A 144179-nucleotide genomic window follows, 5' to 3' on the forward strand; every position below is an offset into this window, starting at 1 on the left:
GTTCCTGTTTCTGTTTTAGAAAGACATTAGCAGCTCAACAGATACAGAAGGTGCATAGATTTGAACAGGACAAAGTTCTTAATTGGATTCTAAAATACATATTTTGCACATGAAATATCATTTTGGCCTTTTTCCAGTGAGCATAGGGAAATATGTGAGAACATTTTTGCCTTTGTCCTATGAAAAGTAAACCAATGACTAAGGCAACACTAAAAAGTTCATGGTTGAACAGTGATTGGGTTAGTATCTAAGGTCCAACTGACTCAGTTGAATTTGATGAACTGTTTTTTTCCTGCATTTGTTGCAAAATATTAAAGTTTTAACACAAAATCATTTCTTGAAATATTTAAGAAATGCCTTCATATCTTTGTATGTCAGTAAGAAACAAATGGCATCATTTCCACTGGCCATAACTGTAATAATGTTACACTTGTATGCCGCCTGATTCTCAACAATTCTATGTCAATCTTTTTTCATCTGCTTCTTTTCTGATATACTAGATAACAACCCCAAACATTCTCGGTCATTATAGCTAAGTTCATGGAGGTTGACAGGGATGTACCTGTTGTGATCACAAGACACTAAACCAGAAATCATGGGCAATAGGTCACAATGGCTGTGGTCAGACAACATGCTATGCCAAAACAAATATTATTGCTTATGGTGATGATCAGGCTCACTCAGTATAAAATACCTTAAGTTTAACGGTTTGAATGAACATAGTCATAGTCCAACAAACCTAAAGGGTACACTTGCAGAAGGGTGTTGAATCAGGAAGAGCTGCCAGAAAGTACTTCACAATTTAAGGCTACATACCTTGTGCTCTAGGCATGCTAGCTGGGGAATTCTAGGAATTGAAGTTCACATGTCTTAGTCGCCAAGGTTAAGAAACACTGCTGTAGGCAATCATCATCATCATTTTTCTCCTGCTGTTTCACAAAAGATTTGGCCACTGCTTGAAGTGAGAATGTCTTTGAGTTTTATACTCAATAAATTGTAACTTCTCTTTTTACAAGATATTTTCATAGCCTTTTATCCACACAGAACACCCAATTAAGCAAATTATTTCCCCAAATTACATTTTAAGTTTTTTTATAAAACTGAAAGTCCCTCATTTGTACCTATATTAAAAGCTCATTATTTAGTAAAAGAGGAGTCATTTAAAGAAGAGTAATTGTGCAGATTGTTTATGTGCCTTTATTTAAATGTATAACCTCTAAAATAAACACAGCTACATTATTCACAAAAGAGTACAAAGGTCAGCTGGGTAAAGTGGGCAGCTATATGAAATGTAATAAATATTTAAAAAGTTCCAGTTTAACAAACATAAAAACTATATAGTTCCAATGTATTCCTCTTATAGATCTAAATGTGAGCATACATCCACTCAATTCTGTTTGTGCACTTCATGTTCTTTTTAAACAAATGTACAAAATGAAATACAGCATTACAACTGCATTGCACTTTTAAAACATAAATTCCTGGACTAAATTCTCAGCTAGGATAAAACACTATCACAGAAATAGATTCAAAGGTGCAAAACATATATTTAAGTCCTTCAAGCTGTGAAGATTTTTAAAATTTCATCTGTCTGAGAATTAGGAATGTCACCATTAGGTAGCAAAACTATCACCACACAGTGCTACTGTGACTGCTATACATAGACTTTCATCTAAAAACAGGTCCTTTTTGCAAGCATTGAAAATTAAAAACAAAAAATTACAGCAGCACTGGAAGTTAGCAAGTTTCATATTTAGACATCTAATTTTCTCCCAATTCAAATCCAACTTGAGTCTTTGGTTTTGAATTAATATTATTTTGTACATTAATTTAAAATGCTGGCTAAAATACTTAAAGGTAATATGGAAATATTTATTAACCGGGAATATATTAAAGAAGGACTGAAAAATACTTTCCAATATACTGTACATTATGTAAACATTTAAACTGTAAATAACCCTTTACAGAATATGAATACAATTTTAGCAAAAACTGTAAGAAAGATGGGGCTTTATGAAGAATGCACCTTTTAGTTCCTTATCTTTGTGCTTATACCATTTGTATTTCAATTGATGAATACATTCATTATGCCAACAATTCATCTTCTGTTCAGTATGCAAAGCTTGCAACCCATACAATAAACACTACTTTTTTTTACTGCTAATCAGTATTGGGCTTAATATGTTTGTAAGTGTATCTCATTATACAATTTAAGAGTATTCATTATGATTTTCTAGTGAATTACAGAATACATCACAAATTGAGTTAGATAAATCTTGTAAATGAAAAAATCTATTTTACTAAGCTTGGCAATGCAATTTTTTGTTCTTCATAAAACTAGTTAGCCTTGAAAAACACTATTGTGCAAATTCTGAACAAGCATTATCTTGTTAAAAGTATTTAATGCCAACTGCAGTATTACTAAAATTAAGAACTGAGTTAATACAGATCAAAACTGAAACATTACATAATCTCTTGAAAGAAAATTAACCAAGAACTATAACTTTGTTTGAAATGTTGAGAACAAACAGAGTTATTTACTGAGAACAGCATCAGTTATGAAGGTTATAGATAGTGCCATTACAACTAGTGGAGCAACTAATTTTGAAAGCAAGGAATGGAAGTTAAACAAATTATTCCTCTGCTATCAGTTCTCAGCATAACCTATTCAAAATTCTCAATGACAACATTTTGTGGAACTCTCCTTTGGTTGTAGATTCAATCAGGACTGCCCATCGCTTTTCAAAGCTTCTAGTCTTTGTAATAATGCATTTCCAAAAGCTTCTCGATATGCTGGGCTAACTGAGTCCAACAAAGAGTAGACAGTCTCATGGTAGGGATTCTGTAAACTCTCATCCATCTGGTCAAAAGCATAACCAACCACCTACACAAGAAAAAGTAATATATTTCAGAAGTGAGAAAGGATTCAGTACAATATAAACACATGGATAAAGTAAGACAATATGATATGTTCTACAGAGCTTTTTTTCCTTTGGATCTTTAAAAGACAGTCAAGAACCTGGAACTCTCAAGAACTGACTTATACTAAAGATGTATCCCACATGTTTTTATAGCCACAGTAAATGTTTTTAAAGGGATATTTCAAAGGGAAGCAAGAACTCCATATGAAATTTCAAGAAACTGAGTCCTAGTTTTGGATGCTTGGAAGCACATCTGAATTACACTTTATTGTGGCACAATATTGCTGGCAACTTGAAAAGATTTGGTTGGCAAGAAATGATGTGCCTTACAAATACAATTTATACTGTATGAGAAAGCAAGTGGACAACTATGCCAGCTACATTTCTACTAACGCTTTAATGGACAAAAAATTGATGGCATGGGGAAATTTTTGAAGTATTCATTGTGTCAAATTACTGATTCCTGGAAATTTATTTTCTATATAAAATATTTGGAGCTTAAAGAAAAGAAGTAGACTGCTTTTGTAATAATGTACTGTAGTTTACTAACTGGCCTGTAGCAAACACTTAAAAATATATGCACAAAACGAACATTACCCTGAGTCCTGCTTCTGTTAGCTCTAGGCAATATCTGTTCCTTTCCCTAGTTTCCACATTGATGTATGCCACATCTTCAACACATGGGAGGCTTTTAGAGACAAACATGTTGCTCACAGCAAACAAAACATCATTCACAACAGCTTCTGCTTCTATTCTCATGTCCTTCATATCTGTTCCTTCAAAATAGTTGAATTCAGAAGGGTCTTCAATCCCAGTGCTACTGGATACATCCATGGAATTATAATCAGTCTCCATTCTGCATACAAAAATATGTGTATAGTGTTTACAACTTATCCAAAGACCTCTTGCATTTTACATTACTCAACCAGAACTTTTAATATATTTCTAAATCTAATATGAATTTTTAGAAAATATAAAAACTTAATTACAATTCGTAACACATAATAAGATTTGGGCAGTGGGGAGTTCCAAACAGCAGAGCCTTTTTAAAAATTTTGCCTGGCACTTTTATTTTGAAATATGATCACTTGCATAAATCTTAATTTCATGATAATTGGGAAGAGCTTTCGGTGCACTCACGGATTCTGAAGAAATTGATCAGCCAGCATTCTATTCAACCCACAGTACGCTACCCCCTCTTCCTTCTACTTAAACTCATTGTTTATCACTATTTCCCACCCAGGCAGGTTTGCCTAGAAGCTTCCTTCCCGCTTGCTGCCATCCTTCAATTTTATAGACCACCCCCTTCTTATCACTCTCCAGGCGACTCTGAGATCCCACAATCCAGATGCCCGTTTTTCTCAGCAATCCCACAACCCTTCCTCAGCATTTCTTGCATTACACAACTCCCACTCCCCATGCAACCTAAATGAGAACAACAGAAGAGAATACATGTAGCTCAGAGTTGAACGGTGGAGTCTTCGTGTTGCCTTTAAAACTCAGGCACCCGAATTTGGCGTGGAGCTGATAAAAAATTAAATAATAATAATAATAATAAAATAATAATAATAATAACAACAATGATGATGATGATGATGTTACCTGGTCGGGTAATGAAACCTCTGCAAACAAACAACCAAGCTAAATGAGAACATTCATATACTGGGGACAAATGTAAGGCTGCAAAGCATGTATATGAAAGCACGCAGCACACCCTCGGACCGACGCACCGCAACAGAGGCGGAGAAGCTTCCACACCTGATTCTCTGGAAATCGTGGAAGTTGTAGTCCCAGCACCTCAGGAAGATCCCGGGTGGGGGACGGCTAATGCAGGGCGGATTCCAGTTCCCTCCTACGTTACCCTGGACAGCCGCATCCCCACCCCCGCGATCTCCCGTGTAACAACCCAACCCGCCCCAGACGACTTCCCCCTCCTGCCGCGACGGCGCACCTACCCAAATCCGTTCTCCTTCACCGTCTGCTCGTCGAATGGGTCTTGTATGTGAATGGCTCCCGTGCCCTCCATTGCCGTGCGGAGTTAAGCCTCTCTGCTCCGAACAGCGAAGACACTAAGGAAGCAGGCGGGCAGCAGGCCCCCGCTCGCCTTGTCCCACCTCCTCGGCTGTCACGTGCCACGATCGCCAACCGGCGGCCGGGAGAACAAGAGCGGCACTTCCGGCTGCCAATGGAGCTTGCCTGCGGGGAAGGGCACGTGGGTCAGGAGGGAATTCGTAGGACGGCAGAGACGTGGATTCGTATGGAGCGGACCTAGAAGTATATTTAATAAAGGAAAACCTATTTAGGCACACAATGCTTTTACTGCATATTGCACTGCGCAAATATGCATGGGATAGGCTTTTTCAAAAACAAATAGCGTTATAAGCAAACACGTTTGGCATTAATCTCCAATTTTATTTTATCCTTTCCTTACTTTATACATGTTTCTATCAAACTAATACGACCTCTTTAAAAAAAAGCTATAGACAAATCAGAGAAATGGAGGAAAACCTGTTAGCACTTCCCTAGACGCGTTTGTGAATACTCCCGCCCTTTTGATGCTGGCACTGAATTGGAACCCTGAAATAAGAGCCCCGCGCCGCTCTTCCTTCGCCTTATCTCTACTTTCCGAGGGTGAGCGGTCACGTGACTTCCAGCGACCACTTTCCCGCCAGCCTCCTCTCCCTTCCGCCGTGCAGAAGATGACGAGGCGCGCCCGCGAGATTGACGTCCCGTAAAGCGTGCTACGCGACGCGGCTGAGCGGCGCAACAACAACTCAACATCTCCGCCCTGGCGGTGGGGCGGGGAAAGGGGGCGGGAAGAGAAATACCTTGCGGCCGGACCTCTCGAGCTCGGCGGGGCGGCGAGAAGGGAGGGAAGCGGGAGACCCTTGTGGCCGTGAACCTCCCGCGCCCGGCCCTTTCCCTTTAATTTTCTGGGGGTGGGCCTCGGAGAAGATGGCGGCGGCGTGAGAAGCAGAGAGGCGAGATGAAGCTACCCCTCCTCACCTTCGCGGCGGTGCTCTCGGAAGTCTTACGGCGTGAAGCCTTCTCGGGCAGGACTGAACAGACGAGCCGGGCGGCTCTTTCCCACGACTAAGCGAGGCCCAGTCCCCGGACAGTCCCCCTTCCCTCCCGAGGCAAACTTACTGTCCCGGCCCCCCTTTCGATTCTCTTGACATTCAGCGACGCCCTCGGCACGCCCCTTTTTTGAGATCCCAGTTACTGACTTGTGGGGCAGTCGAGCCTCCTCCTCCTCCTGCTCCCATTCTTCGTCGTCCTCTTGGCAGACCCCGCCTGGCAACTCGTGAAGACCGTTATCGGTCCCGGCTCGTCCTCCTGCCCCATTCCTTCTCCTTCCCTGCAGGTCCCGTCGCGGGGACCCCGATCTCTCTTCCTCCAGACCGAAATTCCAGCCTTGGAGTGGAATTCCGGACTTCCCTACCTCCCTTCCTGGCCATCATGCCTTGGCCCTTCTCGGAGTCGATTAAAAAAAGGGCCTGCAGGTATCTGCTGCAGAGGTACCTGGGCCACTTTCTCCAGGAGAAGCTCAGCTTGGAGCAGCTCACACTAGATCTTTACCAAGGCACGGGCTGCTTGGCACAGGTGCCTCTAGATAAATGGGTAAGTGATCCTTTGTGCATTTCTTGTGGACCTTCCAGCTGGCAAATGAGGAACTGTCTTTTGACAGATGTTTCCAGGCTGCTGTTTCAGTTTCCTGCCTGACCTCTGATTATTGTGCTTCTCTTGACAAAATAGTGGAGTGCACTGCATTGAGGCTGTTTGGAGCAGTCCAAGGTTGACAGGTGTAAACAGGTTTATCTGTGAACAATGTCTCATTCCCACATACTTGGATCATAATCCAAGTACTTATTTCTGCCCTCTCTTATTGAAGCTGTCATGGTGGTATTGAAACCAATATGGGTTTTTTATTTTATATTTAGGAGAGAAAAAAGGAAATGAGAAAGGAAATGATTTTCTGTTGGAAAACAGCTGCCTCATTCAGGTTGTAATCATCAGTTGGTTCACTTGGAAGAAGTACAAATTTATGTTAGAGTTTTCTTCTGAGTAAACATTCACATTTTGATACATTTTATTTGGTACTGCTGAAGAATAATAGTTTCAAAAAGAGGTCAGGTAAGGAAAAATTCTCTAGATTTTTGGAAACCTAGTACTGGAAATAGTATTTGACCACTGAAAAATTATTTTGCCTTATCGTTTGAATTGTGAGATGATTGGATTGGCAGGTTCATTCTGGTGGTGATCCTACTGCCTAGTTTCATTCTTGTATGACTCAGTGAAAGTCTGATACACAATTCAAGGCAATGGTAGGTATATGATCAAATCCATATTTTGCAGCATTACAATTTAGGGATAAAGAAGAGTTTTAAAAAATGATTCTGTATATGTAGAGAACTGCAAGGTACGCTTTTATATTTTTAATATAAACATATTTTTTTGAAAAGGTCTTTGTAAGCAGAAACACTTTTGTGATTTTATGCCTCAATTTAATTTTTATAGAAGTAGATGGAAAATGCTTTTACCCAAATTTAGAAGATTTTTAGAAATTTTAGAAAAGGCCTTTGTTGGTTTTACTTTGGTAGAAGTATTCATCAGTATCTTTTCCTATTTTTATATTTTAATTGGCATGGAAAGTATTACTTGAAATAGATTGTTTAGTTTTAATCTAGTTATTTTATGAAATTTGCTTTTTCGAGATTTGGTTTATAGCATCTGGAATCTTAACTCTCTTTAGAACTTCTCAATCAGAAACCTTCCAGCTGAAAAAAAAAATGTGGATTAAGGGCATGGCTACTCACTGATTGCCTTCACTCAATGGCTGCCTTCCTTATCGTCTGCTGCAGCATCTTCATTTTCCTTCCCATAGCTCCAGTTTGTTCTGTCTGCTGCAGCATCTTCATTTTCCTTCCCATAGCTCCAGTTTGTTCTGTCAGTGGCTGAATGTTTTAATTGGGTAATTTTCATTGTGACATTGAGCATCTCCTGAATGTTAGTGTTGTTTCCTTTCTAGCTTTCCCTCTCTCTTTTAAAGTACTTATAGGTGTTGACATTGGTCTTCAATGCATTATGATAACATTGTTTTGACTCAGATTACCAGAAGAGGTCATTGTTAGCAGTAACCACCAGTGAGTTGTTGAGGCTTTTATGTTGGTTACAGTCAGTAAACAAAGCCTTTTGTTCCTTCTATTTGGCATTAAACATCCCTAATAAGTCCACATATTAAAACTTTTTATTTAATACTCTTATTTAATGCTCTGATCCATTGTATTAAATTATGACTAGATAAATGCAGGCACCCATTTATTGTAACATTATGTAAGTATTAAATGTATAAATATACATACACAATAGTGATATCATTTATTTCTTGAAAACATAGCCATTAGATAGGAAGGCTGTTTTTAGAACAATTAATTATAAATAAAATCTAGTACTTTCTGTACTATGATACAGATGTGAAATTGATAATGATAGTGTTCACAGATGCAAGATAAACTTCATAAAATTTGCCCAAGTTCATGTTACTAAGATTTGGGTAACATTTATATTCATATAATATAGACAGCTACAATTCTGTGCACTGTGTGATCTGGAGCAGATTTCCTGTCTTTGCTTATGCTACCCTTTAATAAAATATAGAATATAACAAGGAGAGTTCCTCTTTTGATTTGAACATTAGTATTTTGATGTAGAGGGAAGGTAGTTGTGAAAGTTAAGGCAATTCTAAATATTGACATTTAAAAGTGCAGGGTTTGGATGCTATTGAACTGATCTGTAAGTAGGATACGTGTACTATGACCATACTTCATTGCTCAACAGTTGCGGGTCTTATCACCTGAAATGTTCAATCCACGTGTGTGAGATAGATTAATCAATCTGGTTTCTTAGCAGCTTATTGAAAATTGGTACCACTTACAATTTTCTCAATTCTATAGTTTGATTCTCTAGAATATCACAGTCATTTTGATAGTTTTCTGATTAAAGTGAATAAGCTGTGGTATTTTAGGGTGCTTTGAATAAAATTTTTGAAGGTGAAAAATTAAACACAAAGGAGAAACCTTTGGGCAAACCAGTTAATTATTGGGTCTGATTCTACCTTAAGCCTGATTCAGTTGCAGGAAAGAAATCCCACTTACATTGATACAGTGCCATTATTCTAAATGGCAAGGAACCTTCTTCATTTGAGGCCATTGGATTCTTTGGTAGTTTGCTGTGACTTATTTGCTAAGCTGTGTGATAAATTGTTCATGTTTGTTGAAGTCCATCTTGGACGCCTTATAAATGCACCATGAGTCTATTTTTTGTGTAGCCACATTTCCTTGTTTCAGTTGCTATAGCCTGAGGATGTAGAGAGTTCCTGAAGAGGTGCAGTTTATCACATTCACTCTTGACCCTTGTCTGCTTGGGCACTAATGTTGTCCAAGACGGTGTAGCTGAAAGAGAGAGCTTTTTCAGCTTCCTTGGTCTTCCATGCTCCCTAAAAAATTTTCCAGGCATTTTCCTGGATATCCCAGTGGTATTCAGGAACATTTTTATAAAGTTTGTGCTTCATTGGACATGCTCCTACTTTGATTCCAAAGGACAGTGCTGTGGATTTTTTATTATACTCTTGGCACTTACAATACTGTATGTAGAAAAAAAAATTGTCCTCTGGATCTCATGTGGTGCTGGGTTAGGGCCCAGTACCCCAAGCGTTTTTGAAGCTTCTTCATTCCCATTTTCCTGTTTAAGATCACTGCTTCACTTCTGGTATATTGACAGGGAAGCATCAGTTCTGAATAGGATCACTGAAAGTTTAGGAAACTGGCTGGAGTTGGTGTTTCTCCACTGTTAGATATCTTGCTGAATACTGTGGAAATGTGGGCAGGGTTCTACAGATTATAGAAGAGTAGTTAAGAACTATGGGTTACCCATCTGTATGTTTCAGGTTTCACAGGGTTCTGTTTCCCAGGTTAAACATATACGCAAAATTGTTAGGATAAATAATATGTGGCAAAGGTATATATATATATAGATTTAGACACCCAAAGCTATAACTGCATCTGATAAAACATCGGTGTGTGTGTATATATATATATATATATATATATATATATATATACACACACACACACACACACACACATACATACACACACACACACATACACACACACACACACACACACACATACACATATATATATATATATACCGATGTTTTATCAGATGCAGTTATAGCTTTGGGTGTCTAAATATGTACCAGGAATGAGGTCTATGAAATATGTACCAATTCAGATAAAATGGAGTAGCCCTATTAAGGGCTTTATTGAACAGTGAATATGATATTTGAATCATAGTGGATAGTGTTAAGCTCCCCTCCCTTTAAAAAAATCAGAATCCAGAAAGACCCCCAACTTGTGGGCTGCTGTCCATGGGGGGAACACAATCCCATCAATTAACAAAGATGCTATGAATCCACAATCAGTAGGCTTCTGAATAAAGTAGCAATTCCATCTTGCTAAGATTTAGTCTGAGCCTTTTTCTCCCCATCCAAACTCTTACAGTCTTTAGATACTTGGTTAGGGTTTCTATCACATCACCTCATTTGTCCCAGGGTGGAGATATACTGATAAGTGTCTACTGATGAAACTGATGAAGCTTCATGCCAAATTAACAGATGACCTCTCCTAATAGCTTCATATAAATATTAAACAGGGAAGAGTCCTGACACTCCATAATGGACCACTCAAAGGACCAGTCTCTCTCTCTCTCCCCCCACATGGCAACCAAGTAGACCCTCCCACTCAGGAAGGAACAGAATCACTTTGCTACAGTTCTTCTTGTAAGGTTCGCTGCATTCGGCACTGAACAGAAACCGTAATGCGTAGCAGTTACAGACAAAGCCAGGATTGGTTTGGTGCAGTTTCTTACAACAGCTTTATAGGGTTACCCCCTTGACCCGTAGTCACCCCTCGGTTCCACCCCTTGCCCTTGCCCTGGGCTACCCATCTGTCCGTTGCAATCTTCCTTCCCCTCGCCTTGGTGGCAGATTCAGCCAGTTTCTGCTGTGTTATGATTTCTTCCTTTGTCTATCTTGCCCTTGCATTCCTTGAGCTTTTCTCATGGTGAGTTGGAGTGGCTGTTTTAATCTGGTTTTGAATTGCCCGCTGATTGCCCCTGGATTGCTGCGCTCCTGGTGTATTTTAAGCTGGAGTTGCCCGGGGCGCCGGCTGCGCTACAGTGTTGCCACTTCTAATTGACTCCCCACTGCGAGTTAACTGCCCACCCCCTGTTGGTAGTTAACTTGCGGTTACATTGCTTCCTTGCCCTGATCACCTATTGCCTGAGGCGGTGAAACTGACTAACGGCTCAGTGAAACTGACCAACGGCTCTGAGTGTGCTTCCTAGGCTGAATCTGACACTTCTGAACCATGCAGGCTGTCCTGAAGGATACTTATAATCAATATCAGAAGCCTACAAGAGATCTAATAAGGCAAGGATGTCATGTTTCCTCCATCCAACTCCCTGTATGAGTCATCCATGAAGGCAACCAATTTGGTTTCAGTCTCATGCCTAGGCTTCAGTCTTGACTGTCATGGGTCTAGATGTGAATGTTTCTTCCACTTTCTCCACTTCCTGCAATATTTAAGCCATGTTCTATTTGGTGAGCATTTTGTAAATCTGTTTTCCTTGAACTTCTATCTTTTGTATATATTCAGCGTCCCAAATCATGACTGATATCTTTTAGAGCTTCTTAAGCCTAATAAACTCCTTTGGAGATATTTTCTGGAGCAGTGGGTTATGTTAGGGAAAACAATATTGACTGTGTCAAGAGTATGAGATTAATTAGAGGGATATGCAATTGGGAACATCTGTAATGATAAAGATGTCTATGTTATTAGCTGAATTTTTCAGGAAATATTTTATGTTCTCAGTAAATCAACACCATTCTCTGTTATGTGCATTTCTGTGGGGTTGTTTTTGTTTAACTTTTCTGTGTTTTAACATTTGAAAGCATTTGCCTTGCTATAGCATTTGAAAATATTAATGTCAATTTATTACTAATAATAGTTTTCCACAGCTTTTTATAACTGATGAACAAAGTAACATGTGCTTAAATAAACTCAGTTGTTGGCAAGTCTGACAGCTTTAAAATAGGCATTTTATAAAAAATAATAATTTATCTTAATTGTAATAAAGCCTTTTACAATCATTTTACCTGTTCTGTTAGGTATTTTTGTGTGTGACTATGAAATTAGATTTTGTAACACTTAAAACTATACTGATAGTTAATTGGATTTGTTGACATTGGATATATGAATTAGCAGAATGTATTATTTTATTGGAGCATAGAAGTAGTAAGAATGGGTGCATCCATCTATATTGAGTGATATGTGTATTTCTATGAATGCATATCCCGATTTACATTAAAATTACAGATTGCAGTGGAAAAGAAAATAAGACTAAGGGATTTGCTGTTTTGTAATATATGATAAGAGCTACGATGCATCAGATCAGAAATCTAGATATACTATCATATTTTTTCCACAATGTCCAACCAGATGTCAGTGAGAAGATTACAAATAGGACATGAGTACAATAATACGTTTCATGTATTTTGGTTTGCACATACCAGAAGTAATGTATAGTCATTGTGACTAATAGACAGTGGTAGCTTTAACCTGCATGAATTGGTCTAATCACCTCCCAAAGGCATCCAAATTGGCAACTATCTTTGTTATTTTAAACACAGGTTTTTAAAATTCTTTTTGGTGTGTGCATTGCTTCAGTTTCAGTCTCCAAAAAGAGCTTCAAAGCACATAAGAGTGTGAAAATAAGACCTGTCTGCAACATGTTTTTAGCAGCCACATCTTTTCCAGAATGATGGGGCAGTTTCAGAAGGCAGCCACATGGTGGGATCCAATTCAGGTAGTTCTCAACTTACGACTATAACGACCATTCAAAGTTATGACAGCCCTGAAAAAAGTGATTTGTGACCAGTCCTCACACTTACGACTGTCACAGCGTCCTCATGGTCACGTGATCAAAATTTGGGTGCTTGGCAACTGGCACATATTTATGACAGTTGCAGGGTCTCAGGGTCACATGATCGCCATTTGCGACTTTCCCAGGGGCATTCTGATAAGCAAAGCCAGATTTGCTTACAAGCACGTGATTCATTTAATGACTGCAGCAAAAAAGATTGTAAAATTGGGCATGACTCACTTAATGACCGCATCGTTTACCAATGGAAATTCCAGTCCTAATTATGGTCGTAAGTTGAGGAAGACCTGTAGCCACATTTAGGTATTTTAAAAAGATACTGTATCCACATTTCCACATACTCAAAAACTGCTTTTGGAGATTGAACCCAAAGAACTGTGCTACCCTAGCAATTATTGCTGAAGCTTGTATTTTTTTAGGCAGGTAAAACTAATTTGCCTTGGATGCAAAAGAGAAATTAGCTACCCATATTTGTTAAAAAATTGTAATAAATATTACAAATTCTGTTAATAAATATTACAAATTCCATTTTCTCTTCCTCCTGCTCAGAGTCTGAATGAGATTCTGGAATCAGCAGATGCTCCGTTGGAAGTTACTGAAGGATTTATACAATCAATATCTCTGTCCATTCCTTGGGGCTCTTTGCTTCAAGATAACTGTGCACTTGAAGTGAAGGGCTTAGAGATGGTCTTCAAGCCGAGGCCATGTCTAGGTAAGTTGCTTGTCATTGCTTATTCTATTGCTTTTTTGCATGTTAGAACATAAGTAAATGAACTAGTATCACAGTACAGGTAGTCTTTGCTTAATGACCCTAATTGGAACTGGCAACTCCATCACTAAGCAAAGTGGTTGTTAAGCGAAACATCACGTGACTACCTCACTTAGCAATGGCAGTCCTAGCAGTCCTTGTTTGGTTGTTAATCGAATCACCCACAGTTGTTAATCGAATCACCCACAGTCGTTAAGCGAGACATCACATGATCATGACTTGCGACCTCCTGCTGGCTTCCCCATTGACTTTGCTTGTCAGAAGCCAGCTGGGAAAGTCGCAAAAGGTGATCACCTGATTGCAGGGACGCTGCGACGGTCATAAGTCATTTTTTCAGCAGTGTCGTAACTTTGAACAGAAGCTAGATGAATGGTTATGAAGTGAGGACTATCTGTATCCACTTAATTTTTGCTAGGTGGAATATTTGGATAGCCACATGATTCATGAGTCAGCTCTGGTATCAGTGAAGCAATGTGCAGGTTTATCCATGTTTAATCAGATAATAAGGAAATAAGTGTTGCTGCAAATAATCTCCTTGACTGGAGAAGACGACAATATTTCTCAGTGTTCAGTTATAGTTTATACATTTTTCTGGCTCAAATACTTTGGATCTCAAAACTATGGTATACCTTGTCTTGTAAACAATTTTATATTACTTTGGAAACACAGTTTTAGGCCACTGAGATGTACATACATTCACTGTGTTTACAACTTGATATGTATGTTATAAACTCACATCTGATTTAAAGTTTCTTCATACAATGACAGTCTTAATACTGCTTTTCTTTTGTTCAGAATCTTGACTGTAGCTACATAATTAGATCTATGGTCAGAATCCTGAATATGTGAGAAAACCAGTCTCATTTTATCATTGTGCAGCCATATCACTTTCATATACCATGATCATACTTGCAGAAGTCCTGCTTTTCATTCAGAGGCAATATAAGATTGATTGATTGGCATCTTGGAGCAGCTGGGAAAGTCCTCAAAAAGCTTAAGATCAAACCTTATTGGAAGTTTGTAATATAATTGATATCCATATTCTGCACATTCTGCTGTTAAAATGGTACACTGATGCAGCAGAAGAATAATTTCATGTATTTCATTGATCTTGCAATATGTAGGCAGAACATTTGTTTTCCCTACATGTATGAAGTCAAAGTAGATATATCCTACAGTCTACTTTACTCCACAGTACTCTTTCCCTGGTCTCTTTTATGCCACATTTACGTTATCTGTAGGAAGAAAAAGTGAAAAACCATTGCCTGTATCTACAAAAATGTTGCTAGTGAACAATTTCTATGTGAATAAGTATAAACTTTGAGAGCCTTCTCATTTTCTATACTACATTGCAAATCACTGCCGTGCACACAGAAAGCTTTAGTCAGAAATTATATTGCTGATTAATTTCATGATTCATGACTGGCTGAAACTGATTAAAAATAAAATATCTATGACTTTTTTTTTTTGGTAGCTTCTTGCTCAGAACCAATGTATTGGTCAAGCTTTATGACGAGTAGCATGCAGCTTGCAAAAGAATGTCTTAGTCAAAAACTGACAGATGAACAAGGAGAAGGGTCCCAGCCTTTTGAAGGACTTGAGAAATTTGCTGAAACAATTGAAACAGGTACTGTTTGCTTCATAAACTGCAAAGCAGATTATCAGTTTACCAAAAGTATCTATTTAAAAGTTGGGTTATCAATTTTTAAATTGTTGTGGCACTATCTAGTACCTTGTAAGTGTTGCTGGGCCCTGTAATGGGAATGACTATAGAGACCAGCCAGGTTTGAATGCATAAATCACTATTTGACAATAGTCGTGTAGGAAAGGGAAGCCAGTGAGAATGTTCCACATGTTCATTCAACAGTCTCTCTCCCAATACTTTAGTTCTCAAGTGTTTTCTGCCCAGATGGGGTCTGAATTGTTTCAAGGAATGCACATAACAGTTGCTTTTCTTACACATTGATTAGTGCAGTGTAGTCTATGGTTTTACTTGGTGGGAGATGAAAGAGTTCATTTGCCTGTATTATTAGCAGCAGTAGTACCAGCACCATTAATTCAGTTTTTGTCCTGCATTTCTAGCCAGAGGATGCTTTGGAAATAGGCACATAGGTACCTGCATGCCTGATACAATATTATATCCAGTCGTGTGAAAAAGAAAGTACACCCTCTTTGAGTTCTATGGTTTTACGTATCAGGACATAATAAAAATCATTTGGTCCTTAGCAGTTCTCAAAAGTAGGTAAATACAACCTCAGATGAACAACAGCACATGACATATTACACCATGTCATCATTTATTTTACAAAAAGAAAGCCAAAATGGAGAAGCCATGTGTGAAGAACTAAGTACACCCTTACTGCTTCCATAGGTATGAAGAGGCTAAGTAGCAGCCAGGTGCTGCTAATCAAACACCCTTGATCAATTGATCATCAGCACGTGTGACTACCTCTGTAAAAGCTGAAGTTTTAGGAGTTTGCTAGTCTTGAGCATTGAGGTGTGTGTTAATACAATGCCAAAGAATAGGGACATCAATGATTTTAGAGAAGCAATTGTTGCTGCCCATCAATCTGGGAAGGGTTATAAGGCCATTTCCAAACAATTGAAAGTCCATCATTCTACAGTGAGGAAGATTATTCACAAGTGGAAAACATTCAAGACAGTTGCCAATCTTCCCAGGAGTGGACGTCCCAGCAAATTCACCCCAAGGTCAGACCGTGCAAGGTCAGACCGTGCTCAGAGAAATTGCAAAAAATCCAAGAGTTACATCTCAGACTCTACAGGCCTCAGTTAGCATGTTAAATGTTAAAGTTCATAACAGTACAGTTAGACAAAGGCTGAACAAGTATGGTTTGTTTGGAAGGGTTGCCAGGAGAAAGCCTCTTCTCTCTAAAAAGAACATGGCAGCACGGCTTAGGTTTGCAAAGTTGCATCTGAACAAATCACAAGACTTCTGGAACACTGTTCTTTGGACAGATGAGACCAAAGTGGAGATGTTTGGCCATAATGCACAGCGCCACATTTGGCGAAAACCAAACACAGCATATTAGCACAAACATCTCATACCAACCATCAAGCACAGTGGTGGAGGGGTGATGATTTGGAATTGTTTTGCAGTCACAGGACCTGGGCATCTTGCAGTCATTGAGCCGACCACAAACTCCTCTGTATACCAAAGTATTCTAGAGTCAAATGTGAGGGCATCTGTCAGCTAAAGCTTGGCCGACATTGGGTCATGCAACAGGACAATGATCCCAAGCACACCAGCAAATCTACAACAGAATGGCTGAAAAAGAAAAGAATCAAGATGTTGCAATGGCCCAGTCAAAGTCCAGACCTCCACCTGATTGAAATGCTGTGGCGGGACCTCAAGAGAGCTGTGCATAAACAAATGCCTGCAAGCCTCAATGAACTGAAGCAGTGTTGTAGAGAAGAGTGGGCCAAAATTCCTCCACAATGATGTGAGAGACTGATAAAGTCATACAGAAAACAATTACTTCAAGTTATTCCTGCTAAAGGTGGTTCTACAAGCTGCTGAATCATAAGGTGTACTTAGTTTTTCACACATGGCTTCTCCATTTTGGCTTTCTTTTTGTAAAATAAATGATGACATGGTGTAATATGTCATGTGTTGTTGTTCATCTGAGGTTGTATTTACCTACTTTTGAGAACTGCTGAGGAACAGATGATTTTTATTATGTCCTGATATGTAAAAACCATAGAACTCAAAGAGGGTGTACTTTCTTTTTCACATGACTGTAGGTTTTTAAGTATGCATTTTGTTGCAGCTTAATATGTTATTGTGAGGCCAGCAATTATGATTTATAAACTGTAGTTTATTACTCAATGTGATGTGTATTGGGGCTGCCTTGATATACATGCTTCTTTCTATCTAGTCTGAACCCAGCAGGTGTGACACTATTTCTTATCTTGGTATTTTCATTATAGTTTTAAGAAGAGTGAAAATCAATTTTTTAGACACTGTTCTGAGAATTGAACATGTGCCAGATAATTCTAAAAGTGGAACAGCACTTGAAATTCATATTGAGAAGTAAGTAGGTTTTATTATTTTAAGAGATGGTTGGAATAGTATCTGTACTTTATGAGAATTTAAAATAAAGGACCTATTGTATTCCCCAACAACTGAGAACGTGACATTGATTGTATCTGTAGCAGTACTGATTAGGATTTTAAACGTGTAAGAAAATAGAGAAATTCTATAACTAAATGTAGCGCATCAATGTTGTTATAGTTTAAACTGCATATGCTTCTGTGCCTATGTGGTACAATAATGTTTTGCTAGATTATATGTGTGTACACTGGCTTCATGAGCCAATCCATGAATATGCTAAATCTGGCAAAATGGGAAAAATGTAATTCCAGTTAATGTTGTCCACAAGCTGGGGAACTCAGTAATTTTGCTAATCTATACTTTATTCATTTGTGCAACATTTTTTCTCTTCTCTATGATTGCCTAGTGCCTTCCTAAAGCCAAAATGTGTAAAGTTTCTTTCAATTTTGTTTGTTAAAAGGGTTTGCTTTATTATTGTTGGTTGCACAGTTAGCGAGATGTTTAGATTGCATTTGGCATTTTTATCCACCTATCGAGTCCTTCTCAAGGACCTGGGATGATGATATTACTATTACTATTATTAATTACACTTATATTCCACCTTTCTGAAAGGAGTTTAACAAGGCATACATGAATTCACTTTTCATTTTATTGCTACTACAACAATCCTATGAACTGGGTTGGCTTGAGAGAAAGTGGATGGCCCAAAGGCATCCAGTTAGTTCTGTAGTTAAGTGCGGACTTAAATCTGTGTTTCCCCAATCTCTTATACTGGCTTTTACTTTTGTTTGTATATTTATTCACAAAGATTAACTACAATAATGATCAGCTATTAAGAATTCCTATTTCATCTTCTAATATAGGGAATGTTGAATATTCAGTAACCAGAATATTGAAAGGCATTTAGCATGTGATATGATTATCATGCTAAAAACTAATGAAAGTAAGCCATGTATAGGAATGGGATTTTGCATGCAAATTAGATGAAGTCTAAGTTTGCTCTGAAATGGGCAAAACATACTTTATAATGGACATGTATGCCCAGTATTCTGCTCTTACTTGCCTTACTGCTTAGGAATTTGGATTGGGGGTGTACTTTTGTATTTTAATTGAAAATGTGTTTCATTGGATTTGCTTCTAAGTAAACATGCTCAGGATTGTATTATATAAATCTTAAAGATTATGAACTGAAAAAAGCCCTAAAAGTAACTTTCTATCTAAGGTAATCAATATTGCTATTAAAACAGTGTTTTAAACCTAGCTATTCATGTGATATAAGTAAAAAAAATGTAAATTTATATTCTGTCCCTATTTCATTATTGATTTCACTGCTTACAGAACAGTGTATTGTGATGAAACTGCTGATGAATGCTCTGGAAATGTGCATCAGCCCACAGCTTTTGCTCACAAATTATTACAACTCTCAGGTGTTTCTTTTTTCTGGGATGAATTTCCGGCATCAGCAAAATCCTCTCCAGTGTGTTCCACTACACAATTGGTAAAATTCTGTTTATTTGTGTATTAATTTATTATATTTCTATGCCACCAGAAATTCAGAATTGAAAACATGAATCCTGGTGTTTTATACCATAAAAGCAAAGCAAGTTGAAATATAATATTGATCCAATAAAAGGAAAAAAGGATGTCATAGTGCAGAAATACAAAGTGCTAATATGCTGTGGTGACCATTTATTCTGCAAATGCCCTCCAGAGATTAAGTAGTTTCTATTTTTTTAATAATATTTTTATTAAAGTTTTACAAATATAAAAGCTAATACAGAACTAAAAGAATCTACAAACAAAAAGAAAAAAAGAGAAAGAAAAGAGAGAAGAGAGATACAAAAGGTGACTTGCCCCTCCCTCCAAGCAAGTATATACATTAACAATAACTTAACACCTTCTCTAATATTACAGAAAAAAGCCCTCTTCTTCCTATTTCTCATCTCTAAACAATAACTAAATTATAAAAAATATTCATCAATCAGTCTAATCAGCAAAAGCATTAAGAGTACCAGCAATAATAAACTATATACTTTAAGCTTAAACACATAAATCTATTTTGCATTTTAACTTCCTAATTTTTTCTGAGAAATAAAACATAAAAGATCTCTCCCCATAAGTGTAAGAAAGACCAATAATAATAACATGTTATTTTAAACTAAACCAAATAAATCACTTTTACAGGTGTAAATCATTGTCTTACAGTCCTGGTCAAAAAAAGAAAATTCAGTATTAACAACCCAGGATCAAAACTTATACAATTTAACCCTGATCTGATAAATCCACTTTAAATTCCTTTCTCTTTTTTTTTTTTTAAAAAAGGCTCAATCTTCAATCTCAAAATCCCAGACAGTACTCTCTTACTATTCTCTCCCTGTCTATTTCAGAAAAGGTTTTAGAGATTTAGTGTTTCCCTTTTGTGGGTCCAAAGCAGGATAGCTCTCAGAGTCACTCTTCTGATCCATTACAGCTTCTTTCTTCATGTCATTCTCATAATCAAGCAACTTTAAGTCCATCTTCAGATCCCCAACATGTTTTTCCATATCTTCCATGCATCTCTTATAGTCTAGCATTTCTTTAAAGTACATTTTAGAATCCCTATTCAGCTTCTGTTTTATCCAATGAAATATTTTCTTCTACAACCTCTATTAGACCCAATTTTAGAAATAATTCCTGGACACACTGATCCCAAACAGCTAGAAATTTTTATATAATAAGGGAATGTTTGTTGATTATGTTAGAAGATATCTTTTCCTTTAATTGCTCTCTGGTTCTTCTAGTTAACCTTCAAACCCCAGTCTTACCATATGTTTACTTTCAGAACCAATACTTTCCCAGGACAGATTTTCTCACGGTTAAATCCAAAATCACTTGCTGTATTTTCTTAGAAGTTTAAAACAATCCATAAAAAAGCTATTTCAAATCCATCTGGCCTCTTAACTGTCCGCAATCAACATTTTTAATTCCCTTTCACTGGTTCCAAATGTTAAAATATTTCTTTTTGATCTTTAAACATACTTTAATCTTCTTTCTTCCACGATAGAAGGAAATGCTCCTGGTGTGCAGCAACTTGCCCTTCAGGAGGTTTTTAATTCCAAGTAAATCACAAATAAGCAGTTTCTGATGTTAATTAAAAGAGGAAGCAAAAGTAAATCTAGTGTCTCTTTGACCGCTCCACACCATGGCTTGGGGTCGATATTTCCCTTGACTCCTAGAACACTCAACCCACTGGAGATCGCTAAATTGTGATCTTTTCACAGGAAGCCTCTGTAAGGAGTACCTGTGCGTGATCCAGTCATCTCCTTCATCCAGAGATGGTTCCAAAGAGCTGGTCCAATCACCAGCTCCTCTAATTACTGCAGGCATAGTCAGCAAAGGTGCTAGCCTAACTTTGGTGGGAGAGTGTTCCATTACTTGGCAGACACAATTGAAATTCATTGCCTTTCCCTTTGACCTCAGAGGCATGAGGGACCATTAACAAATGTTGACAGGAAGTATACACTGGATGGCCAGGGGGGCTGCTTCCATATGGAGAAACCCCCAATTCCAGCCGAACTTCCAGTGAAGAAAATGGTAGTCTCCTGACTAAAATTGCAGCTCCATGGATCCGGTGATCATTCAACAGAGACAGCAGTCCTTCAGTCTATCAGACTAGATAGCAGCTCTCCTGTCACCTCCAGTATTCTAAAACCACTTATTTCCTTGACCTGTATACCATTTGCCATGATGGAGATTGAAAATATAAATACACATTAATAGGTAGTCCTTGCTTAATATCCACTCATTTAGCGACCGTTTGAAGTTATGACGGTGCTGAACAAGGGAGACTTACAACGGCTCCTTGTAGTTGCGGCCGTTGCAGGGTCCCTGTGGATGTGTGATTGCCATTTGCAATCTTCACTGCCAGCTTCCAACAAGCAAAGTCAGTGGGGAAGCTGGCAGGAGGTCACAGATGGTGATCATGTGACTGCAGGACTCTGCAGCCATGTGGGATTTGCCTGACATTGGCAGCTGGGACTGCCGGAACTGCCTTCATAAGTTGCATGGTCATGTGACATCACCCCTTACAACAGTGTTGCTTAGCGACAGAGTTCCTGGTCCCAATTACCATCGGTAAGCAAGGACTCCCTGTATAATTATCTGTATGTATTGTACATATTATGTATTTAAGGCATATTAAAGCATTCCTCCCAGTTTTCTCTCCCAAGCATCTGCAGTTTTGAATGTCTAAGATTCTATTTCTGTGAGGGCTAAATTGGGCAATTTGGCATTCACCAAAATTTTGTTAAATCCAGCCATACAGCTTACCATGTATGTTTGTTTGTAAAATGTAGTAGAATAAAATATTCTGAATTAAATATTCAGTGTTGCTTCATGATCAGTCACAAAGACCACTTTACCAAAAAAAGGAAATAACCCTTCTAGCCTCCCACGTTGTTCACTACTATTTCAGCTTACCATTGCCTTTTTTTTTCTGGGCACACATTCAAGTAAAGCACTGGCCTATGGCCACCAACCATGTTATTATTTAAAAATGCCTCTGAGGGCTATGTAGGGCCCAGAGATATCACAAATTCTGTTTGCTGGGTTTGTGTTTAGCTTTGTATTAAAAAGAAATGAACTGGGGAAGGTTGCTTCTGAGTTAGGGTCCTTCCTAAATTAGAGTAATTACCTCTTGCTACAAAATTACCTCTTGCTACAACAATAAAACAAGGAGTTTACTAAACAGCTTGGCATATGCTAATGTATAAATCCTTTTAAATCCAGCTCATAATCTAAGTGTACTATATAACTTTCTAGTCAGAATATTATGCACTATGAAAGGAAAAGTTAAATTGGTAATACTAACAATGTTTTTATCCAAATATTCCAGTGTTTTCTAGCTCTAAATGGTGTAGTTTTCAGATAGCTTGAATACATATATTTGTGTACACAGCCCAGAAAGCATGCATATACATATGCACACAGCCCAGAAAGCATGCATATACTACCTTTGAAATCTTTCCTTTGCATTTATTCATTTTAAAGTTAACAGAACCAAAGCTTTCACCTAGCTGGAACCCCAAAATTATGTATGAGCCACACCCTCAATTAGCACGAAACCTGCCAGAAGTTTCTCCCTCGGATCCTGTGCAAATATGTAAGTTGATTGGAAGGATGGAACTGAGTCTTACATTAAAGCAAAATGAAGTGCTTCCAGGAGCAAAGGTTAGTTGTTGATTCTAGTCATGTTTTTTTTTCTTGATACATGTTAGTTCAAGTCTTGATGTAGATATCTCTCTGTATTTCACATTCCGTTTTTCCTTGATTAAGCTTTCTTGTACATGGTTGAACTCTGTTTAGTCATTCGACTATGTAAAAGAGAAGGGTAAGCATGTTGTAATTATTAGGCAATTGCATGTGTATCATTTAAAATCAGTGGATTTAATCTGCAGAGTGTGCTACTAACTGCTGCATGCTTGCTATTGCTTTCCTTTTTTTGTTTTTCAGCAAAATGGTCAGTCTGGGGCAGAAACAAGATAACCAGAAAAGCATTAACATCCTGCTCCTCTTTTGCAGATGATGCTAACTAATGCTTTTTCTAATTTTGTAATCAGTGACTGGATTCATACATTGCTACCATAACATGTTTTACTCGCTTTGGGCTCAGTGTGATGTACAAATCCAGTCAATGTAATTTGAAAACTATAGTTTATGGCTTAGTGTTATGTGTTAACCAGGCCATTTTGGCTTGTTCAGCAAAGCAAGGTGAAAACAAACCACGATGAGCTTGAAGTGGGAACCCAGCAATTGTATGTGCAGCTATTCATTGCATTGACCTTATTCAGTAGTAAACTTCTTGTAGATTGATTTCTTAATATTTGAACATTCTGCTATTTTATGGTTTATTTTAACAATGGTTCATTGAACAAGTTGGGCTCATAGATGCTCTGACAAGCCTAATGATCAAGTGTTGCCTATGATTGGTTATCTCCCTGCCATTTCTCCATATAACTGACTGCTGCATTGAAGTATTTCATATTATGAAGGACATGCTGGACTTCTTACCACTGACTGGATGCAGAAAGGGAGGTGAATGCACCTGCTTTCCTTCTTAGGGTTTTTACAAAATGAATCTGAATGAAATAAAACTATGTTTATGCATTATGCCAAGCCACAAGCTTGCTTCTTTGTTTTGGCTTGGGTGTTGTATGAACCCAGCAAATTGTGGCTTATTCAATAAAGTGTTGTTAAGTATACCATACCTTAGCACAATGTGTAAACCCAGTCCAGTAGTTCTACCAAATTCAGTCCATACCGCCTTTGCTACATATTCCTTACAAAGGCTTATTAGCCATCTGTGTTAGCCCTTTTATCCTCTCTCAAACAAAAAGAACAAAAAAGATCAATTTATCATATGTGACAACTTTCTCAGTAATGGTACAACTTTTATTTTCCACGCTTAAACGTACCTGGCTGGTAAACAAGAGGATAGATATTAACAGCAATTTAGATCCTTGGAAACAGACTTTAGAAGGAAGTGAATGATATATAGTTCTACCATCAAATTAGTAGAATCTGCCTTTCACACAGGCAGTTTAAGTGCAATCTCATTTCTTAACAAATTCTTCTTCCCTAGTAACTCTGCTAGCATCGCAACATTGTGGTAAGAGGGAAATGCACCTAGAAACCTCAAAACTAGCTGATCCAACCTAGTGTAGCATGTCAGATTTGCTGCTTAATGTAAGAATGCCATTCTCAGTTACCTTTCTAGATATTTTAATGAATAAAAAGATAGCCATCTTCAGTTGGTTCAGCTTTCTATGGAAACTACTGTCTAGGGTTTGGTCTTCTTTCCTATTTTAAGGCAGAGAGAAGGGCAAAAGAAGCAGAAGAAAAAATGCAACTAAATAAGAAATACATGCAATTAAAACAATGAAGTTTCAGTTATAGACCATGACAAGAAGAAAAATTCAAGTCCAAGTAGTACAATGTCATTTGCAACTTTTTAAAATCAAACTGAGCAAATTATTTAAGTAGTAGTTGCCACTAGTCAAGTTTTACTCAAAGGCAAAAAAAGCCAAGTACACTAAGAGCAGAACAATAATCGCTTTCCTTACGTGTTTATACAGAACTAAAACGTATAAGCCTCAATATTGCAGATAGTGAAACTGTTGATAGCAGAATACAGAGGAACAGAGAAGTAATCACAAAGGTCCTTTAAGAATATGAGTGTGTTTTTTCTTATATCTCTTTATTTAAATCAGTGATATAAGGGAGACTCAATTTCAGTCAGGATATAGAATGGGTGTGCATATTAAATTGAACCATAACCACATCTCATTACTGCTTACTGTAATGTGAAAGCCCATCCACAGATTCTAAACTGAGAACCAAATTTAGGTGTTCGTTTGAGTAAATGTACTCTGTGAAAACAATTATAACTATTAGCAATGGGAATTTATATGGTTGCAGAGACATGTGATTTCATCGTAAATGTGGAAAGTGCCCATCACTATGGCTGGGTTTGTTCATTGTACAAAGAACTTTTTAAACACAATTTATTGAACAAGTCTTTGTTGCCTGCTTCATTAACGATTACATGCTAAGTTGCGATGGTGGAGTCACACACATCTTACAAAAAAGGTATATTATGACTTAGCACAGTGTGTGAATCCTGCCTGTATTTGTGATTGTTTGTTATGGTTGTTCTCTCTGCTCACCCATAAAGTTTACATGTGACTGTTGTATATGTAAGAAATTGTTGCATATATTAGCCCTTTAAATCCATATTTCCAAGATCTCTCTTGAATTACATATTGCAGATGTTTAAGCATGTCTATATACAGTAATAAAGCCTTGGAGCTCAAGCTGCTAATTTCTGTATATGTAAATAGAGTTTACCAAATAAGTTTTATAGTCATCCAAATCTAAGACATAGCGATCCTAACAAAAATAATATGCAAGCTGATAATTATATTTCACAGACTAACAGTATCCACAGTTTATTTCCTAAGTAAAGAATTAAAATCAGGGATGAAAGTTGTTATCGTTCAACAGCAAGATTGATAACTGAGAAAAATGGTTCTTATCAAATGTATTAAATCTTTTTTTTTTTTAAAGTTGGATGTAGATGGACAGATAGATTCCATACACCTGTTCCTGTCACCCAGACAGGTACATCTTTTATTGGATATGTTTGCAGCCATTGCCAGACCAGGCAAGTAGAAATTGTGTTGTTTAATATGATCAGAATGAGAGGGAACAGCCTGAGTTTTGCAGTGTTGCCAAGGTTTTAAATATTTACTAAGCAACTTTTTTTTCTTTTTACGTAGTTGCAAGGAGGGTAAAGCTTTTAGTGGGGAAGCAGGGCTGATGATGTTGTGTCACCACTAGAATGATGGGGCTGAATTATTTCAAATGTGGGCTTTGAAGCTGAATGGTGGGGAAGTTGTTTTTCTGGGACTTGGGAATTGAATTAGAGGTCACGTTTTCCTATTTTGTGTTTCACTGCAGAGAATCCCGGTAGAATAGAATTGTCTAATAAAGATAGAAAAAATCGGCCAATGCAGCAGGAAGATGAGTATCGGATTCAGATGGAGCTCAATCGTTACTTGAGAAAAGAAACTTTGCCAGTAGGCACACAGTCTGATCTGAGTTTTTATGAAGCTGAGGCAGCTAGAACTCCTTCAAGTCGTGGTGAGCAAACAACCTGAGCTTACTGGCATATCGCTATTTATGTGGGTTTACACATAATGCTAAGTTGTGATTTTTAAACCATGACTTGTTGACTAAACTTTGCTGAATTAAACATCACATTTAGCCAAAACCAAACAAGCCACATAATGGTTTAGTATGGTGTGTGAATCAGCCATAGATATTATGTATTTATTTTCCACATTTCTACTCCTCTTCAATCCAGTACTGTTGGCAGCTTATGTAACATCTACTTCTTCAGACTTCTGAGATTGAAATAAAAAAGACTTAAACTAAGTACTTAGACAGCAGATCTAATTTTGAATATGCTACATTTTTACTGTCTGACAGCAATTCCAATATCACTCTTGTGACATAGCAAGTAACAATGACACAAAAATGATGACATGCATATGCTAATGTTACTATTCAAATCCCATCTTTAAAACATCTGATGCAAATAGATAAGTTGTGATATTTGCATCATGATGCCTATTTGTTACTTGATGTTTTCTCACTTGTGAATGGTGATATGTAGCTGGTGAATTAAGTGTGGTTGAATTTTGTTGATAGCTATTAATAGTTAACCACTATTAAATATGTATAGTTTAATTATATTTATCCATTAGCTAATCTAATAATTCCAGTTACCATGATGGACTATGGGGAAGTTGGTGTAGAAGAAATTCCAGGTAATCTCAAGTATAGTGATTTTTAGAGAAATGTACTGTATATGACTCAGTATACAGTAGATATATAGTGTTTTCTTCTGTGTGTGTGTGTGTGTGTGTGTGTGTGTGTGAGAGAGAGAGAGAGAGAGAGAGAGAATGTATTATTCATTGCTTGTGCTTCTTTCCTAAATTGTGGTTCTCTTCAACATAAGAGATTGCATAAACTCTGTCATAATGCTTTTTGTGAGACCAGTGGCTTAGTTGTTTTCCTTAAATTGTGGTTGATTTTTTTATATTGAATATTACAAACAATATCTTTTCCTCTTAGAAGAAGAGGTTTTCTTCTCAATGGCCGACATGGAGATGTCTCACAGTCTTTCCTCGTTGCCACCTCTTGGAGACCCACCAACTATGGATTTAGATCTTTCTTTAACTAGTACATACACTGCTACTCCAGCAGGCTCTCCACTTGGTGCTGCAGTGGTATGTAATACTTAAGTGTTTGCATTTGAGTAAAGGAACTTTGTGTGTTTGGGGGTGATTGTGTTTGTAGAACATTAAAGCTAAATTAATGGTAACCATGACTGAAGACTTACCTGCCAATCATCCAACACAGTCACATTTACCACCTCAGTATTGGCCCTGCCTTCTGTGGGTGTGAAACCACTTATTACAGCAAGTTTTGTGCTGGTTAATTCTCCAAGTTTTTAAAATATGTTTGCAAATGATGGGCTGCATACAAATTAAATAAATAAATAGCTAGCAAAGTTCATGATGGCCTGATTGGCATTGGAGTCAAAATGTATGAGGTGTGGATATGCTAATCTTCCTCATGCCCCAGCTCATTTGTTTCCCAAAATATGTATTTATTTGTATTACTACAACTTATATGCTGTTCTATTTCTGGAGACATTGAGCCTCTTGTGGTATTTATATAAGATTCAAAACAAATATTAATTAATACAATTAAAAACAATCAAAATTATGTGCAACCATTCAAGTATAGCATGATCTTACTTGTCCCCAGATGCCCTTCTGAAGAGTCATGTTTTTACAGTTATCCAAAAGTGTAGTAAGGAGATAAAGGTAGTCCCCAGTTTAAGAATGAGTTCCATTCCCAAGGTCTGTCCTTAAGCTGAATTTGTATGTAAGCTGTCTAGGAGAATGCTACCTTGCCCAGAATGAAAGATGGACTATCTCTGGACTGAATTAGTTTCTCAATCCACAGTTACTCTGCATTGGTAGCATTCAGTTGTCTGTGTCTGTCCATCTAGCCTCCAGCAGCTTCAGGCACTAGTCAGGATCTCCACCCCATTTCTTCATCAGCCGAGGGTGAACATATATAATTGGGTACAATCAGCATATTGATGATATGTCATATTGTGCTATGGGTGGTCAGTTTTTATTTATTTATATTTCAAATTTAGATACCGCCCATCTCATGAGCAAGTGACTCTGGGCAGTTTACAATAAAAACAATAAATAAATATTAGTTAAAATAGAATCAAAACAGTATAAAAATACAATAAAACCAAAAAAATAATAATATCTTCCAAGATGCTAGTGATCAAAAAGATATTAATATATGGGAGCATCTTCAAGGTGCTAGCCACCCCCAGGGTTGGTTGCCCCTTTTCTCACCCCATGCAAGTTCCTGTGGGTTTGTGTAGATGTCACACAGTAGGGGGGAAGAGAGTAAGCCTTGAAGCAACCCGTAACAGAGTGGTTGAGGGCTTGGCTTCTCTCCATCCATATCAGGCTCAGCCCAAGAACAACAGTGAAACAGTCCAGTTGCGTTAAGTTCCTTTATTTGCTTACATCATATAGACAGAATCTTGCCAGGCTAAATCTATACTACTGCAACTAGTGAATATACCCTGGGATATTCTAGGGAGTGGCTATCCTGAATTTCTTATGCTTCCCATGCTCCCCCTATGGACTGTGTTGTCTTTTGTCTCCTTTCCCTTCCTGGAATGCACTCCCTCTTTCCTGATAGCCTTGCTCTCTGTTGTTATCCACTATATCACTCTCCTCTTCGTAGATACATTCCATCACAATCCACCATGACTGGAAATACCCACTGAGGAATGAGAACCACTGAAGAACAGTGCCCCCCTTCCAGCCTTTGCAGTCAATCCAGAACTATGGTATCAAATGCCATTAAGTGTCCAACAGAATAGAACCATGATAGTTGTAGTCCCTAATATCCAGATTCTGCCCATAATCATCAGCAAAAGTGATGAATGCAATTTCAGTTATATGCCCAGGCTTGAATCCTGTCTGAAGAGTCAAAATAATATATTTCATTTAGGGCTCTCTGTAACTGTGGTCTAACTACCTTCTCAATAATCTTATCTAAAAAAGGAAGGTTGGAGACCATTAACAGTTCTGTATAGTAGTAGTTTTTTGAGGACAAAATACTTTTGTCTCTGATGAAATTCAACATACTGTCCCAAAAAGGGGAAAAGGAATTCATGAGTTCATGACAACTCTGACAGACCCAACCCACAACACAGGCAGGTATACATTATATCTGATTTTTGTTTTGGAACAGCTGAGATATAATTTGAGGGTGGGGAACATTTCCATCATTTATTATTAAATAAATAACATACAGAGTGCTGAAATGTTCTATAATGCAAGCATAATAACATGTATATTCCTATTTTAGCAGCAATCAACATGGGGAGAATTTGATCAAAACAAGCAGGAACTGCCACAATTAAGAGCTGCATCATTTACACCTAACATTGATCATTCAGCTCCATTACGAAGGACTTGTAAGTGAAAATTGGGCAACTTGTTCCTAGCATGCCTCGTTATTCAAAAACAGTGTAGCATAGCATTCAACATCGTGCACTAGAACTTTTTGTTTGTTTTTGTGTTGTGGATAACACAATATATATTGTTATATAGTTTTTAGTTTAAAAATAAGTTATTTTGGGACACTATGCTTGAAACTGCAATTTAATCTAGAAGTCAGTATTAATCTCACCTGCTCTTCTGCATTGTTATTGTCTGTCTCCTGGTTTTAAATCTGAATCAAGATTTCAAATATTTATAATCTAAGGTATCACAGGAATCTATTTTTTTAACCTGTCTTAGACCTACTGATATTACCATGGTTAGTACTTATTGGATCAAATGTAGTTGCTGAGTTTTTATATTTTTGTGTGTTTCTTATGTGATTGATACTGAATATCTTATTTGATTTTTTTTATATAAGACCTTCTAATAATAATTTTATCTGGCCCTTGTTTAAGAAAGTTTGGATAGTATATATGTTTCTTGTTTCAACCCCTCCCACCTTAGTTGTATTTTCATAATAACCATATGAGATGGGTAGAAATGCAAGAATGTGCTTAAGCTATGGTTACTGTACCTCCATATAATATGTGGCTAAGTGTGAATTTGAATATAATACAGCACATGCTTATTATTTTTTAAATTATTGTTTGAATATATTTTTATTATTGATCTTATGTATAAATAATGGGTATCTTCTGTTTTTATCTGTGTAGAAAGTTGAGGCATATTTGAAATTCATTTTATGTGAGAAAGTAGTATTTGTATTAAATAGGAACATTATATTAATCAAATATTATTATATTGTAATTATGGATAATTACAATTGTAATTTTAATACTGCTGTTGTAGTAATTAAAAGTGCTGATAGGACATTGTAAAGACATACTATTAAAGATTATTTTAAACAGTATTAATTTTATTTCATTTCAGCTCTTCCATCCAGATCTATCTCAGTGGATGAGTCAAAACCTGAACTTCTTTTTAGGCTAGTAGTGGGTGCTTTCTCAATATCAGTGCTTCATATTGATCCTTTACCACCACCTGAAACATCATTAAACATTAGCCCGCTAGCATCAATGGCACAGGATTTTTTTACCCGAATAGAAAAAATTGATCCATCTCAGATTCCGACAGAAGACTTTTTGTTTCTCCGAAGAGTATTTGCAAAGGCTTGTTCACATGACCACCTTCGGTACATTTTTTTCCTTGTTTATCTAATAATGTAACAAACAGAGTACAGCAGTCTGTATGAATGATGATAGGTTAACATTGATTTATTATTTAGTAAATAATTCATAAATCAACTTTAAAACATAACACCTTTAAAACACAAAAGATAATCCTTTGAATAGAAATAAGTTTTGAGCCCCCTGCTAATTGTAGTAAGGAAGTGATTGCTTCAAATCCACTGCAATTTATTCCATAATATGGGCCCCACCGTTAAGAAAACTGAATTTGTTGTTGATATCAAACTTATTGTGATAGAATCTGTTAAAAGTGCCTTGTTGATGACTTTAAAGTATGGGGACAAATTGCATATGAATATCTTCATTGGTCCTTTTTCTCTGTTTGCAAGGAGTAATACTTTTAATTATTTTAAGTACACTAGTATGTAAAAGTTAAAATTGAGACACGTAAATGTGGGGCAAACATGCAGTGATGACATGATCCTTTAAAGCTGTTTTGAAAAAAAAATGCAAAACAGGCTATGCTGGTGGGCAATAGTTTGCTACAATGGGTAACTCAACATGTTTAACTTAAGGTTGAAGGATGAACCCTGATCTTAAAATTGCAGGCATCCAAACTATTAAAACATGTCCAGACCAATTCTCTGTTAATAACTTACCCATTTCACAGATATGGCATTGGAGTGATTTCTTGACTTGATGGAAAAACTCATCCATACCAGAATTCACACACAGCCGCAGCCATTTTTCATTTGTAGAAAGCAAAACCTAATAGACTCTTCTTAGGGGATATTGAGGCTTCGTACACTTCAAAAAACATTTGGAAGAAGTGCTTCAGACCACACATGAGACTGAACGCAGCCTCTCTCTACTACTCACTAAAGAGCCCAACCTTGTTTAGGCTTCCTTGTGAATTTGAAAATTGGTGTCTCTGCATTCAGGTTCACTTTAACTTTAATGAGAGGATTCCTTAAAACAACCATATCTTTTTGTTTTCTGACTGAAGAAAGATCAGGTTCCTTAAATGAATAAGAAGCAGAAAATGTGCTCATCTACAGTCAAAAGTACTTCTTTCTAATTATTTTTGAAATGTGCACATTCCTAATACCTTGTCACTGTCATGTCAGTAGAGAGTATTTTTAAAGGACAATGTTAGGAAAGAAATGCAGCATTTACACTTTTGCACGAAGTATTTAAAATTGTTGTATTATGGCACATTTGAGGAACTAACATATTTTTCACTAGGCATTTATTTCCCAGCAGCCACTATAGGAAAAGGAAGATACATACAATACATTAAATTGTTACACAGTAATAAAAAAGCCTCTGGGCTGTGTGTAGAAACAGAGGAATTTGCATGCATTCAAGTGAACTAGGAATGTTGCTAGATTTCTGTGGCAACCTTCTAGGTGCTTTAAAACTACAAAATGTTAAAAAAAATAGTTCATGAATGCAAATTACTGGGAAAATACTGGCCTAACTTGCAAAAAACACTAAGTCATAGTTTGGTTAGTTGGTTTCTAGCTTATCGGATATGTGAATCTTAATATTATGGCTAATATTAGTGTGGATCAAATCACTAGGACCTGTTTATCAAAATGGGGTCTAGCATTATTTTTCAGAATAGCCATTAAGTGCATCTTTACGTGACTTAGGTTTCTCTGCAGTCAGAATACAAAAGTTTTTATCACAGGACTGTTCTTGGCATAATTCCTGGCACAGAAATCCACATGTGCACTCACCTAGAACAGACTGCTGGACTGGATGGGCCAGCAGTTTGATCCAGCTGGTACTATATATGTTCTTAAGTTCTTAAATGCATTTCGTACTGACTCTAGAAACATCAGTATCCCCTAGCATTTAAAAAGCTCCTCCTCTGAGTGAAACTTGTGCATTAGAGCATGTATATCTGCAAGGAACAGCTTTGCCTTCTTCAGTAGACCAAGGATGAAACTTATATTTAGAATGTAGAACAGAATGCAACTGACGGGGAGGGGGGAATAGTACAATGAAAGTATAGACAAATATGTCCTCTTAAGAACACAGTGGGAATGTGCAGAAATTCTGAGCTTGAAACATTCCAAGGTTCAAATGGATGTTTTGAATGTATTTTCAATGTATTGAATATGTTTTGAGCTTAGGACAAAATGAGTCATAGTTCTGCTTTGTTCTGCATAGAGAACTAGGCAAACACATTTTTCATCATAGGCCTCACACGTGCATAAGAATCTTAAGAAGATCCTTTCTGGATCTGACCATAGGCTTATCTAGTCCACCATTCTCGGTCACACAGTAGGCAAGTGGATGTGTTTATGAAGCCTAGACTGCAGAGTGAGAACTGCCTTTACTTCTTTTTTAAAAAAGTCTTCTTGGCCAATTTTTCTCTTTGGTGGCAGATAGCACTTGGAATGGATTATCTTTTCATGTATTTGAGATACTATTGTGTGTTTGAATAGGTTAGCAAAGCAGATGTTTTATTCCAGTATTATAAGCAATTTATTTATGCATGTCCACAACTTTTTAACAGTCATTAAAGGATTATTACAAGTGTTCTATTGATTAATATTTTGTTCTCTTATTTCTCATGATAGGTTTATAGGTACAGGCGTCAAAGTATCCTATGAACAACGACAAAGGTTGGCCTCTCAGTGTTTGAATACAGATTTATCTATTGGACAGATGGAACTTCTGGAATGCCTCTTTTCTACAGATTCCCATTCTCAAATACCTCACTATACAGAGGTAAAAATATTTATAGTTAATATTAGTAGTTGAAATACATTGAGAAAAGCCAGTGTTATCAAATTGTTTTCTCTTATGAGATTTGCTTATACATAAACTATACATAAATTGCATTCAGTGGGTAAATGTGTAAAAATGATTGCTTTAGATAACTCTTTGGATTGGAAATTCTTATGTGTACTATTTATAAAAAGTTGCTCCAGGTAGAAGTCATTCTTCCCAGTGATGGCACTAAGATTATAATAGACATTCATGCCAGCCAGGACTTTTGTAATCCCAGCAATCAGAAAATAGTCTGAAATGCTTAACTAATTCTTCTCCCTCTTTAAAATTTTTGGGGCTCCATTTTCTCCAATATCTAAGGGTATAGAAAAAAGTTTTATCTTGGGATCTGAAATCTATTACTGCAGATTACTTTAGATAACATAAAAAACAAGGAAAATATCAAAGCTGTGTCTGGTAATATAATGGGCTGCTTGGTGAAAGATCACTTAATGAAATAACACTGTTCTTATTTGTTTTTCTAATATATTGAGCTGTATGTAATTATGATAATCTGCTGATAGAGTGGTAACTACCCAAAGAACAGATTTATTTCCCATTTCACCTCTCCGTGCCTTCCCGCCCACCCAGTACTTTGGGGGGCTGTAGCTGAAAGAAGAATAAGATAACAATTTTAAAGAATAAGAATAACAATTTTGTTGTCTTTTTTTTTTTTTAAGCTCCTTAGGTTTAACTCTGAAAAGCAAGAAAACAAGTTGCATTCTCCCTCATGCCTTCATCTTCATTACAAGCACTCAGACAACAAAGGGCCTCAGGTAAAGTTGATAAAATTGTTTCCTCTGATTTTTGAAGTATATAAATATACATTTGGGCAACTGTGTAGAAATAGTATTTTACATTTGTAATAGGTCTGTAGTGTATTTTTTATTAACAGGGTAGCCAGGGGAGGCTGAGCTCTGTTCCCCAGAAAGCAGATTTACAAATCAAGCTGAGTCCAGCATTCTGTGAACTGGATATTAGCATTGTAGACAGACTCAATTCATTGCTTCAACCACAAAAGCTAACCACAGTGGAAACTATGGCATCCCATATGTACACTTCATACAACAAGCATATTAGCCTGGTAAGTAGAAAATCATACTGCTTTACTTGGGTACTGGTTACATTTTGATTATTTATAGAAACATTTGGTTGTTGGAACTTTGATGTACTGACATTATTGCTTTTTATTTATTAGTTTACTCATTTGATTTATACAGGTGTTATCAAGATAACTCAGCAGTGTACAATTAAAAAACAGAAAACAAAAATAAACTGTTGTAAGATACAAAACATGGTAAAAACTAATACCAAAATTTCCCCAAGGCAATTCAACAAACAATAATATAGACAGAATCATGAATCCTCCTGACCCAATGCCTGAGGGAAAAGCTAGGCTTTATGAAAAGCATCATACTAAAAAGGTCTTTGTAGTCATGTTTACATATAAGAACAGCTGAAGGTAAAACCTCTTTATACAAACATTAATTTGTATATGCAAACAGATATATACTAAAGTTACTAAAAATACACATAATCTAATAGAAATTATAGTATTTGCTAGAATCCAGAGATCCATAATCTCCAGTCCCACCCTAGTCTCTATATGCCTGGATTCCATCATCCCTTTCCCAGGTTGAATTATGTGACATGGGGAAAATGACCACCCTTGGGTAAAGGGTTAGTCTGCAAAAACTTTCAGTGAGAATATAGACATCTCATAAACAGTGTTATGATTCATTAGTTTTAGCAGCTATGGTGTGTATGTAGCAATGAACATATGAACAGTTTTGGCTCAGAAATGTGGCGTAGCACAAAACATGTATTTCAGTTAATTGAGTTTTTTTCCCCATGCTTAGAAATCTTGGAATTTTAAAAATAGTGTTTATTTTTTTTTATTATGCACTGTTTTAGCACAAGGCATTTGCTGAAGTTTTTCTGGATGATTCACGTACTCCCACTAATTGTAAAGTGTCGGTACAAGTGACTGCACCAGCGCTGAAGCTTTCAGTTCGCTTCCCAATACCTGACCTACGATCAGATCCAGAACGAGGACCTTGGTTTAAAAAATCACTTCAGAAGGAAATTCTTCAATTAGAATTGTCAGACACAGAACTTAAAACAGAATTTATAGGAGGGCCAACTTCAGAGCAAATTCAAATAGAGCTCACTTTTAAAGAGCTAACTGGTAAGATAAAGAGCCAATAATAGCTTATAGTAGTTGCTGCCATGAAATGCGAGGGGCCGGATAATGATAACCTATTTATTGTTCCAGATTTTTCTATTTTAAGAATATGTGGGTATTTTTTAGGAAGGTAAAGGGAAATAATTTTATATATTTGGTATATAAAGGAAAAAAGTTGATTTATTATAACTTTAAATAAAGCCCTTACATGTTTTGTTATCTTAAGTAGTCATAGTGTGCAACTTACAGGATAGCTACTCTTCTATGTAATTGAGAATCATGGTTACAAAAGACTGTTTTGTTACATCTGATGAATGCAAAGACAAAAAAAATTCTAATAAGTTCTGTGTATGATTTATTATAGCTTCACTACTGTTCACAGGAACTTATATAATTATCTTCTCTGCATTCGTTGTAGGATCATTTGAAGAAAACAAAGATGAATCAGCTATACAGTTTTTTAAAGTTTCCAGTGGTGTTCTTGGAGAAATGATTTCATCAGACAATTTTGACTGGCCACGGTAAAACAAGATTTTTAGTCTTCCACCTGCATTCTTAAAATGTTGATAGACTGTCACACAATGCCTATTATATTTCTCCCCTGTGTAAATCCTGGGTTCTCCTACTCAAAAACCATATTATTAAAGCTGAATTAATTATAATCTAAGACAAGTTTACAAAAACAGTTCAATATGCTTGATGTTGAGTCTTATTTTTTATATATATGTTTATAAATTGAACATATCCCCTATTGCTGTGGAAGTACTTTACTATACCCCCAAGTTAAACATTTCTCAAGTCAAGCATGAAATCTTATGCTTCTATGACAGTAACCATATGGCTTTTTTGGCAATGATACAAGTTATTTGCCATTGCTTCTGCTGGGATATTTTTAAATTTCCTACTGGAAATTTTGGGATTTCCTGGTGGCCCCCCATCCTGTTACTAAAAAGGTCTGACCCTGCTTAGCTTTTTCCAGATTTGCCGAGGTCAGTTAGGTCCCAGCATCTCAATCCATCATAACCACTACTAGAATATATATGTAATAGTCATTTAAAACATCAACAATAAAAGTATGTAATTGATGGTACTTTACAAATCAGCAGATCACACTATGGCTTATGAAATGTTATGAAATGTCAAGAATGAAATGAGAACACTCATTGACAGTACAAGGGGAAAAGGGGTGCTATAAGAAAAGGAGTGAAAAAGGTGTATGATCTTTCATACTTACCTTTCATAGCAATGTAATATGTTTAACTGTTTCTGGAATTTGCTATGTTATTTTGCTTGTTTGGAAAATAGGATTGTACTGAAAATAAACCCGCTTGCTGTACACTCCATTCTGGAAAGAATGGCTCCGGAGGAAGAAGAGGAAGTTGATGGTCATTTTCATGAGGAAGAAGAAGGAGGATGTCATTCCCTGAAGGATGTCTGTGATCTTAGAAGACCAGAACCATCTCCTTTTTCCTCTCGTAGAGTAATGTTTGAGAATGAAGAGGTAAGATGAATATTCATGTTTAGAGATCATTTATATGATGGTTATTTGGGGAATGCACATTCCCTGAAATGTGTGTTTTTTAAAGCCTATATGTATAGTAAGTTCAAAATGTAGTAGCATAACTACAAAATTAACAAAAAGAAGATTGCCAAGTAAGCTCAGCCAGATGTCAATTTAAGAATTAGTTATGTGCTGCTTCCTTTACAATTATAACTTGAAGTTGTTGATAGTAAAATACTATTGAAACACAGTATTTGTTTATCCATCCATCGGTCCATCAAATTTCTAGGCCGTCAGACTCCAGAACAACTCTGGGTGGCTTCAGAATTAAAAACAATAATACATAAGAAAAGAACAGCAGTAGCTTGAAGGAAGCAGACAGAAAGAAAAACACCCTATCCCTGATTTAAAGGGGCCTGACCACCCATTAATCCAAGGCTTGGAGGGATAGCCAAGTTTTTAAAGCTCGTTTAAAGGAGAGTAGGGTGGGGGCACTTTGGGTCTCTAGGGAGATGCTGTTCCAGAGGACAGGTGCAGCAAAAGAGAAGACTCACTTCCTGGATCCGGCTAAATGACCCTGCATAATTGAAGGAACCCAAAGTAAGCTGACTCTGTTGGAACATGTGGGACAGGGAGACATTACAGGAGGTAGGTGATTTCTCAGATAATTAGGCCCTATGCCATGCAGGTCTTTAAAGATAATAATCACAATCTTGAATTGTACCCAGAAGTTAATCTGCAGCTCACAGAGCAGAGATGTTATATGGTCATAGCAGGGCTTGCTCATCACTGCTCATGCTGCTGCATTCTGGACCAGCTACAGCTCTGGGTGGTTTTCAAGGGTAGCCTCATGTAGAGTGCATTATGGTAGCCCACCTGCAAGGTAAGCAAGCCATGGTAACTGTAAGGAAGACTTCTCAGTCTAAGAATGGACACAACTGGTGCACAAGCTGAACTTGTGCAAAGGCCTTCCTAACCAGAGCTACCTCCTGTTCCTTGAGAGGAGCTGAAAGCTCAGGGAAATCCCTAGATTGCATACCAGATCTCATGGAGTAGTGTAACTCTATTTAGGAACAGAGGTGGAAGATCCCCAGAACCAGTCCAAGAATCCACAGCCACTCGGCCTTGCTAGGGTTGAACTTGAGACTGTTCTTCCTCATCCACACTCCAGCAGCCTTTAGGTACTGGGACAAGACCTTGGCAGCATTGCATGGTTGGCCAGGGTTTGAGATATTCAACTGAGTATCATCAACATACTGATGATATCTGACCCTGAACTGATGGACAACCTCCCTCGGGCCTCATGTAGACATTGAGCAGGTGGGGCAAAAGCATAGAGCCCTGAGGTACTCCACAAATCAGAGGCTTTGCAATTGACTTCTGTCCCTCCAACATCTGGAATCAGCCAAGGAGAAAGGAGGAGAAACACCATAGCACTGTACGCTTCCATTCCCCACAGTTGGTCTAGAAGGATGCCATGGTCAATGGTTTCAAAAGCTGCTGAAAGGTCTAGGAGGGCCAGGATGGCTTTATTTAATTTATTTAAACACTTATATGGCCACCCATTTTCTATGCTATAATTCTGGGAAGTTCTACTCCACCAGCTCTGCCATACATTATCAAGTACAATCAGTGCTATCTCAGTATTAGGTCATGACTTGAATCCAGATAATCCACTTCTTCCAGGGTCTTCTGCAGCTGCAACCTGATCACTTTCTTAGCAGCCTTCCCCCAAAAGGGGAGGTTGGAGAATTGGACAATTTCATACTCTTCCCAGTTAACCAATTTCATACTCTTCCCAGCTGACCAAGCAAGACCTTCATCTTGGCCAGACCAGAGTCCAACTCTGACCCAATCGAGGCAATAAAAACAATACAACAGTATACATGTACTGTACATTCATTAAAAAGGTTGGAACAGGGAAAAAAATTAAGAAACAATTATGTGCATTCAAGTCAGTTTGTGTCCTGGTGACCACATGGACAAATCCATACAATTTTCTTGAAAATATTTTTGGAACTGGTTTCCCTAGGTCTGAGAGTGACTGCCTCAAAGTTCCCCAGTTGGCTTTGTGCCTCTTAATATTAGGTAGGGAATAATTATGCACTGAGAGAATCTCTGTTCATGTTTGCTTTTGAAAGAGTCACTCTAAAGAGTTACAGGGGAGGATCATAATGCCAGAAATCTTTTGGTTAGTAGAAGTATTTTAGGTAGGCCAGTGTTTTTTAAATGTTCCCAAGCCCAAATCATTTGAGGATAGATCAGCTGATACTAACTCCTGTACATAGGATGTAATAAGCAGTGCCTTTCTACACATGGAATTAATCTTCCTAAGTACCCAACAGTTCTGTCTGCAGCTAAGAAGAAGTTTCATTCCTACCTAGATATATCTTGAGGTGGCAGATCTGGCAAACAGTATATTGCTCTGCCCAGTAAAACATGCCTTTGAGAAATGGCTTGTGTGCTGAGTCTTTCCAATGATTAATTATCATAACCTGCTTAGCCAGTATGAAAGCTCATTTAAGGTGATTAATTAGGGTGATTACAAACTTTTTCCATAAGATAGACCTGTACAGCATACAGAACTGCCAAAAGGCAAATTAATCATGAATTTTATTGCATACCTAAGAATGTACAATAGTGGTAGTCATCTAGAACATTACACTTCAGATATCTTAGCAGGTCCCTGTTTTTAGAGGCCTTCTGCAAAACAAAAATATTTGCTTTCAAAACTCTCTTAGCTTTAATTGGTATATAAACATGTCTCCAAGATATCAGTTCTTTGATTAAGTACCAAACTTGTTTGACTTAACAATAGTCAAAGTGCTGTTTAAAAGTAAAGCTCAAAGATTCTAGGTCCAGAATGTTTTGGTAGCCCTTACCATCTCAAATTTCACATTAATTGATTGGCCTGGGTTCAGACAACAACAATATGAGATAAATATTTTAACCATTTTAATTTTAAAATTCAGTTGAGTTAAAATTAAACAAGGTTTATTTGAAAGTATACCTATAATTTTTCTAGAAAGGGGATATGCTAACATTGATAATCGTTCTCGCATTTCTATTTGTACTTCTGGTTTTACTATTTCTCTATTTTATTCCCCCCATGTGTTTCATTTCTAGATGGTGATGCCAGGAGATGCAGTGGAGATGACTGAGTTTCAAGATAAAGCAATCAGCAATTCCCATTATGTGTTAGAACTCACATTACCAAATGTTTATCTAACATTACCAAACAAGAGTTTTTATGAGAAACTCTACAATAGGCAAGTATAAAATTAAAGATCTTTGGGATCCATTGGAGGCATTCTGAAATAAAAATCTGGGAAGGTAACTTTCTTCCCCTGTGGCCCATTGCGGTATCTCCCACATGATCCTAAGAATTCCTCAACCCGCTGAGAGAGATTTTCACCAATTACAGGGAGGTCCAGCATACTTAGTTTTACAAAGAAAAAGCCTGAGGTGTTTTGTGGAGCAGCAGCCTATAAATGGATTTCTGATTTCTGGCAAATACTTGAACCATATTGTATTTGTAAAGAATAGTGCATATTTTCATAAGTTTGTGTGCATCTCTGCAGTTTTTAAAGAAATATATTAGACATTTGCATGTCGAGTTGCAAGACAAACACCTTTTTTGTATTATGTTTATGTTTCTTCTTCCAAATGCATGTAACAAATATTGCAAGTGAGAGAAGGAATAGACAAATGGCCAACCTGTGTTTCTCTGATGTAAAGATGTTTCCAGATTCAGTTCACTCCACCATTAATATATATTATTGATTTGCATACAATTAATCTTTTTAATTATGTTTTAGATACATTGTTCCACAACATATACTTGTCATGATTCATTTACTCCCATGTTCACTTGGTTAATATAGTTTTTTTTTAAATTTCTTTCTAGGATTAGCAATGATCTGTTATTGTGGGAACCCACAGCTCCATCTCCTGTAGAAACATTTGAGAATATTTCATATGGTGTTGGGATTTCAGTCGCCAGCCAGCTGATCAACACATTCAGTAAAGACAGTTTTAGCCAGTTCAAATCTACCATTCATTATGGTAATGTATTATATAAAATATATATCCAGTATTGTTTTGTTAAAGAAACAAGAATATGAGTACATATGTATAGTAATCTATCTAAAAGAGTTTAAGAATTAACACTGGGAAAACCTGTACCTAAAAGGGATATTGTCCACCTAGATATATATTTAAAGCAATTTAACCAGTTACCTAGATTAGTTTTGGTAATTAAATATTTAATTGGTTTTATAGATGATGAGAGTGGCTCTGAGGAGGAAACATTACAGTATTTCTCCACTGTTGATTCTAATTATTGTTCCCGGAGAAGGAAAAAAAATGAATTGCAAAACAGAAGCACACAGAATTTTCTCTCACTTCTTTTAAATATAAACCATGGATTATTGTCAATATTCACAGATATCAAGGTGAGATATCTAGGTAGGAATGACTAGTGTGGGTTGGACTAGTATTCTTGTGTTTTTATGTATAAAACACTATTTCAGTATGCTGACAAAATCATTTTTGCTTTTTTAAAAAAAAAAATACAGCTGTTAGTACTTGGGTAAAAGAGCACCTGGGAATTCCAGGGCTATTTGCTACATTGAGAAGGAAAAAAAAAAAATCTTCAGAAGGCTGTGAAAACCATTTCAGTAATATGGCCAAGAAAACTGCATATTGTAGATGCAGCACCAGGTGTCAAGATCAGTTCAAGGATCTTTGTAGATTAAGCAGAATAATATTCTTATGAATAATACAATTCATTCTAAAACAAGTGCTATCGGATTCAACCAGCAAATGATGTTAATATATCTTTTTCACTATTTCTGTAGCAGGATGATGGAAGCGTATTTGAAGACAAACATGGAGAATTTTGGTTTGAATTTTGTAGTGGTTCTTTATTCTGTGTAACCAAGTATGAAGGTTTTGAAGACAAACATTATATATGTATTCATTCTAATAGTCTCAACTTATATCATCAAGGTATGAAATTGAAATGTTAGAATTTGTATTCAGATCTTTAAAAAGATGGGTTAGCGAAAATCATAAAATGTGTCACAGTTTTTGAAGAAAGACAAATATATACAATATAACTTTTTTGCTACTATTACAAAATTTATTTTGTACTATGTTGATAAAAATAGCATCATATACAATTACACTTTATTCAGAAAAGTGGAGCCACAGGTTTTTAAGAATATAGTATGTCTTTTGCCTATGGAACAAAGATTAAAAAGGTCAATAGTTGATTTATTTATTTATCCATCACTATTTGTATGCTGTCTAATCTCACAATTCAGCTTTTGTTATCAATAGTTTATATTTAATTAGAAATTTAGTGGCTTAGAAACCTACATGTACAGAGAGGAATGAGAATAATTTGGAATAATTGATTATATCAAAACTAGGCTGTGTAATGCTTTGGATTCCGTTCATAAGAGGGGCTTTGGAATGCATGAGAACACCATGTCAGATCTGGAAACTGTCATGACTGCTTCAACAAGTCCCAGAGAGGTCCTGCATATATGCTCCTGCTTGTTCTAAACAACCTCTTTCAAACATATCTGAAGCATTTCACAATCTTAATATAAACCAAGGGTAAAATTGTATTATACCTTAAGGCAGTGCTTCCCAAACCTGAGTAAATTACCCAGAATTGGGTCAAAGTGGTTTTTCTTTGGGTAATGACACACAAACCCATATATTTTTCTGTGCAGTTAGTGTTTTATCTACGTTGGGTAAAAAGGATTTTCTGATAAGCAGTTTTGGGTAATGAAGGAAAACGTTTGGGAAGCACTGTCTTAAGGGATATGCAGCTTGATGCATGAAACTAACAGGAATGAATTCCTCAGTTTTAGGCCTGTTTAAATCATTCAGTGGTTTCATCAGCTTTCCTGATAGAAGTGTCTTCTGGCATGCACATGCATGCACAGAAGTCCTAGGAATGGTTTCAAAGTAGCTGTGGCAAGGTTTCAAACAGCTGCTTTACTACACAGACACAGAAGGGTATTTTACCTTCAAGCAATGCACCTTGCATAGCTCTACTAAAAGGTCTACTGACGGTTGCAATGTGAGACAGAAGTATTCATGCTGATAATTTTCTAGTTTGACTCTAGTTAACTGTATCTTATTCATTCAGAAAGTATGAGAATGCTGCTAGTCATTAGTAGGTTTATTGGGGTATTTTTCTGGACTTCCTTTCCCAGAAAAAAAAACTGTAAAGTACTGTATTGTTCTAACTTTCAAAATACTTTTTCTGATTTCTTGTGTTAATATAAATAGTCATCTGAATTGCTGATCATGGTAAGCTCTGATATTTAGCTAAATGGATTTTAGAAATTTTTATGTTTATATAATAGAAAAATATTGTGTGCAGTGCTTTAGAGCAAAGACAAAAAGGTGCTTTGGTGTGCAGTTGAAGCATTGGTGTGCAACTCCCTAAACTAAATGTGTCTTCCTGGAATTGCACAGCAGCTTCACTATTCCCAAGAAACATACACTGTTCCTAAGAAAAGGTGTGGCTTTTTAAAATTGTTGCAGACAAATGCCACATTTGTGCTCCAAAACACCTTTTGCCTTTGAATACAAAGCATTCACAGATCATATAGTAAACAGTCACTATGAATATAAACCAGACTTTGGCCATCTTGATTTATTCTTAAAGTTAGGATGTGTGTTTTCATTTAAAATTCCAAATTGCTTTAAGTAGTAAGCAAATCATCCTTTTGCAGGAGTGGTAGAAGAGACAATATCTCTGTCCGAAATAAAACTGCCAAGTGCAACACATCCACATTGGCTAGAACCTACTATTTATTTTTCGGAAGAAGAAGGTCTCAATACAGCTTTTTCAGATGGTGTAGGAGCAGACTGCTTAAGCATGTTGTCAGTTGCAGTTAAAATACAATCAAATAAATCAGAGACAAATACAAAGGTTTGTATTTAGATTTAACTAATTTATTATTTATTTATTATTGCATTTATATTTTGGGTTTCCTATGAGAACTTAGGATAGCATATAGAATCATTTCCCCCTCCTTTTATCCTCACGGTAATTTTACTGGATGAGATTCTATTATGGGAAGTTGACTGGCCCAGACAGTTAGTATACAATATAGTCAGGTAGGAATTTGAACCCATAATTCTATTCATTTCACTCTGCTTGACAGGGTTACTTGGACTTCTAGTCCAACATTTCTGGAGGGCACCACTTTATCAGTGCATTATAAATTCTTTGAATTTCCAGTCAGACAGTAACTTAAAATACTGTTTACATAGTTGTCGTTATGGCATTAACATTTTTAGTATTGCTGTTGTCAAAGGCAGAAGGAAAAGTTATGTTTTTCTTTTAATTCTAAACTTTTCAAAACATTAAACTAACTAGACATACTTTGTTTTGTAGGAGTTTTTAGTTGCCGTTGGGCTAAGAGGGGCTACTCTGCAGCATAGAGTACTTCCTTCTGGTTTAAGCTGGCATGAACAGGTACATTTCTGTTTTTTGTTTTCAATTACTTGTCACTCAGTCTAATAACCTGTTGACAGAATTAGCCAAATGGGGCAATTGAGAAATATTACAAATACTCTCAGATGTTAACAGAAAAATCCTTAATTGAATAAAAGTGCCTAATGACAATTTAAATATACTCCGTAGAATGTTGACCATATATTGCAAAAGAAAAAATAGGCGAGGGAAGTGACATGACTTACTTGGAAGAGAATGATAGCCTGCATCCTGAACCAATAGCATTGTTTTTCGAAAGGGTATATTGCAAAAGTTTGTAAGAGGTACGAATGTTACACTTCTTTCTCAGGACCCAGCAGTATTCCTCTTTGGATATTTATATCTTGCACTCAAATTATCCTTAAAATTCTCTTCCTGATGGAGACCACTTGCACACTAATGAACAAATCCAGGATCTTCCTTTCCCCCCTGTACCCTGATAGGAGCTTTGGTCTCACATATACATTTTGCTTGAAAGGTTTCATAATATTGAGCTCAACTGCTTTTAATTATCTTATTTCATGTTGCAGTTGTCTCTATAGTCAGTTACATGTATGTTATATAGATAGTCCTCAACTTATGATCACAATTGGGACCGGAACTCCCATCACTAAGCAATATGGTTGTTAAGTGAGTCGCACCTGATTTTGCAACCTTTTTTGCCATGGCCATTAAGTGAATCACTGCAGTCATTAAGTGAATTATGCGGTCATTAAGCAAATCCAGCTTCGCCCATTGACTTTGCATGTCGGAAGCCCCCTGGGAGGGTCATAAATGGTGATCATGTGACCCCAGGGCACTGCCATCATCGTAAATACATGCCAGTTGCCAAGCTCCCGAATTTTTATAATGTGACTGCAGGGATGCTGCAATGGTCGTAAGTGTGAGGACCGGTCATAAGTCACTTTTTTCAGTGTCATTGTAACTTCGAATGGTTGTTAAACAAATGGTTGTAAGTTGAGGACTATCTGTGAATGAAATTATAAATCATCTTGTCATTTTTAAAAGGAAAATATAAGGAAAGTATGATAAATATGGTATAAAAAGATTCTGTCTAGAAACAGATTAGTAGAATTCTGTATGCTCAACACAGCATATTCTAGCTCCCCCCCATCCCTGAGACCTGGGTGCCTCCTAAAAACCTATATTGAAAGGTTTTGCTCTAGCATAGCAAGGAACAAAACTTGGGTGAGCAAAGCTACAGCAAGATGGTAAAACTTTGCAAGTTATCACTGGATCCAGTATTTCATTTTTTAATATACTTTGTGAAGTGGCTTTAAAGCTGTGGTTAATTGGAAATGAATGAGTCTACATTTATGCTTTTGTAATTGTAGATTTTGTATTTTTTGAATATTTCTGATGAGCCCGTATTGGGATATAGTCCACCAGCCTCCATTACAACATTTCACGTCCATCTCTGGAGCTGTGCTCTGAATTACAAGTAAGTTAAATAAAAAGAATATTCAAAGTAGTGTATTATGGTGATTGTTGTCAGTGTTGACTTGAATCTCTGACTGGTCCAAACTTTTGGAAATAACAATTTTTATTTTTTTTTGGGTAGGCCTTTATTTTTACCAACTAGATCTCTTCTTACTGTTGAAACGTTTAGCATCTCAAGTAGCATGGCACTGGATAAATCCTCTTCTACTCTCAGGTAATATTTAAAAGCCCAACAGCCTAATTTTTGTCATCTTTATTTTTTATTGTAGGTGTTATGAAAATATAAAACTGGACATGAGGTTGAAGATTAACTTTTAATGAAGTTTAATCCACTTGGGTTTTTCATAAATAATAAAAATCCATTGTAAACCTACAATACTAATATTTGCAGAATTGCCCGCTTTTTGGCCATAGTGGACTTCCAACTGTTTTTAAAAACATGGGATTTGGAGTTGGCATAGAAAACAAATAAGATAAAACATGTGATGTGTACACATTCTTGTTTCAAAATATTTGTAAGATTTTCATCAAGAACAACAATAATAATAATTTAAACTTAAAAAGTTTTTTGCTTACACTTTGTCCTTCCCTTGGTTTCTGGTATACAGGATTATAGCTAGAAATGGCATGACAGAAATGTGTGGTTTTAAAGAGGTTTTGACTCCATTCAAACTTAAATTTGTGTCCAAACAATCCCATAATGTTTTTCTTTTACCATAACACTTATTTAAAGTTAATTCTTGTTGTAGTTTCTCAGTTTCTCCTGTCATGGATCAGTGAACAATCGCTCACATAAATAACTCTCCCATGCTTACCATTAAGTGTCCTGCATTATATTTTCTTTGACCAAAGCCTCTTTGATAAGATTTCTACTAAAAACAACCAAAGGCTTTCTTTGATTGTATGTAGTTTTGTGACCTTCCCAGTTGCAACTCAATGAACAGTGCATATCAATTTTGTTTTCACTGATGGGAATCCATTCCTACCTATAGTTAAATTGCCTTATCAGAACAAAGTCAATAACAGTGCAATGGTTAGATTTTCATTCTTTAGTCAAGTGGATGAATGCATCATTTATTTGTGTACCAAATGCACAATTTAGGGTTTTTTTGGCTGTAGGATCATCTTGGATGAGGCTGCTTTGCATTTGTCTGACAAAAGTAATGCTACTGTGAATCTCCAAAAAGGTAAGTACATTTAACCTTTTGAAAAGAACCCAGAGAATCAAACATAACCAGTAAGGATATTGAAAGCTATTACAATATTAAGCCAATAGGTTAGTTAGTAAAATATAGTCAGTTGGACATGATTAATATAGCATGAATATTCTGAATGTCATTGATGCACATTTTTATCTAGTTTTTTTCAGTATGTTAAGACTTTGTAGCCATCCTCTAATTTTTAGGACATCTGGGACTTACTGGTAAACAGTTTCTCAAGTTGAAGCCAGAAATCCAAGTATGGGCATACTTTGGAGTTAAAATTCATGAATGTCTTAAAATGAGCAGTGCCAACTCAAATTTAAGGATAACCTTTTACTCAATCCTTCATTTGCATGTTTTCTACTAAAAGAATAGGCCACTGAAATAAGTCTCAAATATCTATTCTTCCTTAATCTTTCCATCCTTGCACACACATAGTCAGTCATCTGCCTCACTTCCTTATTTTCTTTCTATTCTCACTTCCCTATCCAATTTGCACAGTTTCTTCTGGCTGTTTACAGACTTGGTTCCATTTATACATCCATTCAGCTTCCCTTCAGCTCACTATTCTTCCATGCTGGGTCAGGCATGGAATGTTTATCTTTTTCCCAGCCTAGCAGGAAAGGAAACATAGCAGGAATACAGAATATTGGGTAGTGAGAAAAAAGGAGAGCGGGGGGGACAGTGGATTGGACACATAGTGGCCATATATGTGTTGATTAAATTCATTCCCAGTCGGAAGTGAAATATACCCTTTAAAGGTGAATGCAATGTCTGTTATTTATTTTCTGTAGTGTAGAATGGGTTTAAATTTCAATCCTAATAGTATTTAGCATCAGATGGGAAGTGCATAAGAAGCTTGGATAAATAAAGCTAAAAGGTCATTTAATGGGAGGTAAATTATATTACAGTGTAACATCAACTTAACTGAGCCCCATTTAACAGGCATTGGATGCAGCTGAACAAACATGTATTTAAGCTTCACCCTGGAAATAATGAACAAGTCTGTTGTTACTGAAGTCTGTTGTTACTGAAGTCTGTTTAGACAGTTTACTTCATGCAAATGATGTAAATTGGTACGAATAACATAAAATCATATATTACATAATAGAGCAAATGACAATTATGTCAATGACATAAACTCTGATTTAACTGACACATAAAGTTAGGGTTCTACTGTACATTAGTATGGAAATTGAGTTTAAAATGTGTGAAAACTTCAGTAGTTTTCTTTTTTAAAAAAATAAGCAGTATTTAAGCAGTTTAATAAGTAGATATTTTTTATTCTTTTTTTCCCCAGATTACGTTCAAGTTATGGATATGGGACTCTTGGAACTGACCATAAGGACAGTGAAACCTGAATCCGGTGAAGAAAGGGTAAGTTAAAATATAAACACTAAAATTTATATTTACAATTTTGACAAAATAAGGCTGATTTTGAACATACATAAAACTCTTTAAGGGGAATTATTTACAAATAAAGTGGGATTTATTTACAAATAAAGTGGGATTTATTTACAAATAAAAATTAGAATGAAAATTAGTTTAGTAGGATTAAAATTGAATTGGATTCCCTAACATACTTGGTGGTTTTCTAAACATACATGTTTTATTTGTTGTTAATATGAATGTGTGTAGTTTTCATAAGAATCAAAAATGATCTTGTTTTACTTTCTGTTGCACAGAGCAATCCATATTTTGAATTACATTGTTCTAGTGATGTGATCCACATTAGAACATGCTCAGATTCATGTGCAGCATTAATGAATCTTATACAATATATTGCAAGTTATGGTGATTTGAATCCACCTGCTAAAATGGAGTGTACTTCTGGAGTGACCAAACAGAATGGGAAGGTATGAATATATCTTTCTCTCAGCCCTCCCCCTTAATGTATCGTCTAATTTTCATTGTTTAGTTTTGTCCATATTATATATTATCTATTTATTTATACATTGTCTTTTTTGAAGGGGGGAGGAATATTTTTACTGCTTTATCATAATTTACTAGGACAGTGATTGGGAGTAGGAAAAGAATACATTGACACATACAGTTGTTTTTTTTTTAATTTAGCCTCTACTTTTAATTCTGGAAAGAAATAAAGTTGCTTCTAATTTAGTTTATACCAACACCATTCACTATGCCTCTCCATCCTTGCTTCCATGTTAATACACCACTTCATACATCACCTTTTATTCTTTAAACTTTTCGTCTCTCTCTTTTTGAGGATCTCAGTGCCTCATCCAATTACAGTTTTCCAGGTCTTCCCATTCCTCTCAACCCATTCACTCTTCCTTCTTATATTGTTTTTTACAGTTTGATCTTCATTCATTCTCTCTGTATGACCAAACCACCTTAATGTATCTCTTACAAACTGGTCACTTAGTTTTGTACTCATCCACATTAATCTACGTATACTCTTGATCTTGTCTTTTTTTTGTTTTATTACTCATACTTCTTAAGTACCCCATTCCCTCTGCATTCACCTTAATGTTTCTCCTGACATTCACAACTCTCATTTTTGTATAACAAAGTAGGTAGAACCATGACTGCGATGATTATTGATAAATTTTCAGATTCATAATCTTTGCTGCATTATACACTCCATCATTTTTTGTAATGCATTTGAGTTCTCAGGAAATGTAAAACATTTTCCTTCCATTCTTTCATTTCTTTTGTTCAATTGTATTCTTTATCATTTCCTCTTCTTATCCAACTTGCAGTCTTCCATATAACATGTTCATCACTAAATAACTTTATCCATCATGGCTTTAGTCAAAAATGATGGGTAAAGTTATTTCACATGATAGTGGTTTAGACTAGATTTTCAGTCTTAGTTGTACCTATGCCACAGGCAGTATTCCCTGCTAACATTAAGTACACACCAGGTGGTTTTGACATGTTTTAGTTAATTTAGTGAAAGTGCAACTGCAGGCTAGTGTTACCTTAAGCACGTTCAGACTATACCGTGCAAGCTAGGATGTTTCAGCAAGGGACCATCTTGCCAGCCAACATTCTGTTTCCTACATTCCATCAACTAGGAGATATATGCACTGTAGGATGTATCATCAATGATATTGTAAATAGCCTACAATTTGGTTGTATAACTCTGTACTTCTGTCTGATTATAATCCCTTCATAACCTGTTGCTAAATTTTGTATAGCAGTGTACAGAATTACTCTAGTATTGACTCTCAGCTAGAGCCAGCCTGGTTCAACACTGCTCATGTCTAACTATTGTACATCAGTGATTAACTTCCAGCTGTTCAGTTTTACAGCTTTTATTGCCACAGCTCATTCTGTTAGCCTCTTTCATCATACAATAAACATTTTGGTTTTATAGCAGACTTGTAGTTTTTACCTCATCTTTTACCTGTATAGTCACTGTCCTTACAATTTTACAGACAGAATGCTTTTGTGTTATATTTGTCAATTTCATGGCCTTTATGTTTTTACATTATGCTGATGAAAATCTGAGATAAGGATATTTTATTGTACTGTAAATAAGGGAGAACAGTCACAGCTTTAAAACCAACAAGGAATCTTGCGGCATCTTAAAGTATAGGAAATTTATTGTGATGTAAAATTTCATGGATGACAGGTCATCTATTCTTCTGAGATAGTGAATAGTAGTTTGTGAAACCTTAGGTCACTATAAATTTGTTAGTCTATTGCAATAAAAACAGTAAAGGGATTTGCATCATATGATAAATTAACTTAACTCTTTGAAAATAATCAGTGCTTCATTTCATTTACTTAAAAAAAACTATGGAACTCTTGTTCTTATGTGGTTATATTAATGTTATAAATAAGACAGCTAAACTATATAAAGTTGGAGGTATTTGGACATTGGATACAGGTTAAACAACTTTAACCTTCTAAATCCCTTTATAAAATTTGAGAGCAATAATCTTAAAACTAACTTTAAATCATAGCCACAGATATTTCTGAAGAAGTTTGTTGCATTTCTATTACAAATTTGGTTCTGTGTAATTCTCTTATTTAGGCAGATGTTTCTAGTTGGCCATCTTCCCAAGGGCCAGTTCTTGCTGAAGCTGACCAACAAATTTTACGTGATTTAATGAGTGATGCTATGGAAGAGATTGAAACCCAGCAGTTTATTTCCCCCCCTAATCTGCAAGCTAATGGTAAATCTTTTTGAACTTTATTTTTAATCAAAAGCTATTTAAGTTTCATATTCATTTTTTGAATGCAATGCATTATGCTTATAATTCACATGCTATATATATATATATATATATATATATAAAATTTTAAGAAAGAAGATAAAAACTAATAGAAACTAGTATAGAATAAGAAAAAGGAAGAAAGAAAAAAGAAAAGAAAAAGCTAAAAAGTACAAAAGCAAAAAAGCAAAAAAGAAAGAAAGAAAGAATTAGCTTCTGATTTTCTTTATTGCAGTTATAAGTACAGTTCTTTATTGCAGTTATAAGTACAGTTATAAATTTACCTCTTGCTCTATGGCTATAACATAACTCTATTTTTTCTATAATCTATTCTTTCTTATCAAAACCATAAATAAAGTTATAAAGTTTATAACATAAAGTTCATTTTTTTCTGTTTCATGCAAAAAGTCTATAAGAGGTTTCCAGTCAGTGATAACTGTAGATATTGTCTTTTCTCTGATCAAAGAAGTCAATTTGGCCATTTCAGCAAGTTCCATCATCTTCACCAACCATTCCTCCATTGTGGGTAATACTGAATCTTTCCGTCTTTGTGCATATAATAATTTCACTGCAGTTATCATATATAAAAACAAAGTAACATGACTTTTTTCCAATTGTTTGTCCATCAGTCCCAAAAGAAAAGCCTCCGGTTTCAATTATATATTAACCTTTAAAATCCTCTGAATTAGTGTATGTGTTTGAATTTAAAACTTTCTGGCTTTTTTACATGTCTGCCAAATGTGATAAAATGGCAAGTTTGACAAGTATATCCCTCTGCCACCATATCTTCTCTTGATTTTATTTTACATACCCCTTGACAAAATTCTAGTATCTCTTGATAAGTTAGCCATTTGTGTTATTATTTCTCGTCTGTAAAATGCTTCTTGTGCTGAGAGCCACAGAGGTGTTTTCAGGCACAACTTGGGTTTGTATCTATTCCATATTCTCAGTATGGTACATCTAACATAATGATTTTTAAAATCTACGTTAACTCTGTCGTACTATAAATATCTATGCCACCCAAATCTCAAGTCATGTCCTTCTAACTCCAAAAGCCTTCTGTTTCTCAGCAACACACACTCTTTCATTCAAACTAAACAGCAAGCTGCAAAATACAGTTTCAAATCAGGTAAACCCAAACCTCCTCTTTCCTTTGCATCTTGTAACACCTTATATTTGACTCATGGTTTTTCCTCCTGCCACACAAATTTAGGTATATCCTTCTGCCATTGTTTAAATGGTGCATCACTTGTCAAAACAGATATTGTCTGAAAACAAAAACAACATTCTAGGCAAGACATTCATCTTAATCACAGAAATTCTCCCCAGCAATGACAGTTGTAGTTTCTCCCATCTTAACATATCTTTTTAAACTTCATTCCATGTCTTAACATAATTATTTTGAAATAACATACAATTCATATTTATCATAGTGGTACCCAAATATTTTACCTTCTTTTCAATCTTAAAACCCATTTTATACATCAGTTCTTTTGATCTTGTATTTTCATATTTTTGTTAACATCTTTGTCTTCTGTTTATTAATCTTAAAATCTGTTAATGCACTAAATTATTTTAATTTGCCCATTAATGTTTCAGTTCCCTTCAAAGGATCTTCCAAAACCACACCAAATCATCTGCAAAAGCTCTTAGCTTATAAGTCTCTTTTTAAATCTTTACTCCCATAATCCTCTCATCTTGTCTTACGTCTCTATTCAGTATTTCAAGAACCAAAATAAGCAAAAGAGGGGACAATGGGCATCCCTGTCTTGTTCTTTTTTTATCTCACATCATTTTGTTAGATTTCCATTAACAATTATTTGTGCTTTCTGTGATGTGTAAATCAGTCTTACCCATTTTATAAAATTCTCTCCAAGATTCATATCTTCCAAAACCCTAAACATGAAAGCCTAGTTCAAATTGTCAAAGGCTTCTCTGCATCCAACAAAATCAATGCAGCTTATTTTTTGTTACGTTGCTCCACTATTCCAAAATGTCCAGCACATTTCTAACATTATCCTTTAACTGTGTTTCAGGTAAGAACCCACATTACAAAATTATTTTCAGTCTATCAGCTAGGATCGTTGTGAACAACATGTAGTCATTATTCAATACTGATATTGTTCTATAATTTCTTGTTAATGTCAAATCTTGTCCCTCTTTAGGTATTAGTGCTATATTAGCCTCTTTCCAACTCTCTAGCATCTTTTCTCCCTGTAGGATAGAGTTCATCATATTTTGTAGAAGTTGTAAAAGTTCATCCTTAAAATATTTATAATTAGAACCTGATAATCCATCTGGTCCAGGCACCTTTCCTGGTTTAATCTTTTTTATAGCATCAGAGACTTCCCTTATTGTTATAGGTTCATTCATAATGTTTCTGTTCCTCTGTAATCCTCGGTAAATTTTGTTTCTTTAGATGTTTATCTATTTTCTCTAAAGCAATGTCACTTGCTTTATACAAGTTAGAATAACATTGAAAAAATGCTTTTTGTATGGTTGCATTTTCCGTTAATACAATATCTCCCTCTTGTACTTTCAGTAACATTTTCTTTTCTTTTCTTTTTGTAATTTATATGCAAGCCACTTCCCTGGTTTATTTGCAAACTCAAATTTTTTTGCTTTACATAATTCATTTTTATTTCCATTTCTCTTACTGTTAACATTGAGAACTGTTGTTGTAATAGCTTAATCTGTTAAGAAATACTTATCCTCTCTGGGAATTTCTTTAATTCTTCCTTTTTCTTTATCTCATCCCGAATAGTTTATGTTTTCACTTGACTCTTCTTTCTGAGTTCACTATTATGTTGAATAAAATAACCGCTGATAAAAGGTTTACTTGCATCGCAAGCCATTCTTAAATCAGTGCCTTTACCTAAGTTATCTTCAAAAAATTCTTTTAACTTCTTTTTACAGTCTTCCACTATTGCTTCTTTCTGTAACATTTCATTTAATCTCCATCTAAAAGAACTGGATTTCTTTTTATAAACCAGATTTATGGGATTATGGTCTGAAAAAATCTTTGGTAAAATCTCTACTTTAGAAACCTTCAGTAGCCAAGTTCTTTGAAATTCAAACCATATCTATTCTTGGAAAGAATTTAGGTCCTTCTGAAAAATAGGTATACTCCCTTGATTTGCCATTTTTCTGTCTCCATTTATCAACCAGCCCTAAATGTCCATCAAATTAAAAAATGAGATCACTCCAGTCCAATCCCCCATCAAACACCAACTTTCATAAGAAAAACCTATTAATCTTACCATAAGTTGTTTATAAAACAGTACTTTATCCTCATTTGGGGCAAAAATTCCCAGTACCAAAGTCTTAGTCCCATGCAAATTAACTTCCACCCCAACAAATATACCATAGTCATCAATTAGTACAAGTTCTGGTTTGGAGATTAATATACAAAACAACTTTGTTTGTTTCTTTGTTTCTTCCTGTTGAAATAAACTCTTCACCCAATTTTTATAAATCAGATTTTATGTCCTTTTTTCTCATATGTGTCTCTTATAAGCAAATTATATCTTGTTTTAATTTTTTTCAAACAATAAAATATTTTTCCCTTTTGTGGAGCATTTGCTTTATTTATATTCCATGTTAAACATGTATCATAATCAAGCCAAATTTTTAGAAAAGTCAATCCCAGTAGCACCTAGTTCAGTATCATCCCTTTCAGTTTCCTGTTGCATCTGTTGGAGTTTTTGTGTAGTCTCCTCTGATACCTCCATTTGAATCTCTTCCAATTCCTCCTTGAATTTTTCTAAAAATTCTCTCGCTTTTTAGACAGAATTCAATTGAAATGTCTGCTGTTTAAAAGTAAAAATCACACCTTCCAGTTTGTCCCATTGAAATGGGATCTTTTTCTGCTTTAATCTTTCAGTAAGAAAAAATACTCTTTTCTCTTTCATAAAATTCTGATAGGAATTTCTTTAAGGACAATTATATCTGTATCTTCAGTCTTGTATTAAAATGCTGCTGCAAAACTTGATCCCTTGTCTTCTTTTTGACAAAGTATACCAGAACATCCCTTGGAACATTTCTTGTTCTTGCAAATCCTGAATATATTTCATAAACTTCATCCATCTCTGTATCCTCCTCTTCCCAATCCAAAAAAATTGCCAAGACTTTAATAATCTTTTCTCTAATCTTTTTATCAGAAGCCTCTGGTATAGCTCTAAGTCTTAAACAAAATTCCTTCTCCCTCAATTCCAATAGAACCAGATTATCTAGTTCTCTTTTCAACTCTCTATCTATAATTTCTGTCTTATTCTCCAAAATTTCCACTGTGTCATTAATTTGTTTTACATCTCCAGACACTTGTTTTACAGAGTTTTCCATCTTCTTTCATCTCTTCTTTCATCTTTACAACTCTTTCATCCATTCTTTTTTTTGAAAATTGTCAATTTAGTGTCAAGTGATTCAGCTAGCTTACTGCCGAGCAATGAAACATTTTCTGAAGCAAATCTGGTGTAATTCCTCTCTCTGCCGGTAGCACTAATGATCCCCTCTTACCCTCCATTCTTTCCACTTTTTGAGTAGTAGACATTATGATATTATAATCCAAAAGTGAAATGTCTCCCACAAGGGAAAAGGAAAAGGCAAGCTTCCTTTTTTTTTTTTTGTTTGTCTTTTGTCTTCCTGTGCCTTTAATACTTTCGTTTCTAATGGCACTCCGTAGTTGCAGTCAACATCACAATCCACATCTCCATAGTTACAATCAACATCGTAGTCTGGCTCATATTACTCTTATTTTTTGTTTTGTAATATCCACCAATTGTCTACACTCTTTAATAATAAACAGAAAACATTCCCATGAAGGTCTGGTTCATTTCTCTAATTTAATTCCAATTGATTCAAAAGCACTTTTACTAAAAATAATCTTTCAAAATAACTGTCCCCTTTATCTGTTTCAAACTTTCTTACTTCAACTCCTTGTTAGGCTTTTTACCAGACGTTCTTAAGTCTTTAAAACTGGGTGGTTTTTTTTCTTTATTGCTTTGTAATCCAGAAAAAATGATAACTTACCAAGTGGAATCTTATCCTGCCATTCAGAAAATCCCTCTTTAGCTCTAAATTAATTAGATCCAAAAGTGATTAAGAAATTAAGTTTGTCTGAACTTGGTGTCCATAAAGGCTATATTGATGGCTGTGAGCATACATAGAATCCCTTGACTCTCAGGTGCTCAACTCATGAACTCATTGCAAAAACTTACGTTCCTGCAGTTTACTCACAAGGAGCAGCTGTCCAGAACCCAGGTGGGTGATCTCACGATCTCTCCTTTGTCAGAGAGATTTTGCCAGCCATCATTCACCCTCTGGCCACTGCTCTCCACTGCAATCTTGTCCCTGCTCCTTTGGAGATGTCTAGTTTGCCATGATCCTCACTGGAAGCCTGCTTATAATTCACATGCTTAAATAGATATAATATTGAAAGAAAACATTCATGCATTGCAGAAGTACTACTTAATAAGATAATTATAAATTATAGTTATGTTTGGCACGTTTCAACTAAACACTAAAGATTGGCCACAGTTTAAGAGTTTGGGTGACATGCTGACATATGATTAATAAATGCAGATACTTTAATCTTCTCACAGCCATATTAGAAGATTAAAGAATCACATCCAAATGTAGTCAGTCTCTCTTGGTAATCTTCTGATTGCATGGACATGTTTAAAAGGATTTTCTCTTCTAGGAAGCATGGATGAAAAGAGTCAAACACCAGCACCAACCTGCTCAGACCTTTTCCTGTTTCCTGATGAAAGTGGAAACCTCTCCCAAGAGCCAAGCCCCACCTATGCATCATTTACTCCCAACATGATTAATGAAGTTATAGGGGATGTACCTTCTGAAAATGATGACTTCTGTATTCTTTTTGCACCAAAGGCAGTTATTTCTGTAAGAAACTCCTAATGTTAATGAAAAATCAGAATTTTAAAAATGGAAAGTAGATTTTGGGATACATAGGTTAAATTATGGCGATCAAAATATTGTAAAAATGAAAATCTGGAAAGTCATTAATAACAGTATCATTTTGAAATGTAATATGATTATCCTTGATAGAGTGATTCGATATCATTTAGCAGTGATATTAATTTATCTGTTTGTCTGTCTGTCTGTCTATCTGTCCATACATACATCCCTCCATCCATTTAGAGGGACTTGGCCTAGACTGAAAATTTGCAGACTTTTCAGCCAGGCTTTTTGAGTTGCATTAGTAATGACTTTAGTTGCTCTTTTGTGTATTAAGTGAGTTTTAAGTGTTTTGTTTTGTCATTGTTTTTGGTCAATTAGCTGTTTTTAGAAAGTAATTGTCAATTGTGAACTGAAGAAATTGTCTTGTGTTAGGAAAATAAGACCAATTAGTTGGTTTTTTGTTTTATGACTGGATAATAGTAAAGCCTAAGAGAGCCAGTTTGGTCTAGTGGTTAAGGCTCCAGGCTAGAAACCAGGAGACTCTGAGTTCTAGTCACACCTCAGGCATGAAAGCCATCTGGGTACTTTGGGCCAGTCACTCTCTCTCAGCCTACAACATCACGCTCAGGTGACAAGATGGTGGGTCAATGCCTGTCACAACCAATGGATCAACACTCGGTTGATCTGAAAAAAAGCAGACCCTGCACCTGCAGGAAAACCCTAAGAAGAAAAAAAATGAAAGTAAAGCCTAAACTGATAATAGGAAATATTAATTCCAAATTTTACCTCCCTTTTTACAGAATATTTGTAGATGTTTTAAAGCATCCTTTCTGTCTTACCTTTCATCGGTTTGAATAACAGAATTCATTGTTTCATTGTGCATTAAGATTCTGAATAATTATATAATATAATTATATGTTATGTTATATAATTATGTATTCAGAATATATATAACCACATTTTTATAAATGTATAACTTCTTTATTTTTCTCAGTTTACATTTGATATTGATGTCATTTAAGAAATTTATAATTAAAATTATATTTATAATTCAAAATAGGTTTCAAATTATAGAACCACTTCTGGAAGTATGAAAATTTTTAAAAAATGGAAAAAGGAAAAATGGTTTTTATATGCGTTCAGCTAATAATCTGTAATCCTTTAGGATAAGGAAGAAGAGCCAGTAGTGAAAACAATGGTTGAAGATGCTATTATAATAAAAGAAAACCATTTTAGTTTACCAATGAAAAAGGCAGACACAAGCAAGACACCACTGCATTTCCCTGTCCCCCTCATGCGCTATGTTGTGAAAGAAATTTCACTCATTTGGCATCTTTATGGAGGAAAAGACTTTGGAAACATAACACCTACATCTCCAGCTAAAAATTATATGTAAGTATTTCAGTACCGATTCCTTCTGTTTTTACAAGGGAGCTGTGAATTAGACTTCTAAAAAATAGAAATGGATTTAAAGAATTCCAATTAATCAGAAACATAGGTACCCTCTCAGTCATTTTCTTTTGTAACTGCAGCAGCAGCAGCGAAAGAGAGAAAGTGGTCTACCAGCCATGATTGTGAGAATGCATTTGGTTGACCACTATAGGCCATGAAGGACAGGACTGGATGTGCATTGGCCTAATACATTAGCATTATAGCAAGCAAAAATGGTTGCTTCTTAAATTGCAATTTGTTAAATAAAACATAATTAAAATATGGCTTAGCTTCATGTGTGAATCTAGCCAAAATCTTACTTCCTTCATAACTCTGGAAATTTTTTAGTAATGGTAAGAAGGAAATATGTTCCAGATAATAAGATAGTATGTTCAGTTCCTTTTCTTATTCAGAAAGCTCCTTTTTTAAGTTGTGCATTGCATGCAACTGAGAGCTGAAGGAGTTGCTATGAGCTAAACTTCTAATTTAAAGAAGAAAATAATTGTTCTCCTCTTATCCAGTAGTCCTCAGAGCTCTCCTTCTCACACCCCAACAAGACATGGACGTAATACTGCCTCTGGGGGAAAAGGAAGGAACCCCGATTTTTTGATAGAAATACAGTTAAGCAAGGTAAGAGGAGAAATGACATTATTTGTTTATTTCTCTACAACTTTAATCCATCAAATAGTGAATGTTTGTTTGACATGAATAGGCCTGAAATGTTATAAGAACACAGCACTTATGCTGAGATAAATTATGTTATATAAACATATAAATTATATTCATTTTTATTTATTTGAAATATTTGAAATTTGTTGGGCTTTCTTGGACCAGTCTTGCACATTTTAGTCAAAGAAACTCTTAGACACACATAAATCTTTTCCACACAACAACCAAATCTTCTTTCTTCCCATCACCACCACTCCCCAAGTTGTATTTCATACTTCCAATGCTCATACTGACATTTCCTACCATTGCTAGGGGGTGAGATAGGATCTTAATGGTCCCATCCAAATGTGACGCTAGGGTTTAATAGTCTTTTGTCAAATGTTACCTTCGGATGGAAGTACAAGATGTTAAGCTTTTTTATAGCAAATCAGTATTCTATTTATTGGGTATTTTGTTCTTAACTAATGTTGGTTGGAATTGCAATAAAGAAAGGAAGAGACTATAACTTTCATACACTTAGTATACAAGAAAGGAGTGAGCTACTAAAATGAATGCCATTTCTGTGTTCATCTTTTTATTGTAAAATACTGACTTAGTTCTGGAAATTATTCCATGTTTCTGTAATTTTGTAAATAACTGATCGGGGGATTTAGATTTCCTGTAAAGTATAGTAGATCTGAATAGAATTTTTGCCTTTTTCTCTGTCTCTTGTTTTTTAAAGGTGAAATTCCAGCATGAGGTATATCCAACAGGGGAACCAGAATGTGAGCTCAGCATATTGGAACAACCTGTGTCTCGTCAAATATTTATGGTTCAGGATCTTGAAATCAGAGATCGCTTGGCAACATCTCAAATGAATAAATTTCTTTATCTTTACTGTAGTAAGGAGATGCCTAGAAAGGCACATTCTAACATGGTAAAAGCACATAAACATTTGCTGAATATTTTAAATCTGAGCATTACAGGGGATTATAATATGTATGACAACCAGGTGCATGTAGAAGTAGGTGTTCTTTGTCATCTCTATGCATCACTTAAAGGTGGCCTGCTCAGGACTATTCAGAACCTTAAACAACTGAACTTCATTTTGGTGGGTCCAGATTGACCTTCCCCCTTACTTCAGTTTCTTCTGATTTCTGTGGTGAAAATATCTACAGGTGCATTCTTCCCTGTATTCATTAAATAATTTTATTTTCCTACTGAGCTTTACTTCCTCATCTTAATTCCATATCATTTATTCTCTAAAGTGTCACTTAAGAGAGAAATGTTATTTGCCACTGTTAGTCCTGTTTAGGGCATTTCAGGCACATGTATCAACACTTTAGGGAGTGTTTCTCAACCTTGGCAATGCTGGCTGGGGAATTCTGAGAGTTGAAGTCCACACATCTTAAAGTTGCCAAGGGTGAGAAACGCTGCCTTAGGGTCTTGAAGATCCCATTTAGAAAATACATCAAACATGACAGTAAGCTTCCTCCCTCAGGTGGGCACTTGTTTATTTTATCTGAGATACAGTCTTTTGATGGATTCTTCATCCTCTTTGCACTATCTCTGCCATCTGCAGAATGAGCTGTCATGGAAGCTGATTTTGAAATACCTTTTTTTTGGAAAATAGGCATATTTACCCAGAACTAACAATGACTGGTGTGCTAGGCTTAGGAGCCAAATGATTGATATCTCAAGTTCAGTCTGATGATGTTTTGGCCAGAGTTTGTATCCTGATCTATCTGCCCTATGCAGAACTACTATAACATGCTGGCAAAAATCAATATCTACGCCCCTGATTCCCCACAGATTTGATAACTTCTGCCACGTATATGGTGAAGTACTTCCTTTTTGACTTGCCATCTACTAGCTAATTCATTGTAGTGAAAGTTGCACAAAATAATAGCAAACTTCATTACAGTCTTAGATAAGAACTTAAACAAAACAACTTACAGTGAGTAACATTGTAATCACATTATTTATCTCCAAGCAGTGTAGAATTTGCTTCATATATATCAGGGTTAATTTGTTCTATTCCAGACCAGTGACCTTATTATAATGATAAGGGAGTGCTATTGACTGGAAATTACCCATACTATTATTTTTGATTAACTTGGGTTTATAAATATTTGAATAGAAATAAATTACTAAGAAAATAGCAAAATGTTCCTGTTCTCTCAAAGACATTTCTGTCCTTATGCATTCCAGTAATGGTACAGATCCTAAACTCACCCACATAAATGCAGCTAAAAAGGTATCAACACATGCTGTGAATGTGTGACGGGCTTTGTTCATATTTGCATTCTACCGCAAAGAAAGAAGTTGTGAACGTTACTCAGACAGATGACATATTTGTATGTAGCTTTCTCTGTTGATTATTTATTTAAACAATTTATATGGCCACCCATCTCACAGAGGTGACTTTGAGCAGAGTACAAGGATTAAAACAACATGTTAACAAATCAGTCATAATGCCCAAGGTTGTAAACAACAATCCCAACTCATAAAAAGACATTAATCAGCATATGCTTCATTTGACAGTTGACAGTTAAAGCATTGCACGTTCGTCCCGAGTCTGGCAGATCACCACAAGAATGTTGTTTACGTGTATCTTTAATGCCACTTCGTCTCAACATTGACCAGGTTAGTTAAGAAGACACCAAGTTTGGTGGGATGGGCAGACTAACTACCACATTGATTTTTTTTTCTCTTTGAAGAAAAAATGATGTTACCTAATTGGTTACCCTAGCTGCTGCTGCTGCTATTATTGTTGTTGTTGTTGTTGTTATATTTTTTTTATCATGCCTTTTTAAATATAACTTAAGGTGGCAAACATACCTAATACTCCTGCGTCCTCTTTCCCCACAACAACAACCCTGTGAGGTGGGTTGGGCTGAGAGAGAGTGACTGGCCCAAAGTCACCCAGCTGGCTTTCATGCCTAAGGCAGAAATTCAGAATCTCCTGGCTTCTAGGCCAGCACCTTAACCACTACATCAAACTAGCTCTTTGTATTTTGTACACTTTTATTAATTTTGAAAGTATAATTGTGAATGTTTATTGTATGAACATTTTTAAAAAATACTCTGGAGAAATTAAAACTTGTTTTGGAACTTAGGCAGCATGTCTGCTAGATTTTGACCCACATAAGTCAAATGAGATATTGAGAATTCTGCATTGCCCCCATCTTTTGTACAATGTTTTTTTTTTTTTTGGCAAAACAAAGTGTGAGTGGTTTTGTGTGTGTATGTGTGTGTATAAATAATATACACACAGACATAGATGCGTGTTTTTGGAATTCAAATACACATGATTCTAAGACAATCTTCATTGTTAATAATACAGTACTTCAGTTTTTAGATGGTTTATATTTAAAAATTCCATCTGACAAATGATGAGTTAGTCAAATACTAGTATTTAGATATCACCGCTACACATGAACACATAACAAACTATTTTTAATAATTTCTTTTTCTTAGTATATACTGCTTTCTATATTGTAGGATGCCTTGTTTTTCTTGAAGGATTTTTTCACTAGCCTATCAACAGAAGTAGAAGTCCTAATGACTCCAGATCCTGAGGGTAAATATTCTGATGTAAACTCATATTTTTATAGCATATATATTTAATACAAATTCATACAAATGGATAATTAATTTGAGAACAGCTACGTACAAATAATAACTATTGATTGCCTTGGGTTTCAATATCCATTATTTTATTTGCAGTTAAAAAGCCTCCTGGTCCTGAAGTAACATGTATTTTGCCAAGGCATCAGAGTGGTTTCAAAGAACCAAATCCAGTCATTTCTTTTTCATTACATAAACAATCAAGTCAGAATGGAAGTGTTGATTCCGTGGATATGCTCAATGGGGATGACCATAATCTCCCCCATGAAGAGGCATCATTCAGTGATCAGCCAATATTTTTCAGGTACACTTTGGGCAGCTGTAAACACCTCATGTCCTTTCAGAAAACTAAAATTTTGCTGCTGAAAATCTACATTTGTTTGCTGAATTTTGGTTGTGTTGTCTGCAGTGGGCTGCAAAATAGGAGCTGAGGGACACTATCCAGTCAGTGGTTGCCTACCCCTACTCTAAAATGTCTTTGTCTTTTCTCATGTTGCTCTTTCCATAAGCTCCATTTCTGTACCCTTGCCCATAAAATCAATAGACTTCTTTCAGGTACTGCTAGTCAAGAATTCTATATATATGTGTCAGGCCTAGCCCAAGGAACTCCAGGAGACCATGCAGATTCAGTTCAGCAATGTTTATTAGCTACGACCCTAGCAAGAATCTTCCCAGACTGAAACTTAGTTCCCACAGTCAGCCAGTGAAAACGGTGAATTCCTCAGGGAGGTGCCAGCCTCATCCTCTTATCTCTTCCTCGTCCCTCAGGAGACGAAAGAGGATATTTCCCTCCCTGAGTGTGGCCTTCATAATTCCATTCCATCACAATATGTATGATAATACTTACATGCTTTCTGCACAGCTAAATATTTTCCCTTCAATAGAGAGGACAATTTTGACACATTTCTTGAACTGGTTACAATGTTTTGTAGTAGATTGTATAATTATGGTTTCTAAAATACAGGGTGGACCTCATTAAATATGGGTGCTTATTAAAGGAGGTAGGACAGTGACTACAAGTACATGGGAAAAAAATGTGAAAGCCCAAAAGGAAACCGCAAAGCAAATACTAAAAAAAAAAAGCAAAAAAACCCCCCACAGTGCTATAGAAGTCCATACATTTATTTTTTATGCCCCCCCTCCAAAAGTACAAAGAAAAAGCTCCAATTTGTGTACCAGCAGCTAAGCTGCTTCTGGTAGTTGGATATAAAATGAGGCACCATATAAAAATCACAGTGAGGAAATTCCTACAGAAGGGAAACTGTTTCTCAAGTACTATCACTTAAGTCAAAACTAGCATTTAGAATGGGGGTTAAACAAATTGGTAGCCAGGTCCATGTGATACAGTTTTGTGCCCAACGTAATCTGGCTTTTTCTGTAGTTTATTGTAACCAGATTGCTCTTCTCTAAGAAAGGACTTACTTAGACAATAATAAAGACTGGGGAAAGGCACTGTGTTAGAACAGCCGCTTGACTCTCCTGAAGCAATGCTGACTCTAAGAGCACCTACAAACTAAGATCTTGGTACTTCTGAAGGCTCTCTTTATATTCTACTCTCATTTTTCCCTTGAGCTTTTTCTAAGTATCATCTTACTGCTTCTCTTTCCTTTCAGAGAATTTCGATTTACATCAGAAGTCCCAATACGTCTTGATTATCATGGCAAACATGTGTCTATGGATCAGGTTTGTTAAACGTTATGCTGTCAGACAAAATTAATCTTTCAAGTTTCTTCTTTCCATTAATTGTGGGGTTTTATATCTGTCTGTTTTAGAAATACTAAATAGTTTTTCAGATCTTAACGTAATATAAAGCTGCATTATTCTAACTCAACAGTAAGTTAGAAATTTAGTACCACACAAAGAATTTAACCAGTTTTGAAATGTTGTGATTTTTAAAGAATAAGCCACCAGTTTTTCTAAAGGATTCTTGTTGATCACTAGGATATTTGCCCTGTTTGCTAGCCTGAAATAAACAATGAAACCCTTTCAAACCAATTGCTTTTTTCTCCAGATTATTTGTTCATTAGCTTTTTAGACCACTGTGATCTTATGACATTTGTCAGTTTACAAAAAAGAAAACATCCATGCTGGGATAATATAAAAAATATAAATATGCCAATTCCGATAGCACTATACTAATTAGTTTAAAAAAACCCTCTGTTTCGGCCAACTTCCAGAAAACTAATAAAGTTGAAGCAAGCCTACCCTCCTGTAGAAGGTGGTTGTTCCCTAGGAGGATAGCATATACAGAATTTGGGAGCAATATCTAGAAAGAAAGTACACACAAGATAGGTATTGTATAAAAAAAGCACCCAGCTGGGCTTGTTTTGGGTTGCCATTACAGGTGGTCCTTGGGTTACGACCACTCTTTCAGTGACCGTTCAGAGTTACGACAGTGCTGAACAAGGAGGACTTATGACTGGTTTATGAAGTTGTGGCTGTTGCAGCATCCCATGGCCACGTGATTACCATCTGCAACCTTCCCTGCTGGCTTCCCACAAGCAAAGGGGAAGCTTCAATGGGGAAGCCAGCAGAAGTTACAAGTCGCTCCCACTCCTCTTTCACCTCCCCACCCGTGCACCAGCCCATGCTCCTTAGTACCTGCCCGTGGTACCCAGCTATCCACCCGATCTCCATAGCACCCACCCACAGCTCTCACACACAGCACTCGCCCACTGGCCTGCTTGCATAAGACTCTTGCCTCTTCCCATGTCATGGTCACGTGGGGTCCTTGGTTAGCAACCCGCACAATCCTGGGATTACAATGGCCAGAATTGCCATCGTTAATTGATGCGGTCAGGTGACATTGCGCTTTAAGATCGTATTGCTTAGCAATGGAAATTCCAGTCCCAATTGCCGTCATAACCCAAGTATTACCTGTACTACTAATTTGAATGCTCATTGGCCCCTTACTGATTCTATACATGCTTGTGTCATAGATAGTAAAGATAACAATAGTTTTCCTTCAGTACTATCATCTGATTTGTATGAATAGCTTTTACAGATAACATGATCCCTTACTCACTGTATTTGAACAGCTTGATTAAAGCAGTACTAAATTAGCTTTCAGTGAAAGCTGTGGTACATAAAATGCTGTAAAAGTGATTTGTCTACACAATAGATTTCACCAGAAAAAAACAGATGTCAAAGCTCTGTGCTAACATTCAGCATGGGAGCAAATACACCCATGCCTAAGAACATGCACAAGCTTCTTTCTGGGAGTGGCATGGTAGTTTTCCAGAAGTTAATCATCTAAACCAGAAGCAGTTTGAGGGTGCAGAGGTGGTCTGATCTCATCCCCAGAAAGTTTTGCACACACTTACCCACATCTCCATTAACTAAGAGAAGCTAACTTCTCATCTATTTAAACAGATTGAATTCTTTAATAGGTTGTATGAAAAAAATTGTTCTGTAACTATTAAATGAAAGTAGGCATGACATGTGAAAAGCAGACTGAAGGATTTCTTTTTCTATGAGTTTCTGATGAATTATAGATGAACTAGACATATTTAATTTTCAGGGTACATTGGCTGGGATTCTGATTGGTCTCGCTCAGCTAAATTGCTCAGAATTAAAACTGAAGAGGCTTTGCTATCGGCATGGGTAAGCTTACTTAATGATCTTGTATTTATTTGAATAGTCTTTTTACTCTCTACCAACAAAACAAAATTCTGCAAAAGAATTTATCTATTTTTCACATCTTTCTCTTAATTTTCAGGTATTAGTAGTTTGCTTGTGTGTGTGTGTGTATGTGTGTGTGTATGTATATATATATTAATAAGACTACTTACTATAGGTTGCTGGGTGTGGATAAGCTGTTTTCTTATGCCTTATCTGAATGGCTTAATGACATCAGAAAGAACCAGCTACCAGGTATTCTTGGAGGAGTTGGACCAATTCATTCATTAATTCAACTAGGTAAGGCTGTGCAATATCTTAACATTTAAAAAAATTATTATTGTTGTTGTTATTATGAGCATTTCAGTTTAAATATAAATATGAATATTTTTTCATGTCTGCTTAAAGAAGACATACTTAACCAAATTGATTATTTGTGATATTATCTCTTTGATTCAGTTCAGGGCCTAAAAGACTTGGTGTGGTTACCAATAGAACAATACCGAAAAGATGGCCGTATTGTGAGGGGCTTCCAGAGAGGAGCAGCTTCTTTTGGTACTTCTACTGCAATGGCAGCATTAGAACTGACAAACAGAATGGTCCAGACCATCCAGGTCTATTTTCCATTTATGCTTGGTGACAGTTAAAGACTATTTTTTGTTTCATTTTGAAACACATAAAATATTAGAACATACACAAATGAATACCTTTGATTGAACAATAAACTCAGGTGTCCTTTGCATTCTTAATTTGGATAGGCAAAGTTCTAACCTGTCATGATGAATAACTTCAAGGGTTTGGAACAGTGTACTAATGGATTAGATTTTTGTTAAACTGAGGTTTATTGAAAACTAGAGAAACATCCATTGAGCTGACAGGCAGCATGGAAGGGAGGAGGAAACCTTAACATTGTCAGGGCTAAATAGGATGCACTTTGTTATCTGTATTAGCTCCATGTTGTTAAAGGCCAGGTAGCTTAGCAGGAAGCTGGTTTTAGCCTGAGTCTTCCAGCCGGCTCTGAGTTACATTTATGTGTGGCCCTCCTAACCACTAATGATGGTATAATACATCTGATTTGTTCCTTCTAGCCTGGTTATTTTTTAATGGTTTTTAAATTGTTTTAACCCTCTGTAAGCAGGTTGTATTAAAAATCAGTTAAATAATCAAACAAATAAATAAATATACCCACATGAGATATTTCATCCATTCAGGACTTCATAACAGCTAGGTAGATTATGTAAGACAAAGTAAAGGAATGTGTTTTGAACAACTGTCTTGTTACTGGCATCCTTAATAAATAAAATTCAAATACATTTCTGTGACAATGTGACAATAGCGTGCCCTTTAAATTTTAATATCCAATCCTTAACTTTTGTAAATAACTTTTGAAACATATCTTGTAAGTGTTATATTAAATGTTACGTGTTATTTGTTACATTAAGATACATGTTATATTAAGGTCTGAGGCACTGAGAACACATTTTAGGGATGAAGCATAAAGTTGTTATAGTTCATAAATCATTGGGTTATCCTGTGTTGTATTAATAATATATTGTTATTTTTATTGAAATTGAAATCTAGGCAGCTGCAGAAACAGCTTATGACATGGTTTCCCCTGGGCCTAGCTTAATTGAGACAAAAAAGATTAAGCGACTTTCTCGCTGTCGTCTTGCTTATCAGCCTGTAGATCTTCGTGAAGGTGTGGCAAAAGCATACAGTGTTGTAAAAGAGGTAAGGAAAGTGTAAATTAATTACTAAAGAATCTTCTTTTTTTGTTGGTAGATTATATGCTTTTATTCGTTTGCTATGATTTGCAATATATTTCATACCACTTCCTAAGCATTAAATTAAAAACAGTATTAAAGAAACAAAAACACGGGAGAAACAGAAAATAAAAGCTGAAATAAAAACATTCATCCAGCATTCATATAGAGAAGGCCTAGGTGAACAAAGAGATGTAAGCATGGTCACCTCATTTCAGGTGAGAAAGCAAAGTGTAGTTGCCATATGAGAGAAAACTCACCCACAAGGTGACACTCTGCTGATACAATCACACAAAGCAGGGCCTCCCCAATGAATTCAGTGACTGACCAGATATTTCTATTTAGGACCTTATCTGTCATAAGTAAAAAATTAACTTTGGTGGCGGCTGATTACCAGCCACTGCAGTTGTTCACAGAAGCGTACACAGCCAAATGCCCTATTCAGTTACTTCCTACTGCATTCTTCTCCAAATGCAACTTCTGAATCAAGTGGAAGAATAGATCCACAGACTAAGCATTAAGTCATTTAAGTATGAGATTATCAGCATATGGACAATAGTACCTATGTTGTCCCTGTCCAGTAAAGAATGTAGTTGCTATGTCAGACTAATAGGCACTTTTAACCCCAGCAGTCAACCTTCAGTGACAGAATTACTCTGGAAACCACCCCCAAACTACACACATGCTCTTTGTAAAAGAGTGCAGTCTCATAGAGAAAAATCCATACCCAGAAATGACCCACTAACAAAGTCTGTTTTGTCAGGATTCAGTCTCAATTTATAGGTTTAAGATTATCATTCCAGTATAAATATTTATTCTTCATTGTTTTTGAGATTCAGCATCTTTCACAGTACCCTGAAAACAAGAATGGTCTAGCAAAAACATTTTAACTCTTTTACTTTTATGACTCTGGTATTTTTGCTGTATCTAAATAATTTCCTGTAATATTATGAAAAAGTCAGAAAAATTCATAGCACTTCTAATTATTTTGCATAATGTCACAGTTACTGTGCTAATTAGTTTTTGTGTTGTGCAAAATTTCATATGAGATTTTCTCTTACACCAAATCTGTTTTGAAAATTCTGGTAACTTTAGTCAGCAAACTAGCATTTAGCTCCTTGATATGCATGTCATAAAAAGTGGGATTTGAGATTTTTCCTGCCAATTTCTCTCTCAGCCTGAGTTTACAGTAGGTAAGGAGAATATTTACACATCAGCATCCATGCTGCAGCTTCAGTCAGGATCATTATTTTCTCTTTATGTGTCTGTTCTGTACTTTTTTCATTTATGTTAATAATGTTACATTTTTAATGAAATAGCATAATCAAACAAAAAGAAAACATACATCCAAGGGAGACAGAAATTACAATGCAAACAGAATTGAATATTTTTGAGAAAGATCTCCATAGAATTTTCAGTCTTACAAAAAAAATCATGGAGTAATTGGGCCCTTCCAGTAAATAAATAAAATCATGTATTTAGAAGAATGCTATGCTGAAAAATTACAGAGTATATGTGCAAGAAACAGATTATCAGTACATTATCATACTTTTGTTTGTAGGTGTCTTGTCTTGGAGAGTGTTATTTTCTTTGTATTTATTTTCTTAGCCAAACATTCAAATGGCTTTAGCTACTATGCATCTAGTATGCAGCAACTGTTTTTTAGTAAGTTCTAATCTTTTGGGGGGAGACTTCTATATCCCAGTGTAGATTCTGACTATTGTGAGATCATTTTTTCCTTCACAGTCTGCACTGATTGACTAAAGTCACACTCAGTATTTTGTGCCTCTCCAAAAGATTTGCTGCAATAGGCTACGTGTTGCTTTTCATTTCTATTTGTATTCACTCCCTCTGAAAGCAGTTTGCTGAATCTAGATTGCTCAGAAGACTATATCGTTGCAAAAAGTTGATTCACTGTATTACCTCTGTATGGGAAGGCAATGCCAATTCTCAGATGAAACCCTCAGAGAGGGTTCGTTGAACAAGATCTTAGGCCTAGAAAACTGATGATCTAAATTTCTGAAATGTTTTTTGGAGAAGTGACTTTACTAGAAAAACTGCAACTCCACTTACGCTGTTTTGTATGTTTGTAATTTTCTCAGGGGATTACAGATACGGCACATACAATTTATGAAACTGCTACGCGTGAACATGAAAACAGAGGGGTAACTGGAGCAGTAGGAGGAGTTCTCCGCCAGATTCCACCAACTGTAGTAAAACCCCTAATAGTTGCAACAGAAGCAACATCAAATGTTTTAGGAGGCATGAGAAATCAGATCAGGCCTGATGTACGTCAGGAGGAATCTCAGAAGTGGCGTCTTGAAGAGGATTAATAGCTTAAATGTGTTTGAAATGCAGAGATTGGGAATCTGGAAGAAACAATTTCCTCATGGTAATTTAAGATGGGGACATATCTTTTTCATATGCTCATCTCAGGAATTTAAGAGGTGTGTAAGCCTATTTGATGTCAAAAACTGAATTATTCGTATAGAAAAGCAAGTTTGGTATTTTAGTCATTGGCATAATGCATGTTCCCAGTACCTGCTGGTCAGTGCCAAACAAGGTCACCATGTGTTGCCAAATCTACAGTGTGTTGGCTTGTGACTAGGTACCATATTTTCCTCAATGTTTTGTGTTGGAGTATTTAATTTTTGCTTTTTCATTTCGATTTGTATTTACTCCCAGAGTACATCAGCTACTCTGAGTGTACATGTATGTTTAAAAAGATTCCCAAGTTTAGGGCTACATCAGTGCCATTCTGTAACAGGGTAGAAATTTGATATGAGACAGGTCACTTCAGGATATTAAAAATTAATTGAATTTTCAAATATTTGCTGATTGTTTCTTTGCCTTTCATGCAGCACTTAAGAAAGAGGACAATCTGTCTTGATACCTAATCAAACGTCATTTTCATATAACTGTGAAAATTGTGTTGACTACATACTGAATTCCTCCTTTTGTGGAGATCTGAGCAATCTGAATGTGGCAGACATGTTCTGTTGTTTTGCACTTTAAAGAATTTAGCCTGTACATTGCTTTTTCTAAATAGTTAATAAAATGAACTTTGTGTTTTATCCTAATATGATTTAAGCATTTATGCAAGTTATTTATAAAATAAAACACTACATGATTGTCAATGACAGTAAAAATAGATTATGGTGCTTAAAAGTATTCAGGTTTGATGTGTAGCAACAAAGATTGCAAGATATGTGCACTTGTGCATGTGCGCACACACACAGCAACTATGAAAGAAGAGTGGTTTCCTGAAGAAAAAGTACTGGTAATTGTATATGTTAGTATGGATTTATGTTTCAGCTGAAATATCTTTGCATGCTCCATTTTTAACCTATATTTTCCTTCAATTTTCACTGCAAGAAAATTAATTTCACAAGATTTTAAAATTTATTGTTGCTTTCCTATGTTCTTTAATGGTTTTGTCTCCAATCCTATTTTTTTCTAAGCCCAACCCAATAAGACATCCAATCCTGTACAGAGTTCACTAGTAATATACAGGAAAGATACTGCTATAAATTCCTGTCACCAAACCAAAACCAAACCAAAACAAACAAAACAAAACTTTACCTTGATATACAATGGAAAATGTAATTCAGCCACTTCTTCCCAGCAAAATTTCCATTATTTATTAATGGAAGTATTTGGAAAATAAATAAGCAGCTGTTCTCAAAAGCCATTTGTAAGTTCAATAGATTTTAAAAAGCCTACTAGATGGAGGTAGCCAGACTGTATGTTTTTATGCATGGGCTACAGACTGAAACAGTATCTTGTAATTCTGGTGGATTTAGATACTAATAGAATAAAGAACAGCCATGAATCTTGGTGCCTGGATAAATTAAGCAAAACAGTAATATAACAGTCAGGTGTGGGTTAATAAAACATAAGAAAATTACATACTAACCCAATCCTCCTTCTCCAGTATTTTTATTACATTAGTCACAATGATTAATCCTTAAACTTTGGCACTTGTCCATAGGTGATTTCTTAGGAGTTCAAAATATTGCCATAATTCTTATAAAGTTGTGACTATCTAAGTTGTTAGGATGGATGCAAAAAATACTTTTTAAAAACATTTAAGATAAATTAATAATTCTGTTCCCACAGTGATGGTAATGCCAACAAAAATACAAAAACATCAGGCAGTATGTTTTACTGATGTAGAACATAAACGCTATCTATGTACTAAGTGCATTATTGATAGCATTTACTATTAATAGTAATTTACCTGGGTGGCCTGACCTATTGCAGCTTCACATGATATATAAAGACAAGTTGATAAACTTTGAGGGAGTGCGCCTTATCATAGGAATAAATCAAAATCTTAATGGTTATTTCAAAAAAGCCTTTTTCTTGGTGAGTTTCCAAAACTACATTGTAACTAGTAATTATTATTTTATAATAAAAAATAATATGCCGATATGTTCTTTGTTGATCGCCCATTAAGGGCTCTATTCAAATCCTAGTTAAGACTAAATCACATTATATTTGCTGAGTGAGGTGGACCAGGCCACGATAGTCCTGGCCTCCGGATGTACTTCTGGGGCCTGGAGGCTTCTGCTCATGGTCAGGCAAACAGCCCTGTAGCTCTCTTTGCTCAGCACTGGCTGTCCGGGAATTTAAAAGCAGGACAAGGGGAGTGCCCTCGTCCCTTTTAGTTTCAGTGTATTGGCATTTTATTTGGCAATGTTTATTAGCACTTTATTTAGCTTCTTTGTTCTTAGCGCTAAACAAGCAAACAAAACAATCCAACATTTACTTTTAAATATATATCCCATATAGATAGCTAACATTTCTCACCACTGTGCAATGGTAAAACCTCTAAAACTGGCAATACAAACAAGTGCATGGTATGCTTTTTGTTACTCTGTTTGCCCTGAGTCATTTACAATTGGCTTACTAGATTGATTATTTATTTCATAAATTTATTATAGCCGCCTACTCCAACAGACTCTGGGTGGCTTACAAAATGTAATACTGATTAAAACAATCAAAAACGCAGACAAAACAGCCCGGACTAAAAACACCCATTGAAACATAGCATCACAGCCTCTCCCCCCGCCCCCAAACACATTAACTGCAGGCCTGGGACCAAAGCCAGGTTTTAACTCTTATAAAAGACACTGTCCCATGAAAAATACTAAACTCAAAACTCTTTATATAGATGATAATGGGAGTATTTGTTGCACAGTGACAAAATCATGAGTTCGCATCAACCAATCTTGAGCCATTCTGACTTTTTAAGCCTCCCTTGTGCATAGCCAAAATACCTTACAAGAATAACTACCTTTCTAGGTCTCCCTTGATTCTAAAAAACAGTTGCTAACAACTCCTGATCTCTGATTTGAAACCTCAAGGGCAAACAAGTTGAACAGTTCATTTTCCTCTCAAGGCATTATTTGATGATAGTTTAGCTGGTGGGCTAAATTAATATACAATTAGCAGCAAGGGAATAGAATTGTCAGTTACTATGGAGTGTGATCCAAAGTCTCTAGGTGTAAGAGTTTCACATATTTGCTAAAGAAAGCACTTCCTAGGAAAAAAAAATCCCCTGCAGGCATATGAAGCTTCACAGCCAGATCATAATGGGTCATAATTTACAAAGCATTTATATTTTGTCCTTCGCTGAAGAACCATGCTTAGTTTATATTAATGTCATCTTCATTTAGCATTGTTTAGTGACCTCTACCATAAAAAGGATTCCTGGAGTTCTGTATGTTACATCAGCAGCAGATGTAAAGAAGCTGGATCTATTTCAAATGAAGCATGTAGGCAGCCTGTAAATGTAACTATTTTTATATGTATCATACATGTAAAATAATAGCAAAAGAGTTAATTTAGGCTTAATGTATACTACAAAATATACTAAGTGTCATAGCAATATTGTTTTCAACAGTAAAAACAGATGGGTGTGTACATTCTTGGATCATTATTTATTATTTCACATTATCTGTCACCAGCCTAATAGAATGTATGCTTTCGAGAGCAAGTTCAGTGTGCTGAAAATGCTGAATCATGTTTACATTTTGAAATCAAGTTAGCTCATTACTACTACTAATAATGCACTTGTACTGGATTTCTGATACAAAAAAATAAGGTGAACATAGCTCAAGAAGATCACTGTTTCCAATACATGTGTATTTTTACTTATATTTGTCAGTTACTTTTTGTGGTATCATTTGTATATAGATACTAATGCAAAGCAACTGTATAATCATATGAAAAGCAGAGAAGCCACTCTGGAAATAGAAAATAGTTGTACTCTATTCTTCCTTATATTTCTAAATCACTGTAATGCCTCCCACCTCCAAGCTATGCTTGAGCATAGCTCATTTATCACTAGTTTTGATGCATATTCAATAATAGAGGCTTTATATGAACAAAGTATTCTGTCCATAACTTTTTCAACTGGTGTCATTATCAAAATAAACATTATAAACTGCCTCATGTGAATGTTCTTGTATGAGTATATTAGCACTTGGTTTATTTCTTTTGTTATAGTCTTCCTGGAGCAGAAATGAAACTAAGACTGCTGCATTCCACTGAACACAGCATGGCCCATCTCATTTGCAGAATCCAACGCATTAAACTGGAATCCAAAGCACAATATGCCTAAAGGCAAGAATGACTACACTACAGCACTGAATAGCAAGATATGACATGCATCAGTAAATGAGCCAGTGTGATCGAACACTACTGCCATCTGATGCCATCTTAAACATGGCTTACAAATAAATGGTTTACTGTCAATAGCCAATGAGAAATCAAAGGAGATATATATGTATATCTGAAGTGTTAGTAAAGTACTATTGAAAAACCCTTCAGTGAACCCTTCTTGGGCAACTGGGATAGCTCCCACCTTATTTTTCCACTGTATGCCCTCTCTGTGATTGGAAATAATCCTTTTGATTATGTGTCATGAAGTTGGTGTTGACTCTTAACAACCACGTGATGATCTGCCCCAGACTGGTCCTTCAGGTCTTCCAGTGTGTACCCATCACCACTGTGACTTAGGCCATCCATCTTGCTGCTGGTCCTCCTCTTTCCTTCCACCTTTCTCAGCATTACAGTCTTCTCCAGAGAGTAAGGTCTTCACATAATGTGCCCAAAGTAGAATAATTTGAGCCTGGTCATTTGTGTGAGTGAGAACTCTGGCTTGATTGGTTTGCTGATCTATTTATTTGTTTACTTGGCTATCCATGATGTTCTCAGGAGCCATTTTAAGGAAATAAGGCAATGTTTTTGTGTGTGAGACAGAAATGACAGTCACGCCATGGCAGTTCTTCCAATTTTGAGTACACAATGCTAGAGTTTTTTTTAAAAAAACAACCAATCCTGAATCTGTCTGCACAAATGAACTCCTTTCAGTGCCGCACCCAAAGCCTTTCCTATTAGATTAGTTCCTATGTGAGATAAAGCAAATGAAACTCAGTATCTGATAAAAAAAAAAAATTGGTCAAATATTTTTTAACAAAGTCCAAATAAACTCAACCACAGCATGATATGAAAACAGTGATTTCACATTTTATCAACGTGGCCAGTTTTGATGTTGAGTGTTACCTAAACTAGACCACAATTACTTTCAACAACAATTCATGTTAATCCTTTAAAGTAAGAAATATTACTAGTTTATAAGATTTATATCCTGCTGCAGTCATAAACAGTCTCTCTGGGACTCACAATAATGAAACAATAATACCAAAAATATCTTAGAAATAAATACATTAAAAAAAATCTCATAACAATGCATGGTGTCAGACCTCCAAGCCTTCCAAAACACACTGCTTTTAACTAATGGAAGGTAGATAATGCTGGAGACAAACAAGGGCCAGATCCATCATGAAAAAAAACTCTTCCAGGCTTCATCCCCCCCACCAACTTCCTGGAAATGGGGGATAACCAGCTGCCTTTCCTGGTACCATTGAAATGATTGGCCCAGTTCTATTGGGAAGATGCAATCCTACAGGTAATACATCACCAAGCTATGAAGGGCTTTATAAAGGGCTATATAATGACCAGTACTGTAAACTGCACCCGGAATTTAATAGGCAATGCAGGGCCTGTAAAAGAGGTCTAATATATGCCCACTAGTAAGCACCCATGAGCACCCAGGCCCTTGCATTCTGCACCAATCGAAGCTTCCAGGAGGTCTTTAAAGGCAGCCCCAAATAGTGTGCATTGCAATAAATCTAATTGGGTAGTGATGAGAGTATAAGCCACTGTAGTCAGGTCCTCCCATCCCAAATAAGGCCACAACTGGCATACCAGCTGAAGTTGGGCTAAGGCCCTTTGGCCATGGTCTCCACCTGCTGATCCAGGAAGTCCCTCAAGTCACTGACTTGCTTGAGAGGCAGTGTAACCCCATCCAGAGACAAAACAGGGGGATTATAAGAACCCTGATGTACAAACAGCTCTATAGCCAATGGTACTGAAGGCCACTAAGAGGTCCAAAAGGACCAGAAGAAGCACACACTATCTCCATCCAGGTCCCAAGATAGCTCATCAAGAACAGCAACCAATGTCCTCTCTATCTCATATCCAGGTCTGAACCCTGACTGATACGGATCCAAATAACCTGCTTCTTCTAGAATGCTCTCTAATTAATCCCAAACCACTGTCTCAACAATCTTTGCCACAAAAGGAAAGTTGGAGACCTGTTGGTAGTTATCGAATACCTTCAGATCCAAAAGGACTCTTAAGGAGAAGGTTTAAAGCATTGGTTCTCAACGGGAGCGGTACCGCCCCCCGGGGGGCGGTGGGAGGATGCTGAGGGGCGGTGAACTTGTTTTGGGTGGTAGGGGGGCGGTGGGCATGTTTTGGGCGGTAGAGGGGCGATGAGCATGTTTTGGCATTCGAATTTAATTTTAAAGCTCCCAAAAAAATTTATTAAATCGATTATCTGGTTTACACCATTTGTACCAGCAATAAAACGAACTTACGCGACAGCTGCCCTCACGCACTTCTAAGAATGGTGAGATGAATTTGTATTCTAGGTAGGCTGACCTTGAAGAACTCGACACTATGATTCTTCTCCGATCCCAACCAGCACAGCGCATGCGTCAGCTGTTTTCCCATGCGATTAATCGCAGTGCGTGCGTTGAGCATCTTTTCAATATGAATGTTTGATTTGACCCATGTTTCTTGAGTTGCTTTTCGTTCACTTCATTTTTTTTGCATTAGTCATTTTAATTTTAATAAAAGGAATGCAATTACCTTCCAGGGCAAAAGTATCGAGTTAAATCGAACAAATTTGGTGTGTAAGTCTACTGAAAAAAATTACTTAAAATTTTTGCTTTTTATAATTCAGTAACTCCCCCCCCCCTCCCCATACCCTAAATTACAGGATTTTCACAAAGGGTGGCGTTGAAAAATTTTCCGCTTCTTAGGGGGGCGGCAGCTTCAAAAAGGTTGAGAATCACTGGTTTAAAGGCTGTTGGCATCAATCACAACCTCCCAGACCCAGGGAACTACTACCTTTTGCAGCTGTCTGAAGAAGACAGGATTACCATTGATTAGCTCATTTTAAGGCTCAGTTCAACTACTACATTTGACTGCAGAAATGGCATTTAAAATAAAATATAAAATAAAATAATAAAACAAAACCTTTCACTCTTCCAGGATATTTTGTATCTTCCTGTAAGTTTTCCAGTGGCAAAATGTTTCTATTACATCAAGAAAATTTTAAGGATGCAATACTCAAGAATAGAGCTCATCTGTTTATCCTTGCTTAAACAAAGGCATTTTAAAAGGATTATTTAACTAGAAAATTTGTTTTTAATATCTGTGGCTTTAATTGGAATCATGGATTTTTAATGCACTAAATATATAAATTAACCTACCAGTGCTGCCTATTTAATTATCCCTGTAATTATTTTGCTCTTACATCATTATTGGTTATCCTTTTTTTGCATTTATTACCTTCCTATCTCATTTCTTATTCCTCTTTTCCCATTGCTTTCTTCCTACATTAGCATATATAACCAAATACAGTGGTATACTGTAAGTTTGTTAATTTAGGATAATATTTCCTACATCTGATATACGGACGATGACTCATAATAAATGTGTTAGGTTTTTTAAAAAAGATTTCCTATTAACACAGGATATTGTACCAATAACTTAAATCCTTCTTTTGCATTCCATTTTAATTTTGTACTTTGATTGGATACCTATACATGTAGGACTGTCATATAGAACTGGCAAAATTTCTCATGGAGGTCAACATGATCTCCACACCAAAGTGCCAAAATGCTAAACTGCTATAAACATTGAAAGGGCCTTTGGGTTTCCTGCATCTGTGCCACTAAAAACTTTCATTTCTGTATTGATTTATTGGGGAATAATGGTTGAACAGTAGAGGGTGCACAATCAACATCTACAGTACTTGGCTTTTCTTTGCTCAGCTTTTTAAGACTATCAGTACAAAATACCTTGATTCATGCTTTGTTGTTTGCTTAAATCTAAAAGAAAGCAATTCTTACAAGTTGTGCTTTTGAATTGTATCTTGTAGTATACATGCAAGACCAGGAGACTGAATGTTATCTTATCACTGCTCTTTCTGCCCCACAATTGTAAGAATCTTTGCAGATTCAGAGAACAGCATGTTATCAGTGGGCTTCTCCTTCTCCTGCTTGTAAATTTTGCTTGCTTGATTTGATCAAGCACCACCTCACACAGAGAGAAAAGGCAAAATGAGCAAAGTTTATTGTTCCTTCTCCTTCTTCTCAATGTCTGCTAACCTGGAAGGTTAAATAAACACCCATGAATAGTGGGGAGGAGTAGCAGTGTCCAGAGAGAGTCAATGGGCCCCCGGCATGGTGTGTATCTTGGCAGAAGTCCAACATTACTGGCTCATAATGCTGGCTGTTACCATGAAAAAGCAAATTTCCTTTAAAATAATCATTAAAATTAAACTTCTTATCCATTATCCATATATACAAAATACCATTACGCAAATCTGCTATATTATTATTTTTTGTAATGCTGTGATTCAAAAATCCATCACCTGTTGCTTTTTTCAAGCTCTGTTTTATGGCAGTGTTAATATGCTGGAATTTCTGTGCAGAATCACTAGAGCAGTGTTTCTCAACCTTGGCAACTTTAAGATATGTGGACTTCAACTCCCAGAATCCCCCAGCCAGCATTGCATCGTAGAGGGATGGCTACAGAGAAGGTGCTCCTGAGTTATTCAAACAGTGGGCAGGATCTGGGTTCAAGTGACTTTTAAGAAGCAGTCAGATGGCTCACTTTATCCTAGTGTTCCTCTTAATAAATTTAGAAAATGAAAATGGCAGGGTTCTTTTCCAAACTATTTTAGTAGGCTGATGGCTGTATTGCAAAGGAAAGCCATCAACCAAGGGGAGCATCAGCTGTTCATCTCAAAGAGGTAAATTGTATCACCTTCATAGTACCTCATCAAGGTGAGTCAAAGCTGCGTCACCCGGGCTAACAAATAGTGTTGAGCTATTTAAACTAATGGTCTTGATACAATATTAAGCAGCTTCCTCTGCTAAGGAGTAGATTGAGTATCAGACTCACATCTTGTGATATTTCAGAAACTGTCTCAAGACCCCAGAATACCTTAAAATTTCCTGCTAAATTAGCAAGCAGGGGTGTCTGCAAAAAAAGGGGTGTGGTTAAAAAAAAAGTCTGCCACCATTAGGGTAGCATTTCAATTGCACTGTTTTGGCCACCATCTTGACTTTTTTGACCACCCTCTACTAGCATAGCAAACCCATGTTTTTATACTGCTTCTAACCATTTTAAAAACTGAACTATGGATTTTAAACATTGGAAATTGCTTTCAGTGACATTTCTAATAGTTCCGCAGATTTTTGTACAGTAGTTTACTTTTGATCATTTAATCTTAGATTTTCTAAGATTTTCTACTGATTTTCTTTCAGTACTGCTTCATAGTCACATACTAGTACTCTAACAAACCTGGCTTTTCAATTTTTCAGACAAAGAATCATGACTTTTATATTGCGGTTATAGGACATATATTTTTAACCTTACATTGGGGAAAAAGAACTTGCAGTGGGGTTTCCATACAACAGCCAGCACCTATCACTTCCTTTTCTTCTAAATGCTTGCATTGAAAAGAGTTTTCCTAGAAAGGCTTTTTGCAGAGTCAGCAACAAAGCATAACAGTACTCAAAGTTGCTATGGCTTTACTATGGTTTTGGATTGTGTGTGTGTGAGACAGAGAGAGAATAGTGGGGATGGGAAATTCATTCTGCTTTTCAGTCCTATTGGCTTAATATAGAACCAGGCACAGAAGGCCTTTTGAAATTCTCCACCAAATTCCTATCCATAGAAATTAGGTGGACAGTTTCTCCAAAGTTCTTCAGGGAAGAATCTGCAGTGATTTTTCGAGGGCAGAACTGCTCCTTAACAGTGACAGGATTCCTGCTATAAGGAAAGCCCCCTGGGAAGAACTGCTTCACAAAGCCTTCTTCAGGGGCTGACTGAAACATGAGATGCCAGAGAGGCTGCAGACAGTTGGAGAGAGGATTGTCCAATGAAATGAAATGGACCTGGGCTAACTAAATACAGTACAAGAACACTCCCCCCCATTAGCATTTCACCATCATTCTTTTCTCCTTTAAAAGTAATTGGAAAGGAAATTCATTTTCATCAAACAAAGCAGGCAGGGGAAAAATCAGGAAAATTTGCCACTAGTTTCACATTTGCTTTAATGAGCTTTTGTCAATCAATTAAAAAAGGCTGACATGGTTTCCTACCACACTTATGGTTATGCATTTTATGTGGGGCTTCAACAGATTTCAGCAGAATGTGGGGTGCTTTAAGAATAGTTTGAAAACTACAACTAGCAGTGCATTTTCTGCTCACATTCTTCAATTCCTTCTAGAAGGAATTCCAGTCCCCATGTATAAATTACAAAATACATGAAAATTGCTTACATATTAACCTTTTGTATAACATTTCCTTCAAAACCCATTAAATCTGGATTTAGGGCCTAACTTGACATACTTCTGGTATATGTGTGTGTTGAATCATATCAAGACCAGTATGCTGGAGGATTTGTTGGTTAATCTTTTCCTCCTGAACCTTTTTCATAAATGAAATTGTATCCATAAATTAGCTCTTTGCCCTACAAGGAAACATGTGCAAGTACAGGTGTGAACAGTATGTTATGTTAATATCCATCTTATAGATCAATCTTCACCCCATGTGAACCAAAAGTGATGGATTTCAATTCCCATTACCCCCAGCTGTCATTACCTTTGGTAGTTGAAGTGTAGCACATCTGAAGGAAAAAGGCCTCTGTAGATCATCACCACATTCATTTGCCTGAATTTGGACAAGTTGGGAGCATGTGCTCCCAAAAACCTTAGGTGTAACCCCTAATCCTAACTCTCCAAATATGGTTGCCAAATTCTAATTTTTAACATAATTGAGCAGCACTCTTATTAAAGCAGCTTAATTTTAATCAAATGGAAATGGAAAGGAAATCTAAGCTGTGCCCTGGTTACACCCTCTAATGTATAAGGCGTGGCTTTTGACACATTCCCCTATAGTTGAATAAAATCATTATAAAAATACTGATTATTTTCAATATTAGAGACAGAAGAGCTATTAATACCAATTGTTGAGGTCCATGTGTGAAAGTCTGAACCACTACCAGACTTCAGAGTTTTAGAGAAAGGGTTTCTCTGGGAATTCTGGGTACCAGGTTTAAAAAAATGCAGATTCAAAGCTTGTGCCTTGCCATTAAGCAACAGTCTGGTGGTGAGTTTCAGCTATTACCTAGGGTAAAGTCTCAAATCACAAAGAGCAAAGGATCCAACCAATCCTCTGTATTAAATCCTAGAATACTTGTTGCAGGGGACAGATAGTTATGCTGATGTTCAGAGGCTTCCCAAAAGTTAGAAAGCTTTAAAAACACTGATTTAAACAGGCTTTTGAAATTATTTAACAGTGTGATTCCAGGTGATTGTAGCTAAAACATATTGGCATTAGAATAGTTCTTTCCCCCTCAAGCCTACAGTGGTTCCAAGGTATGTAAAAGTGGCTATGTTTCACTGACTAATCTGTCAGTGGTGCACTCTAGTGACACATAAGAAGTGGGAGCAGATCAGTTCCTCTGTGAGAGGCTGTGGGAGCCAGATGGAGGAGGAAGAGTCAGGTGTGTGCAAGAAAAGACAGCAGAGTCTAGCAGTGAGGTCCATGGGAAGGAAACATCTCAAAAGAGATTGTACCTTAATTAGCTTGCTACACATCTGCCTGGGAACTTACTTTTACAGTTTTCACATTATTTTCACTCTGACTTAAAGATGCCTTTCTGAAACCTGTGTGGTTCTTAGTTGTTGAGTTTGCCATCTACATGGGGCTTGACAACAACCTAGTAAAAGTTCCCAGGCAAGCTCATAGCAAGCCAATTAAAGCAGAGTCTCTTTGAATGTTTCCTTCCACAGCCCGAGTCTCTAGGGAACAGCATGGAAACCCAAGAGAGCATCTGCTCTTAAAACGGGGTCTTTCTCAATGTAGCTCTTCTGCTTTACTGTGCCACTCCCTCAGCCTCCCCAATACCTGTTTGACAGGCTTCAAGGGGGGTACTAACATGGTGCGACAAAGCTAGCAGGGGTTTAGAATTTTGAGAGGTGTGCTCTCATGCTTTGACGTGTGCAGTTGAACAAGAGAGGCATGTCAGCCCCCTGTCAGAAACTCAGGCCTCATCACTGTCCTGATGAGTGGATGATATCCTACTGTCTGGTGACATTCCAAAAGCAAGCGGGTAACCAGGCAGAGCGTTTCACCAATTGCTTTGCTTAACATATCCTACATACATGAAATCAGGATACTGTACCACCATTCAGCAGCAAACTAAAATGAAGGCAATGGATGTAGGATAGGGACTGACGAGGTCAGCAAATTCAGCTCAAGAATGGGTGGATAGCACTTAAATTCAGCACTGTGGAAAAGCTGATGACCTGTGGAAATAAAAACATCTCCAGAAGAATATTCAGAGCTTCTAAAAACCTGCTGCCTGCTTCTGATTGATTCATTATCAAATGAAGCTATGGAAGAAACAGATGCTTAGGAGCCAGTGAATGTTGGGTTTAACTGGAAAGGAAAGATGGAGCTGGCTGGCAGGAATCCTGAATGAGCTGAAGTGCTGAGGTTGTATCTCACAGACAGTCTTGACAAAGTGATGTCCATTGGGTCACTAAGAGACAGAAGTGACTGAAGAGCTAAACAACAATTTCTCACATATATCTTACAGCTGAACTCCCTTGTATTTCCCTAGCCCATTACAAAAATAAAATTGCCACTGGACTAATAATTAAAATTGTAGATTTTTATTTTGTAGAAAAACTTATTTTATGATGCAATACAGTATTGTTTACATGTTTCTATGTACATGTTCATGTTTTAGAGAAATAAATGGGCTGACATTTTTTAGAATTAATTTTACATTTTGTTTCCAATTTCTGAACAGTTAATGACCAAGCATTCAAATATATCTTTCAAATAAATCCGAGTCGCCACCTACTATGCATTTGCAGAGCCCTAGCCAGACACACAACAAGGCTGGCCAAGGGCTATTACCACCTGGCCTTAAGTAGACTAACACTAATTAAAACAACACATGAAAGACATCTGCTTATAAATAAAGAAAAGGGTGTTTTTGTCCATATTTTGAGGCTCAGAAGTTCCTTTTAGTATCATGGTTGAGCTGAACTCACAGTATTTTTGCCCTAAAGTTTATTGAGGTATTATTGAGGTGGATTTACTAAGTCATACTGCAGTTTATTTTGACTCTAATGTGCAAATATACTTATGACAGCTTGTGTGCAGACCAGCTATTGTGACTTGTTCAATGAACCATGATTAAAAATATTTGACCTACTAGTATATGCGCAGAGATATTTTGTTACCATTAAGAAACTGAGAGTTGGAGAACCTTGCTGACATACAGTGAATCTCCTAGCCTACCAAACTTAAGATAGATAATGTAATTTGAAGCACCTTGCAACCAAGGGACTCTAGATTAGAGAAGGCTGTTTAAAATGTTCATATCTTTATCCTTGAAGACATGTGAACAATGAAGGCGTTAATCAGGAGTTAGTGGGAGACTTAGATGTAGTTGACTTACAACCCTTATCATAATTACCAGGAGGGAGGGATGCTGGGAGATATTCAGATATTCTTGCAGGGCTACAGATTTCCTATCCCTGGTATGGGAATCAGAGTGTCAACAGATATCTTCCTGAATTTCAATTCATTCTTTGAACATTTCAGAATCATACTGATTCAATGCAGCTACAAATTCAACATGATTTTATTGAGAGATGAAGTTGTAATGCCAATACATTATCTTGCTCTATTGAAGGGATAGGCTGTGTCCATCCCATTACTTTTCTGGAATCTACATGGAGAATACTAGAAAGTAGAGTATTATAGGACTAGTAACATCTAATTAAATAAAATACTATTTTAGTATTAATTTTATTTAGCATGTGCTTATATCTAAGCACAGTTCAAGACCTTGGTTATAACATAACTCTGGAATATTTAGAGAGCTGATCGATTTACTGAGTAGGCAAGATACAGCATGGTAGTGTTATGGGAGAAAGCCATTTTTTATTATAGAGAGAGTCACTCTACAAGAAAATTGTTTTAAAAGTGACAGGCAATTAAAAAACTATATGTGTTTATGTGTATTTATGAGTATATGTATTAAGTTATTTATACACATATATGTATACAAATCAAATAAAGCAATTGAAACAACACAAATAACTACAAAACTTCATTGTTCCAATGACAGACAAATCACTCAAAGAAATACAAATGTACAGCTGAGTTAAGACAGCATTTAAAACATTAACATGAATCATGATTTGTAATTGAAAGATGGCTGGTGTGGGTCTTCCGGGCTGTGTGGCCGTGGTCTTGAAGTTTTGTTTCCTAATGTTTCGCCAGCACCTGTGACCGGCATCTTCAGAGTGCAGGAGCACAGACAGGAGCAGTTCTCTCTGTGCCCAGGGTGATGTGACCCTTTTGTGGGTATTTATAGAGATCTGGGGGGGGGGGGAGATGGGTGTGTGTGGGTGGGGTTGGTTTACTGAGTGGCTGCTTGTTTTGGTGTCAGCATCTGTGTGGCTACCAATCCTGAAAAATACAGCCTGCAAAAGGTCAACGAACTCAGCTCAACCACCAGGACGTGTGAACAGTTCACACAATGAACTTGCTAATCACCCCCAGCAGCCCCTCGTTAACAATTCAATAGAAGAAAAAACCCTGCCTAATCCCCAGGAAGATACACACAGATTCTGACACCAAAACAAGCAGACACTCAGTAACCCACACATCCCCCCAATCCCCCCCTTTCCCGCCCCCAGATCTCTATAAATACCCACAAAAGGGTCACATCACCCTGGGCACAGAGAGAACTACTCCTGTCTGTGCTCCTGCTCTCTGAAGATGCTGGTCACAGGTGCTGGTGAAACGTTAGGAAACAAAACTTCAAGACCACGGCCACACAGCCCGGAAGACCCACACCAGCCATCGTATGCCGGCCGTGAAAGCCTTCGACAATACATTGTAATTGAAAGCCTTCATTGGTCTTTGGCAAATCATAGGTATCCTGCTCTACCTTCCGCTCACCTTGCTGTAAGGTGAAGCCATTGATTATACTTCTATTGCCAATGAGATAGGACTCAAACTGAAAGAATCACTACTTTTAGACTTTTCTCTAGCTGCTAGTGATTTGCTGAGAAAAAAAAGGTAATCTGGCACTTCTCAGTTCACGTTCTTACTACGTTCAGGGCTGGCCCTACCAATAAGAGGAGTTCTGTTGGCTGATGTCATAGAACAATAGTGACAGTACTTCCAGATCCTTCCCTATGACCCACGACTATCTCCCTCTGCTATCCTCCATTCCCATTAACTACCATAGAGCGAGCAGATGGAGGTTAATCCATTTATCAGACAACTGAATTACTGAAGCAACTCTAGGAATACACTATAGCCCTAGCTCCCAGTCATGGTGACTATATGGATAAAGAAAAGAGAACTGAACATGCATTCAATAGGCATGCTTCCTGAGTACCAGACTTTGTCAAAAGAGCCTGACGGGTAAACAGGTGCACAACTGATTACCCTTATCTGGCAGAAAAGTAAGAGCTGAGACAAAACTTAATGTGACTTGCAGATGTTAAGCTTTTTGCATGGAAATCACAGCAGGACACAATCATCTTCTCCTTTTCACATATTCACTGTGAAATCTGAATAGGATTTATGCCAACTCTCATGTCCAAGCAAAAATGAACCATACAGTGGCTAGGGTGAGTTCTTGTGGCAGAAGAGCAAGGAGTCCAGAGCAAAAAACACAGGAGTGCATCAGATTTCCCAAGTATTTGGGAATCTCTGAATATCCTATTAAAATGCTGTAGCAGACATAGATGATTTTTCTTTGCAGAAAGATGAAAGATCTCTTCTGAAGAGGATCTTCATGATGCAGATATTTGATACACACATAGACACATATACAAGCAAACACATACAAACATAATAACTGATCCCCATTAGTTGGCTGGAGCTGATGTCCTATGCAAACCAATGTCAACTTCCACAAAGTTTAATCAGTAATGAATTAGTCCATATCACTGAAAATGAGGCTCCATGTAAAACCATACTTTTATTTAAACTCTTGTCTTTCCTCATGAAACAAGCAAATTATGCTTTTGAGATAAACTAACATCAGATTTTTTCCTTTGATTTTCTACTGAAAAGGAAGTTTGGACAGTTTCCATGGTTGTCACTGTCTGGACAGATGGGGCTGAGCTATGTCTTCGAGGAAATCTGCCCAAGTAGACCTCCTTGCATTTCCTTCGGAAATGTTTGCCTACGATGACATAGACTATTGGATTAAGACAACTATTGCTGAAACCGCAATAGACAGCAATCTGGCTAGCCACATTAATGGCTTGTTCTGCATCACAACCAATAATGAACTTTATTCGATGTAACATGTCCAAGAAGGTGCTGATCTGGAATGGAAGCCAACAGATAATAAACAGAAGAAGGACTGCAAGAACCAGGATGGTGGCTTTTTTCTCAGTTTGAATGGATTTGATCTTTTGAATTTCATGGTTTTGTAAAGCTTGGATGATTTGAACAGTACAGTAGGTAATGATACAGACTGGCATCAGAAAGCCCACTGTGTTCAACAAAACAGTTGTGATAATCGCCCACTGGGTAATAGATGGATATTCCAAAATGCAGGCCGTGACCTTATAGTCATGCACATACTTTAATGATCTGAATACCAGAACAGGAGAGCAAAGGAAAAGGGCAGAAACCCAAATCACAAGACAGTTCCATTTGGCACACATTGGCTGGCGCATGCGTCCCAGAGACATTGTTTTCACCAAGGCCAAGTAGCGATCAATACTCACCATTACTGCAAAATAAATGCTTGAATATAAGTTCATAAAAAGCATTGTGTTAACAATTTTGCAAAGGATGAGCCCAAATGGCCAATCAAAGTTCTTGGTTATGTTGATAGCCCAGAAAGGCAAACCACAGAGCAACAGAAGGTCAGCCATTGCTAAATTTGCCAGGTAAATTTCAGCCACAGTGCAGCGGCTTTTGTGGAAGCACCAAACACTGAGAACAAATAAATTTTCCACCACTCCCACTATAGCAATAAGCCAGAGAAAGGCAGGCTGGATTTGAAGCACCCATTGCCACTCTTCTGGCCAAGGGCAGGAACTGTTTGTTGCATTCACCTCAGGGTTCCAGGTGACTGTACCATTGGGAAAGGCTGTGCCATGCTCAACCATGATAGCTGTTGCTTCAGTGCTGGAAAATAAAAAGGAGGGTTAGATACCTGTTCAGCACAATATTTAGAAATCAAAACTACAGTGAAACCCAAGAATGGAACTCAATTCCATTAGAAGAAAGTGTATTGGGGCAAGTAAAACAAGTAAATGTCCAGGAACAGTGCAAGATGTTAAAGAAAATATTGCAGAAAACTAATTCTTGCTTAAAGCAATTCCCACACTGATAGTATATCAGTAAAGCCAAGTGTATGATGAAGATGTAAGCATAATTATGAAAGAAGAAAGTTGCCCTGTCCACCTGCAAAACCACAGTAGGGCTGATAACAGTGTTGTGTTTGGCTACTCCAAATTACTGTTCAGGATTTATCACTGTCTATCCTTTAGTCAGCTTGTTCATTTCCAGCTTAATCTCTGTTGCAGGGTTGTTTTGAAGAGAAATTAGGTTAAGGATTGCCAAGTGCTTTGAAATCTGTAAAATCCTAGTGAATTGTTGAATGAAATGCTGATGTCCTTGTGGATATTTGCAGTCACACTGGGAGTATCTACATCATCATAAACAAATTGCTCTTTGATGATAGTGCAAGATTGTTCATATTTTCATATACATGCACATACCATTATTACTTTCTGGAGTAGTCATGGTATTTTTAGACAGAGTTTAGTGTTCTTTCAGAAGACCACTAGACTCATATGAAATAGCCTGACAGGTACTTTATATGGAGGAGGGACTGAATAAAGCAGGAGTATTGGGAAAGTTTCCTTATGCTTCACCCTCTGCCCCACCGCCATGACTGGAACCAGTTAGGTAGGCAACTTGGCCAGTGAGTAAACATACTGTTCTAAGTGCATCGATATACTTGCCCAATCCTGCCCTACATTACAGAAAACCATTGGTTGGTTGGTTGGTTGGTTGGTTGGTTGGTTGGTTGGTTGGTTTCCTGATTGGTTTCCTGCCAGATGATGGAAGGTGGAGGGGGGAAGCTGATCACTTTCCTTAACTTGTCCTGCCTTAAAACAGTAGGACAGCCCCAGTTGCCAGCCTTTTTACTGTGACAAAATAAGGCTTGGTAATTGGGCTAGGATATTTTATGCAGGTCTCCTTTTCAGCTTTTCAAGGACTGGTGAACAGTACTCAATATAACCTGTTTGGGTATTAGTTAACTCAGCTCAATCATTTGTGAATCTGTAGCTGTAGACTTATAAGGAGAAAATGGATAGGAAGTCTCAAAGCATAAGAAATAGGTGCAAAAGATTGCCTTGCTCTGGAGATATAAACCAGAGAGATTCCTCTTGGATAAGATGTTAATTTGGGGGGCTGGGATTTTGAGTTGAAACCATCCCAACTACTTTAAACTGGTTTAGAGTGTTTGTGTGGCTGACATTTAGAAAGGAAACTGTAAGTGAAATCAGCATGCTAAATTATTAGCTTTACATGTTGCATAATCAACGAAACTTTTTTTCCCCCTTAACACTTAAAGTAATTGAACAGAAATATTTAACTAGAGAAAACAAGTCTAGTAAGGTGCACTTAATGTAGTTTGTGGAAGAACCTTAGACTGATCTACTCTGATGTACTTGGTGCTGAGTTAGTCCAAGGTGAACATGGATGGGATTGAAGACTTAGCTTGCAACCTTAGATATACTTATCTTAGGGTAAATTTCTCTGAACTCAGTGAGACTTATTTTGGAGTAGACAGCCATAGAAAATGATACCATGTGGTACAGTCCTATAGGGCTTCAGCCGGCCACAGCCTCTTTAAGAATGCTTCATTCCATCCCCACCTAATCATGTAGCCAAAATAGCAGCATCTATGCACCAGTGGAAGATATATCAGGACACTTGGATCAAGCCCACATTTTGCAAAACTGCAGAAAAACAAGTGGGGTGACCTAGTAAAAACTGGACATGGTTTATGAATGTGGAATCTGGGCTTACAGTTGAGGAAAAGTGATATGTGGGTTCTACTAGTAATTCTACTAATGACATTGTACAAGGAGATCAGCTTAGGTGTTTTATATGCTAGCACAGGAAGCCTCTCTTTCTCATATATTTATAGTTGCAGAACAATGGAAAAGGAAATGGGGACCATAGTTGTATTTCCTGGCACTATAGCTACATGATAAGGTCAGGACTTCATGCACAAAACATACCTAGATATATTTCAGAATCAAGGAAAGGGTTGTTTTTTTTTCTAATCCAGTCAACCAAATTTTAACCTGCTGCAGAACAGTACACATTTTTCAGTTGTGCAGTGATCATGTGGTCTTGCGTTAGGGGCACATATTTCATATTCCTTTTTAATTTAAAAGCTTTTTTCAATCTTGTTGTAAGTGTAACTTGCACAAGAAAAGCCCTTCATTTTGTTTCCCATCTGTTAAATTGTTTGTGATATCACTGCTATCCAGCATCGCTGTTTTTTAATGCTGCTATTCTTGTTTTATTATGAAATAGCATTCAGTCTAAGCTACTCATGACAAGTACCAATGGCATCAGTGAGAGAATTACAGGTGGTTACAGAGTAAACATAAATTCCATGAATTGAATAGAATTTACTCAGAATGCTATCCATGACTTCTAGAAACATCTTTCTTAGTAAGGCAACACATAAGTACAGTAAATGCATACATTTAATATATTACAGGAGGTTTCTTCAGGTGTTTATTTGAATACCTAACAGCTTGGAGGTGGGCAGAAGACAAGACACAGACACTGATGTGCCCTATTCTCTCTGACCTGTGGGAAGTAGAAGCTCTCTCTCTCTCTTTGCACAAGTGTCCCTAAGAGTGGGATCCAACCTGGGTAAGGATCAGTAAAGTAGGTTTTATCTGTATAACAGAAAGGACATTTATTCACAGGAAATACATTACGATATAGGGATAGGCAAAGCTAGCACCTACAATCTATCAGGAGGATCATCCAAGAGCCTGTATACTGTCCCTGTGTGCCTGGGAAGAAAAGGTGGAAGGAAGTGACTTCAGATTATCGGTCTCATAGGCAAAGAGCAGGCAGAGTGATAGGTAAAGGCAGGACCCGTTGTGAATCCTCTAGCTCCAGGTTGCTGCTCTCTTGTAGTCAGTAGGTTATGAGGTGCTGAAGAGTCAGTGCTATTGACTCTATAATGCATATCTGGACTTTGAAATATGTATCCAGGCAAAGGTTTTCGAGCAATCCAAAAGCGCAGTAAAGCAACAGTCCAGGATATGGACTGCAGCATTCTCATTCAAGTAAATGCAAGTGTTACCCTGCTTCCGATCATCAAGCGGAATGAATAAAGTTCTGCTCACATTCTGATACATGCAGTGTATTGTTTTATTAAAGTCTGAGTATGCTCTGTTTTGGGGTTCTTTGGTGCAAGATCTCCATGTTTTAGAGTGCCAGATTTGAAACACTGACCAGTCCACTTCTGGTTTAAAAATAGTCATCAAAAAGAAGAGTCAAGAGCCTTGACATTGCTCCTGAGCACCTGAAAACCAAGACAGCAGATTTACAGCAAAATGTCACATAATAGCCAGAATGTACTATAAACCTAATACAAAATGACAATATCCATTGATTCATTTTACAATTGCTTGCTTGAAAATGTAATTATCAATGTGATTAACTGAGAATTGAAGAGCTTTTTATCAACAAAATGAGTCCAAGACAATAAATCCTTCCAGAAGCCAGGTAAACTAGAGGAGATTAATTCAGAAAAATAAGTAGGAGAGTGCTGCACTTGCAACTGAGAAGCTGCATGACTCATTGAAGGCCAAAAGGAAAAAGAACTTTATTTCATTTGATTTCTCATTTAAAATTAATTAAAATTAAATACCCTTAATATGCTTACTCTCAGGCAGGGTGTACACAGGAGGGATTAAAAAAAAAAGTCAAAATGGCAGTTGCAACTGTAAACTTGACTTTTTTGACAGGTCTTAGTATATTTCCTGCTATAATGTTAACAGTTCTGATTTGTTAATTACTTATATTGACCACCAGGGAGCAGTACCTGACTGGTTTCATCCTATTTGAGATTCACAGTTCATACTAGCCACCATCTGAGTTTGAACCTCATAGAAGGACCTGTACCTATGTACGCCTGATGAGTTCCAAGTAGGTCGAAACCACTTGCATATTGCCTCTTGATGGTCAATATAATTTAAAAAACCCCAAAACTCACAGGGTATATACTGTGTAAAAACAGAGAAATGTCTGTCACCCTCCAGGGACGTAAGGAGAGAGTGGAAAAGACGTTATGCAAAACCTCATACATGAGGGCAAGACGTAATATAACAACTATTTCTCCCTGATATGAGACCTTTAAAAAAGAAAGGAGGACTATATACTGTACTAATATACCATTCTGAAGACAGAATTTGTTAATTACTTGTGGTGGTCCAAAGTCCATGCAAAAGGCTTTTGAGGGCTGTTGGTGACCCAAGCCTCATATTGTACATCTTGTTTGAAGTACAGCATAATCTTCACTGTGTTAGTAGTGTTCTGGTCACCTCTTATTTTAGTTATTTTAGAGATGTCATTGGGGAAAAATCTACTTGGCAGTTCATCCTTACCAGCAGTTGGAGAAATGGGTGTCTAATGGTAGCTAACTAAATCTTTCTTCATTGTTTCCCACAGCAAGAAGCTAAAATGGAAAGCTCTACCAACATACACACAGATAGTAGTGTTCAAACATCTATATTAATTTAATAAGGCTCAGTAAATCTAAAGGGGTTCAAGAATGAGATTGATTCACTTTATAAAGTTCCTTGCTTTTTCTGTTGACAACTGCACTTCATTAATCTCTCTCACTGAACTCATAGTAGGATTTGTATTGAAGTCTCAGTTAGCTGAAACAAAGTCTGTATGACTTATGTCTATAAGTTCACTTCTGCTCTGAATATTGTGACAAAAATCTGCATGCTGGCTTCTTATAATTAGTGAAGCCCTTCTCTCACTTGCTGTTCACACAAGCACTGGAATGTTCAGGCGGTCTGAATTTGCTACTTAATAACCCAACACTAAACATGAATATTTATGAGAGTATGAAGAAATACTTTTGTCAAAATACATTTGGTAACTTTAACATTGCTGATGATAAGCTGCATTTATGGATACCCTAGGCTTGCTTTTTTAATTAATTTTGTTTTATGCAATTCATAATTTACTGGAAAGTGCTATCAAGTAGTGACTTCATTACTGTTTGTTGTCTGAGAACATCTGAGGTTAGATTCCACCATGCGTTTGGAAGAAGGGTCGGGCAATATTCCTGACTGCCTGAAAGGGCTTGTGTGCCAGAAACTGAAGAAGAGATCTTCAGGCAACGCAAGGGCTCTGCCATTAAATTGCAATTCTGTCCTGAGATCAGGTTCACACATGATCAGTTTTAAATGCTTTCTTCTGATTATTTCTGAGAAGACCTAGGTAGATGAAATCAACTTTCCATACTAGTGGATATCGACACTCAGTCCATTAGGACCTGGATAGTTTAGCTATTCCAGGCACACAATTTGCTTCCTTACCTCAGGAATTTTTCTTCTTAGTCACTAGCATACTAGGTTAATATCAGAACCATTCTCCAATTTCCCATTCAGTAGTAGAGTTATTCCTGTTTAACTGATTATTCTCCTCTGAGTCCAAGACTCAGATTGGAGCAGTAACACAATCACAATTTTATTTGAGCCAATCCTGTTGAATTGCTACAATCACTGAATTCTTCTCATTCTCATTCTTCTAATACTAATAATAGCTAGATGTAAGCCTAGATCATAAAAGAAATCACATACAGATAGGAATCTATGACTGAGCATCAAAATCAATACAGTAATGTTTTGGCAATAAAAGGCTAGAGTTTAAAGTAGACTAAAATTTTTAAAATGTAATTACCCTTTTTATTTTATTTATAAAACAAAATATGTGGACATATATGCGGACTTACATGATTTATATAGCCACCCATCCCACACAAGTGACTCTGAGCGGCTTACAAAGTTTAAAACACAGAAAACCTGCCATATATAATCCCCAGAACCCAAGGATAAACAATAGCCCCACTGACTGAAAAGACACATCAATAACAACAAAGCTCAGCTACCCACCTGACCCAGATGTCTGGGGAAACAGCGGGTCTTCAATGACTTGCAAAGGCTAACAGAGCAATTGAGTCTACTACCCAGCACTCCACAAATGGAGGATGCTGCATCAAAAGTGTGGTTCAGTGTTTGAAATGATTAGAGGGATTTCTAGTTTTACTGCCTAGGAATAAAATGTCATCAGTAAAAAATCATTCTAAAAGCTGTCTCAGTATTTTGGATTTTCCCACACATTCCTTCTTATGGGGATATTGATTTCAATGGAAAAAAAGGAAAAATTATATTGGCATAGAGTGCGGTGAGAAAAAATTGGAACTGTAGGGTTCAAATAAACATTTTGCACCTTTCAGAAAAGATCTGGTGTCTTGAATTGCTCCTGAAACTAGCCAGTGAAAGTGATAAAATAAGTCACCAGCTCAGGGATACACCAAATCTGAAAGTGCGGTTGTATGCAGTACACTTGCACATAGGAGAGGAAATGCCAATAGTCCTTTCCCTGATGTTTATTTATTGTCTAATATTTCAATCTATCCCCTACCTTTCTGCCTATTGGGTGCTCACAGAAGCTAGTTTATATTGAACAATGGTTGGGTTTTAAATAGGAGCACATTCAAAAGATGGCTCTTCCTGTTTGCAGGGGAAGGTTGTACAATTTAAAGCCTCAATTTATCACTTATGCAGCATATGGAAGAATATGGAGAGCAGCTCCGGTGAATGATCAATTTTTTACACAACACATAATACAACTTTGGAATTTGCTATCATGAGGTGTAATAATATAATAACCCTTTAGTAAAGGGTTCAACCAATACAAGGAAATCTTGGGGATCAATGGCTATTAGCCTTGATGCCTTTGAAGGCATCTGCTGAGATATTAGCAGGCTTCCTTGTGCATTTGCTTGGCCACTGTGAGAACAGGCTACTATAGCTGGGGCAGTGGCCCGATCCAGCAGGGCACTGTTTACATTCTTATGAAGAAGGGCATCCTGGACTAGATGCATCATTAACTGTATTCAATATAAAGGCAGCAGCTCCTTCTGTCCCAGGGGGAACACCTTTCAGTGAATGGTGTTCCTATATCTTTCAGGAGGAACACTGTTTACTGATTTGTACCAAGTGTTTCATCATCCACAGAGAGAGAGAGAGAGAGAAAAAGAACCTGTGCCTCAAGGTTATTTACACATTTTGAACAGCAAAGACTTCCAGGGAAGCAATAGTGGACTGAAGATGGCTCTGCGAGAGCGAAGCTGATGGCTGCCGTGGAAAGAGGAATTGGTGAATGGATCGGCTCCTTGGAACCCCTCTCCAGATTAAGGAGAAGACTAAGGTCACCCATAAGTTTGCTTCATACAAAGGCTCCCCATGAAGAGATCATAGAATAGCAATCTCCAGAGGGTTTGAAAGCTCTGGGAGGCAGGGGGAAAATCATACTGCCCAAACCATGGTTTGGCACCTTCAAAAGGATACTGGGTTTGCCTAGTTCCTCTCTTAATTACCTTAAGAAATTGCTTGTTACTGATCTTTTGGACATTAAAAACCTTCTGAAGGGCAAGTTTCGTTATGCTGGAAGAGCTTCCTTCTATCCTGGATGAAAGAAGTTTTGTGTAAGTTTAAGGACTAAAAACAAAAAAAAATAATTATTGGAAAACAGCAAAACAGGGGCTAGAATGTTGATTTGGGAGAGTTAAGGGGCCAGACAGACTTAAAAAAATATTTCCTGTGAGTTGTTTAAAATTTTATAAAAGTATATATGAAGATTTTGAAATTAACTGTAAGAAATTATCCTGTGCTGATTGTAAAATAAGTATATGATAAGAGGGGACTTTGAAGGTTGACTAGAGGGAACCAGAGAGAATTAAGGATTACAATTAAAGGAGAAGATACCTATTAATACAGTGGAGCAATATTATCTAACTATAGAGAAATTAAGGTTGCCTGGGAACAATGTACTCAGAAATTACTTTCAAGATTGTCTGCCACTATAAAAATGGATCTAACAGAGGCTACAAGAAGAACAGATTTTACTGTACAAAATAGAGACTGAGGCTGACTTGAATGTGGATTTGAAAATGGATTTTAAAAAAATGCCAGACTACAAGAATGATATGAAAAAAGATTATGTGGATTTGAAAACAGATTTAAAAATGACAGACTACAAGAGTGACATGGAAAAAGATGCCACAATGGATTTACAAATGAAACTGGCTGATGTTTTAATAACTAAAGGGGACATACAAATAATAAATCAGAAGAGTGACTTGGATAGCCTACTTATCTTGGATGTTCAAAAGGGACGTGTTAAACTACTGAAGTTGTTCCTGAGAGGAGACAAAGAGAAAATTATAAGAAATCAACTTGTGGGATATTATTTGACAGGATTAAAGACCAAACTTTTTAAAAGTAAACGGAAGGACTATAAAGTGTATTTGATCAGGGTTAATATATACTGGTAGCTATTAATGGAATTTTCTGTTGACCAGGACTGAATGACCAGGCTTTAAGGATTTGTTTATAAATGGAGAGAGATTTCTTTTGCTTTATTCCTCGGAGAAAGTGATAAGTTAGAATACAAAATAGATTTATTTGATTAAAATATGTATGTTATGATTTCTGGTAGCTCTTAATGGACTTTTGCTGAAAAGGACTGAATGATGAGTTTTTACAATTTGTTTATTGATAAGAGGTGAGATATGGGAAGAAGAGATTTTTTTTAAAATTGAAACACTAGAGAAGATGTTAAGTTACTGAAGTTTTTTATATTTGTCTGGAGGGAGGGGAAGTCATTCTTTTATATATATATGTTTCTTATTTTTTCCTTTTTCCTTTTCTTTTTTCTCTCTTTGCACTTTTCTTTCTCTTTTCTTCATGTTTTAGATTTTTCTTAGTTTGTATTAGTCTTTTATCTTTGTACTTGTAAACTTTAATAAAAATTATTACCAAAAAAAAGAAGAGCAAAGAAAATTGATCCTAACAGAGAACAACACCAGCTTCATCTTGAGTTTTTTCTTTCTTTTTAACAATGGCTTTGACTGTGCAAAGAAAAGAAAGCTTTATACTTTTTTGTTGTTTTTGAATATTCAATATAAACGCAAAAATATTAATATATTTTCAGTGTCCTTAGAAAGCTGCCTTGCTTAGCATTCAATTATTGATCCATCTAGTCCAGAATTTTTGACACTGGCTGGAAGTAGTTGTCCACAGTTTCAAGCAGAAGGTTTTCCAACTTTACCTGGAGAAGCCAAGAACTGAACCTTAGTCTCAAATAAGGGAACCAAGTGAACAGTGGGGAAATTACAGCATCAAATTCTCCACTGCAACTGGTTTTCCTAGCCTTCTTAAGGCAAGCTGAACTGAATGACCAACTTTATGACAAGATGGGGTGATGATGAAGGTGGGGGTGGGAAGAACTACAGTGAAATTAAAGGGATATTATTTTTTTCTTTTGAAGAACCCTATTCCATTTCATTTTCTGGGAACAGGAAGAATTTTGATCCTTTTTAATGTGGATCAAAGAAAAATGAAGCAAGTGTTTCCTGGTGAAATAGAAAGGAAAAGTTAACAAATTACTTCCACAAGAAATGCAAAATAGAGCAAACAGGTAAATACAGAGCAAGAAAAGAAACTTTACATTTTCCAATTGCAACATGTCTTTTCTCAGGAAGAATAGATTTATGGCAAAAATCAAAACAAAACACTTATTATTTTTGTCTTGAGTCAAAGTCCCATAGAACCCCAGGATGCTAATCCTCTTATTCCCATCACTTTCTCATCTGGCTGTAAGAGCTCAGCTGGCAGAATCTCTTACAGAAATCATTTTTTGTTCCTTGACATCCTGTATTGCTGCTCAGGATAAATGAAGGGTTACTCTTCAGACCCATTAGCATCACAAACTCACTCTGTTCCATTCCTCCTGAGACCGTTGTGGCCACTGATGGTATACAATGCTCGGTGGGCTGCCCAACTCCTTAGAACTGCTCTGAAATTTTTTTTAAAAAGTTTCTGCAAAACATAAGGCTCACCAAATATGAAAGATATCGAAGCCAGCCAATTGACATTTACGCCAACCTCAGCATGATGTGCGCCCAATGGCAACATCTTTTATTTTCAGTCCACAATTCTAACCTGACATTATGGCACATATTTGGGTACATCTCTATTGGGTGGTTAAGGATAACTTTTGGTAGTTGTTCTAGATCTTTGATATGAGTTTGATGTGCAGCTATTATCAAATGATTGATATCAAACCAGAACATTTACGTGCATATAGTAAAACAGTTTTTTCCTGGTTTAGGATGGATACTAGTCAGGGTATCCATAAATTGAGTTACAAAATGGGTTAATTGGTTGATGCCATGTTAACAGTTCCAATATAAAATTGTTAAAAGTTTGTTAAAATAGAAATGATTCTTTTAGCTGAAATTGTCTTCCTATTGATTATGTGCCAATCTTAAGCTTTCTTATTCTCTCTCAAAGAGCTGCCAGTATAATAACAATAACAAGACACCCTATTTTCTCCCCAAGAAAATTAAGTTTTTATACTTAAGTTCTTTTTGTCAAATATTATGTTCTTTGCAGCTCAGAGTAATGATCTGATGGAATAGAAACAAGCTCTAGTTTTCTTCTCCAACCTTCTACTTCTGTAGATGAGTTGGTGCCTCTTTCCTTGCTCTCTAGCAACTGCATCCAGCTAGCTTGTTTACCCGAGCCCATTCTTTTCATGAACTAAGACCATAGTATTGCATTAGTAATTTTGCAAAGGAGGAAATACTTGCAGTTCATGGAGATTTTATGATCTCATATTCATATTGCTAATTCAAAGAAATTAGAATGACTAGAGTGGATTTGAGCCTCTTTGCTTCATTCTAGTGAATATGTTGAGCATGAAACTGAGCAAACTCAGGGAGGCAGTGAAGGACAGGAGGGCCTGGCGCAATATGGTTCATGGGGTCACGAAGAGTCAAAAACGACTTAACGACTGAACAACAACAAAAGTGAATGTGATTTTTTTTTTTTTAAAGTCCCTTACATCTCATGTTTATCTTGGTATGTGTCATAATTTCTGCTGGAAATAATGCCCCAAAATACCTAGCAAACAATATACTAGAACAGGAACTGAATACGTCAGCTTCAGTGAAGGGGGATTATGAGTTATGAAATGTAGTAGCCAAGTCTCTCATGACTCAGAGCAGAAGCCAGGCAACTTGTTTGCATTTTTTTAAGCTCCAGATTACAGTGTGCTACATTAGGATACAAATATCAATAATTGGATTCATACATCCCACTAAGTCAAAATGTGGTTTACATTATGCAATCATACAATATTCTGTTTGTTTACTAAGAGGGAAGTCTGAATGAGTTCAGAAAGACTTCCTTCTTAGTAAACAGGCAATTGGATTGTAGCCCAATCTAATTTCCATATTTTCTACATCAAGGCCATTGCTCTAAGATGGGCAAGCATGTGGTATCCTCTGGATAGTTTGGACTACAAGTCCCACAATTCTTTGCCTCCTTTTCCCACACCAACCAGCATCTTTCTGTTTCCGAAAATTTCCGGGATATGTACGCACATGGAAATAGCTCCCCCGCTCCTCCTTTCTGCAACAGCACAGCTCCCACCGCCACATCCAAAGTATCTGCCTGGATGACAAATGGCTGTTCTGGATCACGGTGCTTTAAGATCGGTTCAGTCGTAAACATCTGCTTTAAACCTTGAAATGCTTCCTGGCACTCCTTAGTCCAGGCCAAGGGGGGTGAAGGAGGGAAAAGTAAGAAAAACAACTTTTGGCGCGCTCAGGCTCAGTCATAGCAATGCTTTGGAACTGTACACGTGTTCTCAATAAATGAACTTTCTTTTGAATCAATACTGGTTGCAAGGAAAGTTACTGGATTTGGGATCAGCGGGTGGCAGATCATTACATTTTGCTAAGACTTCATTTATGAGTTGCCTAAACACCCCCTGGTGCAAATCCTCTAATTTCCTTAAAGCCTGATCCTTCACCCGGTGCAGGCCAACCACCCATTCGGCTGCCATGCCTTCAACATTGATGAGAGCTGAAGTCCAAATCATCTGGGAGGAACCAAACCATTTCCCCTTGTTCTAGGGAAATTGATACTGGCTGTTTCTATTATATTACCCTCTTCATAATGGTGGTTTCATCTAGCAACTTTTTCTGAAACAGGCTCCATTTCATTTTGTTATATAGGACCAGCTTTTAATTCTGTTGCTAGCATACATTTGCTTCACCTTTCTGGTTTTCTTTTCTCTTGTTTATTTTTTAAAAGAACTGAAAACAACAAAAGATAATCATGTTACTACAAGCAATTCTCATCTTGACTGAGGGCATAACTTCCATGTATAGGTCCTGACTAGCAAGCTCCTACTATCATCCTCAACATAAATAATATCCCTCTACAACTGCTTGTACCATTACCAACCTCCCGCCCAGCAAAAAAAAAAAAAAAAAGAATTTCAACTTACTGAGCAATACTTAGCTTCTAACAGCCTTCCTAACTTAGAGTTGTCCAAGTGTAATTCCCATAATTTCCAGCCACCATGGCAATAGTGCGTTTTATTCAGTTGTGCTTCAAAATAGCGGAGCAAAGCGAATATTCAAGCAAACACAGAGCAAACTAATCATGCTGTCTAGGAGAACTACAGCAGCTGATTCCAACCCTTCTGGAGAGCACCAAGTTATAAAAGATTCACTTATAATTTACAACTAAAAAAAAAAAAAAGAGGTCTCATTGTATCCACTCTTGCTCCATGTGTTTTTTACATTCTTCTAATCTGCCTTGAAAGCACTTATTCCAGTACAGTCAAAACCAGATACACATATAAATCTGTTATATACAAATGGTAAATCTGTTGTGCCAGGGGCAATTCATCTAATTAATTACTGTATTTAACAATAAAAACCTGTTTTTGCAAAACAGGGAACAGGCAAAAGTTTTAAAGAGGAGCAAAGGGGAACAACTGTAAGAAGGATTTAGGAAAGTTTCACATTTAACAATCTACCGAAAGAAAAACAGATGTACATACCCTTGTATGGCAAAAACTTCAGACTACTGATGTTCACTCAAATTGTAGCTGCCTTTGTGAATGATCTCAACTTTGTGCTGCTTCTTCTGCTTTCTGAAAAGAATTGAAACAGCTCCTCCCACTGTTGATGAAACTGATTTATATTTCTACACCCATCTCTGCTAGTGTTCTCTAAGTAGCTTCTTTTGGCTTGACAAAATCGTTGGCTTTTCATGAACAGCTGGGAATAAAATATAAATCATCCTGGGACACTGATAATTTCAGGAACAGAACATTTTTTTGGGGGGTGTAAATATGAAGTCACCTTATATTTCATTATCTTAGTATGCTTAAGTGGTTTGTGTTTGTGTTGTCTTCTTCTGCATTGGTGATTTTTTCCTTTTTGTTTGAGTAGGGTGGCCTATAAATGCTTAAATAAATAAATGTTTGTTCCTGCACCTCTGTTATTCCTGTTCAGCCTGTACATTTGTAATAGGACTGGTTAGCATCAATGACAATTTGAGAGTATGTCACAATATAGCACCTGGAGGGAGTGTATGTGTTAATGGGAGGCCAATGGTTATAAGGTTTTAAGGGTTGGGTAGAGAATAGAGTGGAAGAGGGAAAAGGAATACTTTACTGGAGGGTTTTGTGCCAATGACTGGTCCATTTTTGGTGGTGGAGGATATGGTCAGCTGTTATGAGCGACTCTCATTGTGCTTTCGTAATACCACTGCTCCACGAGCTGCCCTGTTTACTAAGAGGCTTTTGGGTGCAATTCATGATGATGGTTATCACCCACAAAGCCCTACATGGGACTTTTTATGGTTTTTTTATATGTAGTTGTTGTTTACGTATTTATTTTTTAAATTGTTGTACACTGCCCAGAGTCACCTTGTGTGAGATGGGCAGCTATATAAATATGATAAATAAAAAAATAAAAAATAAAACACATGGCAGAAGACCTAATAAGCTGAGGGGCCACCTGTTTCCCATGGTTTCTGCCCATCCCTAATGATGAGACAGGTTCCCATTGAGTAAACAGTGCCATCTAGTGGCACCCATGAATGTGTCTTCTCTGTCACAGCACCTGCCTTCTGGAATAAAATCCCCAGAGATTCAAAGAGCCCTGTACCTGGCCCACCTTTAAACAAGTCTTAAAAACTTGGTTCTTTCTCCAGGCCTTGGGCTAGGATGGGAGTTGGGCCCCTTTAGGTTGTGTGTCGTATGGTAAAGAGGGTTCTTATCGTTCCTCTCTGGGCAGCTCATCTTTCTTGACATTGTTTCTTCCTTTTTAAATTTTCAGCTGCCCAGAGTTGTTCTGGAGTTGGAGGGCCTCAGAAATGTGTTTTATAAAAAACAGGAAAACAATGATGGTATTTATTTTTTGGATATAATGCTTCTCTAAATAGCAGTTTTATCAGTTTCTGACTGTGTTAATGACTGCTGGCTCTCTTCCAACAACTCACCTAACCAAATCAAACGACCTTCTTGGTTTTTCTGGAAATCATCCATCACCATTTGGCAAACAGAAACTCCACCTAATTCCTCCAGGAGCTGCTTACATCCCACAAATCTTTATACTGAAAGAATACTGCTAAACATCACTAGCTTCTTCTCAGATGGGCAGGCTGACTCTAGTAGACACTATAGTTCAGTGTTTCTCTACCTCAGCAACTTAAAGCATGTGGACTTCAATTTCCAGAATTCTCCAGCCAGCCATGCTGGCTGGGGAATTCTGGGAGTTGAAGTCCACACATCTTAAAGTTGCTGAGATGGAGAAACACTGCTATAGCTAATTAGTGGAATGGCAAATTCTGTTCTACCAGGCTTCAGCAATTAGGTCTGTAATAGCGAGTCCTATATTTTCAGCCATTCTTTCTCTCCACCTCCTTCTCTTGGAGAACAGCATTGACTAGATTTAGCTGTTCCCATAACATGACTGACCTGGCTAAATTTAACTCTCTGGGTTTAGTTGACTGATCAGCATACCTGTTTTCTGCTATTAACACCCTCGCTAACCTAAAGGAACAGGGCCATTATGAGGTAGAAGTAAATTTCATTATTAAAATGCCAGTCAATGGCACATGATGCACGTGGTTTAGCATGTTATATACTTTTGAGGTTACAGCATTGTCCTTTCTTAGTAAAGTATCCATAAATATAAAAATACAAATATATTTTAAAGAGCCTTTCTTGTTCAATAAAAGGCCATAGGTGCACTATGGCAGTAATATCATATGTACATGGATACCACACGGATTCTCCATTTAGATTACAATGGGTGCCTTTTAAATTTATTTATTTATTTAATTTATGGTCTGTCTTTCCTTCAGGGGCTCAAGTGGCAGACATAGCATCCCCTCCTCCAGTTTTTCCTACAACAACAAGAGTGTGGGGTAAGTTGGTCTAAGAAAGATACCACTCATCTCCCTAATCCAAGTTCAACATCTTAACCACTGTACCATACTGGCTCTCATAAGCTCTAAACTAGACTTCTCTCTCTCTATTGTGGTGTCATCCAGATATGATCGACTACAGCTTTTGTAATTGCCCGACAGACTGATCAATGCCCAGACTTGGAATTACAATGCAGGATGGACAGAGGGCACCAGGATGGGGAAGCTGATATGCTCTTCTGAAATTTAGTAACTGCTCCATTTCTTTCCAGGAATTTGTGCCAATTATGCATTTTTTCATTATTCATAAACATGTCTCATTTTCTTAGTTCTGTCTTTCTCTGCGATCCACCAGTACAAAATCATGGCTTGACTATAAAATCTTCAAACTGCTTTTTGGCCAAATCATTTATTATTATTGGTTGCATAGTCAACCAGATGTTTAGACTGGGTATAGCATTTTTATCCACCTATCAAGTCCTTCCCAAGGACCTGAGATAGGCAGATGTTGTTGTCTGATGGTATTAAAGGTATCATTGCAGGATGTAAGCTGTTCCAAGTAAAGCTGCCTTTTGCAATTGACTGATGGTGATTTTGTCAATGCTGATGGTCTTCAAGTGGTGCTCCAGATGTTTTGGGATTGCACACAAGGTGCCTGTTATTGTTGTTACTATCTTTGCTTTCTTTTGCCATAGTCATTCTATTTCTATTTGCAGGTTTTTATATTGTGTGATTTTTCTCCAGTTCTTTCTCTTCTGTTCTGCTGTCTCCAGGTATTACAATATCCACTATCCAGACTTTTTTGTCTTTTGTATCAACATTGTTAAGTCTGGGGTGTTGTGTGGCAGGTGTTTGTCTGTTTGAATTCTAAAGTCCCAGAGCACTTGAGCTTCTTCATTTTCTATTACTTTGTCTGTTTTGTGGTCCCACCAGTTCTTCCTTGCAGGCAAATGGTATTTCTTGCAGATATCCCAATGCACCATTGTTGCTACTTTGTCATGCTGTTGTTTGTCGTCAATCTGTGCGATCTTCTTGCAGCAGCTAACTAGGTGGTCCACTGTTTCTTCAGCTTCTCTGCATAGGTGGTGGCATTATTATTATTATTATTATTATTATTATTATTATTATTATTATTACACTGTAGCAGTAGATTTCAGAGAGTATTCATTGTGGGAACACACAGCAGGCAGCGCCTCAGTTAATTGTTCTCAGAATATGATTTGAACAATATCCATGGGTATCTGCTGGGGAAGGGGAAATGATGTCACACACATAATGAGGGAAATGATACAAGTGTGTAATTCATGTCATTTGCACCATGATGTCATGTTATCCATTATCATTTTGACATCATCATGGCTTCTATTAGATGCTTATAACAGTGCCTATAAGTTTGGGAATTGAATCGCCAACTGCATTTCAGCCTGGATCCACAACTCATCTTTGACAATAAAGTAAATTTGTATATCCTCTTGTATATGTGTCAGGCCTAGCCCAAGGAACTCCAGGAGACCATGTAGATTCAGCTCAGCAATGTTTATTAGCTACGACCTCTAGCAAGAATCTTCCCAGACTGAAACTTAGTTCCCACAGTCAGCCAGTGAAAACAGAGTGAATTCCTCAGGAAGGTGCCAGCCTCATCCTCTTATCTCTTCCTCGCCCCTCAGGAGACGAAAGAGGATATTTCCCTCCCTGAGGGTGGCCTTCATAATTCCATTCCATCACATCATGTGTCTGAAAAAAATCAATGTTTGGCAGTGTTTTCTATAAAATAAAATATTTGTATTCTAAGCTTAAATAGAAATCAATCTGTATGAAAAAAGAATTAATTGTTCAGGATGATGATGATGATATTTGTGAACATCCATTCTGGATATTGTGACCCTAAAATGGCCCAATCATTTGTGTGCAAGATCCTGTCTACTCACAAATACAGGGCAGAGTCTGGAATCAAAATGCATGTTTTGATTAGAAGGTCTGCCTTAGAAAGTTCCTATATAAACAAGTGAAAGGGGAAAGCCCTTTCAGACTGAGAAATCAGAGTACTAATACTCAGAGTACACTGAATGGAGTTAGATGGGATATTGATATGGTAGGTTTAAGAAAGCTTCCTGTCCCATGTGTTTGGGAAATTATCCATAGCTCAGTGATAGAGTTCACTGCCTAGCATCTCTAGGTTTGGCTGGAAAAGACTTCTGCAAGTGAGAGTTCTGGAACAGATGAGTTATGAATGAATGGCCTGACAAAGTAGTAGGTTCAGAGATCACATTAAATCATATTTTATTGATTGATTGAATGATTGAATGTATACCCTGTCATAGTCAATTGACTCTTGGTGGCTTAGAAGATATGTAACACAGTTAACAGTTGAAACGTTCAGGGTAAAATAAGTAATGATAAAAATAAAGGTAAATACAAAAATAAAATAATAAAAATGGTGAAAGCAAGGATAAGGGCTTATCCTTTCCAAGAAATGCTGTGGTTGAAGCCCTGGAATTATGGAACAATGTAGTAGGATGTAAGGTTGCCTAGGACATGTTTTGACTGCAACACATTTCATTGTTTCTTTGAGTAAATTTAGTTAACAGAATCTCTTTTGCTTCCTGCTGCTCGCTCAATATTTTGACAGTCAACAAAGCTTTAATTATATACCAGGCCCAAAATGTTGCAACAATAGGAAGCCCTTAGTTTGACCATTGACTGGAAGAGCCTTTCCTCATTTCCTCCCTTCTTAGACTTACATGGTTGGTAGTAACATAAAAGTTTCAAAGTCAGGAAATTACTTTTAGGCATATGCCCCATAGGATTTCCTTCCCTCCTGTCACTGGCTCATTGCCCACCTCTATCCCCCCAGGGTAATTCTTATGTGGTACACAATATTCTTATCTCTGGAAGAAACATTAGCAGCTAAGAAGTACCTGAACACATCTTGTTTCTCTGAAAATCAACCAAAGGAATGGCATTCTTTCTGGATCCTGCTGGAATATTTCTTGTGAACACTTCCCACTGCTTTCTGCTTTGGCTGTGGTTAGCTGCCCAAGGGAATGGTTTGTTTTCAGCCTGGATCTTCCATATTTCACTAAAAAGCTTTCCAGAGGTTTTGGATAGGATGAACTAGCAAGTCTGAGGGATTACAGAGTTGTAAAGGGTTGGGCTTTGTATTGTTTTTGCAGTCCATGACATTTAAGGGCTCTTGGCACTAATTCTGACACATGCCCAAAATTCAGTTATATGGAGAAACTGGACAGCAAATTATAAAATACAAATCAAGGCAACTGGTTTACATTTAGCTATGAAGAATAATATTGAACCTCTATGAACAGTGTGGCTTTCAGCAATTCTTGGGACTGTGTTTCCACTAATTCTGAAGGTAACCTTAGCTTCGGCTGCATATAGTTTTCTCCTCCAACACTTTCCTGCTGTCCCCCAGGATTTACAATTTGAGGTGTCTGCTTCACTTGCTAAATAATAGGGCCAGCCAGTCCAGTTTGGAGGCTATATTAGATTTCCATCCCCAGTTTCTGAGACAGGGCCAGGGTGTGCCTACCAAATATCAGCAAAAATATGGGGTACATTCTGCTCCATTGACTTGTAAAAGGGTATATAACCATCTCTTCTCCACATACCTCTACCCTTGATTCCACTTCCAGTGAATATAATAAGCTGCCTTATACCAAGTCAGGCAATAGTTCATCAAGCTCAGTACTGCCTATGATGAACGGAAGTGGCTTTTCAGAAATAGGAGCAGGATTATTTTCCAGACCTAACTGAAGTCCAAAGCTGTAGATTTCTTCATTCAGTGGTAGTAGCTAAGAGACAGAATTGGATTAGGGAGAACCACCTTTAAATGCCAACTGACCATGACTCATTCAGTGATTTTGGGGCATTCACTTCCTCAGCCCAATCTGCCTTCAGAGTTATTGTTGAGAGGATAAAGTTAGGTGAAATCTCTGTAAACTATCTTGCTCCTCTGGGAAAAATAGGATGCTCTCGTTGTTATTAATGCATTACTTCACATATTACTGAAATCTCCCTTATTTTGGAACATAGGATGTGTTTGATCCAAGTGCATTTGTATTTTACTGATTATGGCATGGCTTAGGGAAGAAAAGCTCTGAAATATATAACATCAATAAAGAGCAAGGTCAAGAAGACTGATAGGCTTCTTTTCTTATTTCCCATAGTAATAAAGGGAATTGAGTGGATTAGCAAAGACAATAATCCCCAGGCAAGGCTTACATTAATTGTACTCATCTGGTGTTGCAGATTAAGATAGCATCTTCCATATCCCATTTAGATAAATGACACTGCACAGTAGCAGTAAGCACAAGGAAATGAAGGGATAGGAAGCAGATTTGCTTCCATTAGAATATTACCAGAGGCTGTTGGTAATAAAAGGATGTGGAGGGGGGGGGGGGATTCAATTATTGTCATGCTTGTTCAGCATCTGTTTGTATATGCACCACTTATTGAGTGAATCAAGCAACCTTTATTTTAGCAGAAAGATGGCTTAATGACTTTGGGCTGGCAAGGAGGAAATGAAAGAAACCAGGGAGGAAATGTCAGTGTTCTTGTCATCCCATCAATCATGAATCAAACCAGACTTTTGAGCCCCTGCCCATGTAAATCAGTTAGAAGACAAAAATCCAAATCCAAGTAATTACTTTACTATAGGAAAAGGAAGATGGTAATAAAATGCAGTGACATAGAAATTAAATGCAAGGTAACCATGCTGAAAAGAAGACCAAACTTCCCAGGGGAGGTGGGAGAACAACAGGATCTTGTCAGCCTGTATTAGGAGTACTAGACTGAGCCTACCTAAGCATTTTGGTTCAAAACTTTCAGTGTGAGGTTTCACACTAAACCCCAGACTCTTCCTCTAATACACAAGCAGCTGATTCTTAAAGGTTTGTGGAGAAATCAATGAAAAAATTCAACTTTAACTGATTATACTACTGTGTTTTTGTATACAGCCTTAGAATTGCTTATATGCCTTCAGCTGTATTTCTCTTAAGTATGGAATCTTATATCTGTGCTAATATGCTGTCAATGCTAGGGAAATTCAATGAAATTTACCAAAGAATTTATGCCCTTAGCAGAGGCTGAAGTTTTAATAATGCACAGGGTTGCTTCCTTATCTCTCTCCTTTCCACAGTGAAGTACAGAGTCAGCTTGCTGGAATACCAGTTAGAGCCTTGGCATCTCCTGTATATCAAAGCTGATGTGTTTTGCAGCATTGCCATACTTTGAATGATGCCCATGTCTTCCTTTCTGTTATCTTGTATCCTTATCAGTTGTAAAACAATTCTTTCTCTATTGGGGACCTTCTGCTGGTACATAAGCATGCTCACACTATCTTTGATCAGCATTCTGTACGAGACCCACATAATCTTGGGGCTCTTCCTCTTGGCTTGCCTGGTTGCAAATGACCGGTGACTTACTATAACCTCCTAGCTTTAGGAAGTAAAACCACCACTGGGTCCTCTCCAGTTGTTGGGGTTTATTTGGGTGAGTTTTCCACCAGATTTCACAGCATAGTCAGCAAGATGATTTACTGTAAAACTATAGGTTCAGATGCAAGCTACTGGCTTTTCCAGTTCCCTGTTTCCCAGATTTATGGCAAGTACTGCCACGTTTGTCCTGCAGCAACTGCTCCTTGCCTCCATTTTTGGGGTGTGGTTCCTGTTGCACTTGGAGCTGGCTATCCTTTCAGCAAAACTGTACATCACATAATTTTGCTTCCACATTTAGCTGGTTGAGATAAAAGGACATTCTTAGACTACCATATGAAATGGTCAACAGCTCCTAATAGTTTTGATGTTACTTTCTTTTTCCGTCCAATCAGGGGCACCTTTAATTGTTTACTAACATGAGGCAATAGTCCATTAAAAGGTGCTTGCAATTACAGCAGACATTGTGTGCTGTGGCTCTGGAGTATTTAATAAACATTTGCAAAAGTCTTTCATAATAATCCGCTGGGTGTTCATCAGCATACTGGTGGCACACTGAAATTTTACACCAGCCTGGCTTTATGGGATAAATAATTTTTACAGCTTCTAAAAGGCAAACTTTTACATCCTGAAACTCATAATCAGTAAGAGTTGTTTCCAGGCACCTCTTATGCAATTGGTTACACTATTTAGTATTACAATACAGCTCAATAACTGATTTATATTACTCCAGGTAGTATGGTTCAGCCCAGAGTTGTCACTTGAGGCACAAAGTCCAGGCTCAAATTATCCTACTTCAGACATATTAAATGAAGACCCAGCATTCTGGAAAAGGCTCTAATGCTGGGAAAAGTAGAATGAAAGAGACAAAGAGGAGGGCCAGCAGCAAGATGGATGGACTCAGTTACAGTGGCGATGAGTGCACCGTTGGGAGACTTGAAAGAACAGGTTAGAGATAGATCATCATGGAGAAAATCTAGGAGGAGTCGAAAATGAATTGATGGAACAAAATCAATCAATCAATGAAAGGCAGGATGGTAGCTTTGAAACCAATATGAATTGGACATAGAAGAGTAAAAATTGGTATCAATATTATTCATCAACAAGCCACTCTTTTACACATCATATCCCAGGAGCAGATGTTGATCTTTTTAAGTTCGACCCAATCCTTTTTGCCTTTTTAAGTTCGACCCAATCCTTTCTCCTAGCTTTCATTGTTGTCTTGTGCTTTCTTGTTTTCTTGTGATTTTTATATTAATATTTCTCTTTAACTTTTTTTTAAAAAGTTGTTCATTCATTTCCATCAGTTTGTTTATTTATCACATTTCAATTCCACTGCAATCAAAAGATTCTCAGTGGCTTACACAGAAGATACAACTGATAACATATCCATAGTATAAAATTCCATAAAAACAAACACCCATCAAATATAAACATAACAAACAGTTGTGGTGAAAGCCTTTAACTGAGAGGGCTTTCCAAGAGGACTGCACAAGTTCATAGACCTTGCGCTTTTGGTTTTTACTAGCATGATGGAAGTTTGCCTCTTGAATCACTGGCAGCATACCTTAAAAAGTGAGATACTATCATCTTGTCCTTGTCTGCGAGTTTCCTAAATCTATCCAGTTGGTGACAAATGTTGGAACAGATGGGCCTTTGGTCTGATTAGTAGAATGTTCCTTATCTTCCATGTCAATAAATAGCTCATATTCCTTCACATATCCCCCAAATGCACATGGTTTTATCTCCTCACTGCTTTCTTTCTTCCATCACAAATATAAGCACGTAATCTGCAAGCATAAGGTGAAGTGCTTGCCCATTTCTGGCCTATTTTCAGCTCCAAGCATGGTCTTTCTGGAACTGTCATTATCAAAGATCCTTTGAAATACTGGAGCTGAAAAGGCAACATCAGGACCTTCTTGATGTTAATTTTTCATATATATAGGATGCTCAAATAAGGTAGTTCTATTCAGCTCAAGCTTTTTAGCTCATCCTTGCCACTCTGCTTTTAATTGTGGCTTCATGCAATGCGGGGAGGAATATTTACTGTACTTTACTGTACAGATTAAATCACTGTTAAGACAGTCTTAATGGGGACAACTGCAAGTTGACGCCCTCTGGTATTTTGTTCTGCCAGTAGCCAACATCTGAAACAGGTTGCAAAAATAAACAGATAATAAAAATTCCCCTTTTAGGTTCCTTGATCAATGTGTTTGAAGGAAAACAAAACATATTGAAAAGACAAATAAGCTGATGAGCATCCTACGTTTATATGGTACATTCAAAGAAAGAAAGAAATCAAACCCTTTCATCAAATACAGGCTTCCCTCCCTTTATGCTAGTATTACATTTCCCCCAAACCTTGCATAAAGTGTATTTACATAAAAGACACTGACCCAGTGGAAAAAAAGGGGGTTGTTATGCCAAATTTTGTAACCCAAATGCATTGACAAATATGCTAATAAACTTTTAGAGCCCTATTCTTAATCGCTACATTACTCAAATATATTTTCTTCCTTGTCTCATATTCTATGTACAATGAAAGTATTTTCTCTACCTTTTCTACAGCTGGATTTCTAAAGCATGTAGTTATCAAGGCAGCCAAAGAAGTAGACGTGACAAATTTTATTAGCATTCTTTGCTATGCTGCACATGGTAGTTTTGCCCAGATTAAAAATTTCTTGCAGGGCTGAGGACTCCTCACTAGCTTCGGTGTGACATAATATGTCCAACTTTGTTTCTGGTGTTAAAGAGGTCCTTCTCCTTTTCCTTTTGGATAAGTGTATTGGAGAAGATGTTGCTGGGTCTTTTGATCCTATAGTAACAGTTGCAGCTATTGCAGATAATGGAAGTAAGTGGGAGGCACAACACACAACTAGAACAATCACACAACATGATGGCAAATCCATGAGTGAAGCCAGAAAAGGGTTTTAGCAGAAAAATGTTCAAGTGGTTTTGGTGGGAAGAAATCTTGGCATGTTTCCAGTGCTTTGGTCAACTTGTCTATGCTGGCACAAATGGCATAATACTGGATCTTTTTTTTTTTTCATAAAGTGAATTCTGGGATGAAAATGATCAGTCACATAATAATGAATTTTCATTAAATGAATTTGCATAAAGCAAGAGAAACCCGTACTTATTTTTGGATTAAACACAGAGTTTTTCCTTCTCCTCTTCAAGCTTAATTTATTTGAATAGCCAAATGAAAAATGAATAGTTACCACAGATAAAATCTGGATAGTCTTCATCTGTGCAAAGGAAAGAATGCCTGGAAATCTCCGCCATTTTCCTGCTTTAAGCAAAAACCTGATACTGAACTAGTTATTAGCAGAAGATTATGACTCTACAAAGTAGGGATAATTCTATGTGATATGGAATTAAGTGAGTTGGAAGGAAGAAGAGATGGCTATAAGAACATCCTGATACCGTAGCCCTAATCACTTGATAATTGCTTACACTCCACTCTGAAATGGGTGGCTAGGAATATACAGAGCATGTCAATGGAAATAAGCTTTAGGGCTGTGGAGTGCTCTCAGATACTTTCCAAAAAGGTGCTTCAGAGCACACAATCCTGGGAGAAGATGTGGCTGCTTTAAAGAGCAGCAGGCAGAGGATATATTCATACCCTCCAAGGGACTCTGTGGAATCATATCAAAGGCACTGTGCAGCCCTAAGAAGCTTATTGAGTGCTCTTTATCCAGTAATACTTTTCTTCCAAATGAAAGCAGTTTTTAATGTGGCATTTTATAGTTTGACAACTGTCTCATTCGCTTGGGAAAAACTAAATATCATAAACTAAACTCATATTAGTTTGGCAAATACACCATGGCACCATACAATATTGGTGATGACTCAGACATTAATTTAAAAAATGATATGTTAGCTTTGGAGCATCTTGCATAAAAGTGTAAGAAAAAAACTCTGTGTTTAGAAATTGTTTTAGCATTTTGTATCCTTTGAGTCTGCACTGCCAAATATGGAATCTTTGTATCCCTGAAGGTTCTTTATGTTTATGAAGAGTTCATCATTAAAAAGCGTTTGACTGATGTGGCAAGAAACAGCCCATCAGTCACTCTAAATATCCAGCATAAAAAAGGCTACACATCTGCAGAAACAGTTCTATAGAAACAGTGGAAAACACAATTTAACACTAAGAGAAAGCAGAAAGATAGAGATGAAAGGTTTCAGAGCATCTCTTCTCATTAACATTCTGTGATCTCAGATTGACCTCCTTCCCACTCTTCAGCACAGCTGCCAGCAAATTGCATTGCGTGGAAACAAATGAGTGTTTACTAGGAAGATATACTTCTTTGAAAAAGTATTATTACAAAACTGCAAGTGCATTTCTTGACCATGACAGTTGATATGCTGCACAGTTTGAAGATAATAATATAGTGTAAAACAGTCCCTTTGCAAGTTTTGATGTTCCTTTTGCCTAAAATTAGTTGGTCCACACAGTTTACTCAAAATTGTTTCTATCACAATTGCACTGTTCTTAATAATGAAGCAGACCTCCATGTCTCTGTGTATGTTGTTTTAAGATTTGAGTAACCTCGAGGGTAAAGTAAATCTACTTAGAGAAATCAAGGATAGGGTAGAAAAAGTTGCAGCATTATCTTGAAATGGAAAATTTCAAAAGAAGTATTAAAGCAATAAAGAGGCATTCAAGAAGGACAGGCCTAATATAGTCATAGGATAAATGATAAGCTCATGGGATTTTCCAGAAGTCCAATAATTAGATAGGGATGAGCTAAAGAAATAAAACAGCAAGAAAGAATTGGACTGCAACTGCTCCAAGCAAAGCAGTTATGAAAATGGATATATTAATTATAGTAGGAGAAGAAGAATTAGGAAATGCCTTTCATATCAGATGGCTGCACTTTTTTTTTTTTAACTACAGATGGCAAACATACGAGAAGCATCTTATCTGTAATAGATAGATATGTATAGACTATGCACTTTTTTTATGAATAAGGAGATTCTTCAAAAGAAAGATGTACCTGAAAATTGGTTAGAAAGCAATTACAGACAGGTAGGATGGATGGCCTGATGCCAAACAGGCAAAGATGTACAGCTCAAGCCATAATGAAAATTACAGTATTGGGATGTAAAGAAAGATTTGCAAGATTCAAAATGAGGCATCCTCATTTGTGAAATGTGAAATCATGCAAAGCTAGGGATGCAAAATGGGAAAGTTGTCCTTTTTGATGATAGGCCTTTTTCATTAGGCCCTTGCTTCTTAATTCTAAATCTGTTCTCCATTTAACTGCATGTTTGTTTTAATAATTAAAAGTGTATGTTACCATTTGGACCTGTTTATGCAGTTTAACAAGGTCTCAAGGATCAGATTAATAAAAAATAAGCTATATGTTAAACAATATCTGGTACTTATTACGATTTATGAAATTTTTAGACATGGGCATACTATAAAATTCTCTTGCAGCAGAAAGTTATGACAAATTGCTCCAACAACTCCAGGTATTTCTGAATGATAATAAATGATCTGGATAGATTTCTTTCAGGTTTTGAACTCTCCCACGAGAAGATAAAATTCTTGGTTACATTAATGGATCATCTTTGCCAAGAACTGAATAGGAAGACCATTTCCTTTTTAATTTTTATGGTCTTCTCAGTGGCTTTCCATTTTAACCATGATATCCTTCTGGAGTGCCTTAACAGGGAAAGACATGGAAGTCCATTTTACAGGGGCAATTCAGAAAGTATGTCGGGAAACAAATTTTTGGAAGAGCCCAGGAGACCACATTTAGGTCTTTCCAGAGTCACACGAAGCCCTAAAGGTCAAGCTTTGTTTCTGTGATTTTTATAACAAAATATTGGCTGTCATTCTCCAATACTTACCAAGGAGTGAGACCCAGTTAATTTAGTGAGGCTTGCTTTTCAGTTTATATGCCTATGATTGCTCTGTCAGTATCAGGAGTAGGGGAAATAAGATCAAAGACTTGAGGGACATTCTTAAGTAATATTTTAGAAAAGCAACCTAATAATAATCATAGGATAATGATAAATTCTTTTTGGGAGAAAAGGTGATCCCATTGATTTTTAACATATATATTATAGGCATAAATCAGCAGACTAAAATTTTCTGTCAGATGAAGGTAGGAAATGTTGCTCTGGCAAACCACCTTCAGTTGCTTTAATAAGGACTCCTGTATAGTTGTATATTGGTATTAGGAAGAATGAAGACAAGACAGAGCAAACAATCACCTCATGGTTATAGGTAAAACTAAGAAAGTAGAGAAAGCAGAGAGGAGGAATTAGTAACTCAAATGGATGACTTAAACTGAGGGAACAACTAGGAAGTGATTCAGCACAAAGGGTGGGGGAGTAAAAATGAGGAATTTGTTTAGTGCCACTATTATTTATAAATAGGATTTACTATAATATTGTGATGTGGTATTCCTGTTTTGATAATGTTCTCCTACACAATATTCTGCTTTTGCTTCCTAGCATTCTGTGGTCCAAATTGTTATAATAATAGAGGTATTATTTATTTATTTATTTATTTATTTATTTATTCGGCTTGGATGCTGCCCATCTCCCCCACGGGTGACTCTGGGCGGCTCACAATAAAAACGAAGAAATACAATTCTCTCCAAGATGGCTAAAAACTATAAATAATTTAAAAACATATTAAAATACTGTAAAAAACCTCCTCTAATTTTGGCCCTATAAAAATCTGTAAGATGCTGGGGGGGGGGCAACCCATCATCCCACCAGCCATCTCCACAGGTGCGAGCCCCCCTCTGGCCCCCAGGCCTTCTGGCAAAGCCAGGATTTAATGCCTTTCCTGAAGGCCATGAGGGAGGGGGCATACCGGACCTCAGGAGGCAGGATGTTCCATAGGGCGGGCGCTGCAGCAGAAAAGGCTCTCTGCCTAGACCCCACCAATCGAAATTCCCTGACCGGTGGGGTCTGCAACCTGCCCCTTCTGCTGGACCGAGTGGGACGGGCTGAAGTGACCAGGGCGAGGCGGTTCCTCAGATAACCTGGTCCCGTGCCATGAAGGGCTTTAAAGGTGATAACCAACACCTTGAATTGGACCCGGAAACAAACTGGTAACCAATGCAGCTCGTGCAACAGCGGTGTTATATGTGCCCTCCTAGGGGCATTAAGAACTGTCCGCGCCGCTGCATTCTGCACCAGCTGTAGCTTCTGGATACTCTTCAAGGGTAGCCCCATGTAAAGCGCATTACAGTAGTCCAACCCAGAGGTGACCAGGGCATGAGTGACCGTGCGGAGGTCCCCCTGATCCAGGAAGGGGCGCAACTGCCGCACGACACGAAGTCGTGCAAAGGCCCTCCTGGCCACAACTACCACCTGCTCTTTGAACAGGAGTCGTGAGTCCAGGAGAACCCCCAAATTACGCACCGGGTCTGTCTGGGGTAGTGCAACCCTGTCAAGAACCAAAGATGACAAAGTCCTAGATCTTGAGGCTCCCTGTATCCACAGCCACTCCGTCTTACCAGGGCTGAAGCCTGTTGTCCCCCATCCAGGCCCCCACAGCCTCCAGGCACCGCGAAAGGGTAGTCACAGCATCACTTAAGGCACCAGGGATGGAGATGTATAGTTGGGTATCATCAGCATACTGATGATACCTCACTCCATGGTGCCGGATGATCTCACCCAGCGGCTTCATGTAGATATTAAATAGGAGCGGTGAAAGCACTGACCCCTGTGGCACCCCACACAGTAGGGGCCGGGGGCTGGACTTCTCGTTCCCTATCAACACCGATTGGGTTTGGCCTTGGAGAAAGGAGCTGAACCAGCACAGCATTGTGCCACCCAACCCCAACTCCTGCAGCCGACCCAAAAGGATACCATGGTCGATGGTATCGAAAGCCGCCGAGAGGTCAAGAAGAGCAAGGATGGATGCACTACCCCCATCCCGCTCTCGCCAGAGATCATCTAAAAGTGCGACCAATGCTGTTTCTGTCCCATAACCAGGCCTGAATCCTGACTGATAGGGGTCCAGATAATCCGTTTCCTCCAGGATCCTCTGAAGCTGCCGCACGACCACCTTTTCTACCACCTTCCCTAAAAAGGGGAGATGGGAGACTGGACAAAAATTGTCCAGAAGGGTGGGGTCTAGCGACGGTTTCTTGAGGAGAGGGCGGACCAAAGCCTCTTTGAAAGGCTTCGGGAACACCCCCTCCTGCAAGGATGAATTAACCACCGCCAGGACCCACCCTAGGGTCACCTCCTTGGTGGATCTAACCAACCAGGAGGGACACGGATCTAAATCACAGGTGGTCGCGCTGACAGCCCCGAGGACCCTGTCCGCTTCCTCAGGGACAACAGGATCAAACCGCTCCCAGATAACTGGGCAAGAATGCTCCCTGGTCAACTCTTCTGGACCCACTCCACGCTTGGCTTCCAACTGAGAACGGATCTGAGCAATTTTATCCATCAGATGTTCAGCAAATTCCTCTGCACGACCCTGCAAGTAGTCCCCCACCCCCCCTTTTCCCAGGAGGGCCCGGGTGACCCTAAACAGGGCTGCAGGGCAACACTCTGAGGATGCAATAAGAGCGGAGAAATATTGACATTTCGCCGCCCTTACCGCCACTAGGTAGGCCTTAATAGCCGCTCTAACCTGTGTTCGGTCTGATTCGTCCCAGGTTTTCCGCCAGCCGCGCTCTAGCTGTCTCTTAGCCCTTTTCAGCTCCCTCAACTCCTCCGTGAACCACGGGGAGCGCCGGGAGTGATGGGCCAAGAGAGGACGCACAGGCGCGATCCTGTCCAAGGCCCCAGCCGCCTCCTTATTCCAGGCTGTGGCCATTATATTAGTCTTGAAGGTGCCATAAGAGTAGTTGTTTCTGAGGACACTCAGCCATCATCGAGCTGATTCATTAGGGTTTTTTTTTTTTCAGATAGCATGAACTTTTGCAAAGCCTTGGGATCTTCCCCAGGTTGCTAAGTTCTCTTTCTTTCGTGTGTGGGTGGTTCCATTTTTGGCCAGATAAGGAACAGTACTTGCCTAAATACTGGAAATAGAGGGAGTCATCATCCCCCACCATCATTCTGTTACCTAACTCTTTAATGTTTATTAAATGGTAGCAAACTTGCAACATGTAGAAGGTCAACATACCTGTCAGAGATAGCTCCATCTCATGTGTTTTGAAGACCTGCTGATAACAGATCTTTCCTGGCCTTTCTCAACCTTTTGACCCTGGAGGAACCTTGAAATATTTTTCAGGCTTCGGGGAACCCCTGCATATTCAGGCTCAAATATAGGCCAGAAGTTACAAAATTACTACATTTGTTTCATGTGTAGGCCTGTATATATGCATTAACAGTGTTCTTAAAATAAAGAATGAAACTTATCTCTTAAAGTGAAACTTGTGCCTGGTTTTTGCTGCACAAATACTCAATTTTGGGCCAAACTTGAGATAAGCACACAGGGATTTCAGACAATTTCTGTCTTTGCTTTTGATGTTTGCTAAATAAGAAAAAGCTTGCTCACGCATGTAAGAAGTTGAAAACTGCACCAAAATGTTCAGTGTCTTTCTATGAATGGCAGGATACTCTTCTTTCACAGAAATCCAGAACTTGTCCATGGGCAGATCAGTGAATCTCATCTTGAGTGTACGATCAGACTGCAGTTCCCAAAGTTCTTCCTCTTCTTTCAAAGTAAAGTTCTCAGGCTGAGCAGAAGATGCAGAGAAAGGATCCCTTACCCAGTCATACATCTGTGTTGAAAGGGAGGAAAGTACTGATCAGTTTTGTTCTGCAGTACTTCAAGGTGGTTTTCAATTAGATTTGAGACTTTCTGGTATCCTTCCTCACTCTCAAGCCCAAGCAGCAGTGGAAACATTTCAATATTTCGTTTTGCAACATGATTTTTCCAAGCATTCAGTTTTCTTTTAAATCCAAGAATCTTGTCACTTGAAGTTAAAACATTTTCTCCAGTGCCTTGCAGAGACTGGCTCATGTGATAAAAGATGTCCACTAAGTATGCTAATTTCTGCAACCGTTCTCCATCTTCAAAGCACAGCAAGATGTTTGTATCAAAAATTAAAAAAAAAAATTCTCGAAAATACTTTTGCAATTCTGCCTTCAGCTCAAACACCCTGTTGAGAACTCTTTCTCTGCTGAGCCACCATATTTTTGTGTGTAACAGGAGACTTATGTGCTCTTCCAGGTTTTCACACAGTTTTTTAAAACATTCTTGAGTGAACTGGTCTTTGTTTAATGAAGTTAACCATTTTTGTAGCATCATCCAGAACTTTTTTCATTTCATCTCCAAGAGTTTTTGACACAGAGGGGTAAACAATGCAGTGTCTTGTGACAACATCAGGATTTTCTTTTCTTACAAGAGAAACGAAACCTCTCATGGAGCCAACCATTGATGGAGCACCATCAGTACAGATGTCAACACAGTTCCTCCAAGACAGACTTTTTGTTTCCAGATATGAAGACAAACTTTAAATACATCTTGGCCTTTGCATGTTTCATGTAGTTCTTTGCAGCTGAAAAAAGTTTTCTTGAATTTAACCATCATTTACGAATCTTACAAATGTCATAACATGACATTTATTGGTGAAATCTGTTGACTCATCAACTTGGATAGAAAAGCTGCTGTTCTTCAGTTTATCTTACAAAACCACCTCTGCATCATGTGGCATGGCATCAATATACCGACTTATTGTACTGTTTGACAGTGGAACTTTTTCAATTTCTTGTACTGCATCTGGTCCTAGCATTTTCCCCACTATTATTTTATATGCTGGCATGATTACTTTCTCAACCAAAAGTATGACTTTTACTTTGCTGTGTAATAAGTTCTGCTACTAAATAACTTGCTTCTTGGGCTTTTTTATTGACTGTCATTTTATTAACAAAAGCTTTACTCTGTTCTGTGATTCCAATAGCCATTTAAAATAATCAGAACTTCTACTTGTCATATGGCTGTGATTTGTAGTTAAGTGTTTTTTTAATTTCGCTGGAGCCACTGCTGCATTTGTAAGTTGTTTGCCACAGATGAGGTACAATGGAATAGGTCAGCTTGGATCACCAGTCCATGTAAAACCCATTGATAAATAGCTTTCATTCTAAAGATGGACATTTTTTTGAGTCCATTGCTGTACTAGTGCAGGGAAATGCTTGAGAAGATTTAAATTCTTCATTATCATCATTAAACTTATTGTTGTTGTTCATTCTAGAATCCTTCTCTTCTCTCTCACACTTCCTCTTCAAAAATTGCCACATCGGAACCTCAGATATGATTGAATAACTGTGTATGAAATTTATTTAAAATAATGGAATAAAATAACTACAGTTTAAAATAATGGAATAAAATAACTACAGGAAAACTGCAGGGAAAAGATGCAGGACGGGGAGACTGTTGTCACAGACTAAGTTGGATGAGTCCATTAATTTCTTGAAAAATGCACTTTTCCCTCCCCTTATTCCTCCCTTCCTGCAATATAGCATTCACCTGTTATCATCGGTCTGCCCTATCTTGCATCAAAAATTAAGAATGGATTCAACAAAATAAACACAGTCCTATAGTGCATTACCAGAAAGCTCAGGAAGATTTTTGTTTGGTCTCTACTCATCACTGCGAGAGTGTGTGCTCAAATTTGAAATAATTTTTTAAACAAATCATGATCTCCCAGGGAACCCTAGTGACCTCTCGTGGAACCCTAGGTTTCCACAGAACCCTGGTTGAGAAACCCTGATGTAGAGTAATAAGAATGTCACATGTGAATGGCAATTCATAGGAAGTGACAACAGATCTTCAGCTGCTTTCCTTAACTTAGACTTGCCTGGTATAATAAAATATATGATTTCCTGACTCAGTCTTTCTTCTGAAGTTGTACAGTAGATTTCTAGCTGTGGAAATGTTTAGGCCTAGGAAATTTGTCTAATATTAATAAGACATAGTTTTAAGTACATTAAAGTGAAACTTTTGTGGCTCAAACCTGCCAGGTTCTTTACACATAACATTATGGCCATGGTTTGTTTCAATGACATTTATTGAAAACAGCTACTAGTCTGGTTCACAGAATTCTGTGCCATAATCCATGGTTTACAAAGCTTGGTGGTTAGGTCTGTATGTCATCTAAAGGAATATTAAGGAAACTGCATGGCTAAGCATGCTGTGTGAATCTAGTCCATCAGATAAACTCTCTGTGCATAATCCCAGATAGGATGGAGAAGTCTGTACATGATTACAAGACACTTTTTTCTTTATTATTTACGTTAAGTGGGTGAATTCTAATGTATGAAGGACAGGGTTTAAGGATACGTCTTGGTAAGTCCCAACCAGCTCCATCTTTGGAGAAAAGAGCTTGTTTGCAAGGGGATATATGCCATGGATATACTGAGTCCGCAGGGCAAATGATTTATTACTGGCTTTATTTCTGGCTTAAGGCAAATTAATTACATTTAGATGGTGGAAAAGAAGGCAGCCTGGTTGCTAATAGTTCTCCTGGCCAAAAATTCCATCTGCACCCTATTTAATTTTTCTGCTAAGAATTAGTACAGTAGAAAGAGATAAGTTTGCATAAATTGTGATTGTTGTCCACAGGCTAGGACAAAGAAACTCTTAATAAGGATTGGTTAGTAATATGGCCTCATTTTCTTCTCCATTGGATCAATCTTATAGAAGCAGAAGACAAATGAACTGAAATCACTGCACACAGAGAAATGGAGCTGTGAGTATCTGGCCCAAAGCCTTGAAATAAGCTTAGTGCTATATTTTCACTTGTATGTACTAAAGTTGATTGGATTTATGTCAGGGGAAAAGTCCTCCAGCAAAGAATGCTGTTTGATCTTCTGTGCTTGGTTAATGGCTGCACTCAATAAATAAAATTTGCTTGCTTAGATTTTGCTAATATTTGTGAGCTGTACTGGAAAGAAACTGCTATACCTAGCTATTACTCATAGCAAAGAATCCTGAATCTGATTCCACAACTCATCCTCCCCCATGGTTGCAAAACTAGAGCAATGAGACTATGGAGGAGTCATCTTCTGAGTGTGAGCTCTCAGGTGATGAAAGGGTTATATCTTTAGAATGAAAAGTGTGTGTGTGTGTGTGTGTGTGTGTGTGTGTGTACAGATTCCTCTGAATTGAGGTGATCTGGAGTTAAACGTAGTTCTTCATATTCTTGCTGAATTCTTGATCCTTAAATGTATGGTCTTAAAACATGGAAGTGGTGTTCTGTATTTCTTGGAAGAGGAAGACTTGTTCTGTATAGCTTAAAATCAATGATTGAAGATTTCAAAGAAAATCAATACACACAATTAAACTACAACACTTTACCTTTTGACAGGGAACTGTCTCTGAGAATGATCAGTTTAATTATTTAAATATTGTAGGATGCTGCATTTATGAGAGGAATAAAAATTCTTTGAGTTAATTTTCTATTAACAAGATGAGAAATCCCTGCGGTTTATCTTAGTCCCCAAACTGACTTCTCAGTTTTGAGAAATCAATATTCTTTAAGTGTTTGTGTTATTTAATTATGTCCTTTCAGTCTACTGAAATTGTGAGACAATTTTGCAGCCAACTATTAAAAGGCCTGATGATGCAACAGTGACTGCCATATATCATATGCCAAAATGTCTGTGTAACGGTGCAAGGTGTACTTTGGAAAAGGAAAGTGTCAGGACAATTCAAAAATAAGAGAGGAGGCCGTAAACATCTTGAAGAATCCAATTTTTTATGGGCATCACATTAAAATTCATGAGGCTGAGTACTGCTTGGAAATGTAATCACCTGCAGAGGAACGTCTTATAAATGAAGCTAATGGCACTTCTGAGGTTAAATTAGTGTTCTCTCAAACTTTGGTTCCATTTTCATTGCATAAAAATGTTTTTTGCAAAGCCTAGCGATTACTGCGGTTCATCGTGTTTTTAGGTGCTACAAATCAGAGTGCTATCATCATCAATCTACCAACTTTTAGATGTGTTGGAGCAGCTCCAGTGGCAATTATGCTTGCTGCAGATTATAGGACTTGGTCCAAAAATATGTGAGAGGGAATAAGACTGGGAACACTCCTGTAAAGCTTGGAGCTTGAGCATTACAGTTTTCATCACTGGAATTACTATGTTTTCATAATAAACATTGTTATGAAGATAATATTTAACAGTTTGCTGTCAAAAGCATTACCTTTTCCTGGGCTGTTTGGTGCTGGTAATACAAAAAGATATTCCAGGACTCAATCCCACAACATCTTTCTTTTTCCAAATTGCAATCAAACCAGTCTATGAAAATAATATTCATTTGGAGTTCAGATACTCTGTATAAGTTACCGAATAACACTGAAGATATGGTTTTGTGCCCCTTCAGCTTTTTTTTTTTTTTTTTTTGGGCCACAGCAGTATCTGAAGCTTTGCTTCTGCCTAGCAATAAGGCCCGCTTTCTCATGGCTTCAATATTTATGCATGGTAGACATTTTCTTCAGAATAATATCCAACTTTTTCTGTTGTTGTTGTTCAGTCGTTAAGTCGTGTCTGACTCTTCGTGACCCCATGAACCATATCACACCAGGCCTTCCTGTCCTTCACTGCCTCCCTGAGTTTTCTATTAGAAGTAAAACCTTTTACTTCTAGACCTTACTTCTATTAGAAGTAAAACCTTTTACTTCTAAACCTTTTCTATTAGAAGTAAAATAAGTGCAACTAAAATGACTGCATTAACCAAGCTTGAGTGTTTCTTTGAAAGAAGAGGGCTGATGATTTTGAAATGATTGACAGGAAATTTCCTGTTTCCCTCCCAATTCACCAGGATCCCTCAAGATTTTGAACAAAGGGCTCTGCATCTCTAAAATCTTCTCTCTGGTGTATTGGTTACGGCTCTATGTTACATCAGGGGTATCATCATATCATCCTCCCCTTGTGAGAGTTAATGGGGGAAGGGAAAAAGGGGCTTGTGGATGCCACAATATAAGAGTAAATGTTCTTTTCAGTTTACTTTATACTCTCTGTTGTGCCAGATATAGACAGTTATGCACCTGAAACCAAAAAAAAAAAAAAAAAAAGACAACCAGAGCAATGGAAGCAAAGATGACAAGATACCAGTGTCATTGGAATAAGATGGGGTTTTATTGGAGGTAGATGCTAAATGATTCCTACTCACACAGTTTAGGAGGGTTATAATATAATGTTCCAAGCTGAGCAAGAATCCACTATGTACTGCAATTTGTCTCCCTGATAAATATGAAGCCTTTTAATTGTTCTTCTCCCTGGTCCTGGATGATGCAATGTAGTCTTCTCCAGCTGTCTCACTGGGATTTCCAGCTGGATGTGTTCCCACTACCTTAAATTAAAGTTGGACAAAACTGAGTTTACTGTTTCCATTCTGATTGTCCTTCTCTCCTCCTCTTCTTTCCTTTCAAGAATATCTGCTGCAGGCATTTGGGAATTCTTATGGATGAGAAACTTTATTTAAAGACCTTCATCAATAAAATTACAAAAATTCGTAACTTTCATCTTCTGAATAGCCAGAGAATCTAACTATTTCATAGTACTGAAACGGCTAAGCAGTTTGTTTGTGTCCAGTGGTGTCTCCCATGAACTATTACAAGGGTTTGTTGGATGGCCTTCCTGACTGCTCTCTGCCCCCTGGTTCAATTCCAGAATATTATTGTCCATATGATCCTGAATCTCTCCTGATTCATCCCTACTTCTTCTTTATGTCAGTCTATACTAAAACTTGGGAGTGTTACCTGTTTAAAGTGCTGGTGCTAGCTTCCAGAGCCCTGTGAACAAAAATGCCCAGTTATTTGAATAACTTTATTACGATTCGTGATCCTTTGTGCCCGGCTTAATTGTGCAATCAAGGATGATTCGTTTTTTTCTCATGTAAAAATCCAGAGCTTTCTCCCATCAAGCTCATACTCTTTCGAATTTATTTTCCCTGGAGCTACATTTGGAGTTCAATCTCCTGAGGATGGAGATTGAAGAAGGCTCATAGAGGGCTTCTTTCTTGAGAAACTTTATGAAGCTGGAAGAATCTTTCCTTGCAATGGCAGTATTTGACAGTGATTTAAACAATGGTTCTGCTAGAGTTAAAAATGGTTTTAAATATGGAAATACTGTTGAGACAGGTCTATAGTGTATTGTAGCTTTATTGCTTTGCTTGTACTATATTTGGGTATAAACACAAACCAAATAAACATACTAACAAACTAAACTGATTTTAATAGCTACTTTGGGCTCTAGATTACTGGGGCAAATTTACTATCAGAAATGAAAATAAATAACAATGTTTTGCCTTCCTCACCACCACAGTATTAGCTTAAACTTGAGGTTGGTCAGGTTCACTTTAGTCTTTCTCTACTAGATATCTAGACATAATTTCTTATGCTTCATCTCCCAGAGCTCCTTAGTAAACAAAGGCATACCCCAGGATTGGCATACAGAAACAGACCACTCAGGGGCCTGGATCACTTCCTGTTGCCAGAGACTAAGCAAGCAGCTGCCTGTCAGATTGTTGGGAAGTTCCCCAAGCATCCTCCAGAAACCTTCTGGAACACTCGGGCTTTTAGGGTGCACTCTCTTAGATACCGCAAAGGTATTGAGTGGCTATTAGTCTGGATTGGACCAGAAGTGATTGGACAATGGCAACAAGCTAGCTGAAATGCCCATTATATTCAAATTGCCGCGCGTCTGCTCCAAGGTGAACATGAGATCTAAGATGTGAGCACCAGGATGTGCTGGACCAGAGATTGTAGAGGTCATCATGGTTTTGATAATATTAGAACTGTAACTGATGTAATTGCCTTAACTCAAAATAGACAAAATAAGGCAAGCATAATTTCTTTGGATGCTGAGAAAGTTTTTGTTCTGGTCTCTTGGATGGTTTCTTTTAAAGTCAGTCTTGAGTTACTGTATATTAGTAATTCATACACAGAGAGAGAGAGAGAGAGAGAGAGAGAGAGAGAGCATAAATATAAATAAGTTATACTTTTGTACAAACTTATTTTATTCAAGCCATAGGTCACATGTACTCACACATGGTATGCTTTCTCTTCTGTAAAACATGTAGCACACAGGAAAGGTGTGACCTGTTCCCCTTTAAAAATAATGGCTCAAGGACTCTTACCGGTGCATTGAGAAATTCTGAAAATATTAAGAGATTGCAGTAAGTGAGGCAGGATATAAGATTATAATCTTGACATGTTGAGGGACTGGAGCTATAAATTCTTGATTGTTGATTTTTTATCTTGGTACAAAGATTTCTACAAAGATTTCTCTAGTGGTAAATTTTAACTTGACACAATTAAAAAAAAATCTAGACAATCTAGATTTGCTCATTTGGATAATATAAATGTGATTTCAATGAATTTAACTGTGAGGTTTATCTAATTTACAGTAATTTGTATTTTATGAGTTCTTCCTAATTTGACCCCTTCATGTTGTTTTCAATGATGTGATATGTCAGTAAATAACTTCCTTTGACAGGGGCATTCTTCAAGCTTTTCACTGCATGAATTAACACTGCATGTTTAGAAGGTGTCTGCTATGGGCATTTATTTGAACTTTGGTCACTGGGTGGAATTATGAATTGCAGGGTGCCTTTTTGAGTTCAGCCTCAAAGCTACTACTTAACCCCACTAAATTTTTGGCAAACATTGGGATCTTTCTTTGTTCAATATTAATCTCTGCACTTAATTCTTTTAATTTTTAGTTTTCAAGTTGGAGCAGGAGCAGGAGGCTTCTGGATACTCCTCTAATCCCCACTTTTAACCTATTACCACTAACCCTGAAAAATTATCATTTTGCAAGGGTTAGGATGTTTTAAAAGTAGAAATAGAAATGTTTTTCTTCCCAGAGTTTCCTGCTCATATTCCTGCCTTTTAATGGGATTGCCATTGTGTTTGTGTATATGAAAGCATGCCTTCAAGTCAGTCTTGATTCCTGGCTACTGTGTCATTAATATTAAGCCCTTTTGCATCTAAACTGCAGTCACGCTATTCTGCTTTCAGCCACAAATGGAATGTGGGGTCTGCATATGATCAGTGGGCTATGAGTACTCCATCCTTATTTTTTAAAATGTGGAAGCTGTTTTCTTTTGATCTACAAAATTTATTAATCTATTGGGTTCCATATCAAGAGGATCCTGACTGAAATCAGTAAAAAAATGTGTAACCATTTAGGAATAAAGTGGACTTCCTTTGCTTTTTCTTTGCTTGGGAGTTCACAAGATATAAGTAGAGCTCAAGTTACATGGCAATTGGGACCAGAATTTCTGTTGCTAAGCGATGTGATCGTAAAGCATGATGTCACATGGCCTCATCGCTTAGTGACAGCAAACCCGGCAGTCCCAGTTGCCACTGTAATTCCTGGATTGTGTGGGTCACTAAGTGAGGACCTCACATGACCACAACGTGGGAAGGAGCAGGAGTCCCAAGCAAGCAGGCCAGCAGGCGAGAGCTACAGGCTAGAGGGTGGGTTCCATGGGTGGCACTAAATAGCGGAGGTGGGTGGACACTAGGGGGTGTGGGCAGGGTGAGGGTGCCATGGGTGGGTGCTAAGGGATGTGGACGGAGGGTGCTAGGGAGTGCGAGTCTGGGTGCCACTGCCCCTCAGAAAAATGGCTGGAGCCAGGGCCACGAGTCCTCAATGCCACATGCCACTGTTGGCCAGGGTAATCCTCCCACTGGGCAGTGAGGTGGAGATATGTCCATGGCATCTCTCCCACATGTGACTGGGATATCTGGCAGCAATACGTGGCAGCTACTTGGCTGATGGCATCCCATGCAGCAAGGTGGTCAGAGGGAGAGGCATTAGTGAGGGGCAGGGGTTCCCTGCATAGCATGGCCAAGAGAGCCCCCATACCATAGGGCTTGAGGCCAGCCAGCATCAGTGAACCCAGTGGAGGGGAGGCAGACAAAGAAGATCATGAAGGTCAGCTGAGGATGGTGGCAGGAGGGCAGCAGCAGCAGGGGGGCACTTGTAAATGTGAGCTGGTCTGAATTTTGATCACATGACCATGGGGGCGCTGCAATGGCCAGAAGTTCAAGAACCAATCATAAGTCCATTTTTTTCAGTGTTGCTGTAACTCTAAACAGTTGCTAAATGAATGGACATAATTCAAGGTCTACCTGTTTCGCTGGTCTATATCTAACTTTATTTTTTGGTTGGGGGAGAATAAATAAGGATCTGTCCAGAAGCAATCAAAAGCCCCCTGATAATGTTAGGACCTCAGCTTGTAATGCAACACATAAGTCTGGAATGATGTTGCCTTAGTATGGATTTTACAAGCTTTTTGAATGATTTATAGAAAATGTTGGAATCCTGCACTTTCAGGAGACATCTTCCAGGATAATGAGGGGGAAAATACAAGCTCCTTGCCCTTTTTAGTGAGTGAAGACTGCAGTCTCTGCTTTGAGGCAAATCTGTTACTATACAGGGGGAGAATACAAGGTTCTGCTCATTTGGCAAGGTAGGGAAGCAATTGTACAGTAATGCCACAACCTTGGTCAGATAATGATGTTCCAGAGCTAGAGAACCCCTCCGTTGGCAACAGAGTCCCCTTTGGTTTATCTCATAGTAGCAGACACAGTGTCAACAAGTGTTCTCCTAACTGTTTCTTGAGGTTCTCCTTCTGTTTTATTGAGCTGCATAAACTGTTCCTGTATCTGCGCTGTTTTGCATCAGGTCAGTGCTTTTTACAAGCAGAAACTATTTTACTAACAAATCTACCTCTCAGATTTTCTCCTTCAAGAACAGGACTGATCTTAGCAGAAAGAGAAATGGAGTGGTACATGAGGACATCAACCAGTCTTCTATATATTTATTATTTAGCCATTAACAATATTTTTGTGTTGCCGAATAACCAAGATCTTCTAGCTAGCAGTACTAGCCACTGTAATAGCAGTTAAAACATTCAAATTCAGAGGACAAGCAAGAATGTGTAATAAAGTTAACAACAATTACTTCACATTTTCAAGCAATACTCTGGCATCGTGGATCTTGGGCAGAATTTCAGTTCTTTTTGATTCAGGGAGTCAAAACAGTTACAAGAGGATAGAGACAGCAAAGTCCATCTGGGCTAAAATGGGGTTGAAAATGTCCAGCTGTTATTTCACTTTTTTTTAATTGAACAAGCAAAAAATTTAAAAATGCAAAGTTGAAAAAGAAAACAAATCAAGAACAATAACAAAAGGAAACAAAAATAGTTAGTGTAGTGGGGGGAGTGCACATGTAAACGTGTGACCCAGCCTAACTATCTGCAGGATGATTTAATGTCATAATGAATTCCTTTATTAACTTGATGGGCAAGAAAAATCTCCTGGCAAATTAAAGCTGTGAGTCCCTATCTTACACTTAGTACTCCTTGCTCTGTAGATAAATCTTAAATCACTGAAATGCTGCAAGCCTCCTGTGACTTCCTTTATGGAACTGAATGCTGGGTAAGGCTTGAAAACCTGGATCTTCTTAGCATTGGACTGCATACGTAGTAATGCTATCAATGATGCTGATAAATATATGGGCTGGATTTACATATTTGATAAAAATCATTCAGGATTGCTACAAGGAGGCCTCCACATAGCTCCTAAAACAGGTTGGAAGCAGGGAATGGGAATATGTGCTGGAGGGCCAATAGTTCTGCCACCCTGTTGCTTGTTGTCCTAACAAGCTTCTAGTATCTCATTCCCATGGCATGCTGGCCTTGTTCTATGTACTGATTTCTATCCTACTTCCTAGGACAAGAGAATTCAGCATCTTGCAGCTCTCGCAGAGAAATATAGTGGAATTCTATAGTTGGCAGCATTGCCGAATAAAACAGAGTACTGAGGAAAACAGCAGCTGTTTTTGGCAGATCTATGAAAAGAGCAAAGGAAGAGCAAGCCCAGAATCTCTTTATGCCATGTTGGTTCTGAGGTTATCTGCTCAGGAAAAGAGAAGCAGCTCAGGAGAAGTGAAAAGGGCTGCTGTTTTCACGTCTCCTGTCCTTTAAGAGTATTGAACAACAAATTCTGAAGCTTCCAAATATCTAGTCACTCTCCTTCTATGTTTTCACTAAGGCTTCTCTTAGTGACAGGAATGCATACATCATTGATCTTAGCATTATTCCTTTTCCAAGAGATCTGGATTATGCTGTGTGCAAATGACTAGGTTCCATGTAGGACAGATGTTACAAACTTTGTGCAAAGACATTTATGGACACAGGTTTGACATCAAGACTCAAAACAAGGATAAAGTAATAGCAGAACATTTCAACTTCCCAGGATATTCTATGGTAGACCTCAAAGCAACTGTTTTGGAAACACAGGAGTTGAAAAGCACCGTTGAGAGAGAAATTGCCGAACTCGCATACATCAAAAGATTGCAGGCAATCTCAGGAGGTCTCAACAAACACAATTGTGAATTGCTACATTATTTACAATCTGTCTCACATGTAACCTATAACTGGATAACCACCCTCTCTTCCCCTCCCTCTTCTGCCCCCCACTTCATCCCAATTTAAATCCTACATCAGCCTAGCCACCCAGTGTTTCTGATGAAGTGAGATGGATGTCATGAAAGCTGATGCCTTTTAATAAAAATTGTTGGTAAGAAAAGGTGCCTCTGGCCTCCTCCTGATTTTTGGAGCAAATGGCACTGTTGCACCTTAAAACATTTTTTCTTTTACCTTTCCGGTCAACACTATTTGATCACCGCTTCAGTTTTAATCAATATTTTGAAAAACACTTTTTCTAGTAACACAGAACAGTACTTACTTATGTACTCTATGTATATGTGAATGTTTTCACAGAAGAGCTTAATATCACGAATTTTAAAATAATGCCTTTCTCCTCACCATGTTTTAGCAACATTTTTATTTCATATTTTCCCAGTATTCTAATGACCAGACAATAGGTTTTAAATGTACAGGCACTTTAGCACTGATTTCAAAGAGACTGAGGAACATTGTTTTGAAAAGCAGCAGCTTTTGTCTCTTCACTGCTTGCACAACCATGGTCTGCCATGAATCAGGACATAAGATGATGGGCAATCAGAAAAGTACCACATTCCCAAGAAATTTGGAAAATCCATTGCAATATGATGTGCAGTTGACATTGGACAAGCACTGGTGGGACAATACTGGCCGGGGGATTCTGGGCATTGAAGTCCACACATCTTAAAGCTGCTGAGGTTGAGAAACACTTTTTTTTATTTATTTATTTATTTATTTATTTATTTATTTATTTATTTAATGTATATGCCACCCATCTCCCCCAAAGCAATTGAATTGACTTACGATTTGCAGTGGCTCTCCAATTTATTGGCTGAGATCTTCCTCTGTGATATATTTTAATAAAAAGCCAATGAGAATAATAAGAAGCCAATGAGAATTAAAAATCAGGACCTTTTGCATGCTGGAAAAAGCATGTTTATTGCAAATAAGCCATGCAGCCTGCCCTGAAATTGGTACCACAGCTTCCCATCTTGTATACTGTTACCTCTCTCAATATTCCCATTACTGTACAACTCATGGACAGGCAAACCTTTTGTCCAAAGGCGCACCAGTTACCAAAACAGGATTTTGGGGGCACACCTAATAGCCGGCATGTGGACTCACACCAGTTCCTTCCACACATGCATATGCTAGGCCTGTGAAAAGTGGCTGCACTGTGCCTCAGTGACATGCTTTACTCTGCAGAGGCGACATTATTCACTTCTGATTTCTGTGCATGTGCTTGCTGGGGCTACGAGGAAAAGTTTCTGTTCAGGCACAAGATATGAGAATAAATTTCTTTCAGCTACTAGAGGAGGCATCAGTGATGAAACTCAAAGGCTCTGCACAACTTTTGCACACACAAATCTCTCAACCAAACAATCTTCTCCCATGTACCTATAGATGCACATGGACACAGCTAAACATATAGTCTGCCATACAGAGATGAACATATCAACTCTCAGTGAAAGGAAGGAGGCAGCCCATAATTGTACCTTTATCCTTACAAGGAAGCAGGCTTAAAAAGTCCATGTTTGTTGCCATTGCCAGTGCAAATGGGAGCTGCCTAGGGTAGGTTTCTATATTGCCATTCCTGCTGGCTGTTCACTGTTGTCTTTGGCCAGAGACCACATTTCACATTGAAGGTATGAGTGCTGTGCAGGTAGTCCTTGTTTAGCAACTGCCTCATTTAGTGACTGTTTGCAGTTATGACAGTAATGAAAAAATAACTTTACAACCAATCCTTGCATTTATGATCTTCACAGGTCTGTAAAGCAAAAGAAAGCTGAAGTAAGATCATAAGCATAGTCACAGTTTCACTTAGTGACTGCTTCACTTAACAATTGAGTTGTCAGTCCCGGTTGTGGTCGCTAAACTAAGAATACCTATGTTTGTTTGTTGGCTTTAGGTATTACCAGTATTACACACATTGACAGAGATATACAATAGAAATAACTTTTATTAAAGCTGTATAATTTTTTTAAAAACTTTATTTTTGGTCTTAAGTTCTAAGCAAAGCTTTACCTATATTCCCCCATGGCATAAGATCACCACTAGAGACACTTGCATGTTCAGGACAAAACTTTTGTCCTTTGGACTGGGAGAATCAAACTCTGTCCCAATATTCATCTAACTTTTATATCCTTAAAGCATTACCAGACACAACCCCAAATCTTCAGGATGGTGGAACATTCCATTTAGAGACAAAACTAACTTACCTAAAACCAAAGTTTTTATCCAGATGGCAAGCATCACTAAAATATCTCTAAACACACAAACTGTGTACTCATATACGTAGTGTAGGAGAGGTAAATAGCATGCATTTGCATGCCATTGAGATAAGTGAGAAGCTGCATCCAATTAAAAGGAAGCAAAAATAAATAAAAAATAGCCAGACTATGGCATATGCTCATTAAAAGTGTAATAGACAAAATAAGCACAGCTCTGCAGAGGACACACAAGAAGGCAAAGGACAAGGAAGTGGAAATTTGGGGAACCAGCCTAACTATTAAGGGCAAAAAAATAGAGAAATGGAAATACATGTCAGTAGCCTAATGAACCAATGAGACCTGTACCAAAGAAATTTAATCCATGGCCTTGATTGTCAAGCACAGGGGTCCAACCCTGTGACCAGCAGACTTGGGGAAGGAAGTGTTACAGGCAGGTGGGACCTAAGTGTCTTGGAGAGCACTACAAGAGAGTTGGTGAGAGTGTTTCACTAGTGGGTTCTATACTGCCAATCTTGATAAATATTTTGGGGTCCAAACCAGGGATGGAGTTTATGTGCCTTCCCCATTAGCATAGCTAATTAATGATCAGAGATTGAGGGAATTATAATGCAACGACCCATCACTGCAAGTAAATATTGCTAAGAACATTTTTGCAAATGTTGAGTTTACATTTACAGGAATGCACAGAAGTTTATAGTTCAGTCCAGAAACTAAATAATTATATGTGCTATTTGGGGACAGGGGAGAGGAGGAGAGAAAATTTGGCAAACTAGGTTAAGTAATGCCTGCAGGGAAAGACAGTTGCACTGGAGGTGGAAGGAACCTTTTGGGGCGTCAGTCAAATACAAATTACAGTAGTAGATTTGGAGAACAGAATTTGTCATGCATTCCAAATAGATGAGGAATAAAGCAAGAGCGAAAAAGTCCGAAACATCTTAGGCTTCCCAGATGAGGCAGTGTAAACATGTGTCAGACCTTCATGAGCATGAAAATAATCCTGGCTATTACAACATTAAATGATAAATAGTCCATACAAAATCTCCATTTAGTTCATTCCATTTTTTATATGATTATTTCTGTTTCCATTTCCTTCTGATTAATCAGAATGTCGTTACAAGAGAACATGATGATAATGATGATGTGAACAAGCTACAATAGTTCATCATCGGATGGGAAAATATTTTGGGGATATTATGTACCAAGTTAGAAAAAAACATCCATGCCATTATCACTCATAAAATGCACATTGTGCAAAAGCAGAAAGGTGAGTTGGCTAGAGGCATAAATGTGTTTCAAATGAGCCTAAAGAGAAAGGGGTCCATCTCAGAAGTAGATAGAATCTGGTTGATGACAACTCTTTTCTTACTAAAGGCATACCCAGAATTAATTCCAAAACTCTGCGTGACATTGGTCTTGTATTAGCTAAATGCCAAATTTCAAGAATGTTTCTATATGTGTCTGTAAGCATGCATACGTACGTATATGTATTTAACTACTATTATTTAAAATTTGGTACTAATGTTAAGGAAGTTCATTGGTGATATGCCACTGTTACTTTTAAAAATTGATCAAAATGTTAACTTGCAAATTATAATATATAATGTAATTTTATTTGTTACCATCAGAGCCTGGCTTATAAAACAGAAGCTATTTTATAATTTAACACAAAATTATAATATTTTCCTGCCTCCCCCCACCCTAAAAATAAAACAAACAGAATTAGGTGCCTCTGAGTTGGGCTTTCCTTCTGAGGATTGCATGGGCAAATGCCCCCCATCACAACCTGTATTACTTCTAAATTTCCCAAGAAGACGCCTATAACTCCTTTCGTCCACCCATCCTTTTCCTCTGTTTCCCTCAACCTTGCCAGACATAGCTCTTTTTTCTAGTCCATTGGCTGCTGGAGTCAGATGCTTGAAGTATGTGGGTTTCCTCTGCTGATCACATCACGTCAAGGGGACAGTCAGTCATTATTGGGTTCAGAATTGAGTGATGACTTGCCTCTGGCAGACCCTGGGACTCTTAGTAGCTGTCTTGGAATGCATAAGTAGAAACTGTCTGACACCTTTCTCTTACTTTTTTCCAAAATTCAGGTTCACAGCCACATAAAACATAAAACAGCATCAAAGAAGAATCCTGGCTCTTCCTTTCAGCAATTGGCAATGCAACAGGATGTCTGTCAATGGAGCAGAAGTTGATACCTTTGCAGGGTGTTGTATATGATAGTAAATCAATTGTGTAATCTTCCTCCAGCCATCTAGGGCTTTTTTGGGGGGGGGAGGAGGAGGAGGGGTGTAATATTAATTTGTACCTGCAAATTAAACTTTATTTGTTATTTAAAACATTAGCTAGTTTTCATTCAAAGTAAACCCAAATGATGTACCACATACAAAATACTGTGGCAAAAATTAAAATAATCAAACAGCACAATGTTAATACCATCAGTAAAACACTAAGCAGTTCACCCAACCCTGATTAACAATAGGTCGCCAGTTGGCACTGAAAGCTAGTAATAATAATAACAACTTTATTTTACAGCCAAAAGGCCCCAAAAAACTGAGAAGTAGTAAGTGTGAGTATCGAGCATGCCAGAGAGGGGAGGAGCTACCTCAATCAATGTAACTTTGTCTTGGTTGCTGCATATAGTAAAATGTGGCACTATGAAGAAGGCATCTGCAGTGAATGGAGTGCCCTAATCAGCTGGGAGAACTTAGACATTCCCAGTGTACATCTTCTGAAACAGACTTACCCAACCTACATCCAAAGGAGAGACAATTGTATGCCTCAAATCACATACAAAGTCAGATTTAAACAATTGTTATGTCCCAAAGACCCACAGCAGAGGATCTTGACCTTGTTATTATAGACTAAAGTAAGAAAACACATAAGAGATAGGTAAATGTATGGAAAAGTAGGAAATGGGTAATAGTTTAACAAGACCATGACAAAATGGTGAGTTCTAAGGCTATAAAACTAATGCAACATACATTTCTAGGAAAGCGGGCCTGGACTCTGCTGTACATGTTCCTTTGGTTAAAAACAAAAAATCCAACAAAAAAGACTCCATTTGTTACAAATATAAGTTTTAGCAAGTAAAGAAAAGAGGTACATTTTAAAAAGAACTTTACAACATAAACATTATATTTAAATAAGTTGCAACGAGGAGATTTATATAAAAAAGAATGACTACAGAGATATTTGCGCTTTAAAAATTGATTTCTTGGGCAATTTACATGAACAGCTTCACACATTATGTAAAGCATTGTATACAAAGGCTCGTTGTGTCAAGAGTTTTGCAAATACATTTGAAAAACTCCACAGCTTCCCCCTCAAAATGGGAAAACTGCTCTAACTCAGGATTAAAATGAATCATATTTCTACTGATTTTACTGATTTGGTGAGTTGTATGCAGATGTTTCTATCTATCTGGCTTGAGTTGATGATCTTTTACTGGTAATCTTGCTTCTGGGTGGTAACAGAGGAAAACATGCATCTTCTTTCATATTTACAGCCACAAAGCAACTGGAAGTTGGAGCCATTTTTATTTTGTTTTGTTTTTGACGTGGATTTGGAAACTAGCATTAATTTATTTTGTTTTAATAGTCTAATATTCTGCCAATATCATTTATCATTTCACATTTCTTTCTTATTTTTGAATAAAACATGGTATGCTTTCTATACCTGGAAATTCTGCAACTTTTCAGTTTTTATCTAAATGCTTGTATCACAGTCTAATGCTGATGATGAACTATAGCAGAGAAATAAAACTGGGAACAAGTGCTTTCCAAACATTTAGTGTACTGTTATGAAATCCACCCACTGTTTGGCTGAAAATCTTGTATGTCTGTATACTTAGCAGACAGTATTTATTCAAGAAAGTTTTTACTTGCAAGTGAGGAATAACAAATGTATTTTAAAACATATTTGGGAAAGTTTCTACTCATCAATTAAGAATAACATATTTTAATATCTTGCATAATGTTTTATGTGTTACATTTAATGACGTTGCAATCTTCCTTCTTGTAAGAAGGGAAATGATTTTTTGTGTGGTAGAGTCATGGGGATTTAATTTTTCCTATGACCTACTTTCTACATTAAATATTTTGCATTTGATCTGGCATGTCTCAAAGTTTGGCTGAGCTTGTGGACCAAGATTAGAATCATAACTGCAATTGCTCTAGGATGAAGCAGAAAGAACATCAATTTGGATGGGAGATCCATATTCAAGTATCAGTGATAGATGGCTGTCCTCTTTCAAAAGATCCAGTACAATTTATTTAGTTTCCTCTTGAACAGATTCAGTAAAAGGGAGCCGACCGCCTGTCTGAGTACTGGTTCTACTGGCAAACTTCACTTAGGGTTAGATTTTTCCCCTTTCAACATGTTGCCTCCCTGTAATTTAAATCCATTATTCTGTGTCCTGCTTTGTAGGGTGACAGAGAACAGGTCTTTCCGGTATTTGAAGAGTGCTTTCGTATACCCCCTTTCTCAAGGCTAAACATTCTTTCAGTCTTTGAGCATAGAACACAGTTTCCATTCCCCTGCTGTTTATCTGAATCCTTTTTAAGTGCATTGCTAAGTATTAGAAACAATACTCAAAGAGAAATCTGATCAAAGCAGAATATAGTGGAATCATGAGTTTCCATGATTTGGAAACTCTATTTCAGATGATGCACCCTAAAATTGCATTTGCCTTTTTTGCATTTAAATCACATTGTTGATTCATTGTTAGTTTGCCAAGCTACAGTAGGTGTCTAACTTGTACACTTGATTTTTGTTTCCTAAGTGAAAATGAGATACATTCCTAAGCCAACAAGCATATTCAACTTGACAGCGGCCACGGGATTTGTTTACAGTTGAATTACCATTATATGGTGATACTATCTATTCCATGAATAGGGTTCTTGTTTAAAATATGGTCATTTTGAAGCAAGGGAGAACACACTTTGGATACTGGAAAAATCAATGTTAATTGTCCAGGATGGATGATTGTTTGGTCCTGAAGCTGAACTTGAAAAGCTACACAGGGTGGACCTTGTTGGTACTTGGAGGAGTGATCACCCAGAAACCTTAGGACTATCAGCTCAATTGAAAAGTAATAATCATTTTTAAAAATCCCAGAAGAAGGTGTTGCCAAATCATACTGCCAAGAAAACTACATGGGTAAGTCAAGAATTAAGCTCAGTGTTATCTTTTTCATAGCTTGTGTTTTTGTCACAACACTGTTGTGATAACACTGCCATACATCAGAAACATCTCAGAAACTACCAACAGACTATTACAACCACATGGCATCTCCGTAGCACACAAACCAACTAAAGCTCTCCAAAACATCTTAAGCAAACCAAAAGACCCAGTAGCCCAAGAAGAAAAAACAGGAGTCATCTACAACATACTGTGTAAGGACTGCAACAACCACTATGTAGGACAGACAGGCAGAAGGGTAGCAGAGCACATCCATGAACACAAACTAGCAGCCAGAAGACACAATGAAAATTCCTTAATCTCACAACACATGGACAGACTTAACCATAGTTTCAGCTGGGAAACTGTCAGCATCTTAGACCAAGCTAAATCCAAAAATGCGAGGAAATACCTGGAAGCTTGGTATTCAGACAAGGCAGCCATCAACAGGCACATAGAGATAAACAACATCTACACACTATTCAAAAGAGACAATAGAAAGGAAAACAAAAGACCAGAACGTCTCCTCACCAGCAATCATCACCCAGATAAGCAGAGATTAACACCAAGATTATCACCAGACATACAATCAGTGATAAACAATACCCTAATCAAGGAATTACCAGAGGGAAAAAATAAAACAAAACCCCCACCCCCACCAACACTGGCAGGGCATGCCACAGTATATAAACAGAGAGCAAACCGCATTCCATTCTAGCACTAAAGATGTTACCTAGGCGGGTAATGAAACATTTGCAAGAAAACAGCCAGCACTCCATATAAATATTTACTGCAGATGATTTACTGCAGCCCACTTTTTAAGAACTACTAGTCAAGCAACAGTTGATAGAAAGCCATCTCTGGATATAGCATGCCAAATTATAAACAGAGTTCTTGGAGGTTGGTGGGGAGGGGACCTCTAATAAAATGGCAAGCATTCCACCTGCATTTGTGAAGAGCAGAATGAAAGTACAGAAGCTTGAGATTGTTAAAACCTAGTAAGATAACACCTTGCTTACTTTGAGAGACTTTATATCTTCAGATGATTTAAACCCATCTCCTCAAATCATGTCTAGAGTACTGAAGAATTTTCTGTTGGTTCAACAGAACCTTTATGTAATATCTTTCAGAAAGGCTGGAGTGACATGCCAGGTGTCTGGATGACGTCAAATGTTGCCCCTATTTTCATAAAGGCAAGAAGGAAAATCCAGGGATAAAAGACCAGCTTGATATCAGCAGGATGGGGAATATCTGGCTTGGTAATAGTACTTGTGAAGAAGATCTTGGAAAAGTAGTTGATTACAACTGATATAAGTTAGCAGTGTAATACTAGTGCCATTCTTGGTTGTATCAAGAGAAAGCTAATTTCTAAGTTATGGGAATTAATTATTCCCCTTTATTGTATGTTGAACAGACCATAGCTTAAGTGTTGTGTCCAATTCTGCAGTTTTTATTAACAGTTTTATTACATTGTTTGATACTTTGTAATGGCCTATTATTTTTCAGTATATTTTCTGGAAGTTTTATTGTATTTTATTTTTACTGTATGTACTGTAAGCCACTTAGAGTTGCAAGAAGAGGCAACATAGCACTAATGAATGAATGAATGAATGAATGAATGAATGAATGAATGAATGAATGTCGATACATTTAAATTACAGGAAGGCAGATTCTGCCTGAATGTTAGGGATAAATAATCCTTACCATAAGAGCAGTTTGATAGTGGAACCCCTTTTCAGAAAGCTGAGGGACATTTAGGACACTGAAGCCAACCCCCAGCTCATTTCAGGAAGCCAAATTAAAGCATCTGTGACAGATGGTGTACATGTTCTTCTGTATCTATTCTTCTATTAATCGCGTTCCACAAAGGGATTACAAGCCGTATAAGGATATTTGAACCTCAACCTGTGGAGCGGCTTGGAATTTGGCACAGCAGGGTCATTGATGAGTTGGTGAGAAGAGATCATTCTGACATCCTTTTGCACATGGAACTCATCTATCACTGTTATGCCTTTTGCATTTTTATGTTGTGCATTTCCCCCTTCCCATTCTGGGTAGAGCACGTACAACAGGGGTGGGCAAATGTTTGGGAATGGTGAGGACACATTTAACATTTTGTGGCCAAAGGCCTTGTGGGCAGGGGTTGTCGGTAGGGCCTTATCATACAACAGTCTGGGACTGGGATTTTATTTTTCTTTTGGCCTAATTTTTTTTCTCCCCTTTCTTTCTTTCTGAGAACTATTAAGCTACAGTGTGTATTCTGCCCCCACATGGAGATAAATCACATTGACAGTGTTTAGCAGTTGTGATTGGACGGCTCTAAGCCTCCCCCACCCCCACCCCCACCCCCACCCCCTGAAGCTCTGGGTCCATCTGTAGCCCTGGAGGCCCAGATTGCGCTTTCCTGATATGTAGGAGGTTTCAATTATGCATTTCTTCCTCCTGGCACAAAAAATATGAGTGTATGAATTTTCCGCCTGGATGCAATCCTATGTTCACTTATTAAGAGGCAAGCACCATTGAGGACAAAGGAAGTGACTATCAAGTAAATATCTGAAGGCTGACCAGTGAGTCCTACTTGCTAGGAATATACTGTCATAACTACTGCCACATTTTATTTATTCTGTATGGGCAAACAGGAACTGACATTTAGTAAATAATGGAATATAAATTGTTATGTGATTCTTGTATTTCTTTCTTCCTAAGGCAAGATGTAGGGAAACAGCATTTTGGTCTTCAGACTGAAAGCTTTAAGCTAAAATAACAGGAATCACTTCTGATCTGTGAAAGGAAACTGCTTGTAAAGGGAATTTTTTGAAAAGGATTTCTCTTTTCTGTCTGGGACATTGTCCACCATTAACAACAGCTGTAAGAAGAACAGTGAATGCAATGAGTTAAAATAGGGCAAGAATATGTTAATATTAGAATCTAAGCCAAAAACCTTTTTTGTTCTGGACTCAGACTGTGTGTTAGAAATAGAAACAAGCAATTTGTCTGAAAAAGTGTAGAGGCATCATGCCTTTCTCATGTCTAAATGTAAGAAGGAGAATATGAAGTTGATAGACTTGTCCATTTAAATAATTTTGCTTCTTTAATCATTTTTATAAGTAAAATAAAAGAAAGTAAAGATACAGATTTCAGTACATTTCAAACGCTAATAAATTATATGGTGTAAATTAACATGAAAATAACAATCATTCATTCATTCATTCATTCATTCATTCATTCATTCATTCATTCATTCATTCATTCATAACAATTTGCATGACCACTCTCCCAATCTTAAAACAACTCTGGGTAGCTCACAGCAATAAAACTATAAAAAAAATCTAAAAAACCCAGGAGATGGGCAGAGACCCTCAGGGAGAGGTGGTCCTTCAAGTAACCTGTCCCTGTGCCATGTAGGACTTTAAAAGTGATAACCAGTACCTTGAAGTGCACCTGGAAAGCAACTGGGAGCCAGTGCAGCTCGTGCAATAGTGGTATAATGTGGGTGAAACTAGAGGTGCCCAACACTGCCCACACTGCATGCGCAGCTACATTCTGGACCAGTTGTAACTTCTGGGTGGTCTTCAAGAGCAGCCCCATGTAGAGCGTGTTGCAATAATCCAAATGGGAAGTGACCAAAACATGAGTGACCATGAGCAAGGAAAGTTGGTACAATACTTTGATGACAGTTGTTAAGATCTACCTGTGGGAATTTGATCAGTGCCTGGAAAAATGAGTTTAAACCAGGAAAGTGACAGAAAACAAGAAAAAGAGGGTTCAGTGAGAGCAAATGTTTTCTACAGTAGGCAAAACAGAATCAGAGAAGCTGGCAATATCAAACAAAGGGTCCTTGAGTGCTATAAAATAAGTGGCTGATAGTTCTACTCCTGAGTCTCCAGAACTGATATTTGCCAAGGTTGAGACACTGTTCTAGAAAGTCAAGCTATTTCTGAATCTTGCTTAGCATTATCTATTCTGACTGGTGATGCTTCTCCTCTCCTCACTTTCTCATCACTTGCTGGCTGACCCTTTTAACTAGAGTTTGAACCTGGGTATTCTTTTGAGAAGTATGTGCTCTTCCACTGAGCTGTGATCCCTTTCCTATCTCATAGGCACATAGGCACCAGAAGTCTTCATCAGGGATTTCCAAGAAAAATTAAAGTTAAATGAAAGGGTGGAGTCCTTGGGGTTCTCTGAGCTTGGTTCTTTTCTTGCAAACGTTTCATTACCCGGCTAGGTAACATCTTCAGTGCTAAAATGGGTTGGGGTTTGCTCTCTATTTATGTGCTGTGGCCTGCCTTGCCAGTGCTGGTGGGGGTGGGAGTTTTGTTTTGCTCCTCTGGTAGTTCTTTGGTTAGTGTATGTTTACTGCTTGATTGTGTGCCTGGTAGTAACCTTTGCTTATCTGGGTGATGATTGCTGGTGATGATTGCTGGTGATTGATTGCTGGTGAGGTCACCTTCTGGTCTTTTGTCTCTTTTGAACAGTATGTAGATGCTGTTTATCTCTACAGTATGTGTCTGTTAATTGCTGCCTTGTCTGAATACCAGGCTTCCAAGAATTCTCTTGCATATTTGGATTTGGACCAGCAATCATCACCAGCAATCATCACCCAGGTAAGCAAAGGTTACCACCAGGCACACAATCAAGCAGTAAACATATTCTAACCAAAGAACTATCAGAGGAGCAAAACAAAACTCCCACCCCTACCAGCACTGGCAAGGTAGGCCACAGCACATAAAAAGAGCAAAGCCCATCCCATTTTAGCTCTGAAGATGTTACCTAGCCGGGTTCAGTTCAACCCTGAGCTACACATATTCACCTCTACCGGTAAATGAAAGGGTATTAGATGTCTCAATGATCTGCCTCTCGACTTATCTGTCTTCCTTCTCTCTCATAGAATCTGTTACTGAGAAGGCTAGTAATTATTTACCTTTGCTTTTTTGCCTAAAAGACTTGCAGGAATAAATGGAAGTGGAAACAATCAATATAATTAAACTTATTTTAAAGGCTCATTTGTGCGGAGGGAATATTTGTTACTCCCAAATGTCTATTAAATAAAAAAGCCCATCATTTGCACCAATGTACATCATTTGCATAATGCCATTACACAAACATTATAAATTACTGTGGATGTCAGAAAATTAAGGTAAAGTTAATCTAAATTTATCTGCCTTGTCTGGATTATTTAGATGCGATGGATGTATCTGTTATTTCAGGGGAATGTCTGGATCGATGTTTGGTCTGTTGTATTCAATGTCTGCTAAGTGGTCATCTGTTAAACTAAGATTTTATTGTAAAAGGGAAGTACTGAGTGTTCCATTTCATTTACCATCTTCTGAATTTATTTTAATCTCATAGAATCCAGGGAGGAAGGAAGTTTTGAATTTTTCATAAGCAAAAATAATCAAGTCCTTTCTGGGTGGCTCTTAAATGCTTTTACAATAATTTGAGATAGGAAAGGGATCACAGCTCAGTGGAAGAGCAAATACTTCTCAAAAGAAAACCCAGGTTCAATCTCTAGTGTAAGATCTGCAACTCTGAATCCCAGAGAAATCCAATGCCAAGAATTCAGGAGGAGGCTCTGAAAAAGAAACAGCTTTTTATTCGGCCGAGTAAAGGAAGCTGGGTGGACAACAACCCAACGCATAGGCAGCAAC

The 144179-nt window shown here is 37.4% G+C and overlaps 3 protein-coding genes across 8 annotated transcripts; 1 reads left to right on the forward strand and 2 right to left on the reverse strand.

The window, feature by feature from the left end:
- Positions 1 to 1174: 1174 nt before the first annotated feature.
- On the reverse strand, positions 1175 to 6066 carry GSKIP (GSK3B interacting protein). 2 transcript variants are annotated; one of them, XM_015889824.3, is made up of 4 exons: positions 5928 to 6066; positions 4877 to 5189; positions 3519 to 3777; positions 1175 to 2884 (listed from the first exon to the last, which is right to left on the reverse strand). In XM_015889824.3, exons 2-4 carry the CDS (start codon positions 4945 to 4947, stop codon positions 2723 to 2725), a joined length of 492 nt encoding a protein of 163 aa, XP_015745310.1. In that variant the 5' UTR covers positions 4948 to 5189; positions 5928 to 6066; the 3' UTR covers positions 1175 to 2722. The 2 variants fall into 2 exon arrangements, with proteins under 2 accessions (XP_015745310.1, XP_088006000.1); XM_088149874.1 differs by lacking the exon at positions 5928 to 6066 and adding an exon at positions 5750 to 5888.
- Positions 6067 to 6303: 237 nt separating this feature from the next.
- ATG2B (autophagy related 2B) lies at positions 6304 to 75397 on the forward strand. 5 transcript variants are annotated; one of them, XM_007438239.4, is made up of 42 exons: positions 6304 to 6542; positions 13476 to 13638; positions 15170 to 15322; positions 17644 to 17746; positions 19106 to 19265; positions 22796 to 22975; positions 25871 to 25967; positions 26264 to 26446; positions 27443 to 27597; positions 29786 to 29894; positions 30853 to 31114; positions 33701 to 33851; positions 34574 to 34669; positions 34789 to 34977; positions 35808 to 36081; positions 36497 to 36599; positions 37384 to 37579; positions 40706 to 40848; positions 41487 to 41644; positions 41861 to 42033; positions 42439 to 42589; positions 44338 to 44537; positions 45006 to 45086; positions 46439 to 46545; positions 46666 to 46758; positions 47664 to 47731; positions 49047 to 49123; positions 49432 to 49602; positions 51753 to 51894; positions 57632 to 57834; positions 59018 to 59244; positions 59805 to 59913; positions 60674 to 60868; positions 62476 to 62577; positions 63436 to 63514; positions 63661 to 63865; positions 65175 to 65244; positions 67082 to 67164; positions 67358 to 67479; positions 67639 to 67793; positions 68761 to 68910; positions 71045 to 75397. In XM_007438239.4, the coding sequence occupies exons 1-42, from the start codon at positions 6381 to 6383 to the stop codon at positions 71273 to 71275; spliced, it is 6231 nt and encodes a 2076-aa protein (XP_007438301.1). In that variant the 5' UTR covers positions 6304 to 6380; the 3' UTR covers positions 71276 to 75397. The 5 variants fall into 5 exon arrangements, with proteins under 5 accessions (XP_007438301.1, XP_025028955.1, XP_088005997.1 ...); XM_025173187.2 differs by having other exon boundaries at positions 29789 to 29894; XM_088149871.1 differs by having other exon boundaries at positions 27446 to 27597.
- Positions 75398 to 86404: 11007 nt separating this feature from the next.
- BDKRB2 (bradykinin receptor B2) lies at positions 86405 to 101954 on the reverse strand. Its single transcript, XM_007443493.4, has 2 exons — positions 101874 to 101954; positions 86405 to 88787 (listed from the first exon to the last, which is right to left on the reverse strand). Exon 2 carries the CDS (start codon positions 88766 to 88768, stop codon positions 87644 to 87646), a length of 1125 nt encoding a protein of 374 aa, XP_007443555.1. The 5' UTR covers positions 88769 to 88787; positions 101874 to 101954; the 3' UTR covers positions 86405 to 87643.
- Positions 101955 to 144179: the final 42225 nt, after the last annotated feature.

The sequence above is a fragment of the Python bivittatus genome, unplaced genomic scaffold (genome assembly GCF_059951505.1).
Source record: "Python bivittatus isolate LINGU-HERP-01145 unplaced genomic scaffold, Pbiv_v1 ctg000580_np1212, whole genome shotgun sequence".
NCBI classification, from domain to species: domain Eukaryota; kingdom Metazoa; phylum Chordata; class Lepidosauria; order Squamata; family Pythonidae; genus Python; species Python bivittatus.

Bases quoted from the DNA above. Each gene is read 5' to 3' on its own strand.
- ATG2B (XM_007438239.4), top strand. From the start codon at position 6,381: ATGCCTTGGCCCTTCTCGGAGTCGATTAAAAAAAGGGCCTGCAGGTAT. The intron at 49,124-49,431 runs GTAAGTTAAAAT...TCTGTTGCACAG, and splicing joins CTGAATCCGGTGAAGAAAGG to AGCAATCCATATTTTGAATT. The intron at 57,835-59,017 runs GTAAGAAACTCC...GTAATCCTTTAG, and splicing joins CACCAAAGGCAGTTATTTCT to GATAAGGAAGAAGAGCCAGT.
- GSKIP (XM_015889824.3), bottom strand. From the start codon at position 4,947: ATGGAGGGCACGGGAGCCATTCACATACAAGACCCATTCGACGAGCAG. The intron at 3,778-4,876 runs GTAGGTGCGCCG...TTTTGTATGCAG, and splicing joins GTGAAGGAGAACGGATTTGG to AATGGAGACTGATTATAATT. The intron at 2,885-3,518 runs GTAATGTTCGTT...TTTCTTGTGTAG, and splicing joins TAACAGAAGCAGGACTCAGG to GTGGTTGGTTATGCTTTTGA.
- BDKRB2 (XM_007443493.4), bottom strand. From the start codon at position 88,768: ATGGTTGAGCATGGCACAGCCTTTCCCAATGGTACAGTCACCTGGAAC.